The sequence below is a fragment of the Pseudophryne corroboree genome, chromosome 8, assembly GCF_028390025.1.
Source record: "Pseudophryne corroboree isolate aPseCor3 chromosome 8, aPseCor3.hap2, whole genome shotgun sequence".
Taxonomy (NCBI): Eukaryota; Metazoa; Chordata; class Amphibia; order Anura; family Myobatrachidae; genus Pseudophryne; species Pseudophryne corroboree.
Window position 1 is genome coordinate 475,980,649 of NC_086451.1, and position 144,179 is coordinate 476,124,827.

At 44.4% G+C, this 144,179-nt stretch overlaps 1 pseudogene; it reads right to left on the reverse strand.

Moving 5' to 3' along the window:
• Positions 1–91,696: 91,696 nt before the first annotated feature.
• LOC134953624 (5S ribosomal RNA) lies at positions 91,697–91,815 on the reverse strand (annotated as a pseudogene).
• Between the last annotated feature and the right edge of the window lie 52,364 nt (positions 91,816–144,179).

A 144,179-nucleotide genomic window follows, 5' to 3' on the forward strand; every position in this document is an offset into this window, starting at 1 on the left:
CAATCTCTGAGCAGCCCCAGTGGTGCAGTAGAAAATGCTACCTTTGTGTGTTACTTAGTGCCGTGCAGTCTCCATGATAAGAGCCAGGCCCTCTTATAGATAAGGTGCTGGGGCCCATTCATATCCTGACGCTGTACTAAGTGACATTATTATAGTATCACAATTTACTTCCATAAGTGACCCCAATGAGCCGTACTGCTGCAATTATTGAAGGCTGTAGGCTTTAGAGAGCTGTAGAAATGTACTTCATTCATTAACCCTTTCACATTAGATAATACGCCAGCTGTACAGAAGTCTGGGAGCAAAACAGATCGTTCTGCAGATGCCGCCTTGTGGTCTGTAAGCCTGGGAATACATGTCACGTGTCAATCCCTAAACACATGTTGTCATTTGCAAATAATAGTTTTTTTAAAATTATATTTAGATAGACAGACAGATAGATAGATAGATAGATAGATAGATAGATAGATAGATAGATAGATAGATAGATAGATAGATGATAGACAGACAGAAAGACAGACAGACAGATGATAGATAGACAGACAGACAGACAGATAGATGATAGATAGATAGATATATAGATAAAAGATAGATAGATAGATAGATAGATAGATAGATAGATAGATAGATAGATAGATAGATAGATAGACACATACATACATACATACATACATACATACACAGACAGATGATAGATAGATAGATAGATAGATAGATAGATAGATAGATAGATAGATAGATAGACAGACAGAAAGACAGACATTCGATAGATAGATAGATAGATAGATAGATAGATAGATAGATAGATAGATAGATAGATGAAAGATAGATAACTAGATAGATAGATGAAAGAAAGATAGATAGATAGATAGATAGATAGATAGATAGACAGATAGACATACAGATAGATGTTAGATAGATAGACAGATAGATAGATGATAGATAGACAGACAGACAGACAGAAAGACAGACAGACAGACAGATAATCGATAGATAGATAGATAGATAGATAGATGAAAGATAGATAGATAGATAGATAGATGAAAGATAGATAGATAGATAGATAGATAGATAGATAGATAAAAGCTAGATAGATACACACATACATACATACATACATACATACATACATACATACATACATACACAGATGATAGATAGATAGATAGACACACATACATACAGATAGATAGATAGATAGATAGATAGATAGACAGATAGACACACAGACATATATAGATAGATAGATAGATAGATAGATAGACAGACAGACAGATAGATAGATATGCATGATTATTTTTATTTTTATATTTATTTTATTTCCATTTAATTACACAATGATCATCATCTTCATTAGGTTAATCTTTACTGCTGTCAAACCAAGAACGGCATTACACGTATAGTATGTTAGTGGGGGTGCATAATACAGTATACAGTACTTAGACACTATTTTGAGTTCAGAAATGCATAACTAATATAATATATACACCAAGCCGCCATATTGTGACATACTCTACATTAGGCCCTTTATATTTAATAGGAATAATATTTTAAACAGCTTTTCATTCATAATAAAATATATTCAATTGAAAGATAATTAAGGGCAGTTGCATTTGGTCTTTTACATGACGTTCCGGCACGTCCTCATCCTGGCACTGTAGTAATGATAAGCATTTTTGTCGTGCTACCTCACTTAATGTCATATTTCATTAAATCACGGCGGCTTGCCATCTGTTCTCATGACAATGTTGAGGATTCATGTGAGAAGAACATTATTTGTATTGTAAATTATTGTGCTGCACTTTAACACTTGCCAGGCTGTAAGTGGCCTTTTTTCTCATTAGCAAGACCCTTGAGCACAATGAAACAAACTGTTATAATATAGAGATGTCATGCACCGGGGAACGTGTTTCATATAGTCTGCTGCTGATAGTGAAATATTACTACATCTTCCTTGTAAGAGGTTTTCTTGTCAAATTGTATTTTTAATCTGAAGCATCCTCTCCATGTACGCTCAGCATATTCATGTACAGTAACATAATATAAGTAATACATGATGGTGAAACCATTCTTGTTCCTGGCAGTATAGTTATAATACTTCACTCGGTACATGCTGTATACATGTAATAGCAAATGTTATACATAGGTCTGTCTGCACAATGGGCCTAATTCAGACCCGATCGCATGCTGCAGTTTTTTTGCAGCCGTGTGATCGGGTCTGAACTGCGCATGAGTGTGACCCGCAGTGCACAGGTGCGTCGTTGCGTGGCTTCTACGAAGAAAGCGATTGCACCAGCGATCGCAAGAAGATTGACAGCCAGAAGGCGTTCCTGGGTGGATACTCACCGTTTCCTGGGAGTGTCGATTCGAACACAGGTGTGCCCGGCCGTTTCCAGGGAGGAATCCTGACGTCAGCTCCAGGCCGGATCATTGCAGTGGGTGAGTAAGTCCTGAGCTGTGCAGAGACTGCACAAACTTTTTGTTTGTGCAGCTTTCTGCACAAGCGATTGCAGCCCTGCACAGCCCTAACCCCCTCACCTGTAGGCAGCAATTACCTGGTCGCAGCAGTGCAAAAAACGGCCTGTGTGCAACCAGGTCTGAATTAGGCCCAATGTCCCTGCATCAGTGTGAGAGGAACCTCATTTCTCATGTTGGAGACCATGCTCCTGTCACTATATAACCCTATGACTTTCTTCTGCATTCATTCCGCTCCTCACATCATGTCACTGTCCCTGTCACATGCCTGCCCTGTCCTCACTACCACACCACTCATCTCCTGATATACTCTGTGCTGCTGGGGACACTGCTCCTCCCACTATATAACTCTCAGTCTGTGACTTCCTGCTGCCTCCATTCCCCTCCTCACATCATGTCACTGCCCCTGTCACATGCAGCCCTGTCCTCACTGACACATCACTCATCTCCTGATATACTCTGTGCTGCTGGGGACCCTGCTCCTCCCACTATATAACTCTCAGTCTGTGGCTTCCTGCTGCTTCCATTCCCCTCCTCACATCATGTCACTGCCGCTGTCACATGCACCCCTGTCCTCACTGACACATCACTCATCTCCTGATACACTCTGTGCTGCTGGGGACACTGCTCCTCCCACTATATAACTCTCAGTCTGTGACTTCCTGCTGCCTCCATTCCCCTCCTCACATCATGTCACTGCCCCTGTCACATGCAGCCCTGTCCTCACTGACACATAACTCATCTCCTGATATACTCTGTGCTGCTGGGGACACTGCTCCTCCCACTATATAACTCTCAGTCTGTGACTTCCTGCTGCCTCCATTCCCCTCCTCACATCATGTCACTGCCCCTGTCACATGCAGCCCTGTCCTCACTGACACATCACTCATCTACTGATATACTCTGTGCTGCTGGGGACCCTGCTCCTCCCACTATATAACTCTCAGTCCCTGGCGTCTTGATGCCTCACTTCCACAGCCGCAACAAGATCTACATGAGTGCACAGGTCACTGCCTCCCAGGAGATAACCTCACTTATTTAAGTCCTTTAAGACTTTGCTTTATGGTGGTAATTCTGCATCTATTTGATTCTGATGTTTGACTCTTGTGAAATAAATTAATCACATACTGCATGATTAACTGTACAATCATACATCAAGTGTCATAGTACTGTAGCCACACAGGGACATCATAATGCTGCTTCGTAAATAATGATTGAAGGTAAGTACGTAGAGATGTCTCCACCAATTCCTAGATTAATCAGAAATCGAACATGAGGCAGCGTTTCATTCTCCATCTCCGCTTAGAAAACAGATGGGGATACTGCTAAAGCTGCTGTGCCTCTAGATGTAACAGTCTCTGAGAGTAGATGTACCAGTCTCTGAGAGTAGATGTAATGGTCTCTGAGAGTAGATGTAACAGTCTCTGAGAGTAGATGTAATGGTCTCTGAGAGTAGATGTAATGGTCTCTGAGAGTAGATGTAACAGTCTCTGAGAGTAGATGAAACTGTCTCGGAGAATAGATGAAACAGTCTCGGAGAATAGATGAAACAGTCTCGGAGAGTAGGTGTAACAGTCTCGGAGAGTAGGTGTAACAGTCTCGGAGAGTAGGTGTAACAGTCTCGGAGAGTAGATGTAACAGTCTCGGAGAGTAGGTATAAAAGTCTCGGAGAGCATTGTAGATGTAAAGGTCTCGGAGAGTAGATGTAACCGTCTCGGAGAGTAGATGTAACCGTCTCGGAGAGTAGATGTAACCGACTTGGAGAGTAGATGTAACAGTCTCTGAGAGTAAATGTAATGGTCTCTGAGAGTAGATGTAATAGTCTCTGAGAGTAGATGTAACAGTCTCTGAGAGTAGATGTAACAGTCTCTGAGAGTAGATGTAATAGTCTCTGAGAGTACTGTAGATGTAACTGTCTCGGAGAGTAGATGTAACCGTCTCGGAGAGTAGATATAACAGTCATTGAGACTAAGATCAGACCTCTATTATGAATAAGATACTATATAACCTTCGGGATTTAAATCAAGTGTCAATTTGAAATAACTTCAAGTCACATGTACCCAACATATTACCACTAAAACATAAATCTAAGGGTGTGCAGTCCAGGCCCCCCTTTATCCTCTATATTTGTATACATATTGTACACTGGAAGGCAAGGCTTCCTTCCTCTGGTATTGGCACCCCTCCCACTTACACTCAGGTGATTTAATTAGCTGGGTTACTGCATTTCAGATCACACATTGATAAGGGCACTATTTAGAGGTAAGTCCTGGATAAATGTATATAATATGATAGTATTAGGAATGTAAGGGACCTGTGTGATGAAGTCACCTGGCCGCGGTAAATGGGCCCGCATATTTGCGCAAATGTGTGCTAAGAACTTCAATTATACTTCATTTTAATTGTGAGAGTTTATTTAAATTATTTTTACAATCAGTGTTCTTAGTGTTAGGAGTGTGCATCTGCATCTCTCTTCCTAAATCATAAATCTAGTTAGACACACAGAAAATTACTAAACGTTGGTATGGTCATTACACATACAGTATGTGTTCTCTTACACGTACTCTCAATACACCTTGCGGAGCGAGATGCCTGGCGTGATTGGTGTAGCATCATTTTCATTCAAATGTGCATCTTAGTCACACTGTAATTTGACAAAACTGCATCATGAGACTGCAGCTGAGGTCACTGTGCAGAGGGAGGGTACAGGAGCCTAGATCTGCCCCCTGCCTGTGGGTCCATGTGTCGCCATCCATGCTGCTGTTCAAAGCTGACACCAGTGAGATACAAATAAATAGACTGGTAGTCCTAACACTGGGGAGATAGTGCTATACAGTATATGTATTCACAACGCTTCACTTTTTCCACATTTTGTTATGTTACAGCCTTATTCCAAACTAATATATTCATTTTTCCCCTCAAAATTCTACACACAATACCCCATAACGGCAACATGAAAAAAGTGTTTTTGAGATTTTTGCTAATTTATTAAAAATAAAAACTTAATACATCACATGTACATAAGTATTCACAGCCTTTGGTCAATACTTTGCTGATGGACCTTTGGCAGCAATTACAGCCTCAAGTCTTTTTGAATATGATGCCACAAGCTTGGCACACCTTTCTTTTGGCAGTTTTGCCCATTCCTCTTTGCAGCACCTCTCAAGCTCCATCAGGTTGGATGGGAAACGTCGGTGCACAACCATTTCCAGATCTCTCCAGAGATGTTCAATCGGATTCAAGTCTGGGCTCTGGCTGGGCCACTTAAAGACATTCACAGAGTTCTCCTGAAGCCACTCCTTTGATATCTTGGCTGTATGCTTAGGATCGTTGTCCTATTGAAAGATGAACCGTCGCCCCAGTCTGAGGTCAAGAGCGCCCTGGAGCAGGTTTTCAGCCAGGATATCTCTGTACATTGCTGCATTCATCTTTCCCTCTATCCTGACTAGTCTCCCAGTTCCTGCAACTGCAAAACATGCTTCACTGTAGGGATGGTATTGGCCTGGTGATGAGCGGTGCCTTGTTTCCTCCAAACATGACACCTGGCATTCATGCCAAAGAGTTCAATCTTTGTCTCATCAGACCAGAGAATTTTGTTTCTCATGGTCTGAGAGTCCTTCAGGTGCATTTTGTCAAACTCAAGGTGGGCTGCTATGTGCTTTTTACTAAGGAGTCGCTTCTGTTTGGCTACTCTACCATACAAGCCTGATTGGTGGATTGTTGCAGAGATGGTTGTCCTTCTGGAAGGTTCTCCTCTCTCCACAGAGGAATGCTGTAGCTCTGACAGAGTGATCTTCGGGTTCTTGGTCACCTCCCTGACAAGGGACCTCCTTCCCCAATCGTTCAGTTTAGACGGCCAGCCAGCTCTCGGAAAAGTCCTGGTGTTACAATCCTGTCTTGGAGATCTACAGACAATTCCTTTGACTTCATGCTTGGCTTGTGGTCAGACATGTACTGTCAAGTGTGAGACCTTATATAGACAGGTGTGTGCCTTTCCAACTCATGTCTCGGAGCAAGTCGCGTCCAAGAATGGATGTTTGGTGCGACTTCAGCAACAGTGTATAAAGATATTCGCAGGACATCTGCCCCTGAGCCATATATTTGCTAGATGCTTTGACAGTGATTGGTCAAAAGAAGTTTGAAGACGGAAAGGGTATTGAAAATTGTGGAGGTTGGGATATATGTTTAAGCAAGGGTAAGGGCTGCTAATGACCCCCTAGCCATTGGGTATTTGGGGTAAAGTGGGATGAGAAAAGCAAGTCTGTTTACTTAAAAAGGTTTACAATATTTAACATAAAACCTTTATCTGTATATAGTAAATTAAAATCTATAGCTAGAACGCAGGGGTGTATAACAAATGTGGCAAGCCAACATGCCTAAAGTGATATTGGGGCTTTGGAACCAGGAACTCTGGGAGGAGGATAAATCTCAGGGACACTGACCTTGACCCATAAGCTTACATTTACTGCACAACATGTACCCATAGTGTGCTAGAATACAACATACAGTACAGACACTTTGTAATTGTGGTGATAACCCCTTGTATAATGTACTATTTTGCCCAGTATTTTAACTAAACTGACCAGCTCCCGACAAAATCTGATCTATCTTATAAAGCCAAGTGCTTGTGCCTTTATGTGAGGTCCAGGAATTGCTGCTTCTTTATGTGTATTTCCCATTAGAACAGGCATTGTTTAGTCAGTCCAAGCTACTCTAAGCAAAATCTGTTTTACAACTCAGCAGCATAGCACCGTGCCAAGTGACTGTGGCAGACCAGGAAATGTTTACATTCAGAAAGCTGCAACATGAATCAGAATTCAGAACACAAAAAATTTGCTGAGAAGTACAAGAAGACAATTCAAAGGACGTATCTCATTGTTTCTTTATTCATTCATTATGGAAATAGGTAAAATTATAGCTACACTATATTATTATAGCATTATTATTTTTACAATGAGAATTGCAAGCTGCTTACAGTACAATGAAAGTTAACTTAATGTGGCTACTGAAAGGGAGTGTAACTCTACTGACCAATAGGAAGGGGCAAGGTGTATGGTCACACCCCCAAGGAGCTCACTCAACACCCATCTTTCATCAGGATTGGGTAAAACAAAAGGAAGAGCCTGGGAAAACCCAAGTAAACCTTATTACTGTAGAGTTTAACATTTCATTAACTATAATCCTGCACGTCACGGCAATTTTGGGGAACCATCATATCAGACAGGATACATACGGTAATCTAGCAGACGGGATGTCAGCTGTCACTATACCAAAAGCGGCATCCCGTCTGCTAGAATCCTGGCAGGGAGTCCCCTCGTGCGCTCGCTACGATCGCCACGCATATGCCACGGTGGCTCGCTGCGCTTACCACAGGTTCTATTCCCATGGTGGTGGCGTTGGTCTCCTGAACACCGGGATCATGATAGCAAGTTTAATGGCTGTATCCCTATCAGACAACAGTGCAAAACAATCTCTAATGTCTGATATATCTGTCTCAATTTTTCCTTTAGATTTTAGTGCCAATTGCTAATAACTAACTTATTCTGTCGGTGTATTTGTAACTGCATATGTGTTATGTTTCCTATCAGGGGCTGGTTGGCAACTTTCAGCCTGGGGAGCAGACTCAAGCAAGTGGCCCAGCTTTTCACAGGGAATCTGCAGTCAGGTGGTCCTGGAACACTTATATTACACTGGCCCGGGGGCAGTGGCGTAAGTTTGTCCCAGTTGCCCGGAGGCAAGATAAATATTGGTGCCCCCCTATTTACTATATTAAGATAAATATATGTATGTAGATGTGCGTATATATATATATATATATATATATATATGTGTACATTTAATTGTCTTTTATTTTAAATCATACATTTCTTAGCAGTCATACCCAGGATTAAAACCCATGACCTGTTACACTAACAGCAGACACTTTACTGATGGAGTTATTTGCTCCTGTAGAGGAAGCATGAGAATTCTAACTATATGAAGTTACGTGTAATTGTCAGAGAAGTATCTTCATATAGTTAAAATTCTCATATTTCCTATACAGGAGCTTCATCAGTAAGGTGTTTGCTTCCAGTGTAATAGGTTGTGGTTTCTAATATTGGGTGTGACACTTGTAAAATGTGTATATTCAGTATAATAAAGAGGGTGTGATTTGTAAGGCACAGGGACCAGTGAGGAAGTCGGCCACTGAAAAGACAGTGGCAGCTATTAATTAACTTAATTCAATGGTGTCACAGAATGGGAGGAGAGGTGCCCCCCTTCAGAGCAGGAGCCCGGCTGCAGATGACTCCGTTGCCTCCCAGAGTCCTGCCCCCCTGCCAAGCCAGCCTCTGTTTCCTACACTGTAAAGCAGGGCTGGCCAAACCGGTCTTCGAGATCTACCAACAGTTCATGTTTTCCAGGCCTCCTGGAGACCTGTAGAATTGTCAGTTAGGAATGAATGCAGCACATCTTAGTAATGACTACACCTGTGCACCAGCTAGGTGGTCTGGAAAATGTGAACTGTTGGTAGATCTCGAGGACTGGTTTGGCCAGCCCTGCTGTAAAGCAATTTCAGCTAATGCAACCCACCAATTGTCAAGGGGCTAGGGTCAGCACTGTGGTCCCTCATCCAAACGATTCATTTACTAATGGGGCTACGCATTTGATGGTCAGTGCTATTTAAATCAATAATGGGTTAATGGTATTGCTAATAATTCTGGTGTGGTTTGAGGACTATTAACTGAATGTGGGGCAGAATTTGGGGAAAATTAGGGATATTAAATGTGAATACTAATTATTTGAGGTTGGGATTGTTTGGGGGGTCATAAGTGTATTAATGTTAATGCTATTAATTTAATGTCAGAACAAATATAGAAGATTTGTAACAGGCCTATTAATTATATTTAAATGCTATTTATTGAACTATTGCATTGTATACTGTTTCTCATGTATTTGTCCGTATTCCAAGCAGTAGTACATGCTACGATGCTCTTGTATTTCACATGAGTGTGAAAATGATTGCCATGCTCCTTTGCAAGATGGCCACTTTGGAGGTGTAACATTGAGACACCCTCTATAATTGTGATGGCTGTATTATTACTAGCGTTCTACTATGATCATATGTACAATTATGGACAATTATTTAGCAACAGTTTTCCTTTAAAAACTGAAATGTATTTTTAAAAAGGATGGAAATGTATTTACAAAGCAGATAGCAACTTAACAAACATGCTAAAACATCTCTTTTTCAAGGTATGCCAACTAATGAGGGAATAAAATGAGATACAAAGCTGGAGGCATTCCAAATCCTACCTTCCAAGTCTTTGTGTAGTAATTTGGCAAACTGTGAGGGCCTGAGATTTTCTATCCAAAGATTATCTACTGTATCTAATCAGCGTGTGTTTGCTTCTTTCAACTATCTGATAGCATTTGAAGAACATCAAACTTTTAACAACTGCGAAGTTAAAGTTTTCCTGAAAGTATGTGACTGGAAGCAAACAAGTCGTGTTTAATTTGCATTGCTTTTTCTGGCCGAAATGCATGAGTGGGTCGCACTGCGAGGATTAGCATAGTATAGCTATTATCAATACTGTCGCAACTACCCCTCACAAACAACATCATTGTGATGGATGAGTTGCTGTCACAGCTTCGAAATTGATCAAGTCTTATTATATGTATATATATATATATATATATATATATAATTTTTTTATTTGTTCATTACTTAGTTCATAAAGTACAGTGGGTTCCTAAATCATTTGTGTCAAAATCACGTGGATATTGAATTCGAGGCGTTTTATTTTAATATGCAATTCTATTTCAATTTAGGACTTGTTACAAGACCCCTATTTATTAATTGTTATTTTTATATACTGATAAACGTACATTTATTTAAACCTAACATTTCACAGCTAGAGATGGTGACCAACATCTATGAGTATAAGCCAATCCAGAGATGTGACTAGACATTTTATTGCCCTCGGAGGGATAGAACACTAGCCCCCTCTCCCCAATACTGCCAGAGTAGGTGAGACCAGACTACTGTGAGGACCCCTACTTACTTTAGACTGCCCTCCAATCATATACTGCTTGGCTGTATCCAATAATATATACGCCCTATTTGGAAAATATATAGATTTTAGGGGTCTATTCATGAAGCAATGAAAAGAGCGGAGAAGTGAGCCAGTGGAGAAGTTGCCAATGACAACCAATCAGCATTGTAGTAACATTTATAATTTGCACACTATACAATTGTACAGAGCAGCTGATTGGTTTCCATGGGCTACTTCTCTACAGGCTCACTTCTCCACTCTTTTCACTGCTTCATGAATAGACCCCTTAACCACCTCCTGGAAAGCTAAATAGCCTGACATGAAATCACCAGCATGGCCACGCACCCAACATAAATGGGGGGTGGGGGTTTGCTCTGGATCACACACAGAGGATATATAGCAGTAGTTTACGGCAGCTGCTGTACTAGTAGTCAGAGTGATACACCAATAGAAATAGATTTTTGGCTCTGGATCACACACACACAGGATATGTAGCAGTGGTGTAGACAGCCGCTGTACTAGTAGTCAGAGTGATGCACCAACAGAAATATATTTCTTGCTTTGGATCACACACAGAGAATATATAGCAGTAGTGTACCGCAGTACTAGTAGTCAGAGTGACGCATCAATAAAAAAATGTTTTTGCTTTGGATCACACACTGAGGATATATAGCAGTAGTGTATGGCAGCCACTGTACTAATAGTCAGAGTGACGCACCAATAGAAATGTTTATTTGCATTGTATCACACACATGATATATAGCAGTAATATACGGCAGCCGCTGTACTAGTATTCAGAGTGATGCACCAAAAGAAATATATTTTTTGCTTTGGATCACACATAGATATATAGCAGTACTGTACGTTAGTACTGGTAGTTGTCACTGAATGACGCATCAGTAGAAATATATTTTTTGCTCTTGATCACACACAGAGGATATATAGCAGTAGTGTACGGCAGCCACAGTACTAGTAGTCAGAGTGACGCACCAATAGAAATATATTTTTTGCTCTGGATCACACACAGAGGATATACAGCAGCAGTGTATGGCAGCCGCAGTACTAGTAGTCAGAGTGACGCACCAATAGATATATATTTTTTGCTTTGGATCACGCACAGAGGATATATAGCAGTAGTATAAGGCAGCCGCAGTACTAGTAGTCAGAGTGACGCACCAATAGAAATATATTTTTGCTTTGGATCACACATAGATATATAGCAGTACTGTACGTTAGTACTGGTAGTTGTCACTGAATGACGCATCAGTAGAAATATATTTTTTGCTCTTGATCACACACAGAGGATATATAGCAGTAGTGTACTGCAGCCGCAGTACTAGTAGTCAGAGTGACGCACCAATAGATATATATTTTTTGTTTTGGATCACATACAGAGTATATATAGCAGTAGTGTAAGGCAGCCGCAGTACTAGTAGTCAGAGTGACGCACCAATATAAATATATTTTTGCTTTGGATCACACACAGAGGATATATAGCAGTAGTGTACTGCAGCCGCAGTACTAGTAGTCAGAGTGACGCACCAATAGATATATTTTTTTTTGCTTTGGATCACATACAGAGTATATATAGTAGTAGTGTAAGGCAGCCGCAGTACTAGTAGTCAGAGTGACGCACCAATAGAAATATATTTTTGCTTTGGATCACACACAGAGGATATATAGCAGTAGTGTAAGGCAGCCGCAGTACTAGTAGTCAGAGTGACGCACCAATAGATATATATTTTTTGTTTTGGATCACATACAGAGTATATATAGCAGTAGTGTAAGGCAGCCGCAGTACTAGTAGTCAGAGTGACGCACCAATAGATATATATTTTTTGTTTTGGATCACATACAGAGTATATATAGCAGTAGTGTAAGGCAGCCGCAGTACTAGTAGTCAGAGTGACGCACCAATAGATATATATTTTTTGTTTTGGATCACATACAGAGTATATATAGCAGTAGTGTAAGGCAGCCGCAGTACTAGTAGTCAGAGTGACGCACCAATAGATATATATTTTTTGTTTTGGATCACACACAGAGGATATATAGCAGTAGTGTAAGGCAGCCGCAGTACTAGTAGTCAGAGTGACGCACCAATAGATATATATTTTTTGTTTTGGATCACATACAGAGTATATATAGCAGTAGTGTAAGGCAGCCGCAGTACTAGTAGTCAGAGTGACGCACCAATAGATATATATTTTTTGCTTTGGATCACACACAGAGGATATATAGCAGCAGTACACAGCACATTATAGACAGAGAAGACCACCTGGTCCTATACTCAGCCACAGTATGTTATATGCAGTGCACTGTCTATTATGCAGAGCCCTAATGCAGTGACAGTCACAGCACACCTACACAAGCAGCACGCCAGGTTAACTCAACTCTCCTGCTGCAACCCCTCTGCTCTCTCCTGCCCCAATTCTCTAACCTGCCTATCTATCCAATTACAGCACAGAATACAGCACAGAAGGAACACGTCCTTACTGTGCACCTTCCAAGTCCAGAGTGAGGATGGTGCCGATAACCGGGACTATATATAGAATCCAAAACACACGAGATCCGACAGCGGAATGATTACTTTTTGCCTCATTTTCGGATCCGAGTTAGGCATGAAAAAACCAAGCCTGACTCGGATCTGGTCTTGGATCTCAAAGTTCGGGTGGGATCGGATCTCAGAGAACAGAACACGCTCATCCCTACTCTAGATATACTTCACTCTACCCCCAAAGCCCCTAAATATGATGATAATCTCTTTTGAAGTTGGTTTTATTGCTACAACTGGCTATACAGTGCAGCTCTGCCCACATAAACCTTCTGCATTGGTCTAATCAGCTTTGCTCTTTGCTGCATTTACAAAAACAGAAATGATATTTTTTTATGAAAATGTGCTGAAAGCACAAAAGACTTCTGTACGTTTTCACACTTCCGAAATCCCATTTGTGAGCATTTAAAGAGCATGATTAATGTATCAATGACAGTAATGAAGAAACAAACAACCTTGGGAGGGCATTACATTGCTCCACGTGTGACTTTTAACATGCACATTAGCTGCTTATTCACTTTATTTGTGGGATAGCGCAAATCAATAGCTATTTGTTACCGGCTCTTGTCAAATGAAATTATTTACTGCTACATTCATAAATAATAAATCTTACTGAGGTCTGTGTTCCAAAATGTACTCTTACAATTAGGTTATAAAGGATATGCTCACTGTAGGCCATTACCATTACAGCGCCTGTTCACAAGTGTAACCATTTGATCAATGCCAGGAAAGTTTTAAAAAGTAAAAGTTTTACATATTATATAGAATAAATAGGAAGTAGATTTGACTGATGCCTGTGTCCCTTCTTCCACACTTTCTTAAGAAGTTCCTTTACCTTCACACCAAACCCAGACATTTAATTTATGTAAATTGCCTCATGATATTGTCATGTCAGCTGTTCCTCGCATACAGAGGGCCTCATTCAGAGACAGACGCAGAACACACCCCTGTGCTGTGATGCAGTAGCGATGTGTAAATATGCTGGTCCCGCAGGAGGCATCTGTAGGAGAAAGGTGCCTCCTGTTGTGATAGCTGGGCAGGGCCAGGTCCATCAGTCATTTTTAAAACATTGCACGCCAGGCCGTGTCATCACATAAGCAAGCAGTTTATTCACAGTTCAGACAGGGTTATCACGACAATAACGTTTGATTTCTTGTTCTCCTCTCTTCAGCGTAATATTCATATGGGTTACATCAGGTTACATCTCCTTTCATTTGCTTCACTGGCAATAAAAGCATAAACAATGATGTGACAGCATTACAGTACACTACATACCAGCGCAGTCTCAGGGAATCAGTAGTGCGGTGTCCACAAACTGAGATTCATTTCAGTGTGCTCACCCCTATTCGCTAGGGGCTCTATCTAAATGGGATCTCTCATGGACACGTTACTGGGAGCCTTCCGCCAAACGTGGTTTCCTACCACTCACCCAGCTCGTCCTCTCCCACAGACTCACACCTCCTGTCCTGCTTCTTGGGTACCCCTGAAGGTGGGGATCCCCTTTGTTTCTTCCACTGATTGCTCATGCTGTAGCTGCTCTCACACTGCAAATCTGGATATCTTTTGCTCTACCTAGCAGCAACTACATGCTGTTCCATAATGCCAGGGGACTGTGGAGTACCATGCTTGTTCCACAGTCCCCAGACTGCGTTTCTCTTGGACACAGCCTGTGCTCTGAGTTTTCAGCTCACACTGCATTCTAGCCTGTGTTTTTTTTCCTTGTCCTCTAAAACCCCCCTACACTTCCTGTCGTAAACCCCTACATGTGCGGGGTATGTGAGAACTGGTTTAACTGGTTTTGGGGCCATAAACTCCCCCACTCACTGATAAAAATTAAATGGCTTTTGGAACTTTTCCAATATCCGTTAACATTCCAATATGCCACACTGTTAGCATCCATGCTCTTATTGCTGTTTCTGAAGACAAAGCATCAAATCGGCATTGTGATCATCATGACCATTGGTCAATTTGTTGGCGACATCAGTCGTCTGAGTAAGCCAAAGGTACTCAGAATGACAATGGGAACTGCTCAGCTGTGGCCAGGAAATCTGCATCAGAAGACACAGACCCTGGCTTCAGTACTCCCTGAAAGCGAGTCAACAACCCCATTTTTGAGAAGGCTGGGCCATCTCTGCTACTTCAAAATGCTGGCAGCGTTTCCATCATGCAGCGGCTAAGGGGGTACTGCAAGTGATCATGCACAGGCACAGAATGGAGCTTGCATATCCGCAGTCCGCCCACAATCAGAGATGTATGCAAACTGTCTCTGAATCAGTCTGTGTTATCAGAGATATTGCTTCGAACCACACAATGGTCCCCAGGGCAGTCGAGAGCCGGGCTGGGCCCAGGTACTTTTAAAGGGGCATGGCCTAATCACAGGAGGTGTGGTCATGTACCCTTAGAAAAAAATACTGAAAAAAATTGTATTTTAAGCACCTCCATGGCCATACTGCAGCCCTGTACACAGCGGAGTGTGCTGGGCAGAGGAGAAGAGCTGCAGCTGCTGCTGTCAGGTAAGGGGGTGAGGGCCTGGGCCCGGGTAATTTGTACTTTCCCCCCCTCTCTCGACACCACTGATGGTCCCCTCCAGACAGGTGACTAGAATGTGTTAGTTATGGTGGTAGGCACTGGTAGCTCTATGCAATATTACATAAGGATATCTGTGGTCATTTTTTTTATACCGCTATATAAGCCCATATTTCATTGAAGAACATCTGCCAGGCTTTTTTCTTGAAGAACATGATTTCTCCATATCTATCATGGGCCCTCATTCCGAGTTGTTCGCTCGCAAGCTGCTTTTAGCAGCATTGCACACGCTAAGCCGCCGCCTACTGGGAGTGAATCTTAGCATAGTAAAATTGAGAACGAAAGATTAGCAGAATTGCGAATAGACACTTCTTAGCAGTTTCTGAGTAGCTCCAGACTTACTCGGCAACTGCGATCAGTTCAGTCAGTTTCGTTCCTGGTTTAATGTCACAAACACTCCCAGCGTTCGCCCAGACACTCCCCCGTTTCTTCAGACACTCCCGCGTTTTTCCCAGAAACGGCAGCGTTTTTTCACACACTCCCATAAAACGGCCAGTTTCCTCCCAGAAACACCCACTTCCTGTCAATCACATTACGATCACCAGAACGAAGAAAAAACCTCGTAATGCCGTGAGTAAAATTCCTAACTGCATAGCAAATTTACTTGGCGCAGTCGCAGTGCGAACATTGCGCATGCGCAATTAGCGGAAAATCGCTGCGATGCGAAAAAAATTACCGAGCGAACAACTCGGAATGACCACCATGGTCTGGTTGACTTGGTCTAATTACTGCACTGTTTTGGTGGAGCATTGTTTGGATGTAGGAGACGCGTGGCCCATTGTTATCCAATTTTTAGACATTATCAATATCCTTTATTTATAGGGCGCCAAAAGGGATCCGCAGCGCCCATTACAGAGTGAAAGAGGGAGAGTGAAAACCCGCCCCGTGCAAGTGTGCGAATGCATGTGTACGCCGTGTGAAAATTTCTCCAGGCAGCGGACATCTGCAAATCCACTCGCTTCTCACTCACCATTAAATGATTTTTCCAGTGTGTGCAGTCTGTGTGTAGCCCAGGACTTACCCCTACAGTGCGATACAATCAGGCTGATCGGGTCTGGAGCGGAAGTCACACACCCTCCCAGAAAACGCTTGGGAACGCCTGTGTTTTTACTGACACGCCCAGAAAACGTCCAGTTACCACCCACAAATGTCCTTTTCCTGTCAATCACCTTGCGTACGCCCTGCAATCTAAATTTTTGCACCATTCTGTCGCTGTTTGGGCTCGTGCCTGAGTATTTCGGTGCATACACATGTGCAGTCATTCGATAATCGCCCGCTGTGCGAATACGCACAACAGCAATCCGGTATGAATCGTTTAGTTGGGCCAATAATTATATGTTATTTTTGGGGTGAAAAATATGGCCACAAAGTATCCCAATATCAACTTTTTCATTAGCTTATGCACCCCAAATTTTATTAATGTGTTTATTTCAATGAAAAATTGGTTTTTATAAAAAAAATGTAAATTGAAAATAAAATTAAAAGTGGCCTCAGAATGCCCTCAAATAACCTTTTTTCGATTTTGTTCTTTTTGAATTTTTCATAACACTACTTAGTAATTAAACAAAATTCGTAAGATTTTCACATTATTTTACTTTTTTTTTTTAAAATGCACAAATCCACCATTTGACACCTTGTAAAAGATACAGTACCTACCTTATGCCCACTCACAGTCTTCTAATGAAGATATTACTTTTTTGTGGTCTAGGAAGTTCTCTGCACTTTTTCATGCTATTTTTCCAGTTCACTTTTTGGACAAAATTTGTAAGAGTTGTGAGAATTGTTATTTCTAATTGAATTGTGCAAATCTCAGAGGCACAAATGAAGGCGAAGTGTGCTAATTTATAGGTGAAATGTATGAGTTTTTTTTTTGCAAACTCACACCTTATTGAATTCCTCCTATAGTATCACAGGGTATCGAATCTGGATGGTAACAATGATCCACTTTCGCTGCAGAAATATTTCCAACTTGGATTTACAGAGGAAGCCACTCGACAGAGGCCAGGTCTCGCCATTTACGGCACAGTATAATCTACAGTAGTCTTTTCCAACAATAACACATTAACATCAGGTAACAATAGTGCCATCCTTAAAACTATGTATGGCTATAAATTCTCCACAAATATTAACATAGTGTCTCTTTATTAGTATGAAATAAACCACAACTGCTCTTTAACACACAGTGGGCCTCATTCCGAGTTGATCGCTAGCTGCCGTTGTTCGATGCGTAGCGATCAGTTAAAAAAATGGCAAAACTGCGCATGCGTATGCACCGCAATGCGCACACACAGCGTACGGGTACAAAGAGCATTGTGGTTTTGCACAGGTTCTAGCGACGCTTTCAGTCGCACTGGCAAACGCAGGGAGATTGACAGCAAGTGCGAGTTTCTGGGTGTCAACTGACCGTTTTCTGGGAGTGTTTGGAAAAACACGGGCATGGTGTTTGCTGGGCGGGAATCTGATGTCATTACCGTGTCATTCGTCGAAGCAATCATCGCACAGAATAAGTTACTACAGGGCTGGTCTTGTCCTGCACAAAATGTGTTTGCAGACGCTCTACTGCACAGGCGTTCGCACTCCTGCAAAGCGAAAATACACTCCCTCGTGGGCGACGACTATGCGTTTGCACGGCTGCTAAAAGTAGCTAGCGAGCGATCAACTCGGAATAAGGGCCAGTATCCAATCTATTTCTGCCTTTCATTGATTTAATTTGCACTAATCAGAGCTAATCCGTTACTGGCTTCTGTAGCCTATAGTAGCGTTTGGACCATGTTATTAAATAAGACCAATATCTTATAGTTCATCAGATACAATGATTGAATTAGATATTTTTGGCAAGCAAAATATGTTTACATTCCAGTCAGTAAGAAGTAGACGTCTGTAAATCTCCCATTCTCAGACAGCCGTACATGGGAGCGCATGTTTTAAACATAATGGATAGTTCTAGACTACAAGTATTGATTGAGAGATAAGACTCCTTATTGTAAATGTCTCTCGGTGGGTGGTAAACTGCAGTGAACAGTGCTAGATGACAGGAATGTCTCCCGTGTCACACGCCGGGAATATCAATACAGATTAATGCACCTCTATTCTGATGTTTTCTATCTTTATTTTGCTAGAATACAAGAGGTTGTATATTTATACCTACAGTAACTAGTGATCGATGAACAGATTCGCAATACAAAACTAACTGCCTTTAAGCACTTTTGCAATTATAATAATTGTCATTATTATAATTTCATAACAGTGAAAGCGCAGATAATATCACATACTAGAAACCCTCTCCTCATTTGGTATAGCTTGGGCTTTTACAGTCTCTGTTTTTGGTCATTTTTATGGTTGTCCCATCTTCTCCGGTGATATGGGAAAACAAACTTCTCAAAACCTAACTATTGACACTACGTGACTGCTACTACGTTGATACTGTATTGTACGTCTAATCACAGCTACTGTATGGCGTAAAGGATGGGAGAGGAAAGCGCTACATACAATGGAATACTATTTATTATATTTTCACATGAATCTCTGAGAGAGTCTCTACGTTGGAGATTGCTGTGAAGTGAATTGTTTGATTGATACATATGCTGGAAATAAGTTTTACACTAGTAAGTTAAAGACCTAATTATTGAGCACATGTATCTAACTAATATTACACTATGGGGTGGATTTATAAATGGGTTTGTTTTAATTTCACTCTATACTGTACATCAAAGGGTTACTGCTGGTGAAAACACTGCCATTGCCAATGGTAACTTCAAGGTATCAGCAACTTCACACTCTTTGCTGCCCTCTTTGATCTACCAGAGACCTACAGATTCTCTTCTCTCTGATAATCACCTCCAGGACTCCTTCTGGCCTGCTCTTCCCTTATGGAACTCTCTTCTCCACCTGCTCAGACCCTTCCCCATCCTTCATTCTTTCAAGGGCTCTACCAAAACCCACCTCGTTATTATAGTGCCTCCTATCACAACCTGATACTATGCCAACTGCATGTTCTATTCCCACCTGATACTACTGTGTGTGTGTGTGTGTGTGTGTGTGTGTGTGTGTGTGTGTGTGTGTGTGTGTGTGTGTGTGTTGACACCACTCCCTCTGTCTAATCTACCAGCCTCTGTGCCATGTCCACTGCAAGTACCCCCAGTTTCTATTACCTCTGTCTTACGTCTGTGCCTCTGGCCTCCGTCTTTGTTCTTTTTTTATGTGTAATTGCATGTTATGTGATTTGTAAACCTCATTCCTGATATCGCAGAGCTGTGTATCATGACAATGATGATGATGATGATGATGATGATGATGGTGGTGGTGGTGATGATGATGATGATGATGATGATGGATCTGTCAATAATTGTGTTTTTAAAATTACATGTTTGAAATAGTGTCCCCATCTGTGGCCTGATATATACAGCCCGCAATTAACTAAGCACAGGCCAACCATGATAATAGGGGTCATGCGTGTGGACCTTGAATATAGACCAGGACAAACCCTTGTTTGTGTCTGTTTCCATCTTTGTTCTGCTGGCCATTCTCTCCAATGTCACTGAAAGCTTCAAAATTTGTCAGCGGTCTCCAGGTGGGAGTAAGATTCAGGATTGCAAAATTTGCACAGTATACTAAATCCCACTGGATACACACCGGTTTGCAGTGCTGCGCCTAAATGTCGTCGTCCTTCCCCCGTCGTCCATATACCATGTACTTTCTGCTCTCTGGAGACACCATAACTTGGGTGTGCAGGAGGAACAAAATCGGAGGGCTGTGTAAATGTCCCATGAAAGTTTGACCTCCAGCCATTTAGAACCACAACATTAACTTAATTAGCAGGCAACGGCCACAGCCTGCTCAGCTTAGTCCTAATAGCTCCACCTAAACTTTCTCCTATTGCAAACTCTCCTGTGCAGATGACTTCATCATCTTCAACATCTCAACCTCCAAGCTTTTCTGGAAATCCAGTTGCACCTGTGCAAATGAAGGCCCACAGCACCGCCAAATAGGATTTCCAGCTGATTCTCTTCCATTTTACACTATGTAAGTAATGCCCCATGTGCTCCTACTTTTGGTAACCCACTGATTGGGCAAACTTTTATTTTTGCACAATTGTGAGATTGGCAAGCAGATGTGCACAATGGGCTGTTTTTGGGCTGCGTTATTGTTGGGTAAACCCATGTCGCGGCTCAGTGGAAAAGGGTTAACCCAGGTCCAGTTACCCGGAAATCCAACCCATCTGGCTTGCAGGCAGGGGCTGGCTGACAACTTTCAGCCTGGCGGGCAGACTCAAGCAAGCAGCCCAGATTTTCACAGGGAATCTGCAGTCAAGTGGACCTGGAACACTTAAATTGCACTGACCCGGGGGCAGATGGCACACTGCTCCACTGCCCAGCCAGCCCCTGCTTGCAAGTCCCAGGAAGGACCCAAGTTAAGGAGCAATATAAAAGGGTAACCCGGGCCATCTGACCCGGCTCTCATTTACAACATGGGGAGATATTCATACCTGCCTGCAAACAGGACACGGCTGAACTTCCTGATTCCATACTGGGTCTGACCAGGTTTGGAACTGTGTTCCAAATCTTGAGTAAGACCTGGGAGTTTGGTGGAAAAGGGGTATAAATTATTTTGTTTGCAGTTTCATAGCTATCACAATGCTCTGCTTATATTGTAACACTGCACTTTTATTTTCACCATAAGTTTAAACTACAGTATTCTGTTTATAGTTTATAAGAAAAATGAGTACACAGCAATGATTTTAAACACACAGACATGATCAGTTTTGTCACTGTAGGATTTAGGAGGCATGTTGCCCTCTGTCTGATGACATGATACAGCAGCTATTTTGGTTTTGGGAGACATTTATTTTTTATTTTTTATTAACAGTTATTTATTCTGTTGCGCTTTACGATTTTGGTAAAAATTGGCACAAAGTAAAATTGTGGTTTTGTCCAGTTTGTATAATTTTCTTAACTTCATTATGAAAATGACTCGTTTGATACATGCAAAACAAATTATTAATTTGCCCTGATTTTGGGCCTGATTCAGTAAGGATTGCAAATTCTATTAATTAGCAGAATTTGCAATCCTTTTGTTCACATGCTGAGCGCCGCTTCCCCCCCGCCCCCCCCCCCCCCTCAATCAAGCAGAAATTGCGAACGCATCGCAATTTCTGCTTGATAGAAGAAATTAAGGTTGCCTCCAGCCAGCGCAGCTTAGCTGCACCTGCAGGAGGGCCGCCGCCATCTTATCGATCGTGGCTGCTGCGTGTGACATCACGCAGACACCACAATCACGCCCCGGTTTGCATCCCTATGCCCACCCGTTTTAACGCCAAGCCCCCAGCGACGCTCCGTCTCTACCCAGGAAATGGAGCGTTGCTGCCCATCGCCCGGCGAACGTTTCTGCCTGATTGACAGGCAGAGACAATCACATTTTAACCAGCGCCTCCACAGAAAATGGGGGCGCATGGGCAGGATGGGCACTGTGCATGCGACCGCATCTTTTTCGCAATTTTTGTGGTTGGATCGCGTTTTGCGATCCAACTATTAGGACCTTCATGGCTATTTCACAGTAAGTGAATGTTATAGGAAGTACCTGGTGCTGTTTGCTGTTTACAAAATATTCCACTTTCCCTTTAAATTACAGCTACATCAGCAAAACATAGATTCTAAATGATCTCAACAGTCACGTTATATCTGTTTCTCTATATACATGATTTTTAACTAAAAAAAACTTTATTTCTTAATGAGTCTTACACCACACTGTCAGTGGGACCATTTACATTGTACACAGCTGCCTCTAAATTATTCCAAACACCAATATTTAAATTAGTGACGGAAGAGTGAATTTTATACAGATTTTTATTCCAAATCCATTTTCTCAGGGAAATTTCTATAGCGTATACTTACAGTACTTAAACTGACAATGTCTTAGCAGCCTTGTTTTAAATATTGTGTTCTTGGTCACGGAGATACGATTTTAGTTTGGTTCCATAAAATGAAGAATGGATTAAAGTCTCTCAACCGTTTTACAAATACAAAATTTGCATTTATCAGAAACTGATAAAATTGAGTTATAAAAGTAGCTAATCCCGGTATTGTGTGAGACACATTAACTTCTACAGAACAGGAACCATCCTATGCTTTATCTAACAACGGAAATCTTGCAACATTCAGATTTGTAGAATACTGTAGACACATTTCACACAATTTCTTTCTCTAGCAGTTTATTTCTTGGTAAGAAAGTAAAAATATATGAAGAATTCTAGGGACAATTATTTGAACATTTTGGAATGGAAAATTAGAGACAACTGGCAGTAATGTAATTACACTGTACTACTACCGCAAAGGAACACTGGGGGTCATTCCGAGTTGATCGTAGCTGTGCTAAATTTAGCACAGCTCTGATCATTTTCCCAGACATGCGGGGGGGACGCCCAGCACAGGGCTAATCCGCCCCGCATGTCACGCCCTACCACAGGCGATGCTTTTGTACTTGAAGAGTAACTCCCATCCAGGGCAGCTCCTGCGGCTGGCCGGGAGTTACTCGTCGCTGACGCTGGTTTGCCACGGCTGCAGATGACGTCACGCAGCCGCCGCGGCCCGCACCCCCCCCCCCCCCCGCACGGCCCAGCCACGCCTGCGTTGGCCGGACCATGCCCCAAAAACGGTGGCTAAACGCTTCCGTGCCGTCCCCTCCAGCCCTGCGAACACCTCCGCCTACTCACTGTGGCGTTGGCGCATGCGCAGTTCTGACCCGGTTGCTGCGCTGCGAACAACTGCAGCGTGCGATCGGGTCAGAATGACCCCCATTATCTCTGTGTTCTGTCACCAATCCATTGGTTGGGGTCATCTTCATCTGATCCGACTGCATCTGATATAATATCCTGCAAGCACTAAAAATGACATCAAAGCGCCCTTCTTCTTACTATACATTCTTACACAGTGGTTCCCATACGTGGTTCTCAAGACACCCCAACAATTTAGGTTTTAAGAATATCCATGTTTAGGCAGAGGTGACTTACTGTAATTAGTACTTGAGTCAGTTTGATTGTACAATCTGTGCACAAGCAGGGTAATCCCTAAAACCTGAACTGCTAGGATGCCTTGAACCACTGCTCTAACAGCATAATAATGTTAATAGAATGGTGATGATTTGTGATGATGATGAAGATAATAATAGTAATAATAATAATAATAATAATAATAATAATTATTATTATTATTATTTTTATTCAGTTGCCAGTGTTAGAGTGTGTTATAATACAATGGGTGGGAATTCCTAACATTAGGTACACCTAGAAATTTCACTCCAGTGCCGGATTAAACTCTGTAGAGGCCCCAGGGCAGACAATATCTCGCAAATGACCTCCTAATACATTTTTTATTTTACCAACCAAGAGTCTGCGATCTGGAAACTGTAATGTGAATCTGATGTCTGTGGTTTATTTTCTGTAAGCTGTTAATGGGTACGTTACATTAATACATTATTTTCTCTTTAAGTCTTTAATGTGAAGTTTTAATTTCTTTGAGTTAATTCATGTTTTCTCCCTTTTGGAAACAATGTAAGAAGCTTGATTGTAATTTTCTTTCAAGATCAAATCAATATTATTTTGATCCGTTGTCACGGGGCTCCTGAAAGGGGTGTGTCCGATAGGCCGGTGCCTACTCAGCCTATTTGGTAATCCGCCACTGTGTCACTCTTTCTACACAAAGTCTGGATGCTACTATTTGTGTACTTATGTCATTTTTTCTACAGTATTGCAGTAAGTTAGACATTCACTCTGTCTCTCTGGACTTTCCTAGCAATTCAAAGGGGTCGGTCCAATTCCCTGTGAAGGGTGTGATAAATACCAGCAACAGCACACAAACTCGCACCCCACATAGTCCTATTTAGTACCCGACTAACAGATTTCTGCTTGCAGCACTATAGGTCTGTGAACACAGATCCGTGAGTCATAGGACCGTAAGTGCGGCATATCGGTACACTTACTCGCACCTGCAAATTAGAGATGAGCGCCGGAAATTTTTCGGGTTTTGTGTTTTGGTTTTGGGTTCGGTTCCGCGGCCGTGTTTTGGGTTCGACCGCGTTTTGGCAAAACCTCACCGAATTTTTTTTGTCGGATTCGGGTGTGTTTTGGATTCGGGTGTTTTTTTCCAAAAAACCTAAAAAACAGCTTAAATCATAGAATTTGGCGGTCATTTTGATCCCAAAGTATTATTAACCTCAAAAACCATAATTTCCACTCATTTTCAGTCTATTCTGAATACCTCACACCTCACAATATTATTTTTAGTCCTAAAATTTGCACCGAGGTCGCTGTGTGAGTAAGATAAGCGACCCTAGTGGCCGACACAAACACCGGGCCCATCTAGGAGTGGCACTGCAGTGTCACGCAGGATGGCCCTTCCAAAAAACCCTCCCCAAACAGCACATGACGCAAAGAAAAAAAGAGGCGCAATGAGGTAGCTGTGTGAGTAAGATTAGCGACCCTAGTGGCCGACACAAACACCGGGCCCATCTAGGAGTGGCACTGCAGTGTCACGCAGGATGTCCCTTCCAAAAAACCCTCCCCAAACAGCACATGACGCAAAGAAAAAAAGAGGCGCAATGAGGTAGCTGTGTGAGTAAGATAAGCGACCCTAGTGGCCGACACAAACACCGGGCCCATCTAGGAGTGTCACTGCAGTGTCACGCAGGATGTCCCTTCCAAAAAACCCTCCCCAAACAGCACATGACGCAAAGAAAAAAAGAGGCGCAATGAGGTAGCTGTGTGAGTAAGATAAGCGACCCTAGTGGCCGACACAAACACCGGGCCCATCTAGGAGTGGCACTGCAGTGTCACGCAGGATGTCCCTTCCAAAAAACCCTCCCCAAACAGCACATGACGCAAAGAAAAAGAAAAGAAAAAAGAGGTGCAAGATGGAATTGTCCTTGGGCCCTCCCACCCACCCTTATGTTGTATAAACAAAACAGGACATGCACACTTTAACCAACCCATCATTTCAGTGACAGGGTCTGCCACACGACTGTGACTGATATGACGGGTTGGTTTGGACCCCCCCCAAAAAAGAAGCAATTAATCTCTCCTTGCACAAACTGGCTCTACAGAGGCAAGATGTCCACCTCATCATCACCCTCCGATATATCACCGTGTACATCCCCCTCCTCACAGATTATCAATTCGTCCCCACTGGAATCCACCATCTCAGCTCCCTGTGTACTTTGTGGAGGCAATTGCTGCTGGTCAATGTCTCCGCGGAGGAATTGATTATAATTCATTTTAATGAACATCATCTTCTCCACATTTTCTGGATGTAACCTCGTACGCCGATTGCTGACAAGGTGAGCGGCGGCACTAAACACTCTTTCGGAGTACACACTTGTGGGAGGGCAACTTAGGTAGAATAAAGCCAGTTTGTGCAAGGGCCTCCAAATTGCCTCTTTTTCCTGCCAGTATAAGTACGGACTGTGTGACGTGCCTACTTGGATGCGGTCACTCATATAATCCTCCACCATTCTATCAATGTTGAGAGAATCATATGCAGTGACAGTAGACGACATGTCCGTAATCGTTGTCAGGTCCTTCAGTCCGGACCAGATGTCAGCATCAGCAGTCGCTCCAGACTGCCCTGCATCACCGCCAGCGGGTGGGCTCGGAATTCTGAGCCTTTTCCTCGCACCCCCAGTTGCGGGAGAATGTGAAGGAGGAGATGTTGACAGGTCGCGTTCCGCTTGACTTGACAATTTTGTCACCAGCAGGTCTTTCAACCCCAGCAGACTTGTGTCTGCCGGAAAGAGAGATCCAAGGTAGGCTTTAAATCTAGGATCGAGCACGGTGGCCAAAATGTAGTGCTCTGATTTCAACAGATTGACCACCCGTGAATCCTTGTTAAGCGAATTAAGGGCTCCATCCACAAGTCCCACATGCCTAGCGGAATCGCTCCGTGTTAGCTCCTCCTTCAATGTCTCCAGCTTCTTCTGCAAAAGCCTGATGAGGGGAATGACCTGACTCAGGCTGGCAGTGTCTGAACTGACTTCACGTGTGGCAAGTTCAAAGGGCATCAGAACCTTGCACAACGTTGAAATCATTCTCCACTGCGCTTGAGACAGGTGCATTCCACCTACTATATCGTGCTCAATTGTATAGGCTTGAATGGCCTTTTGCTGCTCCTCCAACCTCTGAAGCATATAGAGGGTTGAATTCCACCTCGTTACCACTTCTTGCTTCAGATGATGGCAGGGCAGGTTCAGTAGTTTTTGGTGGTGCTCCAGTCTTCTGTACGTGGTGCCTGTACGCCGAAAGTGTCCCGCAATTCTTCTGGCCACCGACAGCATCTCTTGCACGCCCCTGTCGTTTTTAAAAAAATTCTGCACCACCAAATTCAAGGTATGTGCAAAACATGGGACGTGCTGGAATTTGCCCATATTTAATGCACACACAATATTGCTGGCGTTGTCCGATGCCACAAATCCACAGGAGAGTCCAATTGGGGTAAGCCATTCCGCGATGATCTTCCTCAGTTGCCGTAAGAGGTTTTCAGCTGTGTGCGTATTCTGGAAAGCGGTGATACAAAGCGTAGCCTGCCTAGGAAAGAGTTGGCGTTTGCGAGATGCTGCTACTGGTGCCGCCGCTGCTGTTCTTGCGGCGGGAGTCCATACATCTACCCAGTGGGCTGTCACAGTCATATAGTCCTGACCCTGCCCTGCTCCACTTGTCCACATGTCCGTGGTTAAGTGGACATTGGGTACAACTGCATTTTTTAGGACACTGGTGAGTCTTTTTCTGACGTCCGTGTACATTCTCGGTATCGCCTGCCTAGAGAAGTGGAACCTAGATGGTATTTGGTAACGGGGGCACACTGCCTCAATAAATTGTCTAGTTCCCTGTGAACTAACGGCGGATACCGGACGCACGTCTAACACCAACATAGTTGTCAAGGCCTCAGTTATCCGCTTTGCAGCAGGATGACTGCTGTGATATTTCATCTTCCTCGCAAAGGACTGTTGAACAGTCAATTGCTTACTGGAAGTAGTACAAGTGGGCTTACGACTTCCCCTCTGGGATGACCATCGACTCCCAGCAGCAACAACAGCAGCGCCAGCAGCAGTAGGCGTTACACGCAAGGATGCATCGGAGGAATCCCAGGCAGGAGAGGACTCGTCAGAATTGCCAGTGACATTGCCTGCAGGACTATTGGCATTCCTGGGGAAGGAGGAAATTGACACTGAGGGAGTTGGTGGGGTGGTTTGCGTGAGCTTGGTTACAAGAGGAAGGGATTTACTGGTCAGTGGACTGCTTCCGCTGTCACCCAAAGTTTTTGAACTTGTCACTGACTTATTATGAATGCGCTGCAGGTGACGTATAAGGGAGGATGTTCCGAGGTGGTTAACGTCCTTACCCCTACTTATTACAGCTTGAAAAAGGGAACACACGGCTTGACACCTGTTGTCCGCATTTCTGGTGAAATACTTCCACACCGAAGAGCTGATTTTTTTGGTATTTTCACCAGGCATGTCAACGGCCATATTCCTACCACGGACAACAGGTGTCTCCCCGGGTGCCTGACTTAAACAAACCACCTCACCATCAGAATCCTCCTGGTCAATTTCCTCCCCAGCGCCAGCAACACCCATATCCTCCTCATCCTGGTGTACTTCAACACTGACATCTTCAATCTGACTATCAGGAACTGGACTGCGGGTGCTCCTTCCATCACTTGCAGGGGGCGTGCAAATGGTGGAAGGCGCATGCTCTTCACGTCCAGTGTTGGGAAGGTCAGGCATCGCAACCGACACAATTGGAGTCGGACTCTCCTTGTGGATTTGGGATTTCGAAGAACGCACAGTTCTTTGCGGTGCTACTGCTTTTGCCAGCTTTAGTCTTTTCATTTTTCTAGCGAGAGGCTGAGTGCTTCCATCCTCATGTGAAGCTGAACCACTAGCCATGAACATAGGCCAGGGCCTCAGCCGTTCCTTGCCACTCCGTGTGGTAAATGGCATATTGGCAAGTTTACGCTTCTCCTCCGACAATTTTATTTTAGGTTTTGGAGTCCTTTTTTTACTGATATTTGGTGTTTTGGATTTGACATGCTCTGTACTATGACATTGGGCATCGGCCTTGGCAGACGACGTTGCTGGCATTTCATCGTCTCGGCCATGACTAGTGGCAGCAGCTTCAGCACGAGGTGGAAGTGGATCTTGATCTTTCCCTAATTTTGGAACCTCAACATTTTTGTTCTCCATATTTTAATAGGCACAACTAAAAGGCACCTCAGGTAAACAATGGAGATGGATGGATTGGATACTAGTATACAATTATGGACGGGCTGCCGAGTGCCGACACAGAGGTAGCCACAGCCGTGAACTACCGCACTGTACTGTGTCTGCTGCTAATATATAGACTGGTTGATAAAGAGATAGTATACTCGTTACTAGTATGTATGTATAAAGAAAGAAAAAAAAACCACGGTTAGGTGGTATATACAATTATGGACGGGCTGCCGAGTGCCGACACAGAGGTAGCCACAGCCGTGAACTACCGCACTGTACTGTGTCTGCTGCTAATATATAGACTGGTTGATAAAGAGATAGTATACTCGTAACTAGTATGTATGTATAAAGAAAGAAAAAAAAACCACGGTTAGGTGGTATATACAATTATGGACGGGCTGCCGAGTGCCGACACAGAGGTAGCCACAGCCGTGAACTACCGCACTGTACTGTGTCTGCTGCTAATATATAGACTGGTTGATAAAGAGATAGTATACTCGTAACTAGTATGTATGTATAAAGAAAGAAAAAAAAACCACGGTTAGGTGGTATATACAATTATGGACGGGCTGCCGAGTGCCGACACAGAGGTAGCCACAGCCGTGAACTACCGCACTGTACTGTGTCTGCTGCTAATATATAGACTGGTTGATAAAGAGATAGTATACTCGTAACTAGTATGTATGTATAAAGAAAGAAAAAAAAAACCACGGTTAGGTGGTATATACAATTATGGACGGGCTGCCGAGTGCCGACACAGAGGTAGCCACAGCCGTGAACTACCGCACTGTACTGTGTCTGCTGCTAATATATAGACTGGTTGATAAAGAGATAGTATACTCGTAACTAGTATGTATGTATAAAGAAAGAAAAAAAAACCACGGTTAGGTGGTATATACAATTATGGACGGGCTGCCGAGTGCCGACACAGAGGTAGCCACAGCCGTGAACTACCGCACTGTACTGTGTCTGCTGCTAATATATAGACTGGTTGATAAAGAGATAGTATACTCGTAACTAGTATGTATGTATAAAGAAAGAAAAAAAAAACACGGTTAGGTGGTATATACTATTATGGACGGGCTGCCGAGTGCCGACACAGAGGTAGCCACAGCCGTGAACTACCGCACTGTACTGTGTCTGCTGCTAATATATAGACTGGTTGATAAAGAGATAGTATACTCGTAACTAGTATGTATGTATAAAGAAAGAAAAAAAAACCACGGTTAGGTGGTATATACAATTATGGACGGGCTGCCGAGTGCCGACACAGAGGTAGCCACAGCCGTGAACTACCGCACTGTACTGTGTCTGCTGCTAATATATAGACTGGTTGATAAAGAGATAGTATACTCGTAACTAGTATGTATGTATAAAGAAAGAAAAAAAAACCACGGTTAGGTGGTATATACAATTATGGACGGGCTGCCGAGTGCCGACACAGAGGTAGCCACAGCCGTGAACTACCGCACTGTACTGTGTCTGCTGCTAATATATAGACTGGTTGATAAAGAGATAGTATACTCGTAACTAGTATGTATGTATAAAGAAAGAAAAAAAAACCACGGTTAGGTGGTATATACAATTATGGACGGGCTGCCGAGTGCCGACACAGAGGTAGCCACAGCCGTGAACTACCGCACTGTACTGTGTCTGCTGCTAATATATAGACTGGTTGATAAAGAGATAGTATACTCGTAACTAGTATGTATGTATAAAGAAAGAAAAAAAAACCACGGTTAGGTGGTATATACAATTATGGACGGGCTGCCGAGTGCCGACACAGAGGTAGCCACAGCCGTGAACTACCGCACTGTACTGTGTCTGCTGCTAATATATAGACTGGTTGATAAAGAGATAGTATACTCGTAACTAGTATGTATGTATAAAGAAAGAAAAAAAAACCACGGTTAGGTGGTATATACAATTATGGACGGGCTGCCGAGTGCCGACACAGAGGTAGGCACAGCCGTGAACTACCGCACTGTACTGTGTCTGCTGCTAATATAGACTGGTTGATAAAGAGATAGTATACTCGTAACTAGTATGTATGTATAAAGAAAGAAAAAAAAACCACGGTTAGGTGGTATATACCATTATGGACGGGCTGCCGAGTGCCGACACAGAGGTAGCCACAGCCGTGAACTACCGCACTGTACTGTGTCTGCTGCTAATATATAGACTGGTTGATAAAGAGATAGTATACTCGTAACTAGTATGTATGTATAAAGAAAGAAAAAAAAACCACGGTTAGGTGGTATATACAATTATGGACGGGCTGCCGAGTGCCGACACAGAGGTAGCCACAGCCGTGAACTACCGCACTGTACTGTGTCTGCTGCTAATATATAGACTGGTTGATAAAGAGATAGTATACTCGTAACTAGTATGTATGTATAAAGAAAGAAAAAAAAACCACGGTTAGGTGGTATATACAATTATGGACGGGCTGCCGAGTGCCGACACAGAGGTAGCCACAGCCGTGAACTACCGCACTGTACTGTGTCTGCTGCTAATATAGACTGGTTGATAAAGAGATAGTATACTCGTAACTAGTATGTATGTATAAAGAAAGAAAAAAAAACCACGGTTAGGTGGTATATACAATTATGGACGGGCTGCCGAGTGCCGACACAGAGGTAGCCACAGCCGTGAACTACCGCACTGTACTGTGTCTCCTGCTAATATAGACTGGTTGATAAAGAGATAGTATACTCGTAACTAGTATGACTATAAAGAAAGAAAAAAAAAACACGGTTAGGTGGTATATACAATTATGGACGGGCTGCCGAGTGCCGACACAGAGGTAGCCACAGCCGTGAACTACCGCACTGTACTGTGTCTGCTGCTAATATAGACTGGTTGATAAAAAGATAGTATACTACTAATATTATATATACTGGTGGTCAGGTCACTGGTCACTAGTCACACTGGCAGTGGCACTCCTGCAGCAAAAGTGTGCACTGTTTAATTTTAATATAATATTATGTACTCCTGGCTCCTGCTATAACCTATAACTGGCACTGCAGTGCTCCCCAGTCTCCCCCACAATTATAAGCTGTGTGAGCTGAGCACAGTCAGATATATATATACATTGATGCAGCACACTGGGCTGAGCAGTGCACACAGATATGGTATGTGACTGAGTCACTGTGTGTATCGTTTTTTTCAGGCAGAGAACGGATATATTAAATAAAACAAACAACTGCACTGTCTGGTGGTCACTGTGGTCGTCAGTCACTAAACTCTGCACTCTCTTCTACAGTATCACAGCCTCAGGTCAATCTCTCTCTCTCTCTCTCAACCCTAATCTAAATGGAGAGGACGCCAGCCACGTCCTCTCCCTATCAATCTCAATGCACGTGTGAAAATGGCGGCGACGCGCGGCTCCTTATATAGAATCCGAGTCTCGCGATAGAATCCGAGCCTCGCGAGAATCCGACAGCGTCATGATGACGTTCGGGCGCGCTCGGGTTAACCGAGCAAGGCGGGAAGATCCGAGTCGCTCGGACCCGTGAAAAAAAACATGAAGTTCGGGCGGGTTCGGATTCAGAGAAACCAAACCCGCTCATCTCTACTGCAAATACATCGCATGGATTAGGATTGAACTCATAGGGTGCGATTCAATTCTTTTCACCCCTTTCCACACCCATTCTGTTTCTGCCCTCAGAGACGTCGTATCATTATTTCAGCTCGCTACCCCCGGAGTAGCGAGGCACCCAACCCTTTACACAGCTAAACCTGATTACTATGGGCACAATATGTGCTATAACGGAGATCATTTTAGAAAGGAAATTGGGCGTGATATATCATTTGAATCTCACCCATAGAGTCCCTGGATGCCACATGTGTGCCAGCAGGTGTGCTCCTGGATTGTAGACCTCTTCATCTATTCAATATTAAAATGTACCCTGGCATTAGGTATGTAACATGTACAATTCCCGCCAGAAAGATAGTATGCAACGTGTTATGATTTCTTATTTGTCCTCCAGAAGACACAGTCGCCAACACACCACAAATCTGCACATTCAAAGCTGCAACTATTAATAACACCACTGTTGATTACCATGTTGTGGGGTAAGTCTCAGGTGGTCAGTGAGTAATAATATGAGCTAGAATAGTTACAAAAAAAGTAGAAGATGGTTTTATGGGCAGCATTATGTCACAGTGGTTAGGTGGGTTTGGTTCCATCTGGCGTGTTATCTGCATGGATTTCAAGTTTTCAACCGATGTGAGCTCTTCTAGCAGCTGCCTCCTTTCTGTACCGGTCACTGCCGGTGCTCCATCTGGTCTGACTGCTCCCTACCGGTCGCTGCCGGTGCTCCATTTGGTCTGACTGCTTCCTACCGGTCACTGCCAGTGCTTCATCCCGTCTGACTGCTCCCTACCGGTCACTGCCGGTGCTTCATCTGGTCTGACTGCTCCCTACCGGTCACTGCCAGAGCTCCATCTGGTCTGACTGCTCCCTACCTGTCACTGCCAGAGCTCCATCCATTCTGACTGCACCCTACTGGTCACTGCCAGAGCTCCATCCATTCTGACTGCACCCTACCGGCCACTGCCGGTGCTCCATCCGGTCTGACTGCTCTCTACCGGTCATTGCCATAGCTTCATCCAGTCTGACTGCTCCCTACCGGTCACTGCCAGTGCTCCATCCAGTCTGACTGCTCCCTACCGGTCACTGCCAGTGCTCCATCCGGTCTGACTGCTCCCTACCGGTCACTGCCAGAGCTCTATCCATTCTGACTGCACCCAACCGGTCACTGCCATAGCTCCATCCGGTCTGACTGCTCCCTGCCGGTCACTGCCAGTGCTCCATCCGGTCTGACTGCTCCCTACCGGTCACTGCCAGTACTCAATCTGGTCTGACTGCAACCTACCAGTCACTGCCATAGCTCCATCTGCTCTGACTGCTCCCTACCAGTCACTGCTAGAGCTCCATCGGTCTGGCTGCTCCCTACCAGTCACTGCCGGTGCTCCATCCGGTCTGACTGCTTCCTACCGGTCACCGCCGTTGCTCCATCCAGTCTGACTTCTCCCTACTGGTCAAGGTGCTCCATCTGGTCTGACTGCTCCCTACCTCTGCAGACCTCTCCCACTGAATATAAGTTGGACAAGTTTCAGCGCAACAGCATTAGCTGGGAGTCCACATCTTTAGCTTACTTTAAAAAGTAGACGCTGCAGTGTTACAGTTTTTTTAAAGTTCACTAATTCTATTTCCGTATGTTTTCCTACTTATCATTTACATTGTGAGCGCTTTTAGGAAGGCAGCATCAATCTCCATTATATTCTGGTAAAAAGCACATTTCGTATATTTCCTTGTCTGGAAGCTCCAAACCTAGTAGATTGTATAAATAAATCATACAAGCATCCATACATTAGCAGGTGGCCTTATCTATTATATAATCTGCTAATGTGTCTGTCTAGCAGTTGTGCAGTCATTGCTGGGGACGGTCCCGACCCAGCTTCCCGCATGGTGCTCACTGCTGGTTGGCAGACATATCTTCTAACGATAGCTGTACATGGAAGTACATGTCTGTACACTCTTGTCAGCACCTAGAGCCAGACCAGCACCCCACCTCCATGACAGGCATGAGTAGTAGGCAGGGCAGCCAACGGGGGGGACTGTGGGGACTGTTGTCCTGGGCCCATACAGAGAGGGGGGCCCACCCCTAACTCCTACCGCCAATACCTTAAGAGCTGCACCAGTCTGTGAATCAACAGTAGTCTGATGCACAGGGAGGATTCTTAAAACAAGCCATATCTGCGCATCAACACTCCATCTATATGTTACATCACAATGTATGACATCATATAGGGGTGGAGCAGTGTGGCAGAATATTTTTTTGGGGTAAGAGGGGCCCTGCTTATTTTGTCAGTTCCGGGTCCCACAATTTCTGATGGCAGCCCTGGTAATAGGTAGAGATGTGCACTTGAAATTTTTCGGGTTTTGTGTTTTGGTTTTGGGTTCGGTTCTGCGGCCGTGTTTTGGGTTCGACCGCGTTTTGGCAAAACCTCACCGAATTTTTTTTGTCGGATTCAGGTGTGTTTTGGATTCGGGTGTTTTTTTCAAAAAACACTAAAAAAAACAGCTTAAATCATAGAATTTGGGGGTCATTTTGATCACAAAGTATTATTAACCTCAAAAACCATAATTTCCACTCATTTTTAGTCTATTCTGAATACCTCACACCTCACAATATTATTTTTAGTCCTAAAATTTGCACCGAGGTCGCTGGATGACTAAGCTAAGCGACCCTAGTGGCCGACACAAACACCTGGCCCATCTAGGAGTGGCACTGCAGTGTCACGCAGGATGGCCCTTCCAAAAAACACTCCCTAAACAGCACATGACGCAAAGAAGAAAAAAAGAGGCGCAATGAGGTAGCTGTGTGAGTAAGATAAGCGACCCTAGTGGCCGACACAAACACCTGGCCCATCTAGGAGTGGCACTGCAGTGTCACGCAGGGTGGCCCTTCCAAAAAACACTCCCCAAACAGCACATGACGCAAAGAAGAAAAAAAGAGGCGCAATGAGGTAGCTGTGTGAGTAAGATAAGCGACCCTAGTGGCCGACACAAACACCTGGCCCATCTAGGAGTGGCACTGCAGTGGCACGCAGGATGGCCCTTCCAAAAAACACTCCCCAAATAGCACATGACGCAAAGAAAAAAAGAGGCGCAATGAGGTAGCTGTGTGAGTAAGATAAGCGACCCTAGTGGCCGACACAAACACCTGGCCCATCTAGGAGTGGCACTGCAGTGGCACGCAGGATGGCCCTTCCAAAAAACACTCCCCAAACAGCACATGACGCAAAGAAGAAAAAAAGAGGCGCAATGAGGTAGCTGTGTGAGTAAGATAAGCGACCCTAGTGGCCGACACAAACACCTGGCCCATCTAGGAGTGGCACTGCAGTGGCACGCAGGATGGCCCTTCCAAAAAACACTCCCCAAACAGCACATGACGCAAAGAAGAAAAAAAGAGGCGCAATGAGGTAGCTGTGTGAGTAAGATAAGCGACCCTAGTGGCCGACACAAACACCTGGCCCATCTAGGAGTGGCACTGCAGTGTCACGCAGGATGGCCCTTCCAAAAAACACTCCCCAAACAGCACATGACGCAAAGAAAAAAAGAGGCGCAATGAGGTAGCTGTGTGAGTAAGATAAGCGACCCTAGTGGCCGACACAAACACCTGGCCCATCTAGGAGTGGCACTGCAGTGGCACGCAGGATGGCCCTTCCAAAATACACTCCCCAAACAGCACATGACGCAAAGAAAAATGAAAGAAAAAAGAGGTGCAAGATGGAATTGTCCTTGGGCCCTCCCACCCACCCTTATGTTGTATAAACAGGACATGCACACTTTAACCAACCCATCATTTCAGTGACAGGGTCTGCAACACGACTGTGACTGAAATGACGGGTTGGTTTGGACCCCCACCGAAAAAGAAGCAATTAATCTCTCCTTGCACATCATCCTCCGATATATCACCGTGTACATCCCGCTCCTCACAGATTATCAATTCGTCCCCACTGGAATCCACCATCTCAGCTCCCTGTGTACTATTTTGTGGAGGCAATTGCTGCTGGTCAATGTCTCCACGGAGGAATTGATTATAATTCATTTTAATGAACATCATCTTCTCCACATTTTCTGGAAGTAACCTCGTACGCCGATTGCTGACAAGGTGAGCGGCGGCACTAAACACTCTTTCGGAGTACACACTTGTGGGAGGGCAACTTAGGTAGAATAAAGCCAGTTTGTGCAAGGGCCTCCAAATTGCCTCTTTTTACTGCCAGTATAAGTACGGACTGTCTGACGTGCCTACTTGGATGCGGTCACTCATATAATCCTCCACCATTCTTTCAATGGGGAGAGAATCATATGCAGTGACAGTAGACGACATGTCCGTAATCGTTGTCAGGTCCTTCAGTCCGGACCAGATGTCAGCATCAGCAGTTGCTCCAGACTGCCCTGCATCACCGCCAGCGGGTGGGCTCGGAATTCTGAGCCTTTTCCTCGCACCCCCAGTTGCGGGAGAATGTGAAGGAGGAGATGTTGACAGGTCGCGTTCCGCTTGACTTGACAATTTTGTCACCAGCAGGTCTTTGAACCCCAGCAGACTTGTGTCTGCCGGAAAGAGAGATCCAAGGTAGGCTTTAAATCTAGGATCGAGCATGGTGGCCAAAATGTAGTGCTCTGATTTCAACAGATTGACCACCCGTGAATCCTTGTTAAGCGAATTAAGGGCTCCATCCACAAGTCCCACATGCCTAGCGGAATCGCTCCCTTTTAGCTCCTCCTTCAATGCCTCCAGCTTCTTATGCAAAAGCCTGATGAGGGGAATGACCTGACTCAGGCTGGCAGTGTCTGAACTGACTTCACGTGTGGCAAGTTCAAAAGGTTGCAGAACCTTGCACAACGTTGAAATCATTCTCCACTGCGCTTGAGACAGGTACATTCCACCTCCTATATCATGCTCAATTGTATAGGCTTGAATGGCCTTTTGCTGCTCCTCCAACCTCTGAAGCATATATAGGGTTGAATTCCACCTCGTTACCACTTCTTGCTTCAGATGATGGCAGGGCAGGTTCAGGCGTTTTTGGTGGTGCTCCAGTCTTCTGTACGTGGTGCCTGTCCTCCGAAAGTGTCCCGCAATTCTTCTGGCCACCGACAGCATCTCTTGCACGCCCCTGTCGTTTTTTAAAAAATTCTGCACCACCAAATTCAAGGTATGTGCAAAACATGGGACGTGCTGGAATTTGCCCATATTTAATGCACACACAATATTGCTGGCGTTGTCCGATGCCACAAATCCACAGGAGAGTCCAATTGGGGTAAGCCATTCCGCGATGATCTTCCTCAGTTGCCGTGAGAGGTTTTCAGCTGTGTGCATATTCTGGAAACCGGTGATACAAAGCGTAGCCTGCCTAGGAAAGAGTTGGCGTTTGCGAGATGCTGCTACTGATGCCGCCGCTGCTGTTCTTGCGGCGGGCGTCCATACATCTACCCAGTGGGCTGTCACAGTGATATAGTCCTGACCCTGCCCTGCTCCACTTGTCCACATGTCCGTGGTTAAGTGGACATTGGGTACAACTGCATTTTTTAGGACACTGGTGAGTCTTTTTCTGACGTCCGTGTACATTCTCGGTATCGCCTGCCTAGAGAAGTGGAACCTAGATGGTATTTGGTAACGGGGGCACACTACCTCAACAAATTGTCTAGTTCCCTGTGAACTAACGGCGGATACCGGACGCACGTCTAACACCAACATAGTTGTCAAGGCCTCAGTTATCCGCTTTGCAACAGGATGACTGCTGTGATATTTCATCTTCCTCGCAAAGGACTGTTGGACAGTCAATTGCTTGGTGGAAGTAGTAAAAGTGGGCTTACGACTTCCCCTCTGGGATGACCATCGACTCCCAGCAGCAACAACAGCAGCGCCAGCAGCAGTAGGCGTTACACGCAAGGATGCATCGGAGGAATCCCAGGCAGGAGAGGACTCGTCAGAATTGCCAGTGACATGGCCTGCTGGACTATTGGCATTCCTGGGGAAGGAGGAAATTGACACTGAGGGAGTTGGTGGGGTGGTTTGCGTGAGCTTGGTTACAAGAGGAAGGGATTTACTGGTCAGTGGACTGCTTCCGCTGTCGCCCAAAGATTTTGAACTTGTCACTGACTTATTATGAATGCGCTGCAGGTGACGTATAAGGGAGGATGTTCCGAGGTGGTTAACGTCCTTACCCCTACTTATTACAGCTTGACAAAGGCAACACACGGCTTGACAAATGTTGTCCGCATTTCTGGTGAAATTCTTCCACACCGAAGAGCTGATTTTTTTGGTATTTTCACCAGGCATGTCAACGGCCCTATTCCTCCCACGGACAACAGGTGTCTCCCCGGGTGCCTGACTTAAACAAACCACCTCACCATCAGAATCCTCCTGGTCAATTTCCTCCCCAGCGCCAGCAACACCCATATCCTCCTCATCCTGGTGTACTTCAACACTGACATCTTCAATCTGACTATCAGGAACTGGACTGCGGGTGCTCCTTCCAGCACTTGCAGGGGGCGTGCAAATGGTGGAAGGCGCATGCTCTTCACGTCCAGTGTTGGGAAGGTCAGGCATCGCAACCGACACAATTGGACTCTCCTTGTGGATTTGGGATTTCGAAGAACGCACAGTTCAATGCGGTGCTTTTGCCAGCTTGAGTCTTTTCAGTTTTCTAGCGAGAGGCTGAGTGCTTCCATCCTCATGTGAAGCTGAACCACTAGCCATGAACATAGGCCAGGGCCTCAGCCGTTCCTTGCCACTCCGTGTGGTAAATGGCATATTGGCAAGTTTACGCTTCTCCTCCGACAATTTTATTTTAGATTTTGGAGTCCTTTTTTTACTGATATTTGGTGTTTTGGATTTTACATGCTCTGTACTATGACATTGGGCATCGGCCTTGGCAGACGACGTTGCTGGCATTTCATCGTCTCGGCCATGACTAGTGGCAGCAGCTTCAGCACGAGGTGGAAGTGGATCTTGATCTTTCCCTAATTTTGGAACCTCAACATTTTTGTTCTCCATATTTTAATAGGCACAACTAAAAGGCACCTCAGGTAAACAATGGAGATGGATGGATACTAGTATACTTATGGATGGACCAGCGACTGCCGACACAGAGGTAGCTACAGCCGTGGACTACCGTACTGTGTCTGCTGCTAATATAGACTGGATGATAATGAGATGAAATTAATATATATATATATATATATAATATCACTAGTACTGCAGCCGGACAGGTATATATATTTATTATGTAATGACTGATGACGGACCTGCTGGACACTGTCAGCTCAGCAGCACCGCAGACTGCTACAGTAAGCTACTATAGTAGTATGTATCAAGAAGAAAGAAAGAAAAAAAAACACGGGTAGGTGGTATACAATTATGGATGGACCAGCGACTGCCGACACAGAGGTAGCTACAGCCGTGGACTACCATACTGTGTCTGCTGCTAACATAGACTGGATGATAATGAGATGAAATTAATATATATATATATATAATATCACTAGTACTGCAGCCGGACAGGTATATATATTTATTATGTAATGACTGATGACGGACCTGCTGGACACTGTCAGCTCAGCAGCACCGCAGACTGCTACAGTAAGCTACTATAGTAGTATGTATCAAGAAGAAAGAAAAAAAAAAAACACGGGTAGGTGGTATACAATTATGGATGGACCAGCGACTGCCGACACAGAGGTAGCTACAGCCGTGGACTACCGTACTGTGTCTGCTGCTAATATAGACTGGATGATAATGAGATGAAATTAATATATATATATATATATATATATATATAATATCACTAGTACTGCAGCCGGACAGGTATATATATTTATTATGTAATGACTGATGACGGACCTGCTGGACACTGTCAGCTCAGCAGCACCGCAGACTGCTACAGTAAGCTACTATAGTAGTATGTATCAAGAAGAAAGAAAAAAAAAAAACACGGGTAGGTGGTATACAATTATGGATGGACCAGCGACTGCCGACACAGAGGTAGCTACAGCCGTGGACTACCGTACTGTGTCTGCTGCTAATATAGACTGGATGATAATGAGATGAAATTAATATATATATATATATATATATAATATCACTAGTACTGCAGCCGGACAGGTATATATATTTATTATGTAATGACTGATGACGGACCTGCTGGACACTGTCAGCTCAGCAGCACCGCAGACTGCTACAGTAAGCTACTATAGTAGTATGTATCAAGAAGAAAGAAAGAAAAAAAAACACGGGTAGGTGGTATACAATTATGGATGGACCAGCGACTGCCGACACAGAGGTAGCTACAGCCGTGGACTACCGTACTGTGTCTGCTGCTAATATAGACTGGATGATAATGAGATGAAATTAATATATATATATATATATATATAATATCACTAGTACTGCAGCCGGACAGGTATATATATTTATTATGTAATGACTGATGACGGACCTGCTGGACACTGTCAGCTCAGCAGCACCGCAGACTTCTACAGTAAGCTACTATAGTAGTATGTATCAAGAAGAAAGAAAAAAAAAACACGGGTAGGTGGTATACAATTATGGATGGACCAGCGACTGCCGACACAGAGGTAGCTACAGCCGTGGACTACCGTACTGTGTCTGCTGCTAATATAGACTGGATGATAATGAGATGAAATTAATATATATATATATATATATAATATCACTAGTACTGCAGCCGGACAGGTATATATATTTATTATGTAATGACTGATGACGGACCTGCTGGACACTGTCAGCTCAGCAGCACCGCAGACTGCTACAGTAAGCTACTATAGTAGTATGTATCAAGAAGAAAGAAAAAAAAAAAAAACGGGTAGGTGGTATACAATTATGGATGGACCAGCGACTGCCGACACAGAGGTAGCTACAGCCGTGGACTACCGTACTGTGTCTGCTGCTAATATAGACTGGATGATAATGAGATGAAATTAATATATATATATATATATATATATATATATATATATATAATATCACTAGTACTGCAGCCGGACAGGTATATATATTTATTATGTAATGACTGATGACGGACCTGCTGGACACTGTCAGCTCAGCAGCACCCCAGACTGCTACAGTAAGCTACTATAGTAGTATGTATCAAGAAGAAAGAAAAAAAAAAAAAAACGGGTAGGTGGTATACAATATTATATATATATTATATACAATTATATATATATATATATATATATATATATATATATATATATATATATATATATTAAACTGGTGGTGATTATTAAACTGGTGGTCAGGTCACTGGTCACACTATCAGCAACTTGCAAGTAGTACTCCTAAGCAGACAATCACAATATATATTATACTGGTGGTCAGTGTGGTCACAATGGCAGTGTGGCACTCTGGCAGCAAAAGTGTGCACTGTACGTTATATGTACTCCTGAGTCCTGCTCTCAGACTCTAACTGCTCCCCACTGTCAGTGTCTCCCCCACAAGTCAGATATACATTATACAGTCACACTATCTATCTATCTATCACTTCAGCAAGTAGTAGTACTCCTCCTAATGCTCCCCAAAATTACTACTGTGTCTCTCTCTACTCTAGTCTCACTCTCTTCTTCTCTACTCTATAAACGGAGAGGACGCCAGCCACGTCCTCTCCCTATGAATCTCAATGCACGTGTGAAAATGGCGGCGACGCGCGGCTCCTTATATAGAATCCGAGTCTCGCGATAGATTCCGAGCCTCGCGAGAATCCGACAGCGGGATGATGACGTTCGGGCGCGCTCGGGTTAACCGAGCAAGGCGGGAAGAACCGAGTCGCTCGGACCCGTGTAAAAAAACATGAAGTTCGGGCGGGTTCGGTTTCCGAGGAACCGAACCCGCTCATCTCTAGTAATAGGGAGAACATATGACAGAGATAGATGGGGAAAGAGATGAGAAAGAAAAAGAGATTAGGGAATGAGATGAGGAAGATATGACAAACATTGATGGGGGATAGAAATGATAGAGAGACAGGGGACAGGATGAACAGAGATTACAGAGAGACAGACAGGTAAAAGGAAGGACACAGAAGAAGGAGAGAGAAATATAGGAGTAGGAGGACAGAGATGGGAGAGAGAGAGATGAGGGAGGAGAAAAAGAGATGAGAGAGAGAGAAGGGGGAGGGAACAGAGATGAGAGCGAAAGAAAAAGATGGGAAGGATTTAGGACAGAGTTGTGAGAGAGATGGGGGATTTAAACAGGTATACAAGAGAGAGAAACACAGGGAGGAGGTAAAGAGATGAGATAAATATGGAAGGGAGGAGGAGGAAAAAGATGAGAGCAAAGATGACAGTAGGGACAGAGATGAGTCAATGAGACAGATGGGGAGGACAGAGGTGGGAGAGAGACAAATGGGAGTGACAAATCAGAGATGAGAGAGAGAGAAGGGGGAGGGAACAGAGATGAGAGTGAAAGAAAAAGATGGGAAGGATTTAGGACAGAGTTGTGAGAGAGATGGGGGATTTAAACAGGTATACAAGAGAGAGAAACACTGGGAGGAGGTTAAGAGATGAGATACAGTAAATATGGAAGGGAGGAGGAGGATAAAGATGAGAGCAAGAAATGGGGGACAGAAGGGACAGAGATGAGTCAATGAGACAGATGGGGAGGACAGAGGTGGGAGAGAGACAAATGGGAGTGACAAATCAGAGATGAGAGGGAAGAGGGAAGACAAGACACAGATGAGAGAGCTAAACAGGACAGACAGAGATGAGAGAGAAAGACAGACGAGGAGAGAGAGAGACAGGTGAGGGGGGGAAACAGCAGAAAAAAATCCTGCAATGTGAGCGATTAACCAAGTTGCCTGGCGAATGATGGATCCAAGTTAGTAGTAAACCTATATTCCTGGTCTGATATCCACTTACTGTCCTTTCTTTCGGTGACACTGGGAAGATTATACAGAAGTGCAACAACATTGTTCTTTGAGCCTCTATTTGTTTCGCTTTATTATTTCTTCAGAGCTCCTGCAGAGCTGTCCCCACTTTTCTGAGCGTTGACGTTTCATACATAAATAGCTTCACAAGTTTATTCTGCTTGACTGAGAAATAGTGGTGCTGCAGTATAATACATATATACAACATGTCAGTCTACTCATACTGACATGATAATTGCTGTCTAAGAAACAGCTGAATTGCATTCTTTGTGACAAATTAGTATATGAGGAGATATCATGTAAATGATGTCAGAGTAGCCGGATCAGTTTGGATCCCAATCCTAGCCAGGTGGACACCTGCCAGCAACCTGTCGCGCTAAGTCGCCTTCATTATAAAACAGTTGATTCAGCTGATTTGAGTCACGTTGTCCATCGCTGTGTCATCAATTCCAGATATACAGAAGACGGAGCAGACACTACCTAAAAATAAGGATGCTGAACAATTTGCTACAACTTGCCAGCGCTAAGAACCCTCGACCGAAAGGTACTTACTATGGGCCTAATTCAGATCTGATCACTCGCTAGCTCGTTTTTTTTGCAGCGCTGCGATCAGATAGTCGCCGCCTATAGGGGAGTGTATTTTAGTTTTGCAAGTTTGCAAACGCTTGTGCAGCCGCCCTGTACAAAAACAGTTTGTGCAGTTTCTGAGTAGCCCAGAACTTACTCAGCCGCTGCGATCACTTCAGCCTGTTCGTGTCCGGAATTGACATCAGACACCCGCCGTGCAAACGCTTGGACACGCCTGTGTTTTTCCAAACAGTCCCAGAAAACGGTCAATTGACACCCATAAACGCCCTCTTCCCGTCAATCTCCTTGCGATCGGCTGTGCGAATGGATTCTTCATTAAATCCATTGCTCAGCAACGATCCGCTTTGTACCCATACATCGCGCCTGCGTAGTGATGACCTGATCGCAGCACAGCGAGAAATGCTAGCGAGCGACCAGAGCTGAATTAGGCCCATTATACTTATATATGTTTGCAAATGAATACATTTGTAGTTGTTAACGGATCACTCTTATAGTGAATCACACAAAAATAATTTTTGCATTTTTTCATATACTCTTTATTTTGGAGAATATTCACCTCATTGTTGTATTCCAAAAGCACGGATTATATACTCTCTCTCTGTATATACAGTGCAGCCGGACAGTATTCACAGCGCTCCACTTTTTCCACATTTTGTTATGTTACAGCCTGATGACAAAATGAATTAAATTCCCTTTTCCCCTCAAAATTCTACACACAATACCCCATAATGACAACGTGAAAAAAGTTTTTTTGATTTGCAAATCTATTAAAAATAAAACACTAAGAAATCACATGTACATAAGCTCTATGAGCGAAGTCGCCTAGTGTGTCCCCACCTTTACAAACTACAGAGACAGTCTGCCCCATATGTAATTTTTGTTAAAAGGCGTCAAAAATGTATTTCCTATTGCCGTAATATGCGCCAATGAGAAATTATAATTATCCTGATCAAGTCCAGAAAATCGATGAATATACCCCTCGATATGAAAGTACAAGCTGTTTGTCATTTTATGTCCTCCATGTATACTAAAATGAAAAGATAAATCCGTTCTTGTAAATATCTAACAAATGACTTGCCCTTACTTAACTTTTGTCCTAAACTATATCCCTCAATTGTCAGTAATCCTGAAAAAGTCCCAGTAATCCAAGATGCAAACACGCAGCCAGACTATAGGATTTGTTAATTGATTTCTTTAATTCTATATGAGTTTAGTGCTGGTAAATAGCCAAGCTGTTTGTATTACCTTCCGTGCATTTACAAATGAATGTCAATAGGCCTCTTAGGTTACCTTACTTTAGATATAGAACAAACAGCTACAAAACAGGAGCTGCAAAGTGTAGAGCATTAAAGCACTTAAATATTAATAAGGACCCAGCGCACCTTCCTCCCTGTGGCATATAAACTGGAATCAGATACCGAACCTCCAGAGCCTACGGTAATATTTTGCTATTGAGACAAAAATGTCCCATGAACTTTAAAAATGTCAGCCAGCATTGTATGAGATACATAATTTACTGTGTTCCTGAAAGAATATAAGAGACTGTACAAATGAAGAAAGTTGGTTGTGCTGTACTTTTGGTGTGTTGGCGCAACGGACATTGGCTAATGCAAAAACTTAATTTATTACTATAAAAATTGTAGTGATGAGCGGGTTCAGTTCGTCGGGATCCGAACCCCCCCGAACTTCACCTTCTTTTACACGGTTCCGAGCAGACTCGGATCCTCCCGCCTTGCTCGGTTAACCCGCGCCCGAATGTCATCAACCCGCGGTCGGATTCTCGCGAGATTCGTATTCTATATAAGGAGCCGCGCGTCGCCGCCATTTTTCACTCGTGCATTGGAGATGATCGTGAGAGGACGTGGCTGGCGTCCTCTCAGTTTCTATGTTCAGTGTGCTGCAAATTCTCTGCCTGAAAAATGCTCCATATCTGTGCTCAGTGTGCTGCAAATATCTGTGCTCAGTGTGCAAATTGCTTTATTGTGGGGACTGGGGACCAGCAGTATTATATAGTAGGAGGACAGTGCAGAGTTTTGCTGACCAGGGACCACCAGTATTATACGTTCTCTGCCTGAAAAACGCTGCATATCTGTGCTGCATTGTAGTATATAGTAGGAGGACAGTGCAGAATTTTGCTGACCACCAGTATAACTATATATATAGCAGTACGGTACAGTAGTCCACTGCTCTACCTCTGTGTCATCAAGTATACTATCCATCCATACCTGTGGTGCATTTCAGTTTTGCACAGTTTGCTGACCACCAGTATATAATATATAGCAGTACGGTATAGTAGGCCACTGCTCTACCTCTGTGTCGTCAAGTATACTATCCATCCATACCTGTGGTGCATTTAAGTTTTGCACAGTTTGCTGACCACCAGTATATAATATATAGCAGTACGGTACAGTAGGCCACTGCTCTACCTACCTCTGTGTCGTCAAGTAAACTATCCATGCATACCTGTGGTGAATTTAATTGTTGCACAGTTTGCTGACCACCAGTATATAATATATAGCAGCAGTGTCGGACTGGGGCATGAAGGGCCCACCAAGATAATGCAATCATAGGGGCCCACTAAGGGGCGTTGCCATATGCTGGAAGGGGTGTGTCCACCTGACCAGAGAGGAGTGGCCAGCCGTTATAAGAGCCACCCAGCATAGTATATAAAGAAAAAAAATTGTTTAATATTTATAGTTTGTTTAAATGAAGTGTCTTTTAGTACAGGTAACAGATATGACATAGAAATAGTACATTTAAAAGTGTAACATGTAAGTACATATAAAAAATAAATAAAAATCAAAGTCTAAATAAAATAAAAACCATAAAAACAGTTTTTGGCACCACAGTCTCAAATAAATAATGTACAATGTAAAAGTACAGTATACAAGCAGTTTTGCAGTCCATAAAGATTCGTTTTTAAATGGAGAGAGCAGCATTGGTAGTAGTGACTGATGGTCCTGCTCCTAATATGTTAATGCAGAGTAATACTAATATGGGCACTTACCTGTACATCTACCCGGCGGGGGTTAGCAGCCCAACTTCATAATGCTTGTATACTGTACTTTTATATTGTACATTATTTATTTGACACAGTGGTACCAAAAACAGTTTTTACTGTTTTTATTTTATTTTGACTTTGATTTTTACTTCTTTTAAATGTACTTTTTCTACGCCATATCTGCTACCTGTACTAACAGACACTTTGTTTAAACAAACTAAATATTATACCATTACCCTTATCCAAATCTTGCTGTGCCCCAGGTTATTTTTTCACCTTTACCCTAATATGGGCACTCACCCGGCCAAGAGATCCTGAGGGTTCTCAAAGCTGGAGAAGCAGCCAGTACAGGAACACCAGCGTCGACGGTAAGGCAGCATCAGGGGCAGGTGGGTCACAGGCGGCACACATTCAAGCAGACGTCGGCGGGTAGCAGCACACCGCAGCAAGGAGAGGAGCAGCAGAATTGGCAGCACTATGGAAGAGTAACAGGAGGACGGGCGCTGGCGCATAAGCCGCCCCGGCAGACACTGAGTGGGCAGCAACAGGGAGCCGGCACTGAGCAGGGATGAGTGGCGGCAAGGAATGCTTGGGTCACTTGCGTGGCTTGCGTTGTGTGAACGATAACGCCCAAATAGACAATAAGATAATAGGTAGATAGTGGGTGACAGGGAGACACTGGATAACAGGAAGAGGGCAGAGGCGTAACTAGGGTTAAAGGTGCCCAGGGCAAATAAAAAAAAAAATGGTGCCCCTGAAATTGTAATTTAAAATTCTGGCTGAATTCTTACACAGACACACACACACACACACACACACACACACACACACACACACACACACACACACACACTGACACTATACAGGGGTCCATACACACACACACACACACACACACACACACTATACAGGGGTCCATACACACACACACACACACACACACACACACACACACACTATACAGGGGTCCATACACACACACACACACACACACACACACACACACACACACACTCTGACACTATACAGGGGTCCATACACACACACACACACACACACACACACACACACACACACACACACACACACACTGACACTATACAGGGGTCCATACACACACACTGACCCTATACAGGGGTCCATACAAACACACTGACACTATACAGGGGTCCATACACACACACTGACCCTATACAGGGGTCCATACACACACACACACTGACACTATACAGGGGTCCATACACACACACTGACACTATACAGGGGTCCACACACACACACACACACACACACACACACACACAATAACACTATAGAGGGGTCCATACACACACACACACACACACACACACACACACACACACAATGACACTATACAGGGGTCCATACACACAATGACATTTTACAGGGGTCCATACACACACACCGACACTATACAGGGGTCCATACACACACACAATGACATTTTACAGGGGTCCATACACACACACTGACACTATACAGGGGTCCATACACGCACACACACACACACACACACACACACACACACACACACACACTATACAGGGGTCCACACACACACACACACACACACACACACACACACACACACATTGACACTATACAGGGGTCCATACACACACACACACACACACACACACACACACACACTAACACTATACAGGGGTCCATACACACACACACACACACACACACACACATTGACACTATACAGGGGTCCATACACACACACACACACACACACACACACACACACACACACACACACACTGACACTATACATGGGTCCTTACATACACACATACACTGACACTGTGCAGGGGTCCATACACACACACATTGACACTATACAGGGGTCCATATACACACACAATAACACTATACAGGGGTCTATACACACACACACACACACACACACACACACACACACACACACTATACAGGGGTCCATACACACACACACACTGATACTATACAAGGATCCATACACACACACACTGACACTATACAGGGGTCCATACACACACACATACTATACATGGGTCCATACACACACACACACACACACACACACACACACACACACTGACATTATAAAGGAGTCCATCCACACACAATGACGCTATACAGGGGTCCATACACACTGATGCTATACAGGGGTCCTTTATATACAATCTTAGGGGGGCACATCTAATATAATAATGCAGCACTGTTGGGCACTGGAGAGAAGGACTCTCCTAACGCAATTAGTAGCAGGGCTGATCCGCTGTACCAGTCCTGATCATCCTCTGCCTCCATTGCTGCTGTGATCCAGGGCTGGTTGTTGCGGGTGCTGGCAGGTGTGGGGGGGATTGTGCGGAGATAATGAGTGCTGGCAGGGGTGGAGAGGGTGCGCGGTGGACATGTGTGCCGGCAGGGAAGAGCGGTGCGCAGTGACCATGTGTTGGGGGAGGTGCGGTGGACATGTACGCCGTCGGGGGAGAGAGGTGCGCGGTTATAATTTGTGCTGGCGGGGGCAGGGGGTGGTGCGCGTCACCCCCTCACATGCTGTACGGTGCGTGTACCTGCTGCAGTCAGCCACTCAGAGTCAGTAGACTGCTTCGGCCGCCCGGGAGGGAAATATGATGTCTGCTGCTAATTGGGAGCCGGGAGCCGCGAGCTGTGACCCACCCGCCGCCCACTGGTGATTACACGCACTCACCAACTCCAGCCTCCAGGGCATGCGTGCCGTCTCCTCCGGACCGTGGCATGATCCACCTGACGGCGCGTGGTGTGGTGCTGCACAGCAGACGCTCGGCTCTTCCGCAAACTCCTGACTGGCAAGCCCCCCCGCCCCCCGACAGAAGTGGGCGTGGCTAAATACGATAGTGACCCACCGGCGGAACCACCGGTTCCCCGGCAGGCCAGTCCAAGCCTGTATAGCAGTACGGTACAGTAGGCCACTGCTCTACCTACCTCTGTGATGTCAAGTATACTATCCATCCATACCTGTGGTGCATTTAAGTTTTGCACAGTTTGCTGACCACCAGTATATAATATATAACAGTACGGTACAGTAGGCCACTGCTCTACCTACCTCTGTGTCGTCAAGTATACTATCCATCCATACCTGTGGTGCATTTAAGTTTTACACAGTTTGCTGACCACCAGTATATAATATATAGCAGTACGGTACAGTAGGCCACTGCTCTACCTACCTCTGTGTGGTCAAGTATACTATCCATCCATACCTGTGGTGCATTTAAGTTTTGCACAGTTTGCTGACCACCAGTATATAATATATAACAGTACGGTACAGTAGGCCACTGCTCTACCTACCTCTGTGTCGTCAAGTATACTATCCATCCATACCTGTGGTGCATTTAAGTTTTACACAGTTTGCTGACCACCAGTATATAATATATAGCAGTACGGTACAGTAGGCCACTGCTCTACCTACCTCTGTGTGGTCAAGTATACTATCCATCCATACCTGTGGTGCATTTAAGTTTTGCACAGTTTGCTGACCACCAGTATATAATATATAGCAGTACGGTACAGTAGGCCACTGCTCTACCTACCTCTGTGTCGTCAAGTATACTATCCATCCATACCTGTGGTGCATTTAAGTTTTGCACAGTTTGCTGACCACCAGTATATAATATATAGCAGTACGGTACAGTAGGCCACTGCTCTACCTACCTCTGTGTCGTCAAGTATACTATCCATCCATACCTGTGGTGCATTTAAGTTTTGCACAGTTTGCTGACCACCAGTATATAATATATAGCAGTATGGTACAGTAGGCCACTGCTCTACCTCTGTGTCGTCAAGTATACTATCCATCCATACCTGTGGTGCATTTCAGTTGTGCACAGTATATATAGTAGTAGGCCATTGCTATTGATATATTACTGGCATATAATTCCGCACATTAAAAAAAGGAGTACAAAAATGTGGAGGGTAAAATAGGGAAAGATCAAGATCCACTTCCACCTCGTGCTGAAGCTGCTGCCACTAGTCATGGCCGAGACGATGAAATGCCATCAACGTCGTCTGCCAAGGCCGATGCCCAATGTCATAGTAGAGAGCATATAAAATCCAAAAAATTAAAGCTCAGTAAAATGACCCAAAAATCTAAATCAAAATCATCTGAGGAGAAGCGTAAACTTGCCAATGTGCCATTTACGACACGGAGTGGCAAGGAACGGCTGAGGGCCTGGCCTATGTTCATGGCTAGTGGTTCAGCTTCACATGAGGATGGAAGCACTCATCCTCCTGCTAGAAAACTTTAAAGAGTTAAGATGGCAAAAGCACAGCAAAGAACTGTGCGTTCTTCTAAATCACAAATCTCCAAGGAGAGTCCAATTGTGTCGGTTGCGATGCCTGACCTTCCCAACACTGGACGGGAAGAGGTGGCGCCTTCCACCATTTGCACACCCCCTGCAAGTGCTGGAAGGAGCACCCGCAGTCCAGTTCCTGATAGTCAAATTGAAGATGTCACTGTTGAAGTACACCAGGATGAGGATATGGGTGTTGCTGGCACTGGGGAGGAAATTGACAAGGAGGATTCTGATGGTGAGGTGGTTTGTTTAAGTCAGGCACCCGGGGAGACACCTGTTGTCCGTGGGACGAATATGGCCATTGACATGCCTGGTCAAATTACAAAAAAAATCACCTCTTCGGTGTGGAATTATTTTAACACAAATGCAGACAACAGGTGTCAAGCCGTGTGTCGCCTTTGTCAAGCTGTAATAAGTAGGGGTAAGGACGTTAACCACCACGGAACATCCTCCCTTATACGTCACCTGGAGCGCATTCATCAGAAGTCATTGACAATTTCAAAAACTTTAGGTGACAGCGGAAGCAGTCCACTGACAACTAAATCCCATCGTCTTGTAACCAAGCTCCTTCAAACCACACCACCAACTCCCTCAGTGTCAATTTCCTCCTTACACAGGAAAGCCAATAGTCCTGCAGGCCATGTCACTGTTAAGTCTGACGATTCCTCTCCTGCCTGGGATTCCTCCGATGCATCCTTGAGTGTAAGGCCTACTGCTGCTGGCGCTGCTGTTGTTGCTGCTGGAAGTCGATCGTCATCCCAGAGGGGAAGTCGGAAGACCACTTGTACTACTTCCAGTAAGCAATTGACTGTCCAACAGTCCTTTGCGAGGAAGATGAAATATCACAGCAGTAATCCTGCTGCAAAGCGGATAACTGAGGCCTAGGCAGCCTGGGCGGTGAGAAACATGGTTTCGGTATCCACCGTTAATTCACAGGGAACTAGAGAATTGATTGAGGTACTGTGTCCCCGGTACCAAATACCATATAGGTTCCATTTCTCTAGGCAGGCGATACCGAAAATTTACACAGACGTCAGAAAAAGAGTCACCAGTGTCCTAAAAATGCAGTTGTACCCAATGTCCACTTAACCACGGACATGTGGACAAGTGGAGCAGGGCAGACTCAGGACTATATGACTGTGACAGCCCACTGGGTAGATGTATTGCCTCCCGCAGCAATAACAGCAGCGACGGCACCAGTAGCAGCATCTCGCAAACGCCAACTCGTTCCTAGGCAGGCTACGCTTTGTATCACCGCTTTCCATAAGAGGCACACAGCTGACAACCTCTTACGGAAACTGAGGAATATCATCGCAGAATGGCTTACCCCAATTGGACTCTCCTGGGGATTTGTGACATTGGACAACGCCACCAATATTGTGCATGCATTACATGTGGGCTAATTCCAGCACGTCCCATGTTTTGCGCATACATTGAATTTGGTGGTGCAGAATTATTTAAAAAACGACAGGGGCGTGCAAGAGATGCTGTCGTTGGAGGAGCAGCAAAAGGCCATTCAAGCCTATACATCTGCCTATGATATAGGCAAAGGATGGGGAATGCACCTGACTCAAGCGCAGTGGAGAATGATTTCAACGTTGTGCAAGGTTCTGCAACCCTTTGAACTTGCCACACGTGAAGTCAGTTTAGAAACTGCCAGCCTGAGTCAGGTCATTCCCCTCATCAGGCTTTTGCAGAAGAAGCTGGAGACATTGAAGGAGGAGCTAAAACAGAGCGATTCCGCTAGGCATGTGGGACTTGTGGATGGAGCCCTTCATTCGCTTAACCAGGATTCACGGGTGGTCAATCTGTTGAAATCAGAGCACTACATTTTGGCCACCGTGCTCGATCCTAGATTTAAAACCTACGTTGTATCTCTCTTTCCGGCAGACACAAGTCTGCAGAGGTTCAAAGACCTGCTGGTGAGAAAATTGTCAAGTCAAGCGGAACGTGACCCGTCAACAGCTCCTCCTTCACATTCTCCCGCAACTGGGGGTGCGAGGAAAAGGATAAGAATTCCGAGCCCACCCACTGGTGGTGATGCAGGGCAGTCTGGAGCGAGTGCTGACATCTGGTCCGGACTGAAGGACCTGCCAACGATTACTGACATGTCGTCTACTGTCACAACATATGATTCTGTCACCATTGAAAGAATGGTGGAGGATTATATGAGTGACCGCATCCAAGTAGGCACGTCAGACAGTCCGTACGTATACTGGCAGGAAAAAGAGGCAATTTGGAGGCCCTTGCACAAACTGGCTTTATTTTACCTAAGTTGCCCCCCCTCCAGTGTGTACTCCGAAAGAGTGTTTAGTGCAGCCACTCACCTTGTCAGCAATCGGCGTACGAGGTTACTTCCAGAAAATGTGGAGAAGATGATGTTCATCAAAATGAATTATAATCAATTCCTCCGTGGAGACATTCACCAGCAATTGCCTCCTGAAAGTACACAGGGACCTGAGATGGTGGATTCCAGTGGGGACGAATTAATAATCTGTGAGGAGGGGGATGTACACAGTGAAAGGGGTGAGGAATCGGATTAAGAGAAGAGCAGGTGGACATCTTGCCTCTGTAGTGCCAGTTTGTGCAAGGAGAGATTGATTGCTTCTTTTTTGGTGGGGGCCCAAACCAACCAGTCATTTCAGTCACAGTCGTGTGGCAGACCCTGTCGCTGAAATGATGGGTTTGTTAAAGTGTGCATGTCCTGTTTATACAACATAAGGGTGGGTGGGAGGGCCCAAGGACAATTCCATCTTGCACCTCTTTTTTCTTTCATTTTTCTTTGCATCATGTGCTGTTTGGGGACTATTTTTTTGAAGTGCCATCCTGTCTGACACTGCAGTGCCACTCATAGATGGGCCAGGTGTTTGTGTCGGCCACTTGTGTCGCTTAGCTTAGTCATCCAGTGACCTTGGTGCACCTCTTTTTTCCTTTGCATCATGTGCTGTTTGGGGACTATTTTTTAAATCTGCCATCCTGCCTGACACTGCAGTGCCACTCCTAGATGGGCCAGGTGTTTGTGTCGGTCACTTGGGTCGCTTAGCTGAGTCTCACAGCTACCTCATTGTGCCTCTTTTTTTCTTTGCATCATGTGCTGTTTGGGGACTATTTTTTTGAAGTGCCATCCTGTCTGACACTGCAGTGCCACTCCTAGATGGGCCAGGTGTTTGTGTCGGCCACTTGGGTCGCTTAGCTTAGCCATCCAGCGACCTCGGTGCAAATTTTAGGACTAAAAATAATATTGTGAGGTGTGAGGAGTTCAGAATAGACTGGAAATGAGTGGAAATTATGGTTATTGAGGTTAATAATACTATGGGATCAAAATGACCCCCAAATTCTATGATTTAAGCTGTTTTTGAGGGTTTTTCGTAAAAAAAAACACCCGAATCCAAAACACACCCGAATCCGACAAAACATTTTCAGAGAGGTTTTGCCAAAACGCGTCCGAATCCAAAACACGGCCACGGAACCGAATCCAAAACCAAGACACAAAACCCGAAAAATTTCCGGTGCACATCACTAAAAAATTGTAATGTAATTCTGAAAAGTGTAGATAATTCTCAAGCACTGGTCAAGCAGGGCCACCTTATGCCTCACCTGTTCCTCCTGCCTGGATACTAAAAGCTTCATATAGAGTTGAACAGTCGCCTGCTAGCCAAGTGTTTTTGGGCTGCAGATGCTCATGATCTGAGCCTGTATAAGTCCACAAGATGCAAGACTTGAATAAAGAGACAGCAGAGGGCTAAAACGGCGATCTCACATAAACAATATAGAGATGATGGAAATCTTTCCTGTAACTGGTACCCTATGAAATGTCACCAATTGTAACTTACATTGCAATAAAACAATTTAAAAGAAAATCATATACGGCATTAAAAAAATATTGAAACAAATTAAATGTGATGCAAAAAAACATCAGAAACAAACTTCAAACAAGATTTTTGCAACTTATCTCAAAATTGCAACTTTATAAGTTTCAAAATTGTTCAAATGCAATGAAATTTGTTGCAGAATTTAATTTTGTGGCTGTGCAATTGTCTAGGTCAGTGTTTGCTTAGCTGTGGCTCGGAACGCCGTTCCCCCCTGAATTAGTTTGTTTCAAATTCAACATTTCAAAGAATTTATAGTTGATGAGTAAATCTAGGATGAAAGTGGCGCTAGTTGATTTTTCTGTGTCGTATGTTTCTGGTATAATAAGGTACTCTGGGCAGAACAAAAAGTATGGGGAATTGGGGGCAGAAAGCTTAAGGCCACTTCCTATTCAAGAAGGGAGACAGAAGGCATTTAATAGTCCTGTCTTAATTTAAACCTCTAGGACACAGGTTCTCAAACTCGGTCCTCAGGACCCCACACGGTCCATGTTTTGCAGGTCACCTGTAGATTTTTAAAATGTGACATTTGGTGACAAACAGTGCGGCTGCTGGGTGACATGGAAAACGTGAACCGTGTGGGGTCCTGAGGACCGAGTTTGAGAACCCACTGCTCTAGGCTATATGAGCATACTGTACAGTTAGTAACAGGGGTTGAACTGTTTGTATAGTACTGTAGGTCTGGTCTGGTCTAGTATAGTATGTCAGTGTGGATCAGCATGCTTGGTGTATGTTGTGGGCAATGTTGGACTGGGCCGTGAAGGGCCCACCGAGGGAATGCAATTGTAGAGGCCCATGTTTAGGGGTTAGGCCACTCGCCTCATTGGTTTGCCTAACCATTAGAGTGCATGATCTGGTCCCATTGATAAATATATATATAGTAAATACAGCTAGTGCATCATGATAATACTGTATACCAGATTAATGGGAGCAGAGGCGTATCTAGGGTAGAACGAGTGGGGCACGTGCCCTGGGCACCTTGGCAGGCCCAGGAGAGGGGGACGCCGCCGGCGGCCAGGGCATCATGCCCCACTCGCCCCCGTCAAGCCAAAATGTGAGGGTATGAGAGCGCACCGTCTTTCCCTCCCCTCACCGCCGCTGAAGCCCTAGCAGCGCTGCTGTGTCCGATCTCCGGCGGCGTTAGCCAATCAGAGCTTGTGGACCGGCTCCTGATTGGCTGCCGGTCCGCGAGCTCTGATTGGCTAGCGAAGCGGTGCCAGACAGCCGCCGGAAACCTGGAGCGGTGAGGGGAAGGAGAGGTGCTGCGCTGCGCTGCGCTCTCCTCCCCTCACATATCATCAACAAGTGGTGAGTGACATGGGGGGGGCACAGTGGGGCATGTATCTGGCACTAAATGGGGCATGTAACTAGCACTGAGTGGGGCATGTAACTGGCACTGAGTGGGGCATGTATCTGGCACTTAGTGGGCCATGTAACTGGCACTGAGTGGGGCATGTAACTGGCACTGAGTGGGGCATGTAACTGGCACTGAGTGGGGCATGTATATGGCACTGAGTGGGGCATGTAAATGGCACTGTGGGGCAATGTAACTGGCACTGTGGGGCATGTATCTGGCACTGTGGGGCATGTATCTGGCACTGTGGGGCATGTATCTGGCACTGTGGGGCAATGTAACTGGCACTGTGGTGCAATGTAACTGGCACTGTGGGGCATGTATCTGGCACTGTGGGGCAATGTAACTGGCACTGTGGGGCAATGTAAATGGCACTGTGGGGCATTGTATCTGGCACTGTGGGGCATGTAACTGGCACTGTGGGGCAATGTAAATGGCACTGTGGGGCATTGTATCTGGCACTGTGGGGCATGTAACTGGCACTGTGGGGCAATGTAACTGGCACTGTGGGGGATGTATCTGGCACTGTGGGGCATGTATCCTGCACTGTGGGGCAATGTATCTGGCACTGTGGAGCAATGTAACTGGCACTGTGGGGCATGTATCCTGCACTGTGGGGCAATGTATCTGGCACTGTGGGGCAATGTATCCGGCACTGTTGGGCATTGTATCTAGCACTGTGGGGCAATGTAACTGGCACTGTGGGACATTTTTAGTGACAACACCCCTTCTAATGCGTGGCCACACCCCTACTGGAGTGTGGCCACGCCCATTTTTGCTGTGCGCGCCGAAGGCGCGCGCACATACTTCTTTTGGTGTGTTTTTTTTTGTGGGGAGGGGGCGCGCCATTTTCCATCTTGCCCTGGGCTCCGAAAACCTTAGCTACGGCTCTGAATGGGAGGCATTTGATATGCTGGCTGTCAGAATCCTGGTGCTCAGCATACCGGCACCGGGATCCCAGCAGCCGGCGTACCGGCAACTATTCTCCCTCTTGGTGGGTCCACAACACCCCTGGAGGGAGAATAAATAGTTATTTTGCACTTGCCCCACTGCTGGCATGCTGGCGGTCAGGCTCCCGGCACCGGTACGCTGGGCGCCGGGATCTCGACAGCCGGTATAACGTAGTAGACGCCCAGATTAATGACAGCAAAGCCTGTAGAGAACACACCATAGTCCTGTGCAGTTTAAGGTAACATATGTTTAATATATAATTCAAGTGCACAGTCTGGAACCTGATCCCTAGAGGAGAAGGTGGGCCACCAGGTGGTTGGGCCTACTAGGGGTTTCCTCTGATCACCTGAGGGCCTGTCTTGCCATGGTTTTGGGTGCGGTTTAGAACTTCATACAGTATACTTGTTTCCATGACTGGGAGGTCTATTGCTTATTCAGACATCCTGCCCACTCTCTCCTATATATTTTTTTTTCAGAGAATAGATTTTTTTGGTGTTTAGTTGTCCACTTTCTTGTGTGGAAAGTGTCTGTTATTTGATGGTCTTGAGCTGCTCTCGCTGCCAATACAAGAGTTTGGATATTTCTACCCTACAGGGGTCTGTTATTGGTAGGAGAGTTGTATACATTGAGTGATAAGTGATGGACTGTCAGTCGGCCTCCATCGAAGAGTTTAGCTGTGTGATGGGTTGGCAGATTACTCCATCTAATGTTTGACCTTGGGGATGGACTAGTATTTGGCCCTTATCTAAGCTTTGTATTATTTGCTATGGACTATCAGTTGGCCTCCATCTAAGAGATGAGTTGTGTGATGGGTTGGCAGATTGCCCCATGCAGTATATGAGTTTGGGGATGGGCTGGCAGTTGGCCCACATTTAAGACGGGTGTAGTACGGTCTGCCAGCGGTCGGGCTCCCGGCGCCCAGCATACCGGCGCCGGGAGCCCGACCGCCGGCTTACCGACAGTGTGGCGCGCACAAATGAGCCCCTTGCGGGCTAGCTGCGCTCGCCACGCTATTTTATTCTCCCTCCAGGGGGGTCGTGGACCCCCACGAGGGAGAATAAGTGTCGGTATGCCAGCTGTCGGGATCCCGGCACCGGTATACTGTGCGCCGGGATCCCGACAGCCGGGATACTGAAGACCACCCATTTAAGACTACATATATTCTTTGAAGCAGAACCTCCCAGTATCCTTTTTAATGCTATGAGCTTGAGTTACAATAAAGCATTCAATCAATACAACTCGTGTGTCTTTTTTTTTGCTTGTTGAATATTAGCTACATTGAAAACAATTCATAAATTGCACCTTGCAGTATATATGGATACTTGTATCACTACCTCATAAATTGTTCTTACTTTACCCCTGTAACTATTTATAGTCACAGACAGTTCCATTATAGAGGTGTGTACAGTAAGATGTTCAACAAATTAGAATGCTGGCAGTGAAATGTGTGTTTTTCATTGTATTGATTAGAGACTAATTATTATTAATTAGAATGATTAAATCAGTAATATCTGTAGTGTTATGTTTCTCAGAAGGAAAATCTGCATTAATCGTCATTTTTCTATGGAATTTCTCATATATGGCAGACGGAATTTGCCTATAGGTGATCTCACTAGAATTTACCCTTATCAGTTTCAGTAGTGCCTCAATTTCTCCATTATTATGTCTCAATCACACCACCAGAACATCATCACCCATCTCTATAAATTCGACACAATGCAACACAAAATGCCCAATTGCACAATGCAAATAGTCTGTAGGAGAGATGCATCAAAACTTCTGAAAAACAATCAGCTTCTGGCTATCATTTTTTTTAGAATGTACTTGATAAAGGATAGTTTAGAAGGCTTGATATATCACCCCCATTTGACCAGAACTTCACATCTCTGCAACAACAGCCTGTTCCACCTTAGTAATTCCATGTGCACAAAAGCATCTTCAGATCTGCTCAGTAACTGCAAGAGAAGCTGTGAAGAGGGAATAAATATTAAGTGGAAAAAAAAACTGAATTTTGCAAATTTATATATATATATATATATATATATATATATATATATTTAACATGTTTAATATTATGTAACTAACCTTGCATACAATTTTAGCTCTGTAATTTGCACCCCCTCAGAAATATCTGGAGCAATCTCTTATTTGATCCCCTATAGCATTTATAGTTTTGCAAATGTCCAACATTCAAGTACTGTACACTATCTCGGTGTATTGACTCCTATAAACATAATAAAGACACACAACACAGCCCGATGCTGTGACAAGAGCCATTGTTATTTTCTAATGCTGGCAATAACAGGTGATTTATTTGTTCACTTCTCCATAGATTCACCCATCATTACATGTTCATTAAGGCATAATTGTCATTGATCGACAAGCTTACATGTGACGAACGCCTCATTGCAGAAAGCACAGAATATAGTACAGAGCGGAATAAAGCCCTTTATAGATTAGCAGAACACACGCCGTAAGCGATGAGACATATTAACAAGAAGAATCGAACGCTGGATAATTATATTGTGGATCATTTCCTTCATCTTTGTATTACTTATCATTACTGTGACATGTATCAGGCTACAGGACAGGCCTTCAATATCTGTAATATTGTTTTGACACCTACTGTATGTTATGGACAGCTGCAGTAATCTCACCATGTGACAAAAAAAATATCTGTTTCTTTTTTCATGATTAAGGAAAGTTCTAGAAATCGAAGACAAAATGCAATATTTAAGATCTGAATCAATGTGCTACTTCTAACGTTATGTATTATGCACAGTACTATATACATACAAACATAGACATAAATGTATGTATACATATTTATATATATATATATATATATATATATATATATAAAACACTCACTTCACCAGCGATGCAGAAAAAGTAGACAAGCCAGCACTCACGTGTAGATGAAAGAAAAGCAGGATTTATTCCTTAACCAAATGGCATGGTGAAGTACAGCAAATACAGCAAACACAGCCTGTTGTATTTGCTGTACTTCACCATGCCGTTTGCTTACGGAATAAATGAGTGCTGGTTTGTCTACTTATTCTGCATCGCTGGAGAAGTGAGTGTTTTATATTAATTGCTGCCTTGCACCACCATTTTTGCTTTATATACATAGGCTTTGAGTGCTGTCGTGATTTCCTAGATATATATATATATATATATATATATATATATATATTTTTTATATATATATATATATATATATATATATATATATATAATCTAAAAATATTCTGATCATCTAGAACATACACAGAACATGTTCCATAAACAATAAAGTGCTGCATTCAAGATAAATAGGAGAGGCACTCGCCATTTAGCTGATATAATGTAACAATGAATAGAAACAGTTTCCCTCTTATGAACTTGCTGAGATGTTTCAATAAATTGTTACATTACAGCAGAATAACTGCACAGAGGGTGCTGCTCCTATTTTCATTGCTGAGTGTGAGTGTGAGTATATATCTCTGTCTATCTATCTATCTATCTATCTAGAAATTTGTATTTATGTATGTTTGTTCTTCATTGGCTCCTATACGGCCTGATGGATCTTGACCAAATGTGGCACACATACAGTGTCGGACTGTGGCCAGCCTACAAAGGGGGTGTGGCCAGCCTCCACAGAGGTTTGAAATACACAATTGTCTTGTGTAGTATAATGCAACATATCTACCATGTATAATACAAGTGCACAATCTGGAACCTGATCCCTAGAGGAAGGAGTGGGCCCTCAGGCAGTGGGGCCTACCGGTGGTTTCCTCTGTACCCCTGTGGGCCAGTCCGACCCTGCACACATACCCTTCATTTTCCAACATAAAATACAGGCAGGGATCCAACTAAAAAAATTCCACCCCTTTCGGGGGCCAGGTCCATATATCTTATATATAAAATGAATTGGTCTGTTTGTTTGTTTGTTTGTTTGTCTGTCTAGTTATGCATTTGGAACCCCCTGCACCAATTCAGATTAAACCAATGCGAGGTTTTCCAATTGGATCCTGGCCAGGTTTTAGGGGGTTAGGGTCCTGGTCAGATCTCACAGTGGAATGCGCTGTTTAGAACTTTGAACCAAGGAGCCTGTTCTGGACCTTCCGCAGGATGGAATTTGGAAGAAAGCTTCAGAGTGGTAACATTGGATCCCAGAAGACATACTAGGGGTTGGAATCCTGGTCAGACCTCCTATTGGTGTATGCTGGGCAGAACTTCAACCCAGGGAGCCTGTTCTGGGCCTATCACTGGATGGGATTCTGGTCAGACCTCCTATTGGTGTATGCTGGGCAGAACTTCAACCCAGGGAGCCTGTTCTGGGCCTATCACTGGATGGGATTCTGGTCAGACCTCCTATTGGTGTATGCTGGGCTGAACTTCAACCCAGGGAGCCTGTTCTGGGCCTATCACTGGATGGGATTCTGGTCAGACCTCATATTGGTGTATGCTGGGCAGAACTTCAACCCAGGGAGCCTGTTCTGGGCCTATCACTGGATGGATTTGGATGAAAACTGTAATGAACTGTAATAATGGACAGAAATAACCGAAATTCAATAACCTGAAGTAACTGACTGAAATAATCATAAAACAATAAACTAAAACATCTGACAGAAATGGAGGTGGGAAGACAAAAAATGTTCTGTACCCAAAAGCTTTGGAATCATAACACTGATACAAGAAGGAAAAATGTAAACCATCTCACAAAATAAAAGTGATTATAAAACGGAACAGAAAGAAAAATTGGGGATCAGGGCTACTGGTGACACCCCAAAAAACAAAAATGCCACCTCATGGGTATGTTGGAAGAGCTGCTAAATGGGTGTAGTAGGGTATGCTGGTGGCCGGGCTCCCGGCGGCCAGCATACCGGCGCCAGAATCTCAACCGCTGGCATACCGACAGCTTGGCGAGCGCAATTCAGCCCCTTGCGGGCACGTTGCGGGCATGGTGGCACGCTACGTACGCCACGCTATCTAGTCTCCCTCCAGCGGGGGTCGTTACCCCCAAGAGGGAGAAAAGGTGTCGGTATGCCGGCTGTCGGGATTCCGGGATCCCGACAGCCGGCAAACTGAAGACCACCCCTGCTAAACTACTAATTCTTTTAATATATTGACAGTTGCATCAAACTCATTGAATGCATAATATCGGGAAAATGTAAATCCAGGAAACGACGGGCACTTCAGCTAGTCCGTAAATAAAATAAAAAATGTTTAATCCACAATCCCATTTACAAATCCTGCACTGTACCATATTCTGATTAATTACAATATAATTAAACTAAATGTTTTGCAATTAACACTAGCCATCATGTTTAAAAAAAAAGCAAAAGTAATAAAATGTAAACAAATGCTGTAGATAAAGTGAACACAAACGGGTGATATGGACATGACACATAGAATCGCAGGAACAAGTGAGGCAAAGGTCTGAAGATGAGTCAGATTATCCTTTACTGTTTTAAAGAACTTTTGGGTTCTAAACATCTACAATAGGGTAAATGTAGTGTTATTATTGCACTCTTAATGACCTTAACTAAAACAAGTTATGTTCTCATCCAAAAATATATATTTAAATATGTTCATCATTTATGATATTAGTATGAATCCAACAGTGGTATGAAAGCAGACTGAACTAATCAGAATGAGTAATGTTAAATGTTACATTGTATGCTCATTGTTTAATTATCTGATACGGAATATGACTTTTTGCATCTGTTCCGCTATGTCTGCCATATGTGGTTTAGCAGGCCTATTAAATCTTTGAAAGTAACGTGACAGATTAATCTTTGATGACAGGGCGACCTCTGGTCATGCACACAAAAATTACTTAAATTATTTGGATTTAAAGATATATTACGTCCTGTTTATCTACAGTGTTTACGTTTGGATAAAAGAAGAAACATATTGTGATATATTTTTTAGAGATGAGCGCCGGAAATTTTTCGGGTTTTGTGTTTTGGTTTTGGGTTCGGTTCCGCGGCCGTGTTTTGGGTTCGACCGCGTTTTGGCAAAACCTCACCGAATTTTTTTTGTCGGATTCGGGTGTGTTTTGGATTCGGGTGTTTTTTTCAAAAAACCCTAAAAAACAGCTTAAATCATAGAATTTGGGGGTCATTTTGATCCCAAAGTATTATTAACCTCAAAAAACCATAATTTACACTCATTTTCAGTCTATTCTGAATACCTCACACCTCACAATATTATTTTTAGTCCTAAAATTTGCACCGAGGTCGCTGTGTGAGTAAGATAAGCGACCCTAGTGGCCGACACAAACACCGGGCCCATCTAGGAGTGGCACTGCAGTGTCACGCAGGATGTCCCTTCCAAAAAACCCTCCCCAAACAGCACATGACGCAAAGAAAAAAAGGGGAGCAATGAGGTAGCTGACTGTGTGAGTAAGATAAGCGACCCTAGTGGCCGACACAAACACCGGGCCCATCTAGGAGTGGCACTGCAGTGTCACGCAGGATGGCCCTTCCAAAAAACCCTCCCCAAACAGCACATGACGCAAAGAAAAAAAGAGGCGCAATGAGGTAGCTGACTGTGTGAGTAAGATAAGCGACCCTAGTGGCCGACACAAACACCGGGCCCATCTAGGAGTGGCACTGCAGTGTCACGCAGGATGTCCCTTCCAAAAAACCCTCCCCAAACAGCACATGACGCAAAGAAAAAAAGAGGCGCAATGAGGTAGCTGACTGTGTGAGTAAGATAAGCGACCCTAGTGGCCGACACAAACACCGGGCCCATCTAGGAGTGGCACTGCAGTGTCACGCAGGATGTCCCTTCCAAAAAACCCTCCCCAAACAGCACATGACGCAAAGAAAAAAAGAGGCGCAATGAGGTAGCTGACTGTGTGAGTAAGATAAGCGACCCTAGTGGCCGACACAAACACCGGGCCCATCTAGGAGTGGCACTGCAGTGTCACGCAGGATGTCCCTTCCAAAAAACCCTCCCCAAACAGCACATGACGCAAAGAAAAAAAGAGGCGCAATGAGGTAGCTGACTGTGTGAGTAGGATAAGCGACCCTAGTGGCCGACACAAACACCGGGCCCATCTAGGAGTGGCACTGCAGTGTCACGCAGGATGTCCCCTCCAAAAAACCCTCCCCAAACAGCACATGACGCAAAGAAAAAAAGAGGCGCAATGAGGTAGCTGACTGTGTGAGTAAGATTAGTGGCCGACACAAACACCGGGCCCATCTAGGAGTGGCACTGCAGTGTCACGCAGGATGTCCCTTCCAAAAAACCCTCCCCAAACAGCACATGACGCAAAGAAAAAAAGAGGCGCAATGAGGTAGCTGACTGTGTGAGTAAGATAAGCGACCCTAGTGGCCGACACAAACACCGTGCCCATCTAGGAGTGGCACTGCAGTGTCACGCAGGATGTCCCTTCCAAAAAACCCTCCCCAAACAGCACATGACGCAAAGAAAAAAAGAGGCGCAATGAGGTAGCTGACTGTGTGAGTAAGATAAGCGACCCTAGTGGCCGACACAAACACCGGGCCCATCTAGGAGTGGCACTGCAGTGTCACGCAGGATGTCCCTTCCAAAAAACCCTCCCCAAACAGCACATGACGCAAAGAAAAAAAGAGGCGCAATGAGGTAGCTGACTGTGTGAGTAAGATAAGCGACCCTAGTGGCCGACACAAACACCGGGCCCATCTAGGAGTGGCACTGCAGTGTCACGCAGGAAGGCCCTTCCAAAAAACCCTCCCCAAACAGCACATGACGCAAAGAAAAATAAAAGAAAAAAGAGGTGCAAGATGTAATTGTCCTTGGGCTCTCCCACCCACCCTTATGTTGTATAAACAGGACATGCACACTTTAACCAACCCATCATTTCAGTGACAGGGTCTGCCACACGACTGTGACTGATATGACGGGTTGGTTTGGACCCCCCCCAAAAAAGAAGCAATTAATCTCTCCTTGCACAAACTGGCTCTACAGAGGCAAGATGTCCACCTCATCATCATCCTCCGATATATCACCGTGTACATCCCCCTCCTCACAGATTATCAATTCGTCCCCACTGGAATCCACCATCTCAGCTCCCTGTGTACTTTGTGGAGGCAATTGCTGCTGGTCAATGTCTCCGCGGAGGAATTGATTATAATTCATTTTAATGAACATCATCTTCTCCACATTTTCTGGATGTAACCTCGTACGCCAATTGCTGACAAGGTGAGCGGCGGCACTAAACACTTGTGGGAGGGCAACTTAGGTAGAATAAAGCCAGTTTGTGCAAGGGCCTCCAAATTGCCTCTTTTTCCTGCCAGTATAAGTACGGACTGTGTGACGTGCCTACTTGGATGCGGTCACTCATATAATCCTCCACCATTCTTTCAATGTTGAGAGAATCATATGCAGTGACAGTAGACGACATGTCCGTAATCGTTGTCAGGTCCTTCAGTCCGGACCAGATGTCAGCATCAGCAGTCGCTCCAGACTGCCCTGCATCACCGCCAGCGGGTGGGCTCGGAATTCTGAGCCTTTTCCTCGCACCCCCAGTTGCGGGAGAATGTGAAGGAGGAGATGTTGACAGGTCGCGTTCCGCTTGACTTGACAATTTTCTCACCAGCAGGTCTTTCAACCCCAGCAGACTTGTGTCTGCCGGAAAGAGAGATCCAAGGTAGGTTTTAAATCTAGGATCGAGCACGGTGGCCAAAATGTAGTGCTCTGATTTCAACAGATTGACCACCCGTGAATCCTTGTTAAGCGAATTAAGGGCTCCATCCACAAGTCCCACATGCCTAGCGGAATCGCTCCGTGTTAGCTCCTCCTTCAATGTCTCCAGCTTCTTCTGCAAAAGCCTGATGAGGGGAATGACCTGACTCAGGCTTGCAGTGTCTGAACTGACTTCACGTGTGGCAAGTTCAAAGGGCATCAGAACCTTGCACAACGTTGAAATCATTCTCCACTGCACTTGAGACAGGTGCATTCCACTTCCTATATCGTGCTCAATTGTATAGGCTTGAATGGCCTTTTGCTGCTCCTCCAACCTCTGAAGCATATAGAGGGTTGAATTCCACCTCGTTACCACTTCTTGCTTCAGATGATGGCAGGGCAGGTTCAGTAGTTTTTGGTGGTGCTCCAGTCTTCTGTACGTGGTGCCTGTACGCCGAAAGTGTCCCGCAATTCTTCTGGCCACCGACAGCATCTCTTGCATGCCCCTGTCGTTTTTAAAAAAATTCTGCACCACCAAATTCAAGGTATGTGCAAAACATGGGACGTGCTGGAATTTGCCCATATTTAATGCACACACAATATTGCTGGCGTTGTCCGATGCCACAAATCCACAGGAGAGTCCAATTGGGGTAAGCCATTCCGCGATGATCTTCCTCAGTTGCCGTAAGAGGTTTTCAGCTGTGTGCGTATTCTGGAAAGCGGTGATACAAAGCGTAGCCTGCCTAGGAAAGAGTTGGCGTTTGCGAGATGCTGCTACTGGTGCCGCCGCTGCGGCGGGAGTCCATACATCTACCCAGTGGGCTGTCACAGTCATATAGTCCTGACTCTGCCCTGCTCCACTTGTCCACATGTCCGTGGTTAAGTGGACATTGGGTACAACTGCATTTTTTAGGACACTGGTGAGTCTTTTTCTGACGTCCGTGTACATTCTCGGTATCGCCTGCCTAGAGAAGTGGAACCTAGATGGTATTTGGTAACGGGGGCACACTGCCTCAATAAATTGTCTAGTTCCCTGTGAACTAACGGCGGATACCGGACGCACGTCTAACACCAACATAGTTGTCAAGGCCTCAGTTATCCGCTTTGCAGCAGGATGACTGCTGTGATATTTAATCTTCCTCGCAAAGGACTGTTGGACAGTCAATTGCTTACTGGAAGTAGTACAAGTGGGCTTACGACTTCCCCTCTGGGATGACCATCGACTCCCAGCAGCAACAACAGCAGTGCCAGCAGCAGTAGGCGTTACACGCAAGGATGCATCGGAGGAATCCCAGGCAGGAGAGGACTCGTCAGAATTGCCAGTGACATGGCCTGCAGGACTATTGGCATTCCTGGGGAAGAAGGAAATTGACACTGAGGGAGTTGGTGGGGTGGTTTGCGTGAGCTTGGTTACAAGAGGAAGGGATTTACTGGTCAGTGGACTGCTTCCGCAGTCGGCCAAAGTTTTTGAACTTGTCACTGACTTATTATGAATGCGCTGCAGGTGACGTATAAGGGAGGATGTTCCGAGGTGGTTAACGTCCTTACCCCTACTTATTACAGCTTGACAAAGGGAACACACGGCTTGACAAATGTTGTCCGCATTTCTGGTGAAATACTTCCACACCGAAGAGCTGATTTTTTTGGTATTTTCACCAGGCATGTCAACGGCCATATTCCTCCCACGGACAACAGGTGTCTCCCCGGGTGCCTGACTTAAACAAACCACCTCACCATCAGAATCCTCCTGGTCAATTTCCTCCCCAGCGCCAGCAACACCCATATCCTCCTCATCCTGGTGTACTTCAACACTGACATCTTCAATCTGACTATCAGGAACTGGACTGCGGGTGCTCCTTCCAGCACTTGCAGGGGGCGTGCAAATGGTGGAAGGCGCATGCTCTTCACGTCCAGTGTTGGGAAGGTCAGGCATCGCAACCGACACAATTGGACTCTCCTTGTGGATTTGGGATTTCGAAGAACGCACAGTTCTTTGCGGTGCTACTGCTTTTGCCAGCTTGAGTCTTTTCATTTTTCTAGCGAGAGGCTGAGTGCCTCCATCCTCATGTGAAGCTGAACCACTAGCCATGAACATAGGCCAGGGCCTCAGCCGTTCCTTGCCACTCCGTGTGGTAAATGGCATATTGGCATGTTTACGCTTCTCCTCCGACAATTTTATTTTAGGTTTTGGAGTCCTTTTTTTACTGATATTTGGTGTTTTGGATTTGACATGCTCTGTACTATGCCATTGGGCATCGGCCTTGGCAGACGACGTTGCTGGCATTTCATCGTCTCGGCCATGACTAGTGGCAGCAGCTTCAGCACGAGGTGGAAGTGGATCTTGATCTTACCCTAATTTTGGAACCTCAACATTTTTGTTCACCATATTTTAATAGGCACAACTAAAAGGCACCTCAGGTAAACAATGGAGATGGATGGATACTAGTATACAATTATGGATGGACTGCCGAGTGCCGACACAGAGGTAGCTACAGCCGTGGACTATTGTACTGTACTGTGTCTGCTGCTAATATAGACTGGATGATAATGAGATGTAGTATGTATGTATAAAGAAGAAAGAAAAAAAAACCACGGGTAGGTGGTATACAATTATGGACGGACTGCCGAGTGCCGACACAGAGGTAGCTACAGCCGTGGACTACCGTACTGTACTGTGTCTGCTGCTAATATAGACTGGATGATAATGAGATGTAGTATGTATGTATAAAGAAGAAAGAAAAAAAAAACCATGGGTAGGTGGTATACAATTATGGATGGACTGCCGAGTGCCGACACAGAGGTAGCTACAGCCGTGGACTACCGTACTGTGTCTGCTGCTAATATAGACTGGTTGATAAAGAGATGTAGTATGTATGTATAAAGAAGAAAGAAAAAAAAACCACGGGTAGGTGGTATACAATTATGGATGGACTGCCGAGTGCCGACACAGAGGTAGCTACAGCCGTGGACTACCGTACTGTGTCTGCTGCTAATATAGACTGGTTGATAAAGAGATGTAGTATGTACGTATAAAGAAGAAAGAAAAAAAAACCACGGGTAGGTGGTATACAATTATGGATGGACTGCCGAGTGCCAACACAGAGGTAGCTACAGCCGTGGACTACCGTACTGTACTGTGTCTGCTGCTAATATAGACTGGATGATAATGAGATGTAGTATGTATGTATAAAGAAGAAAGAAAAAAAAACCACGGGTAGGTGGTATACAATTATGGACAGACTGCCGAGTGCCGACACAGAGGTAGCTACAGCCGTGGACTACCGTACTGTACTGTGTCTGCTGCTAATATAGACTGGATGATAATGAGATGTAGTATGTATGTATAAAGAAGAAAGAAAAAAAAAACCACGGGTAGGTGGTATACAATTATGGATGGACTGCCGAGTGCCGACACAGAGGTAGCTACAGCCGTGGACTACCGTACTGTGTCTGCTGCTAATATAGACTGGTTGATAAAGAGATGTAGTATGTATGTATAAAGAAGAAAGAAAAAAAAACCACGGGTAGGTGGTATACAATTATGGATGGACTGCCGAGTGCCGACACAGAGGTAGCTACAGCCGTGGACTACCGTACTGTGTCTGCTGCTAATATAGACTGGTTGATAAAGAGATGTAGTATGTATGTATAAAGAAGAAAGAAAAAAAACCACGGGTAGGTGGTATACAATTATGGATGGACTGCCGAGTGCCGACACAGAGGTAGCTACAGCCGTGGACTACCGTACTGTACTGTGTCTGCTGCTAATATAGACTGGATGATAATGAGATGTAGTATGTATGTATAAAGAAGAAAGAAAAAAAAAACCACGGGTAGGTGGTATACAATTATGGATGGACTGCCGAGTGCCGACACAGAGGTAGCTACAGCCGTGGACTACCGTACTGTGTCTGCTGCTAATATAGACTGGTTGATAAAGAGATGTAGTATGTATGTATAAAGAAGAAAGAAAAAAGAAAAACATGGGTAGGTGGTATACAATTATGGACGGACTGCCGAGTGCCGACACAGAGGTAGCTACAGCCGTGGACTACCGTACTGTGTCTGCTGCTAATATAGACTGGTTGATAAAGAGATGTAGTATGTATGTATAAAGAAGAAAGAAAAAAAAACCACGAGTAGGTGGTATACAATTATGGATGGACTGCCGAGTGCCGACACAGAGGTAGCTACAGCCGTGGACTACCGTACTGTGTCTGCTGCTAATATAGACTGGTTGATAAAGAGATGTAGTATGTATGTATAAAGAAGAAAGAAAAAAAAACCACGGGTAGGTGGTATACAATTATGGATGGACTGCCGAGTGCCGACACAGAGGTAACTACAGCCGTGGACTACCGTACTGTACTGTGTCTGCTGCTAATATAGACTGGATGATAATGAGATGTAGTATGTATAAAGAAGAAAGAAAAAAAAACCACGGGTAGGTGGTATACAATTATGGATGGACTGCCGAGTGCCGACACAGAGGTAGCTACAGCCGTGGACTACCGTACTGTGTCTGCTGCTAATATAGACTGGTTGATAATGAGATGTAGTATGTATAAAGAAGAAAGAAAGAAAAAACCACGGGTAGGTGGTATACAATTATGGACGGACTGCCGAGTGCCGACACAGAGGTAGCTACAGCCGTGGACTACCGTACTGTACTGTGTCTGCTGCTAATATCGACTGGATGATAATGAGATGTAGTATGTATAAAGAAGAAAGAAAAAAAAACCACGGGTAGGTGGTATACAATTATGGATGGACTGCCGAGTGCCGACACAGAGGTAGCTACAGCCGTGAACTACCGTACTGTGTCTGCTGCGACTGGATGATAAATAATGATATAAAAAATATATATATATCACTACTGCAGCCGGACAGGTTTATATTATATAATGACGGACCTGCTGGACACTGTCTGTCAGCAGAATGAGTTTTTTATTGAATAAAAAAACACCACACAAGTCACACGACGAGTGTTTAACTTTTTCAGGCAATCACAATATAGTATACTATACTGGTGGTCAGTGTGGTCAGGTCACTGGTCAGTCACACTGGCAGTGGCACTCCTGCAGCAAAAGTGTGCACTGTTTAATTTTAATAATATGTACTCCTGGCTCCTGCTATAACCTATAACTGCTCCCCAGTCTCCCCCACAATTAAGCTGTGTGAGCACAGTCAGATATTATACATAGATGATGCAGCACACTGGGCTGAGCACAGATATGGTATGTGACTGAGTCACTGTGTATCGTTTTTTTCAGGCAGAGAACGGATTATATTAAATAAAACTGCACTGGTGGTCACTGGTCAGTCACTAGTAAACTCTGCACTCTCTAGTACTCCTAAGCTCCAGTAAATCAAGTGTCTCTGTCTCAATCTCACTCTCTCTCTTCTAATCTAAATGGAGAGGACGCCAGCCACGTCCTCTGCCTATCAATCTCAATGCACGTGTAAAATGGCGGCGACGCGCGGCTCCTTATATAGAATCCGAGTCTCGCGATAGAATCCGAGCCTCGCGAGAATCCGACAGCGGGATGATGACGTTCGGGCGCGCTCGGGTTAACCGAGCATGGCGGGAAGATCCGAGTCGCTCGGATCCGTGTAAAAAAAGCTGAAGTTCGGGCGGGTTCGGATTCCGAGGAACCGAACCCGCTCATCACTAATATTTTTGCAATATTTTGTTTTCAGTGTTCCTCCCTCTCACAGACTCAGCTGGATTTCTTCACCGTCCTCCTATGTAGGAACAAATTTATAGATCTTCAGCATCGCAAAGTGTGAATAGGGACAGCACAGTGGCACAGTGGGCAGCAGTGTTGTCTGACTTACTGCACAGTGGGGGTCATTCCGTGTTGATTGCTCGCTAGCTATTTTTTGCAGGGCTGCAAACAGTCGTCGCCTATAGAGGAGTGTGCATACGCATGCGCAGTTTTGCAGAGTTTTGACCTAATCGCACCGCTGTAAAAAATAGCTAGCGTGTGATCAGGTCAGAATGACCCTGAGTTCAGTTCCTGACAAGGGCCTTACGTGGGTTCTCCAGTTATATCCCACATGCAAAAAGCAAATTGTTATTTAATTGGATTTCAACATAATTAACCCTAGCCTGTGTGTACTTACACTAGTGTGTTAGGACATTTGCTTTAAGCTCTGTACAGTGCTACGTACAATGGTGGCGCTATATAAATAAATGATAATAATAAAGGTGAAGGAGAACAGGCAACATTGTATGCAGGGCAGAATATAACTTGTTTGCATTAATGGTGAGATTTGCATCCGTTCTGGTTTTTCCCCTTATCACGGAGAGCCACAGATCCATTCTAATCATATATTACCTGTATAAAAGAAAGACATCTAAATATAAATGCACATGTAATAAGCTGATGAAACATAGGAACTAGTCGCTGTGCTCTCAGGTCTTTGCGTATGCCCAGGTCTCTTCATATTGGGGTTGATTCAGATCTGATTGCTGCTGTCCTGGGCACACACTGCGCACACTGGATTTTCGCAGCTTGGCGTACAAATAGGATCGCACACTTGCGCGCCAAATTTATACTCCCCCTGGGGGCGGCGACTGTCTGATCGCAGGACAGCAAAGTTAGCAGCCCAGCGATCAGATTTGACTCACCCCTATTGTTTGTTATATATAGAGATGTGCACAGACCCCCTCCCACCCCTGTGTTTTAGTTTTGGTTCTAATTCATCATCATGATTTGATGTTGGTCTTGGAAAAACCACCCTCATGTGTTTTGGTTCAGATTTGGATTTTGGTTTGGTTTAAAATGATAAAAGATTTATAATCATTGATAAAAAAAAAAAGATAAAAACAGCAAAAATCATGTAATGTTTGCAATTCAAAACCCCAAATTCATATTTACAATCCAAATTCCGGACCACAGGATGATTCACATTTGGACTCGATATGGATCTCCTCAGGCTCAGTTCGTATCCACAAAATTCAGCTGGATTGGGATTTATGCAGAACTGCACACTTCTTGATTCTGTCTTTGAATGTTGCTGCATCCAGCAATACAGGATTAAGGTGGGTTAAAAAAAAATTGCAATTGCATGCATACATAAAGTTGTAAAGATCGCAAGATACATTCACACCCACGTCTTACAATATTTGTTTTAATAGCTAATACGCCATCACTAATAGATGGGAATAAAATACACACAATACATTATGGACAGTCTAATGGTTAGCATTACTGCCTCACAGCACTGAGGTCATGGGATTGATTCTCACCATGGCCCTAACTGTGTGGAGTTTGTATATTCTCCCCGTGTTTGCGTGGGTTTGCTCCATGTGCTCCAGTTTTCTCCCAAAAATAAAAAATATACAGGTAGATTAATTGGTTAATAACAAAACAAATTAGCCCTAATATGTAAGTGTACACATGCACATGTGTTTTAAACAGACTAGTTTGGCCAAGTTGTTCTCATTTGCCATCAAAGTCTATTGGGTCTATGGTATATAAAGAATCGGATCACTACAAGTCACTACAATAGGGGGTAACATGAACCTAGTAGGCTTCTCTGATGCATTATCCCAATGGGTGGTATTCATGTGACCGGCGGTCGGGAGACCGACAGTCACATGACCTCCTCCACCATCCTGACCCCTCACTATCCCGATGGTCAGCATGCCGACCAACAGGGACTATTTCCACTCGTGGGTGTCCACGACACCCATACCACCGAGCCCGCAAGGGGCTTGCTGCACTCGCCCCTCCCAGCCGGGATCTCGGCATCAGTATGCTGCCGGGATCCAGGCGTCGGTAAGCTGACCGGCGGTATCCTGACCGCTGGTTAGCCATACTACACCCATCCCAATAACTCTGCCTAAGGTTTGAAGGAGGGAGAGACTTTTTATCTTCTGTTCTAAGCTCCTCTCTTTCTCTTTTTCTAGCTTTCCTTTCTTTTTTATTTTTCTCTTCTTTTTTCTTACTTGTTCTTCCTTTTAGTTTCTTTTCTTTTTTTTATGTTACTGTTTTTTTATCTGGTGAGATTTGCTAAATGTGCAATAATGTTTATTCCATACAGGAACAGGCTATTTTGTTATTGATCTATTCGATCTTTAGGTTAACTTGTGATGCCTCATTTCAAAAATGTTTCCTGTATATCGCATTTCCTGTTTATTGTATATTTGAAAATTTTTAATAAAAACAAGTCGCCCAAAAAAAGTTTATGGGGCCTTTTTATCATCGAGTGATAAAACTCATTGTCAATGCTAAAACTCATTGTGCATGATAAAGTGCTAAGCCTCCCCCCATGCACACAAACCTGTCCCTAGCCCCAGTACTTACCAGCTGGGATGCTGCTGTCAACATACGGACAGTCAGGATCCTGACCGCATCCTGGAATTCTTCTTGTGTTGGAAAAATAATAAAGTATATCTGATTAAATAAAACAAATGGTAATAAAATAAGACCATAAAATATGCATAGGCAATGCTTCATAATTAATGCCGCTACAGCCAATCAGGAGAGGTTAATTAGTCTACTGCCATAATGATTTTAGGGTGTGGGGGGGGGGGCGTAGAAAAAAAATATTTTGGTGCCCCCATTTTTTTCCCTTCCTAGCCCCCCACTCCAATGCAGATGAGTGCTTACCTCTGTATCCACAATGGTGGCATCTCCTTTAACACAGTCTACTGCCGTAGGGTGCTGTGTCATCCTTCTATCTTGTGTTCTGTCCTAGACAGCTGTCTCTTCTTCACAGATGCATTATTGGGTGGAGGCGTGGCCATGCTGGGACATCCTGGGACCATAGCCACACCTCATCCCAGTAATGCAACGTTGAAGGAGAGACAGCCACCGCCATCGCTCCGACACCCCTGTCTACTGCATATCATAACAAGTGGCATTTAAGAATAAGATACAGTATCATAAATACACCTACAGTACATATTGAGCACATTATTAAGTGCAGATGGATTGGACTGGTGCAAAACATTTATTTTTAATTAAACAAAACACAAATTAATTTGTGTTGATATTATATTTTGAGACCTCTGGTAAGCCAGCCTAATATGAATGAGGAGTAATGTGGTGGCATACAGTTACATAGTTGTTGAGGTTGAAAAAAGACAATCGTCCATTGAGTTCAACCTATTTTATAAAAAAAAATAATAATAATTGTTAATTAAATGTTGTGTTCCTGGATATTTTTTTCCCGCTAAGAATTAATCTAATCCATTTTTAAACTTATTGATTGAGTCCACCATTACTACCTTCTCTGGCAGAGAATTCCAAATCCTTACTGCTCTTACTCTGAAGAACCCTTTTCTCCGTTGAGTATGGAATTTTTTTTCTTCTAACCTCAGGGGGTGTCCTCGTGTCCTATGTAGTGTGTTTTTGGTAAACAAATCGTTTGATAAATCCTTGTATTGTCCCTTAATGTAATTATAAATATTAATAATGTCCCCTCTTAGTCGCCTCTTTTCCATTGTGAACATATCTAACCTTTTAAGTCTTTCCTCATAATCCAGTGCCTCTAACCCCTTAACCAGTTTAGTGGCTTGCCTCTGAACCCTTTCGAGTTCCAAGATATCTTTTTTATAGTGTGGTGCCCAAAATTGTACACAATATTCAAGGTGTGGATGCACCAATGATTTATACAGTGGCAGGATTACACTCTCATCACCTTGTCTCCATTCCCCGTTTTATGCATGCCAACACCTTATTAGCCTTTGTTGCTGCATTTTGACATTGCGTACTGCTACCAAGTTTATTATCGATGAGCACCCTCAAATCTTTTTCAACTACCGTTATCTCTACATTTATCCCTACATTTTACCCATTTAGTTTATAGGCTGCCTTATTGTTCTTAGTCCCAAGGTTCATAACTTTACATTTGTCTATATTGAAGCTCATTCTCCATTTATCCGCCCAGACCTCCAGTCTAGATAAGTCATTCTGTAGAGACTCAACATCCTTCTCTGAATTATTCTACATAGTTTAGAATCATCTGCGAAAATTGACACTGTGCTTTCCAGTCCCTCTCCTAGGTCATTGATGAATATGTTAAACAGCAATGGCCCGAGTACTGAACCCTGCGGTATTCCACTGAGTACTGTAGCCCATTCAGAGTACATCCCATTTATCCCCACTCTCTGTTCTCTATTAAACAGCCAATTAATCACCCAAGTACAAATAGTGTTTTCTAACCCAATCTCTCTTAGTTTGAGAATTAGTCTCCTTTGTGGAACTTTGTCAAAGACCTTAGCGAAGTCCAAAAAGATCACATCCACTGCTTGACCATGATCAATATTATCGCTTGCTTTCTCATAGAAGCTTATTAAGTTAGTTTGACATGACCTGTCCTTCACAAAACCATGCTGATTCCTAGTAATAACCTTGGAGGTATCCAAGTACTGTAGCATGCTATCCCTTAATATACCTTCTAGTATTTTCATCACTATAGATGTCAAACTCACCGGTCTATAGTTCCCGGGGTATGTACCTACCAGTGGCGTGCAGTGGGGTGAGGCAGGTGAGGCAGAACCTTTCCTATCATACTAACATTTGTACCAGAGATTTGACTGCGTAAAGTATATGAAAAATACAAAGAATATGTTTGAAATATCTTCTTTGCATTATTCTAATAATTTTTATAGCCAAAACTCTGGAGTTAAAAGTTTATAGCAGGTGAGGCAGTGCCTCATCTGGCTAACTTTTCCGCACATCTCTGATCAAAACTCACCAAATTTCCAGGAGTTTATACTGATGCACCTGTGTATAATGCCCAGGTGTACATTTTGGCTCATATATTGTATGTAAATCTGGCTCTGATGCTAGCCAGTGCCTCCTGAGCTATTTAGCTCACCACATGTACCTGGTACCTACAGCACCTTGTATTCCCAGGTGGTCTCCCATCCAAGTACTAACCAGGCCCAACAGTACTAACCAGTCCCAACATGATAAAGAGCTTGCTCTCAGAGTAGCTACAAAACAGGTAATACTCTACCCCAGACCATCACACTATTACAGCCCCTCTACAAATACTGTGCACTTTACTAGGTCTGAGGTGGACGATCTGTGACTCATCAGCTATTGTGTAACTACAAGTTACAGTGTTCTATTAACCAGTAGAACTCAGAGTTAATGGTCTATTTACTAAGACTTGGAGAGAGATAAAGTAGAGAGAGATAAAGTACCAGCCAATCTGCTCCTGACTCATTTTTCAAACACAGCCTGTAACATGGCAATTAGGGAGCCGATGGGTTGGTACTTTATCTCTCCCCACATTGCTGCTCTTTAAGGTTTAGTAAATTGACCCCTTAATCCCTTAATGTTTTAAGACAGTTTAGAAAATAATGATTATATTGTAGCTGCAGCAAATTACTAACAGAGAAGACAAACTGTTTTTTTTCCAGTAATGCTCGTACATCGGAACCAATTGAGGGTAACCCGGACCTGTTTCATTCTGAAAAAGCATCCACATGTAATATTAGTAGTTGTTTATGTTAATAAATCAATAGTTCTTATATATGTGTTTACTTATATCACAAATAGGTTGTTGTTTTTTTGGGGGGGAGGGTATAATTTTTTTTATGCATATTTATATTATTTTATTGTATTATTTGAAAATGTATTTAGCATACAGTAAAATATAACAAAAAGGCTATTATATATAATTGACTGTGGTAATCCAATAGCCAGCAGTCAGGCATTAATATGTTAATATAAACAGTATAATATAATAATATAAACAGTAAGTCATTTGCTTTAGATTGGTAAAAGGAATCTCACCAGTGATCCGTGTTACAGTCCATTGTGTGAATGTGATGGACAGGGAGGCGCTCAGTGCAGCGCCCAGCTAATTGTACGCCTGACATTTAATGTAAATATTGGAAGAAAGAGCTGGACATTGACACGTATAGATGGGAGATGCACGTTTCCTAATAAAAGAACCCAATCTGTCTTCAGCTTCCTGGGGTGTGAGAGAAAGACATTTTGTGCTAAGTCCTAGTTATGTTGTTGATCTCTGTTAAAGTCCAGGTGACAGCGCAGGACGCAATAACGATGCTGGAAATGCCATCGCACCACTCTGCGCCTGGAGACCTTTAAAAGGTCACTATATTGCATTTTGTAACATTCCTTCCTCACCATTGCAGCCTTCCACTTCATAAGAATCAATTTCCATTGGTCAAAGTGATACAAGCTGACCTTATGGCAAATAACAAAACTGCTGATTAGACCAATTATATATATATATATATATATATATATATATATATCTTGTATAGTAGTCGCAGATTCATTATTTGATCATGAGTACATGACTCGAGTTTTTAATTTTATATATATATATATATATATATATATATATTAGGCTGCTAAAACCCCCCAGAAAAAACTGTACCTTCCTCAGAACAATGCCATATATTGAAGGGTTGATGCCTGTTTCTTCTACTTACCAAATGGGGATGATAACATTTGGCTTCCTCCTTTAGGCACCCAGCAAAAGGAAATCACCAATCATATTAGAGAGATTTTGGTGCAAGTATGGGGTGCTGGTTTCCGAATCTGTTTACCTAGATACACGGATGAGAAACAAACAAAACACAACAAACAACTCAAACTACCAACAGTCACATGACGGTGGACGAACACTTATACAGTACATGGAGAAGGGATATTCTAGAATGATTGCGGAGTGAACACCTAATATATTTGCGTATCTCACTCCATTATCTCAAGAACTAGAGGTAATTTAAAAAAAAAACTACTTTCATTTTAAATTCAGGAAACCCCCAAATCATCCGAAATTCATATACATATACAGGTTGAGTATCCCTTATCCAAAATGCTTGGGACCAGATGTATTTTGGATATCGGATTTTTCCGTATTTTGGAATAATTGCATACCATGATGAGATATCATGGTGATGGGAACTAATTATAAGCACAGAATGCATTTATGTTTCATATACACCTTATACACACAGCCTGAAGGTCATGTAATACAATATTTTTAATAACTTTGTGTATTAAACAAAGTTTGTGTACATTGAGCCATCAGAAAACAAAAGTTTCACTATTTCACTCTCACTCAAAAAAGTCCGTATTTCGGAATATTTGGATATGGGACTTGGCAACTAAACATTTTTTTTATTTTTTTTTGGGGGGGGGGGGCTGTGTTACAGTACGTATTGCGGCATGCAATGATAAATAGGTCACTCAGTGTTGCTGACATTACAGATAACATTACCTGTGATGCCACCTTCTCAGCTCACAAAAACCTGCATGTTTCCCCATTTGGGGTGGGATAGGGGGAAGTTATCATTATGAGGTCATTTGGAAACTTAGGGGTCTATTTACTAACCCTTGGATGGAGATAAAGTGGAGAGAGATAAAGTGCTAGCCAATCAGCTCCTAACTGCCATGTCACAGGTTGGGTTTGAAAAATGACAGTTAGGAGCTGATTGTCATTTTTCAAACCCAACCTGTGACATGGCAGTTAGGAGCTGATTGGCTGGCACTTTATCTCCATCCAAGGCTTAGTAAATAGAGCCCTTAGTTATCCATAAACCAGCCTGTTCCCAAATGGGTGTTACTTATACTAGTAAAATTACAGATTTATGAGATCTTTGCCAATACAGGTGAATAATGAGTGGACAAGTAAATGTTGAGTGTCCAACTTTGGCTGTTAAAGCACTTAGAGGATGCTATGAACCTTAATATCTATAGGGCTACCGGAATCCCGCACTTCCAGCAATCTCGGACGGCATTACATCCCACCCATGGTACGATTAGTCTTTTAGCAGTAGGACATTGGAGGGGATGTGGACCAAACCTTCGGAAGAGGCAAAGGACCTAATTCAGACCTGATCTTAGCCCTGCAAAATGTCGCAGGGCTGCGAGCAGGCACACTGACATGCGGGGGGACGCCCAGCACAGGGATAGTCCGTCCCGCATGTCAGGCCCGACCCCGTCGCAAAAGTACAAAAGCATCGCACAGTGGCGATGCTTTTGCACTTCAGGAGTAGCTCCCGGTCAGCGCAGCTTTTACGAGCTGGCAGGGAGCTACTCGTTGCTGCCCGGGTTGCAGCGGCTGCGTGTGACATCATGCATCCTCTGTGGCCCACCCACCTCACGGCCCGGCCACGACTGCGTTGGCCAGACTGCACCCACAAAACGGCGGCCAAACGCGGCCGTGCCGACCCCTCCCACCCAGCGACCTCCTCTGCCTGTCAATCAGGTAGAGGCGATCGCTAGTACCAGCGCATGCGCACTTCTGACCCGGTCGCTGCGCTGCAATGAACGGCAGCCTGCAATCAGGTTAGAATGACCCCCAAAGTGAATCATTAGCTATAATTTATCTAGCACAGTATATGAAATGACAGACGTTGTTTGTTTGCTATGTGCAGATTCCCTACTTTATCTCTCTCAATGGTTTGATATATAATCCCCTGGACGTCTCGCTGATATTGGTTTCCGCTGAGTGGTGTGGATTTCTCGCACAGTCTAGAATGCTGCATATATAAAATATAATATAATAATAAAATGTCTGGTGCACTTTAAATGGTCATTCTGTGACTTCAGACACCCGTGCTGTTCTCTATGATCTCATGGTTTTTTCAATCAATTCCTTAATTAAGCGGGAAATACCTGCTGAGGTTACAGAATGAAAGGTCAGGAAAACATTTATCAACAAAACAGCGACGAATAAAAACATGAAGGTGGAAAGAACTGAAGGGACCAGGTTAATTAAGTGGCCTAATTACAGACATTATACAATGTGGGACAGTGGTCGGTAAAGGATACACTTTTCTAATTTAAGTCTTGGTAGAGAAACCACAGGTGCCCTTTCCTTTTATATTTCAATGTAATTCTCCTCGTTTAGAATTACTGAGTTCAAGGATTAAAGAGACTTTTTAAATTATCTTTATTTTTTATACATCACAAGAGAGATTAAAGCTATGCACTACCAATTAGCCTGTGATGACCTTTGACCACGGACCTAATTATTTGCTAATCTAAGATAAATTGGATGCACTCCTACTTTCATTGGCAAAGGCAATGTGCTTAAATGAGAGAAAGTCATTTCTGTAGATTAACTGAACAAAGAAAATAAATTATATATATATATATATATATAGTGTACTGTATATATGGTACGTACATACATGCACACATACTGTGATTAAATATTTTATTTCCCATTATTATATCAGCATTAGCAGAACTACATTATGTAAAATCTGTTACAATGTCCATTATGTCGATGCTCTCGCTTGGTGGAATTTGGGTGATGAAAAGAAACGGACAATGATTGTATATAAATACAATTACAAAGAATTTGTCAGCAATGTTTGTGCATCTGAAAACCAACCGGAGTCGGGTAACCAATTTAATAGGTTGTAAGAAATACAGAAGGCTGCTTAGAGCAGAGGTCCTCCAGGTGGGATCGGTGTGGTATCCCGCCGCGCGGGATGCCGAAGGACGGTATACAAACATCGGTGTCGTGGACACCCATCAGTATTGTGACAGCCAGGATCATGACGAGCGGTAAACTGACGGCATGCCCTCAAGGTACCTTAACACTTGAGGTTTTAAAGAAATCCATCACTCAGCACAGATGGTTAAATTAAATTGATTGAGGTTGACTAAGTCAACTGTGGCCAAGCATTGATATAAACCTGGACTTTTAGGTGTCTTGAGGACAGCACTTGGGAACCTCGGGCTTAGAGTACAGTGATTATCTGTCTGAGGACTGCGGACTCTGGAAGGCATATCATTATAAAAATACTTTAAATTAAGAAATACAGTGTGCAGGGTTGCACTGACAAGAAATTGTCAATGCAGCACTTTGCACTTTGGTTTATATTTACTAAGCATCAGTTTTGTGTTTTTTCGTCGGATTCTTAGTGAGTTTGCAATCCCCTTATTTGCTAAAGCCAAATCAGATGGGAATCCTCAGGAAATGCTGACACAATAGATTATTGGCTGTTCATTGATATTTTTCCAACTTGAAGAGTAAATTCCCCGTATTTACAGAGCATCGGCTTTAGAAACTCACCAGAATCCTATGGGAAACCGACCAAATAATAGACCTGCCTCTGGCTGGCAACTTGGTGCCAAGAAATGCATAGGATGATCTGTGCAGGCTTTGTTGTTTTTAAAAACCTTTAAAAGTATAAAATAAAATAAAAATGGTGTGTTGTACCTCCTACTATGGTAACCAGCCCCAAGCCTTTGAGTCTATGGCTTGCATAGAAAATAGTGGATAAAATGGTGAGAAGTACCCCTATCTTCAAATAGCCAGCATTAGGCTGTACCCGCTGTGGCAGCTGACAGTATAGCAGGAGGAAACACAGTATGGAGTTCCCGGCCATAATGGAAGCAAGCACTAAAACTAGCCAGCCCAGCAAGGCTGTCTCTTCTGTTGGGCTTAATGGGCAGTTGCCCATGGGTCCCATGATTCTATGGGCCCATGGTCAACAGTGATGACCGTCATCAGGAAGGAGAACTTGAGGTGGCCTTTCCTCAGTAACAACCGGTTACCAGGTTCATCTCCCAATTTGCCCATGGTCTGGTAAGCCACGCCTCAGGTCTGCCTCTTGCACTTAGGGACATGGAGGGGAGGTCGGCCTTGGAACACAGCTCTGCCTTTGATCACTCCTACTGGCTAGTAGGTGACTCCTTTGTGCAGCAGGATTCCTTAGGGATGGAAACGGTGTGTTATCCATTGATGGATAACCTTGATGGTGAGAAACCATCTGTAAGGGAACCATCAATAGTTTCACTTATCAATGGTCACCCCCTACTTGCTTCATGGGTGCCGGGGGCGGGGCTATGCTCTGTGTCCCACCCCCTTGTTAAAAAATATAAATATATTTGGTTATTCCATGCCATCGATGGAGGGAAACCATCTGGTTTTCCCCCATCGATGGCAAAAGTATTCTACATCGGCCAAAAAACATTGATGAACGGGAATCATCGATTGTCAATGGCCATCTCTAGGCTTCCTTACTTTGTGGCTCCTTCAGTCACAGCCCCTGTCTGTCAGCATCTCCTTTCCACTCACAGAAGTCTCCATCCATCACTGTGGTCCTGAATTTTGACCACTACATAAGACTGCCCCCAACGCTCAGAGAGCACCCACTTTTATAAAGTTCTGTCTCGCAATTTCAACTTCCACATGGAACAGCGTAACACTCTCTCCAGCAGCGCATGGTGAACTAGATCTTTCACCCATGCACCGACTCCTGCAGTTGCTGTCAAGTGTGAGGAGGGCAGTGTGTTCTGAGTGAGAGGAAATTGTGTGCAGTGCAGTTAGGGGTGCAGTGTGGACTATGCATGAGGCGGGAAGAGTGCAGTGTGCTCTGAGTGAGAAGAAGTTGTGTGCACTGGAGGAGGGGGTGCAGTGTGCGCTATGCATGAGGCGGGAAGAATGCAGTGTGCTCTGAGTGAGAGGAAGTTGTGTGCACTGGAGGAGGGGGTGCAGTGTGCGCTATGCATGAGGCGGGAAGAATGCAGTGTGCTCTGAGTGAGAGGAAGTTGTGTGCACTGGAGGAGGGGGTGCAGTGTGCGCTATGCATGAGGCGGGAAGAGTGCAGTGTGCTCTGAGTGAGAAGAAGTTGTGTGCACTGGAGGAGGGGGTGCAGTGTGCGCTATGCATGAGGCGGGAAGAATGCAGTGTGCTCTGAGTGAGAGGAAGTTGTGTGCACTGGAGGAGGGGGTGCAGTGTGCGCTATGCATGAGGCGGGAAGAGTGCAGTGTGCTCTGAGGGAGAGGAAGTTTTGTGCACTAGAGGAGGGGGTGCAGTGTGCGCTATGCATGGTGCGGGAAGAGTGCAGAGTGCTCTGAGTGAGAGGAAGTTGTGTGCACTGGAGGAGGGTGTGCAGTGTGCACTATGCGTGAGGAGGGAAGAGTGCAGTCTGCTCTGAGTGAGAGGATGTTGTGTGCACTGGAGGAGGGGGTGCAGTGTGCACTATGCATGAGGCGGGAAGAGTGCAGTGTGCTCTGAGTGAGAGGAAGTTGTGTGCACTGGAGGAGGTGGTGCAGTGTGCGCTATGCATGAGGCGAGAAGAGTGCAGTGTGCTCTGAGTGAGAGGAAATTGTGTGCACTGGAGGAGGGTGTGCAGTGTGCGCTATGCATGAGGCGGGAAGAGTGCAGTGTGCTCTGAGTGAGAGGAAGTTGTGTGCACTGGAGGAGTGGGTGCAGTGTGCGCTATGCATGAGGCGGGAAGAGTGCAGTGTGCTCTGAGTGAGAGGAAGTTGTGTGCACTGGAGGAGGGTATGCAGTGTGCGCTATGCATGGTGCGGGAAGAATGCAGTGTGCTCTGAGTGAGAGGAAATTGTGTGCACTGGAGGAGGGTGTGCAGTGTGCGCTATGCATGAGGCGGGAAGAGTGCAGTGTGCTCTGAGTGAGAGGAAGTTGCGTGCACTGGAGGAGTGGGTGCAGTGTGCGCTATGCATGAGGCGGGAAGAGTGCAGTGTGCTCTGAGTGAGAGGACGTTGTGTGCACTGGAGGAGGGGGTGCAGTGTGCACTATGCATGAGGCGGGAAGAGTGCAGTGTGCTCTGAGTGAGAGGAAGTTGTGTGCACTGGAGGAGGTGGTGCAGTGTGCGCTATGCATGAGGCGGGAAGAGTGCAGTGTGCTCTGAGTGAGAGGAAGTTGTGTGCACTGGAGGAGGGTATGCAGTGTGCGCTATGCATGAGGCGGGAAGAGTGCAGTGTGCTCTGAGTGAGAGGAAGTTGTGTGCACTGGAGGAGGGGGTGCAGTGTGCGCTATGCATGAGGCGGGAAGAGTGCAGTGTGCTCTGAGTGAGAGGAAGTTGTGTGCACTGGAGGAGGGTGTGCAGTGTGCACTATGCGTTAGGAGGGACGAGTGCAGTGTGCTCTGAGTGAGAGGAAGTTGTGTGCACTGGAGGAGGGTGTGCAGTGTGCACTATGCGTTAGGAGGGAAGAGTGCAGTGTGCTCTGAGTGAGAGGAAGTTGTGTGCACTGGAGGAGGGTGTGCAGTGTGCACTATGCATGAGGCGGGAAGAGTGCAGTGTGATCTGAGTGAGAGGAAGTTGTGTGCACTGGAGGAGGGTGTGCAGTGTGCACTATGCGTTAGGAGGGAAGAGTGCAGTGTGCTCTGAGTGAGAGGACGTTGTGTGCACTGGAGGAGGGGGTGCAGTGTGCGCTATGCATGAGGTGGGAAGAGTGCAGTGTGATCTGAGTGAGAGGAAGTTGTGTGCACTGGAGGAGGGTGTGCAGTGTGCACTATGCGTGAGGAGGGAAGAGTGCAGTGTGCTCTGAGTGAGAGGACGTTGTGTGCACTGGAGGAGGGTGTGCAGTGTGCGCTATGCATGAGGCGGGAAAAGTGCAGTTTGCTCTGAGAGTGAGGAGGTCAGTGCACATGGGGTGCTCTGTACGGGGGTCCACACTGAAAATACCTAAGCTGTGACGATAGCACCCTTCCCCCGAGAAATGGGTAATATGTACCCCAATGCATAGCTTTACCAAGGGGCCTGCATTGCTGTAAGAAGCTCCTGAAGTCCAGCGCTCTTCTTTGCTCCTCTGGGGGCTTTGGCTGTGGAGGTAAAAGTATAAAAAAGTTAAAATTATATAATTTTTTTGGTTTTTAATACAGGTGAAGTACAGGTCCCAGCAAGCCTGATGGCACTTGTCAAACCACAACTGCCAGCAATGCCCATACATCAAGGGGACTCTTACACATGTAGTCCATCTGTAATATATTTTTTAAAAATGGTCGATGTTTGGTCGATTTTGTGTTTCAGGGTCTAAATCACACATTTACTAACATGATTTTTGACATTGTTTAAAAATAAAAATAAAAAAATTATCTGTTAGTAAATATGAAATTTAGACCCTGAAATACAAAATCGACTAAACATTGATCAAACATTGACCAAAAACTGACCAACATCGACTTTAAAGGCCCATACACACTGGGCGATTTTGAGCTGAGAGCAGGTCACTTGTGTGTTGAGTGCTTTCAGCTCAAAGCCGCCCAGTGTGTATGCCCCAGCGATGAGCAAGGAGCGCTGATGCGCACTCCCGCATCATCGCTAGCCGCCGCCGTTCATCTAGTGGTATTACCAGTAGATGAACATCAGGGTGAACGGCTTCCATAGCATCCTGCTATAGAAAGCCGCTCACCCCCACTGACAGCGCTGGGCAGGGGTAAAAAGTGCTCAGTGTGTATGCACCTTTAGTAAATATACCCCTAAATCCCACATTTACTAACAGATGATTTTTTACATATTTGTTTAAAGGATGTCAAATATAATCTTTTAGTTAATGTATGATTTAGATCCTAAAACACAAAATCGATCAATCAATCAAACATCGTCCACAAATTGATCAAAATCATTTCAAATCAACTTTTAGTAAATATACTCCCAGGACTCCCCTCGATTTTTCAAAACCGGCCTAGGCTCAGAGGACCATGACAGGGTTACCATGTTATTTTATTTATTTATGAAGAGTTTTAAGCTTTTTTTTAAACAATAAAACCTGCACAGGTCTATTATTTTGTCAGGCAGCGGAATAACAAGGCGGCTGTGTACCGGCCCCTCCCCCTCAGCGCATGGCATCATTATGTCGCATACAGAGGGCAGGTCCACCAGCATCAGATAGGGCACCAGAGGAGTGTCCAAAGGCAGCACTGCAGCAGCGAAGCAGGGGCCGTGGGGAACCAATGACGCCGCACCAGAGCTCTGCGCTCTCTGCTCTTCCACCCTTAGTCACGGCCCTGTTGGCGTATACGTCATCCCATTTTAGTCCGTTTCTAAAGCCGACACTTAGTAAATTAGGGATTTCTTTTCCTCTAGTTAGAAAACATTTATGGTGAGCCAATGGGCCTAATTCAGACCTGATCGTTCCTCTGCAGAGATAGCCGCTGCCCATAGACAGTGAAAACCAGCCCCATGCAAGTGTCTGAATGCATGCGTACGCCGTGCAAAAACTTCGCCAGATAGCGGACATTTGCAAATCCCTTCCCAACTCACTCACCATTGAATGTGCAGTCTGTGCGTAGCCCAGGACGTACTCCTACAGTGCAAAAGAAACAGGCTGATCGGGGCCAGAGCTGATGTCACACACCCGCCCTAAAAACACTTGGGAGTGCCTGCGTTTTTACTGACACTCCCAGAAAATGAACACAAGAAAGTAAGTAGCGCTTATAGGTCACAAATGAGAAGGTTGGTCACAATAATAACACAATTTAATGAGATAAAATTGAGCAAAAAATATAAAAAATATATAAAAACTGTATGCAATGCACACTTGTAAATGTATTGAAGAAAGTTGGTAATTAAAGTGAGTAGTGCTCCTCCCAATTTTAAATGGTCATAATTGGAGGAAAGGTCAAAAAACATGTTCTGATAAACAGTCCCCTTGGTCCCAAAGGCCCATAAAAGTCACAACCATGAGTAATAGTTACCACCACCATTTCTCAAGGTATTTAGGCAGATCTGCGTCCACAATTGGCTTTTTCTCGATTGGTGATGCAAGGAAACTTCCACGGTGTGAAGAAATCTCTTTTTAGATAGAGTCCAAAGTCAAGTTGCCACTGGGGACTTGGTCCAGGTCGAAGTCTTCCAAAGTAAGGGAGTGAACACAGAACAGCAAGTCTCATTAAATTGTGTTATTATTATTAATATTATCCTTTATTTATATGGCGCCACAAGGGTTCCGCAGCGCCCAATTACAGAGTACATAAACAATTAAACAGGAAAACAGCAACTTACAGTTGATGACAATATAGGACAAGTACAGGGTAAATACACATAGCTACATCAGCAGATGACACTGGAATAAGTATCAGGTGGCAGAAGACTGCTGGAGTTGAGGCAGTTGAAGATTATTAAAGTAAGAAAAAGGATAAGCACATGAGGGAAGAGGGCCCTGCTCGTGAGAGCTTACATGACCTACCTTCTCATTTGTGACCTATAATCGCTATTTACTTTCTTGTGTTCATATTTTGCTTGGGGTCTGACCAACCCCTTTTGTATACAGCTGCTGTGGTGAACCCCTTCATCTAGCGCCAGAAGTAAATTACCTTAGGGTGATTTTTCTTTATATTCTCTCAGAAAATGGGCAGTTACCATCACCAAACGTCCACTGCCTGTCACTCAGCCTGCATTCGCCTAGCGATAAAAAAAATGCAGGAATTTTTCACAGTTTGGCGTTGCGCTTGCGCATTACAACCCATACACATGCGCAGTCCTTCGATAATCACCCGCTGTGAGATTTCGCACAACACTGATCAGGTCTGACTCAGGCCCAATGTTCTATTATGTCAGCATTGACGATTCTCATCCGATTTAGCTTTCGCAAATCAGCATGTTGCGAACCTACTGCGAAACCGTCACTAAATCAACATTTAGTAGATATACCCCTAAAATTTGTATTCTTTTTTTTTTTTCAGAGCGCACAGTTTAAAGTGTTACTGTGACTGCAAATTTAGCAGAAATTTTATTCCACCGATCTCTGTGTTATTCAGATGATCTACAGATGATTAGAAGATAGACGAGTATTAAATGAACACTCTGCAGAAGATGAACTGTGAGATTAGTGTTTGCGGTCATTATCCTGTTTCGTGAGTAATCGTCATATCTATATACCCACAATATTTCAATCAAAACATTTCTTATTGCATAAAATGTTCCATATAAAGTTCTGCATAAAGTAGTTTGTGGGAGGGAAAGTATAATTTTCTGAAATGAAACAATATTACTGTCATTTTTAATGCAGCATTTAAATTAAATGTTTTGAGCAGATTTTAAGTGGGACATTTGGAGTATTGGCGTTTCTGTATTCTGTGTAATATCCATCATTATTCATCGTGAAATGGAACATTCCCCGACTAATGTGACAAAAGACAATATTGGAGCTTTTTTTTATATTTTTTTAACGATGATCGTTTTGCAGAGATTTATTAAAAATCTGGTTTCTGTGACATAAAACAGCTTCACTTTCCTGTCTGTAGAAGATGAGAAGTAATATTTAGATGACTGGTCTTTTCTTTTGTAGTCTTTCGTGTGTTGTAAAACTGTGTTAGTCGATAACACACGGTAGTGGTATTATTTGGTTTTGAACAAACAATATATACTGTCCTTTAACAGTTTTATAATAGAGCTGTTCATTTTTACATTCCTCTGACTGCTCTTTAGTTGTGTCCAAGTCAGGACACATGCGGGAATTTTGCCATTTATATGATAAAAGCAACATTTTCTTATAGAGTATGTTATTGTACTGTAAATTAATGTCACAACTGGGCGCTCAACATTGGGGGAAGGTGTGGACCTTTGAGTTGATTTTTTAAAGATGCATGAACTACTTTTGTTTTGACTGTCAGTTAAATTTCCAACACATTTTGGTGGTCATTCCGAGTTGATTGCTAGCTGCATTCGTTCGCTGTGCAGCGATCAGGCAAAAAAATGGCACTTCTGTGCATGCTTATGCAGCGCAATGTACACACGCAACGTATTATTACAACAAACTATGTAGTTTCACACAGGGTCTAGCGAAGCTTTTCAGTCGCACTGGTTGCTGCAGAGTGATTGACGTGAAGTGGGCGTTTCTGGGTGGCAACTGACCGTTTTCAGGGAGTGTTCGAAAAAACGCAGGCGTGCCAGGAAAAACGCAGGCGTGGCTGGTCGAACGCAGAGCGTGTTTGTGACATAAAATCAGGAACTGAACAGTCTGAAGTGATTGCAAGCGCTGAGTAGGTATTGAGCTACTCTAAAACTGCACAAAAAAACTTTGTAGCCGGTCTGCGATCCTTTCGTTCGCACTTCTGCTAAGCTAAAATACACTCCCAGTGGGCGGTGCATAGTGTTTGCACGGCTGCTAAAAACAGCTAGCGAGCGATCAACTCGGAATGACCACCTTTATGTCATCTGTATATGTGAAATCGTTGCCTGATTTTAGTTAGGTCATCAAGCTTGCATGCTTGTGCACACAATAAGGACCAAACATGCCCTTTCAATGCCTGCGATGCACAGAGTGGTAATAGCAGGAACGGAGGAGGGTAAGTAGTATTAATGGAGCAGGAGGAGGCAGAGATCAGGACAGGAAGGGCAGAGATTGGGCTTGGAGAAGGGAGGAGAGCCAACTGAATAGCCGAAAAATGTGGTTAGGTCTTATACATTATGGTACATATACTGTAGATAAGATCTTTTTTTCCTAATTAGTATTTAAGTTTCAATCAAGTACATGGGTATAAATAGTAATGGTAAAAGTGAGCCACGTGGGGGATAAAACATTATTATTATTATTATTATTATTATTATTATTATTATTATTACTACATTTTATTTATAGGGCGCCACAAGTGTTTCGCAGCGCCGTACAAAGGACAGTACAGGGAGACAAAACTTAGCATTACAGTAAATAAATAACAGAAATAGAGTACAGGTAACAGAGAGCACCACAATTCTCATATACAACACAGCTAAGATGTAAGTAGTGAGAGAGTAATCATTGTACTACTAGGGGCTGGCGGCCATAGATAGAGATGAGCCTTTACCAGCAGGAGAAGAAGCGGGTAAAGATGGTCGCTAAGTAGGAGAGATCTGTGAGTGATATGTGTCGAGAAGAGGGCTTAGACAACAAGAGAAAAGAGGGCCCTGCTCTGAAGAGCTAACAATCTAGTGGTCATGTAAAGCATACATGGCTACCTCTGACTAGCAACAAGAATGAGACTGAACTACGTCTAGCATAGACAAAAGACTAAAAAAATTAACAAACAAAAATATAGATAAGAAAGGAGAAGTACTATGGAGAGTACACCCGCCCCCCCCTGAACAGTATTATTATTAAGAGGTAGATTACTAGAGCTTCTGAAAATTAAAAGGTTGCCCATAGCAACCAATCACATTCTAATTGTCATTTTTCTATTGCATTCTAGAAAATTATAGAATGAATCTCATTGGTTAGAATAATATTATAATAATAGTTTTATTTAAATGCCATACTGTTAGGGTTACTGTATGCGTGTAGTTGTCATGTATAGGGGTTATACCGCACAGTTGATAAGTAGATTTAAACAGCAGATAGTTTATTTACCAAAATACACTGATGAAGGAAAGAAAATATTTTTTCTAATCGATCTCAATTTGGCGGTGCACCCAATGTCAGTAGCAGAACATATTGGACAAAAGGAGAGAAAGAAGACTCTTTTGTGGGTGCACTCTTGTATAATTGTGAAAGTATCAAAGAAATAGATTAAAATTCAATATTTATTGTTGATAAACATAAAACACATAGTAGTTGAATATGCAAGTGAAAAAAAAGGAATACATATAAACACTGGAACCGATAATATAGATGTTAATGTCAGATAATGGTTCAAAAGCTGCCTGGGTAACAACAATCTTTCAAATATATGGTCAATCCATAAAGTCTCAATTGGCTGCCTAAACTGTATATTTTTAAAGTCGAGCTAGACACTTAGCGCCTCAATGGTAGTTTGATGATGTGAACGGCTGTATTATTTACACCTGGCTTTAGGATACAGATAGAGAACAGATTGAAATAAGGAAAGATGAATCTGCTGTCAGTGTTAGACAATGAGCCTGGCCGCCCAAAATTTTCTACTAAACCGAGTATTCCTCAAGAGTCTCCCACTTGAGTACTGACTTGGCCCAACACTGCTTAGCTTCCAAGATCGGAAGGATTCGGGCGTTACCAGTGTGGTATGATAGTAGAGAATTGATGATTGCTTCTGGAATCACTGATGAGAGTTCATGAATACCATAAATGGTGGAGGGAAGTAATGAGTAAAAGAGAAGGGGAGATGAAGTGAAAAGAGGGATCTGCTGCCAATGTTAGACAGAGGTGAACCCCTGAATCAATGGTGAGAGTCCCGAAATTATAGTGATAGTCAGAAAATGAAGTTCAGTGAGACGGTCGTTCTTATGAATAAATGATGATAACTATTCAATATGAAGGAGGAACAAAGGAGAAAAAATCTATAAATGGTGTCACAATGTTGATACTAATTGTAGATAATATCTCTCACGGAAATTGTACATATATGTCCTTAATTGGTTGATATAAATACATACACCTCTATAATGAGATGAATATAAGCAGAAATAGGGGAGAACACCAGATGTCAATTGATGGATAATTAAAGTGAATTAAATGGATTAATGGATCCACAGTGAGAAATGAATAAATCTCAAAAATGCAGCAACTGGAATAATATACTTGATGTCACTGTTAAAGAGCTAAGGCAAAAGAAAAAAGCTATGATAGCTATGATAGTACAACGAAGATAGATCATAAGAGAAAATCAATAGAGCCACTGTAATGAATAAGTTTAAATACAGGCTACTGAAATAGTATATATTTTATATAAGAAAAAAGACAATTTTGATAACACGGGTGACCTGGAGACAGATATTACCCGTGTCAATGTCTTTATGAAGATCAGATGCTGTATAGCGGAAGAATCAGGTACCGTGGATCCAGGGGGCTGAAAAGCCGCTTGGCTGGCGTTGAATACCGAAAAATCTGTGGTCACGGGGTGATCATGACAAAGTCCGATGTTGGTCAAGATGCGCTGTGGATCCAATAATCGGAAGCAATTCAGTGGATGCGGCGCAGGGAAGCAGTGGAGAATGTCCGTGAGCAGCCGTGTCTGAGTCCGGGATTGTAGTAGGCAGTGGAGAGTGTCCGTGAACAGCCGTGTCAGAGTCCGGGATTGTATTAGGCATACATGCCGTGTGAATGCGCTGTGAGTCTCGGAAGCTGTGTTGACGTTTGGTTCAGGAATACAAAATGCAGATAGGCAGGCAGAGACATCCGTGATCCCAGAGTAGCTGCGGTTCGGAAGACGCGTTTCGCCCGTTCACCGGGCTTGGTCACTTCCTGTACGGTACTGGGCTATCGTGTGCTTATATCTCAGGACGTTTACAAACAGAAGAGTCGAGAACTGATGACAAGATTACAAGCCCGGGGATATAGCAAACGCTCTTTAAGGAGAGCCCAACATTCCGTCTTCAAAATCAGAAGAGAATCTTTGATCTTCCAAAATAAACCTCAAGTGAATAGTGAAGATTCTAAAATCCGGTTTGTGGGCACTTTTTGTCCGGAATGGCACTTACTAAAAAGTGCAATCCAAAAACATCTTCCAGTTCTCCACCTAGACCCAGAGTTATCACCCCTTCTAGATTCTACTCTGCAGATTAGTTGGAGAAGATTGAGCAACATCAAAGACATGCTTGTTCAAAGTCACTTTTCACACGACCCAAAGAAATCAAGAAATGTTACGGGATCCTTCCCCTGTGGGTAATGCAAAGCTTGCCCACAGATACAAATAACTGACAAGGTGAAGGATAGATTGGGGCGTGATGTCTCAATCCAGCATTTTTTCAATTGTGATACACAAGGATTAGTCTACTGCTTAACCTGTAGCTGTAACCAATGGTATGTCGGTATGACAACGAGAAAATTTAAAACAAGAATTCTTGAACACATGGGCTCCATTAGGAATGCAGCATCAGATTTGCAGAAAGGCAAAAAACTAACATCTGTTGCCAGGCACTACCACTCCCAACACCAAGGCCTGTCTTGTGAGATGCGTGCCTTCGGACTGGACAAAGTCCATTTAGGCATACGTGGGGGCGATCTCACCAAAGAACAAAGAACATTACAGTAAATGAATAACTAAAACAGACCACATGTAACAATTATCACCACAATTCTCAGAACACAGGCCCTCATTCCGAGTTGTTCGCTCGCTAGCTGCTTTTAGCAGCATTGCACACGCTAAGCCGCCGCCTACTGGGAGTGAATCTTTGCTTTGCAGAATTGCGAACGAAAGATTAGCAGAATTGCGAATAGAATAGCGATCAGAAATGTCTTTGCAGTTTCCGAGTAGCTCGAGACTTACTCTGCCACTGCGAACAGTTCAGTCCTTTTCGTTCCTGGTTTGACGTCACAAACACACCCAGCGTTCGCCCAGACACTCCCCCGTTTCTCCAGCTACTTCCGCGTTTTTCCCGAAAACGCCAGCGTTTTTTCACACACTCCCATAAAACTGCCAGTTTCCGCCCAGAAACACCCACTTCCTGTCAATCACACTCCGATCACCAGAACGAAGAAAAAACTTCGTTAAGCCGTGAGTAAAATACCAAACTTCTTAGCAACTTTACTTGGCGCAGCCGCGGTGTGAACATTGCGCATGCGCAGTTTGCAGAAAATCGCTGCGATGCAAAGAAAAATAACGAGCGAACAACTCGGAATGAGGGCCACAGTACAGCTGAGATGTAAGAAAGCAAAGGAGTAATTGGCGTACTACTAGCGGCGGGCAGCCATTGGAAGAGATGAATGGTTACAAGCGAGAGGAGATGTGGGTATAGACGGTTGCTGAGTAGGAGAGAGCTGTAATTGAAGTGCGAGAGAAGAGGACTGTGTGAACAGGAAAGAAGGGGGCTGTGCTCCAGGGAGCTTACAATCTAGTGGTGGGGGGAGAAAGACATTTGACATGGGGCGCAAGCAAGCAGGTGGTGGCCTGATGGCAGGAAGTAAGCAAGGCAGAGATGTCTAAGACGTGATGCAGGACTTTGGGAGTGCGGCCTAGAGATTAGGTTATATAGAAGAATATACTATGATGAACAGGTGGATTTTCCGGTCCCAATTGATGCTTTACAAGGTTGGGGAGAGTTTGATAGAGCGACGGAGCTTTTTTCAGTGAGGAGGGGCAGCGTGGGCAAAATCTTTGATCCACAGATGGGATGCAGTGACCAGGGTAGAGGAGAGGCAATGGTCATTGGCCGACCAGAGAATGCAGGAGGAAGAATGTAGGGAGATGTAGGGAGGAGTGGTGTTAGAGAGGGCCTTATATGTGAAGGTGAGGAGTTTGAAGAGGATTCTGTAAAGCAATGGGAGCAAGTGCAGGTTTTGCCGAATGGGAGTGGCAGATGTGGATTGACGGGACAGGAAGATAAGTTTGGCTGCGTAGTTGAGAACAGATTAGAGTTCAGCAAGACGGGAGAGTGGGAGGCCAGTGAGGAGAATGTTGCAATAGTCAAGTCATGAGATGACTAGTGAGTGGATAATAAGATTAGTCGCACACTGGGAGAGCTACAGCTTGATGCAAGCGATGTTGCATCGATGGAGCCGACAGGATTGAGATAGAGATTGGATGTTGGGGGTGAAGGAGCGGGAGGAGTCAAGGGTGACACCCAAGTAGTGGAATTTCGGAATGGGGGAAGATGAACAGTGGTAGAAATATGGGGGGGGGGGGGGGGGCTCTGGATGGAAGAGAGATGATGAGTTTGGTTTTGTCCATGTTGAGTTTCAAAAGAGTGCTCAGACATCCAGGAGGAGATGGCGGTGAAGAAGCTGGATATCTGGGAGAGGACAGAGTGGGAGAGGTCAGGAAAGGGGAAGTATAGCTGCATATCATCTGCATAGGAGTGGTATTGAAGGCCGAAGTACAGTAGCTTATGAGTGCTCTCAGGGAAGAGGTGTACAGGGAGAAGAGAAGGGGGAAAAGGACAGAACCCTGGGGGACACTGATGGGGAGGATGGAGGGAAGTGAGGTGGAGCCAGAGGCAGACACCAAGAAGGAGTGGTTAGCAAGGTAAGAGGTGAACCAGGCAAGGACAGTGCTAGAGAGGGCAGTGGTTAGGAGGGCATGGAGGAGCAGAGAGGATTAGACACAGTGGGGTATATTTACTAAGGTCCCGATTTTGACCGAGATGCCGTTTTTTCATCAAAGTGTCATCTCGGTAATTTACTAAGCAATAATCACAGCAGTGATGAGGGCATTCGTATTTTTTTGGAAGTCCAACAAAAAAAATACGAATGAATACACCATCGGTCAAAACGCGGCTGTTTAAGTATGAATCTCGGTAATTTACTAAGAAGTGCAAAGCAAAAAAAAAAAAAAACACTGCCGTGAAAAATTACAACTCGTAAAAAAGTGCTAAAAAAAAACAGACCTGCTTTTTTAATCCGTGATTGTATAGGCATTAGAGATGAGCGCCTGAAATTTTTCGGGTTTTGTGTTTTGGTTTTGGGTTCGGTTCCGCGGCCGTGTTTTGGGTTCGACCGCGTTTTGGCAAAACCTCACCGAATTTTTTTTGTCGGATTCGGGTGTGTTTTGGATTCGGGTGTTTTTTTCAAAAAACACTAAAAAACAGCTTAAATCATAGAATTTGGGGGTCATTTTGATCCCAAAGTATTATTAACCTCAAAAACCATAATTTACACTCATTTTCAGTCTATTCTGAATACCTCACACCTCACAATATTATTTTTAGTCCTAAAATTTGCACCGAGGTCGCTGTGTGAGTAAGATAAGCGACCCTAGTGGCCGACACAAACACCGGGCCCATCTAGGAGTGGCACTGCAGTGTCACGCAGGATGTCCCTTCCAAAAAACCCTCCCCAAACAGCACATGACGCAAAGAAAAAAAGAGGCGCAATGAGGTAGCTGTGTGAGTAAGATTAGCGACCCTAGTGGCCGACACAAACACCGGGCCCATCTAGGAGTGGCACTGCAGTGTCACGCAGGATGGCCCTTCCAAAAAACCCTCCCCAAACAGCACATGACGCAAAGAAAAAAAGAGGCGCAATGAGGTAGCTGTGTGAGTAAGATTAGCGACCCTAGTGGCCGACACAAACACCGGGCCCATCTAGGAGTGGCACTGCAGTGTCACGCAGGATGGCCCTTCCAAAAAACCCTCCCCAAACAGCACATGACGCAAAGAAAAAAAGAGGCGCAATGAGGTAGCTGTGTGAGTAAGATTAGCGACCCTAGTGGCCGACACAAACACCGGGCCCATCTAGGAGTGGCACTGCAGTGTCACGCAGGATGTCCCTTCCAAAAAACCCTCCCCAAACAGCACATGACGCAAAGAAAAAAAGAGGCGCAATGAGGTAGCTGTGTGAGTAAGATTAGCGACCCTAGTGGCCGACACAAACACCGGGCCCATCTAGGAGTGGCACTGCAGTGTCACGCAGGATGTCCCTTCCAAAAAACCCTCCCCAAACAGCACATGACGCAAAGAAAAAAAGAGGCGCAATGAGGTAGCTGTGTGAGTAAGATTAGCGACCCTAGTGGCCGACACAAACACCGGGCCCATCTAGGAGTGGCACTGCAGTGTCACGCAGGATTTCCCTTCCAAAAAACCCTCCCCAAACAGCACATGACGCAAAGAAAAAAAGAGGCGCAATGAGGTAGCTGACTGTGTGAGTAAGATTAGCGACCCTAGTGGCCGACACAAACACCGGGCCCATCTAGGAGTGGCACTGCAGTGTCACGCAGGATGTCCCTTCCAAAAAAAACCTCCCCAATCAGCACATGATGCAAAGAAAAAGAAAAGAAAAAAGAGGTGCAAGATGGAATTGTCCTTGGGCCCTCCCACCCACCCTTATGTTGTATAAACAAAACAGGACATGCACACTTTAACCAACCCATCATTTCAGTGACAGGGTCTGCCACACGACTGTGACTGATATGACGGGTTGGTTTGGACCCCCCCCAAAAAAGAAGCAATTAATCTCTCCTTGCACAAACTGGCTCTACAGAGGCAAGATGTCCACCTCATCTTCACCCTCCGATATATCACCGTGTACATCCCCCTCCTCACAGATTATCAATTCGTCCCCACTGGAATCCACCATCTCAGCTCCCTGTGTACTTTGTGGAGGCAATTGCTGCTGGTCAATGTCTCCGCGGAGGAATTGATTATAATTCATTTTAATGAACATCATCTTCTCCACATTTTCTGGATGTAACCTCGTACGCCGATTGCTGACAAGGTGAGCGGCGGCACTAAACACTCTTTCGGAGTACACACTTGTGGGAGGGCAACTTAGGTAGAATAAAGCCAGTTTGTGCAAGGGCCTCCAAATTGCCTCTTTTTCCTGCCAGTATAAGTACGGACTGTGTGACGTGCCTACTTGGATGCGGTCACTCATATAATCCTCCACCATTCTATCAATGTTGAGAGAATCATATGCAGTGACAGTAGACGACATGTCCGTAATCGTTGTCAGGTCCTTCAGTCCGGACCAGATGTCAGCATCAGCAGTCGCTCCAGACTGCCCTGCATCACCGCCAGCGGGTGGGCTCGGAATTCTGAGCCTTTTCCTCGCACCCCCAGTTGCGGGAGAATGTGAAGGAGGAGATGTTGACAGGTCGCGTTCCGCTTGACTTGACAATTTTGTCACCAGCAGGTCTTTCAACCCCAGCAGACCTGTGTCTGCCGGAAAGAGAGATCCAAGGTAGGCTTTAAATCTAGGATCGAGCACGGTGGCCAAAATGTAGTGCTCTGATTTCAACAGATTGACCACCCGTGAATCCTTGTTAAGCGAATTAAGGGCTGCATCCACAAGTCCCACATGCCTAGCGGAATCGCTCCCTTTTAGCTCCTTCTTCAATGCCTCCAGCTTCTTCTGCAAAAGCCTGATGAGGGGAATGACCTGACTCAGGCTGGCAGTGTCTGAACTGACTTCACGTGTGGCAAGTTCAAAGGGCATCAGAACCTTGCACAACGTTGAAATCATTCTCCACTGCACTTGAGACAGGTGCATTCCATCTCCTATATCGTGCTCAATTGTATAGGCTTGAATGGCCTTTTGCTGCTCCTCCAACCTCTGAAGCATATAGAGGGTTGAATTCCACCTCGTTACCACTTCTTGCTTCAGATGATGGCAGGGCAGGTTCAGTAGTTTTTGGTGGTGCTCCAGTCTTCTGTACGTGGTGCCTGTACGCCGAAAGTGTCCCGCAATTTTTCTGGCCACCGACAGCATCTCTTGCACGCCCCTGTCGTTTTTTAAAAAATTCTGCACCACCAAATTCAAGGTATGTGCAAAACATGGGACGTGCTGGAATTTGCCCATATTTAATGCACACACAATATTGCTGGCGTTGTCCGATGCCACAAATCCACAGGAGAGTCCAATTGGGGTAAGCCATTCCGCGATGATCTTCCTCAGTTGCCGTAAGAGGTTTTCAGCTGTGTGCGTATTCTGGAAAGCGGTGATACAAAGCGTAGCCTGCCTAGGAAAGAGTTGGCGTTTGCGAGATGCTGCTACTGGTGCCGCCGCTGCTGTTCTTGCGGCGGGAGTCCATACATCTACCCAGTGGGCTGTCACAGTCATATAGTCCTGACCCTGCCCTGCTCCACTTGTCCACATGTCCGTGGTTAAGTGGACATTGGGTACAACTGCATTTTTTAGGACACTGGTGAGTCTTTTTCTGACGTCCGTGTACATTCTCGGTATCGCCTGCCTAGAGAAGTGGAACCTAGATGGTATTTGGTAACGGGGGCACACTGCCTCAATAAATTGTCTAGTTCCCTGTGAACTAACGGCGGATACCGGACGCACGTCTAACACCAACATAGTTGTCAAGGACTCAGTTATCCGCTTTGCAGTAGGATGACTGCTGTGATATTTCATCTTCCTCGCAAAGGACTGTTGAACAGTCAATTGCTTACTGGAAGTAGTACAAGTGGGCTTACGACTTCCCCTCTGGGATGACCATCGACTCCCAGCGGCAACAACAGCAGCGCCAGCAGCAGTAGGCGTTACACGCAAGGATGCATCGGAGGAATCCCAGGCAGGAGAGGACTCGTCAGAATTGCCAGTGACATGGCCTGCAGGACTATTGGCATTCCTGGGGAAGGAGGAAATTGACACTGAGGGAGTTGGTGGGGTGGTTTGCGTGAGCTTGGTTACAAGAGGAAGGGATTTACTGGTCAGTGGACTGCTTCCGCTGTCACCCAAAGTTTTTGAACTTGTCACTGACTTATTATGAATGCGCTGCAGGTGACGTATAAGGGAGGATGTTCCGAGGTGGTTAACGTCCTTACCCCTACTTATTACAGCTTGACAAAGGGAACACACGGCTTGACACCTGTTGTCCGCATTTCTGGTGAAATACCTCCACACCGAAGAGCTGATTTTTTTGGTATTTTCACCTGGCATGTCAACGGCCATATTCCTCCCACGGACAACAGGTGTCTCCCCGGGTGCCTGACTTAAACAAACCACCTCACCATCAGAATCCTCCTGGTCAATTTCCTCCCCAGCGCCAGCAACACCCATATCCTCCTCATCCTGGTGTACTTCAACACTGACATCTTCAATCTGACTATCAGGAACTGGACTGCGGGTGCTCCTTCCAGCACTTGCAGGGGGCGTGCAAATGGTGGAAGGCGCATGCTCTTCACGTCCAGTGTTGGGAAGGTCAGGCATCGCAACCGACACAATTGGACTCTCCTTGTGGATTTGGGATTTCAAAGAACGCACAGTTCTTTGCGGTGCTTTTGCCAGCTTGAGTCTTTTCAGTTTTCTAGCGAGAGGCTGAGTGCTTCCATCCTCATGTGAAGCTGAACCACTAGCCATGAACATAGGCCAGGGCCTCAGCCGTTCCTTGCCACTCCGTGTGGTAAATGGCATATTGGCAAGTTTACGCTTCTCCTCCGACAATTTTATTTTAGGTTTTGGAGTCCTTTTTTTACTGATATTTGGTGTTTTGGTTTTGACATGCTCTGTACTATGCCATTGGGCATCGGCCTTGGCAGACGACGTTGCTGGCATTTCATCGTCTCGGCCATGACTAGTGGCAGCAGCTTCAGCACGAGGTGGAAGTGGATCTTGATCTTTCCCTAATTTTGGAACCTCAACATTTTTGTTCTCCATATTTTAATAGGCACAACTAAAAGGCACCTCAGGTAAACAATGGAGATGGATGGATTGGATACTAGTATACAATTATGGACGGGCTGCCGAGTGCCGACACAGAGGTAGCCACAGCCGTGAACTACCGCACTGTACTGTGTCTGCTGCTAATATATAGACTGGTTGATAAAGAGATAGTATACTCGTAACTAGTATGTATGTATAAAGAAAGAAAAAAAAACCACGGTTAGGTGGTATATACAATTATGGACGGGCTGCCGAGTGCCGACACAGAGGTAGCCACAGCCGTGAACTACCGCACTGTACTGTGTCTGCTGCTAATATATAGACTGGTTGATAAAGAGATAGTATACTCGTAACTAGTATGTATGTATAAAGAAAGAAAAAAAAACCACGGTTAGGTGGTATATACAATTATGGACGGGCTGCCGAGTGCCGACACAGAGGTAGCCACAGCCGTGAACTACCGCACTGTACTGTGTCTGCTGCTAATATATAGACTGGTTGATAAAGAGATAGTATACTCGTAACTAGTATGTATGTATAAAGAAAGAAAAAAAAACCACGGTTAGGTGGTATATACAATTATGGACGGGCTGCCGAGTGCCGACACAGAGGTAGCCACAGCCGTGAACTACCGCACTGTACTGTGTCTGCTGCTAATATATAGACTGGTTGATAAAGAGATAGTATACTCGTAACTAGTATGTATGTATAAAGAAAGAAAGAAAAACCACGGTTAGGTGGTATATACAATTATGGACGGGCTGCCGAGTGCCGACACAGAGGTAGCCACAGCCGTGAACTACCGCACTGTACTGTGTCTGCTGCTAATATATAGACTGGTTGATAAAGAGATAGTATACTCGTAACTAGTATGTATGTATAAAGAAAGAAAAAAAAACCACGGTTAGGTGGTATATACAATTATGGACGGGCTGCCGAGTGCCGACACAGAGGTAGCCACAGCCGTGAACTACCGCACTGTACTGTGTCTGCTACTAATATAGACTGGTTGATAAAGAGATAGTATACTCGTAACTAGTATGTATGTATAAAGAAAGAAAAAAAAACCACGGTTAGGTGGTATATACAATTATGGACGGGCTGCCGAGTGCCGACACAGAGGTAGCCACAGCCGTGAACTACCGCACTGTACTGTGTCTGCTGCTAATATATAGACTGGTTGATAAAGAGATAGTATACTCGTAACTAGTATGTATGTATAAAGAAAGAAAAAAAACCACGGTTAGGTGGTATATACAATTATGGACGGGCTGCCGAGTGCCGACACAGAGGTAGCCACAGCCGTGAACTACCGCACTGTACTGTGTCTGCTGCTAATATATAGACTGGTTGATAAAGAGATAGTATACTCGTTAACTAGTATGTATGTATAAAGAAAGAAAAAAAAACCACGGTTAGGTGGTATATACAATTATGGACGGGCTGCCGAGTGCCGACACAGAGGTAGCCACAGCCGTGAACTACCGCACTGTACTGTGTCTGCTGCTAATATATAGACTGGTTGATAAAGAGATAGTATACTCGTAACTAGTATGTATGTATAAAGAAAAAAAAAAAACACGGTTAGGTGGTATATACAATTATGGACGGGCTGCCGAGTGCCGACACAGAGGTAGCCACAGCCGTGAACTACCGCACTGTACTGTGTCTGCTGCTAATATATAGACTGGTTGATAAAGAGATAGTATACTCGTAACTAGTATGTATGTATAAAGAAAGAAAAAAAAACCACGGTTAGGTGGTATATACAATTATAGACGGGCTGCCGAGTGCCGACACAGAGGTAGCCACAGCCGTGAACTACCGCACTGTACTGTGTCTGCTGCTAATATATAGACTGGTTGATAAAGAGATAGTATACTCGTAACTAGTATGTATGTATAAAGAAAGAAAAAAAAAACACGGTTAGGTGGTATATACAATTATGGACGGGCTGCCGAGTGCCGACACAGAGGTAGCCACAGCCGTGAACTACCGCACTGTACTGTGTCTGCTGCTAATATATAGACTGGTTGATAAAGAGATAGTATACTCGTAACTAGTATGTATGTATAAAGAAAGAAAAAAAAACCACGGTTAGGTGGTATATACAATTATGGACGGGCTGCCGAGTGCCGACACAGAGGTAGCCACAGCCGTGAACTACCGCACTGTACTGTGTCTGCTGCTAATATATAGACTGGTTGATAAAGAGATAGTATACTCGTAACTAGTATGTATGTATAAAGAAAGAAAAAAAAACCACGGTTAGGTGGTATATACAATTATGGACGGGCTGCCGAGTGCCGACACAGAGGTAGCCACAGCCGTGAACTACCGCACTGTACTGTGTCTGCTGCTAATATAGACTGGTTGATAAAGAGATAGTATACTCGTAACTAGTATGTATGTATAAAGAAAGAAAAAAAAACCACGGTTAGGTGGTATATACAATTATGGACGGGCTGCCGAGTGCCGACACAGAGGTAGCCACAGCCGTGAACTACCGCACTGTACTGTGTCTGCTGCTAATATATAGACTGGTTGATAAAGAGATAGTATACTCGTAACTAGTATGTATGTATAAAGAAAGAAAAAAAAACCACGGTTAGGTGGTATATACAATTATGGACGGGCTGCCGAGTGCCGACACAGAGGTAGCCACAGCCGTGAACTACCGCACTGTACTGTGTCTGCTGCTAATATAGACTGGTTGATAAAGAGATAGTATACTACTAATATTATATACTGGTGGTCAGGTCACTGGTCACTAGTCACACTGGCAGTGGCACTCCTGCAGCAAAAGTGTGCACTGTTTAATTTTAATATAATATTATGTTCTCCTGGCTCCTGCTATAACCTATAACTGGCACTGCAGTAGTGCTCCCCAGTCTCCCCCACAATTATAAGCTGTGTGAGCTGAGCAGTTAGACAGATATATAATATATATATAGATGATGCAGCACACTGGCCTGAGCCTGAGCAGTGCACACAGATATGTATGTGACTGACTGAGTCACTGTGTGTATCGCTTTTTTCAGGCAGAGAACGGATATATTAAATAAACTGCACTGTGTGTCTGGTGGTCACTCACTATATAATATATTATGTACTCCTGGCTCCTGCTATAACCTATAACTGGCACTGCAGTAGTGCTCCCCAGTCTCCCCCACAATTATAAGCTGTGTGAGCTGAGCAGTCAGACAGATATATATATAATATTATATATAGATAATAGATGATGCAGCACACTGGCCTGAGCCTGAGCAGTGCACACAGATATGGTATGTGACTGAGTCACTGTGTGCTGTGTATCGCTTTTTTCAGGCAGAGAACGGATTATAAATAAAAGTGGTGGTCACTGGTCACTATCAGCAAAACTCTGCACTGTACACTACTGAGTACTCCTAATGCTCCCCAAAATTAGTAAATCAAGTGTCTCTCTAATCTATTCTAATTCTAAACGGAGAGGACGCAGCCACGTCCTCTCCCTATCAATCTCAATGCACGTGTGAAAATGGCGGCGACGCGCGGCTCCTTATATAGAATCCGAGTCTCGCGATAGAATCCGAGCCTCGCGAGAATCCGACAGCGTCATGATGACGTTCGGGCGCGCTCGGGTTAACCGAGCAAGGCGGGAAGATCCGAGTCGCTCGGACCCGTGAAAAAAAACATGAAGTTCTGGCGGGTTCGGATTCAGAGAAACCGAACCCGCTCATCTCTAATAGGCATGCAGGGATCCATGAGATCCATGCATGTATATCAGTGGGAAGGGGTGGGAAAGTGGTTATTTTCTTTAAAAAAATTGCGTGGGGTCCCCCCTCCTAAGCATAACCAGCCTCGGGCTCTTTGAGCCGATCCTGGTTGCAGAAATATGGGGAAAAAATTGACAGGGGTTCCCCCATATTTAAGCAACCAGCATCGGGCTCTGCGCCTGGTCCTGGTTCCAAAAATACGGGGGACAAAAAGAGTAGGGGTCCCCCGTATTTTTAAAACCAGCACCGGGCTCCACTAGCTGGACAGATAATGCCACAGCCGGGGGTCACTTTTATATAGTGCCCTGCGGCCGTGGCATCAAAAATCCAACTAGTCACCCCTGGCCGGGGTACCCTGGGGGAGTGGGGACCCCTTCAATCAAGGGGTCCCCCCCCCCAGCCACCCAAGGGCCAGGGGTGAAGCCCGAGGCTGTCCCCCCCATCCAATTGGCTGCGGATGGGGGGCTGATAGCCTTTTGTGAAAATGAAAAGATATTGTTTTTAGTAGCAGTACTACAAGGCCCAGCAAGCCTCCCCCGCATGCTGGTACTTGGAGAACCACAAGTACCAGCATGCGGCGGAAAAACGGGCCCGCTGGTACCTGTAGTACTACTACTTAAAAAATACCCAAAAAAAGACAATACACACACACCTTGAAAGTAAAGTTTTATTACATGCATCCACACAAACATACATACATACTTACCTTATGTTCACACGAGGGTCTGTCCTCTTCTCCCGTAGAATCCATGGGGTACCTGTTGAATAAATTCTACTCACCAGATCCAGGGTCCCAGGCTCCTCGTAGCATCCATTTGTAATCCACGTACTTGAATAAATTAAAAAAACGGAGAGCCGAGCCACGCACTGAAAGGGGACCCATGTTTGCACATGGGCCCCCTTTCCCCGAATGCCAGAAACCCACTCTGACTGATGTCTAAGTGGGTTTCTTCAGCCAATCAGGGAGCGCCACGTTGTAGCACCCTCCTGATCGGCTGTGTGCTCCTGTACTGTCTGACAGGCGGCACACGGCAGTGTTACAATGTAGCGCCTATGCGCTCCATTGTAACCAATGGTGGGAACTTTCTGCTCAGCGGTGAGGTCACTTTCGGTCAACCGCAGGGCAGAAAGTTCCCACCATTGGTTACAATGGAGCGCATAGGCGCTACATTGTTACACTGCCGTGTGCCGCCTGTCAGACAGTACAGGAGCACACAGCCGATCAGGAGGGTGCTACAACGTGGCGCTCCCTGATTGGCTGAAGAAACCCACTTAGACATCAGTCAGAGTGGGTTTCTGGCATTCGGGGAAAGGGGGCCCATGTGCAAACATGGGTCCCCTTTCAGTGCGTGGCTCGGCTCTCCGTTTTTTTATTTTATTCAAGTACGTGGATTACAAATGGATGCTACGAGGAGCCTGGGACCCTGGATCTGGTGAGTAGAATTTATTCAACAGGTACCCCATGGATTCTACTGGAGAAGAGGACAGACCCTCGTGTGAACATAAGGTAAGTATGTATGTATGTTTGTGTGGATGCATGTAATAAAACTTTACTTTCAAGGTGTGTGTGTATTGTCTTTTTTTGGGTATTTTTTTAGTAGTAGTACTACAGGTACCAGCGGGCCCGTTTTTCCGCCGCATGCTGGTACTTGTGGTTCTCCAAGTACCAGCATGCGGGGGAGGCTTGCTGGGCCTTGTAGTACTGCTACTAAAAACAATATCTTTTCATTTTCACAAAAGGCTATCAGCCCCCCATCCGCAGCCAATTGGATGGGGGGACAGCCTCGGGCTTCACCCCTGGCCCTTGGGTGGCTGGGGGGGGGGACCCCTTGATTGAAGGGGTCCCCACTCCCCCAGGGTACCCCGGCCAGGGGTGACTAGTTGGACTTTTGATGCCACGGCCGCACGGCACTATATAAAAGTGACCCCCGGCTGTGGCATTATCTGTCCAGCTAGTGGAGCCCGGTGCTGGTTTTAAAAATACGGGGGACCCCTATTCTTTTTGTCCCCCGTATTTTTGGAACCAGGACCATTCGCAGAGCCCGATGCTGGTTGCTTAAATATGGGGGAACCCATGTCATTTTTTTTCCCATATTTCTGCAACCAGGATCGGCTCAAAGAGCCCGAGGCTGGTTATGCTTAGGAGGGGGGACCCCACGCAATTTTTTTTAAAGTTTTACAGTGTTTATTTAAAAAAAAATATATATATATTATTATTATTATTACATTTTATTTATAGGGCGCCACAAGTGTTTCGCAGCGCCGTACAAAGGACAGTACAGGGAGACAAAACTTAGCATAACAGTAAATAAATAACAAAAATGGAGTGCAGGTAACAAAGAGCAACACAATTCTCAAAACATAATACAGCTAAGATGTAAGTAGCGAAGGAGTAATCATTGTACTACTTGGGGCTGGCGGCCATAGATAGAGATGAGCCTTTACCAGCAGGAGAGAAAGCAGGTAAAGATGGTCGCTGAGTGAAATGTGTCAAGAAGAGGGTTTAGACAAGAGGAAAGAGGGCCCTGCTCTGAAGAGCTAACAATCTAGTGGGGAGGGGCAACAGACAGATGACATGAGGTGCAAGCAGGTAAGCCTGATGGTGGTATGCGAGCAAAGCAGAGATGTCCAAGGCATGGGGCAGGGGGATGGAGGAGCAGCCTAAGGACTAGGTTATGCATTGGAGGGGTACGCTTTGATGAATAGGTGGGTTTTCAATGCCCGTTTGAAGCTTTGCAAGGTCGGGGAGAGTCTAATGGAGCGGGGGAGCGCATTCCAATGAAGGGGTGCAGCACGGGCAAAATCCTGAACTCGTGCATGGGAAGCAGTGACCAAGGCAGAGGAGAGGCGACGGTCATCAGCCGACCGTAGTGGGCGGGAGGGAGTATGAAGGGAGAGGAGGTTGGAGATGTAGGGAGCAGTGGAATTAGAGATGGCCTTGTATGTGAGGGTGAGGAGTTTGAAGAGGATTCTGTAGGGGAATGGGAGCCAGTGTAGATTTTGCTGAAGGGGAGTGGCAGAAGTGGTGCGGCGGGAGAGGAAGATGAGCCTAGCTGCAGAGTTGAGGACAGATTGGAGGGGAGCGATGTGGGAGCAAGTGAGGCCAGTGAGGAGCACATTGCAGTAGTCAAGTCGTGAGATGACCAGTGAGTGGATGATTAGTTTAGTTGCACTCTGGGAGAGAAATGGCCTGATGCGAGCAATGTTGCGTAGCTGGAACCGACAAGATTGCGCCAGAGCTTGGATGTAGGGTGCAAAGGAGAGGGAGGAGTCAAGAGTGACGCCCAGGCAGCGGAGTTGGGGAACGGGGGAGATGATAGTGTTGTCAACAGTGATAGAGATGTTTGTAGGGGGTGTTGCTCTGGCTGGGGGAAAGATAATAAGTTCAGTTTTATCCATGTTGAGCTTCAGAGAGCGCTCAGACATCCAGGAGGAGATGGCAGAGAGGCAGCTGGAGACCTGAGAGAGGACAGAGGGGGACAGATCAGGAGAGAAGAGGTAGAGTTGTGTGTCATCAGCATAGAGGTGGTATTGAAGGCCAAAGGAGTTAATGAGCACACCCAGGGAAGAGGTGTAGAGGGAGAACAGAAGGGGGCCTAGGACAGAACCCTGAGGGACACCAACAGGAAGGATGGAAGGGTGTGAGGTGGTTCCGGAGGCAGACACAGAGAAGGAGCGGTTAGTGAGGTATGAGGTAAACCAGTCAAGGACGGTGCTAGAGAGGCCAACATTTTGGAGTGTGCGGAGGAGGAGAGGGTGATCCACGGTGTCAAAGGCAGCAGAGAGGTCCAGAAGGATGAGCAAAGAGAAGTGGCCCTTGGATTTGGCCGAAAGCAGGTCACTGGTGACTTTCACCAGGGCAGTCTCGGTGGAGTGGAGTGGGCGAAAGCCAGATTTTAGTGGATCAAGGATGGAGTGGTCAGAGAGGTAGCTTGTGAGACGGCTGTAGACCAGTCGTTCAAGTAGTTTGGAGGCGAAAGGGAGAAGAGAGATGGGGCGGTAGCTAGTGAGTGATGAAGGGTCGAGGTTGGCTTTTTTGAGAATAGGGGACACCAGAGCATGTTTGAATGGTGAGGGAAAGATGCCAGTAGAGAGCGATAGGTTAAAGAGGTGAGCAAGGAGGGAGCATCCAGAGGGGGGGAGGGAGCGGAGAAGACGGGAGGGGAGGGGGTCCAAGTGGCAGGTTGTGGGGGGAGAGGATAAGATGAGGGAGTGGACTTCCTTGTCTGAGGTGGGACGGAAGCAGGACAGAGTGGGATAGATGGACGGGAGGGATGGTGGGAGCAGGGGGGCAGCAGAGGGGTGACGGGAGGAGATGTAATTTTGAATATCCTCAATTTTGGAGATGAAGAAGGAGGCAAAGTCAGTGGGAGTGAGAGAAGAGGGGAGGGGAGGAGGAGGGGGGCGAAGGAGAGTGTTGAAAGTTTCAAAGAGTCGGCGTGGACTGGAGGACTGAGAAGAGATGAGTGTTTGGAAAAAGGATTGCTTGGCTAGAGAAAGAGCAGAGCTATAGGAAGAGAGGATAAACTTGAAATGGAGAAAGTCCGCCAGAGAGTGGGATCTCCTCCAGGAGCGTTCTGCAGACCGTGAACATTTTTGTAGGAATCGTGTGAGTTTGGTGTGCCATGAACCCCAGCACGGATCACACAGATCCGGACGAGATTCATTGTGATAAAGTCGGCAGTGTTTTGCTAATCACTGCCGTAAAAAACGGGAAAAAAACACGAATGACATCGACATCGGAACAAATTAAAAATCCGAATACGACAGCTTAGTAAATTAGGCGTAATAAATTCAAAAAGTTGCAGTTTTACACTTTCGATGTCATTCGTGATTGAACTTTGACCTTTTTCCGAAAATTACGAATGTTAGTAAATATACCCCAGTGTCAGAGGCAGCAGAGAGGTCCAGGAGGATGAGCAGAAAAATGTGACCCTTGGATTTGGCTAAAAGCAGGTCACTGGTGACTTTGACCAGGTCAATTTCAGTGGAGTGGGCGAAAAATAGATTGAAGGGGATCATAATGGAGTTATCAGAAAGGTAGCTGGTGAGACGGCTGTATACTAGCCACCCAAAAAGTTTGGAGGTGAATGGGAAAAGAGGTGGGAGGGGCAGGGATCCAGGGGGCAGGTGGAGGGGGGAGAGAATAGGATGAGGGAGTGTAATTCATTGCTCTATGGTGGGGCAGATGGAGCACAAGGTGGGATGGCTGGAACATTATCTCATTCCAATGTAGAGTGTCATCTAGTTGCCAAAAATACAGTATAATAAAAATTTCCTCCTTCAGTATCTGCATCAGGTTGACAAATCTATTCAATAAATGTATTTTGCCTTTAAAATAATGTTAAGACCAAATTTAATGTGTTTCAAGGTGGGTTCTGGATATACATTTACTATAATATGATTTGTAAAGTAAGAGGAGGTGCAAAATTAAGCACTATGTAACATATAGGCCGCCATATCACACTTAGGGTCTTGACATGGTGGTGAGGATGGGGCTTGGCGGTGAAGGCATGGCTAAGTGTGTGGTAGCATTTTGATCATAGGGGCAGAGTTTGCCATGGAATGGGCATGGCTACACAATCTTGGGGGCATTACTGGGTGTCTTTGGCAATCCCCAGCCCCAAAACAGACCTTGTCCTGACACTTTGTACTTACTCTTGTCACCCTTTATAATATAATGCACATACTGTACCACTAAAATCGGTTTAAAATGTTGCATCACGTAAAAAAAAGTATAATATGTCACAGCAACCAATAAGATGTTACCTTTCACTTTCTAAACTAAATCAGCAAAAGATAATTTGTATGTGATTGGTTGCTATAGTCCACAGGACATGTTTACACATTGCACAGTTTTAGTCAATTAGCCCCTCTACAGTTCATGTGAAAGCATTGCACTTGCTTGAAGCTAATTTTAATTGATGCTTACAATACACTCTGGTTTGATTGTTTTACCAACTAATTCAGGTCCATTAGGAGAATATATCTGAGATAGCTTTTGACCAAACACAAAACAGTCCTTTATGGGATGTCACAAACTGCGGCTAATGATATTAAAAACTAAATAAATAACAGAATCAATTTTTTACAGAGGAAGATTGAAATGAAGCAATAAAAATAAATTAAGTGTATTCTACAGTCAGATAAACTTGTTCTATTTACTTTTATGGTTTCCCACAGAACTGTAAAACTGAACATAACTTCCCACTGAAAGATTAACAGCAAACATCGTCCGGCATATTCACTACAGTATGTTTTTGTTTTATTTATCTTTGCATAATGAAATTTTTTTTTATATATATATATATATATATATATATATATATTTGTCTCATTAAATGACATGAAATATGGTATAGTTAGAAAATTAGGTTTCTTATTTAATTGTAATCTGGACTGTAAGGAGTGGTATGCACCTTCAATGTCTGGAACCACACCTTGGAACCAATCGAGCTCCTGCAGATCTTCATGGAACCTTCTTATGGTACTTCGTTCAGTGCTCTTCTTCCTGGTGGTGGTATGCCCCGCCCCTTAAAATGACATCATGATGTGACATGCTTAGGGGACAGGCTCAGGGGAAGGGCTGTCACATGGAGAAAATGTTATTATAACTTACTGGACCTCATTTATATTATGAAGCACAACTGTACCTCATTTTAGCAACTCTGCAACTGTATACTGTTGTCCACAAAATGCACAATAAGCAGCATTGCGTAAACAGTTTACATCTCCTTCTACTTATCATCATGTGATGCCCGCAGTTGTGAGGTATAGCTATAAGACCTGTCCCAGCTGCAGGTAATAATATTCTACCGTCATGAACGGTCACTTTACAGGCAACTCTTATTGCAGCCATTTCATGGCCGGTGAGATCCCGCTAAAATTAGGCACAGTCCAACAAAGACTCACATGTCACCTGGGTTACCAATGTTCAAGTCATTTAGAGTCCTCATCAGATTGCATAGTGTTCTGGACATTTTTTATGTTGGTTAAAGGGTCCTTCATTACTTCATATTCTTAAAGTGCTAGCAAAATGCATATTATGTTAGGGTTATGTCATTGCTTAGGATTGTAGATTTTGTCTTAACAAAACATTCTTCAGTTTTGTAAGGATATTTTGACAGATACAGTACTTAATATGTTTATACTGTATCTTCCTTATTACCTTATATTCATAGTAGAGAAATTTGGTTGTCATTAGTGATAAAGTTACTAGTTATTGTGAGACTACAGGGATTATTCAGTAAGGATTGCAAATTCTGCTTTTTAGCAGAATTTGAAGTCCTTTGAATCGCACGATGGGGGCCGCCGATCACAGGGCAAGAGTTCAATCTTTGTCTCATCAGACCAGAGAATTTTGTTTCTCATGGTCTGAGAGTCCTTCAGGTGCATTTTGGCAAACTCCAGGCAGGCTGCCATGTGCTTTTTACCAAGGAGTGGCTTCTGTCTGGCTACTCCACCATACAAGCCTGATTGGTGGATTGCTGCAGAGATGGTTGTCCTTCTGGAAGGTTCTCCTCTCTCCACAGAGGAATGTTGTAGCTCTGGCAGAGTGACCATAGGGTTCCTGGTCACCTCCCTGACTAGAGCCCTTATCCCCCGATCGCTCAGTTTAGACGGCCGGCCATCTCTAGGAAGAGTCCTGATGGTTCCGAACTTCTTCCATTTACGGATGATGGAGGCCACTGTGCTCATTTGGACCTTCAAAGCAACAGATATTTTTCTGTACCCTTCCCCAGATTTGTGCCTTGAGACAATCCTGTCTTTGAGGTCTACAGACAATTACTTTGACTTCATGCTTGGTTTGTGCTCTGTCAAGTTTGGGTCCTTATATAGACAGGTGTGTGCCTTTCCAAATCATGTCCAATTAACTGAATATACAAAGTGTGGACTCCAATTAAGCTGTATGAACATCTCAAGGATGATCAGTGGAAACAGGATGCACCTGAGCTCAATTTTGAGCTTCATGGCAAAGGCTGTCAATACTTACGTACATGTGATTTCTTAGTTTTTTATTTTTAATAAATTTGCAATCTCAAAAAAACTTTTTTCACGTTGTCATTATGGGGTATTGTGTATAGAATTTGGAGGGAAAAAAATTAATTGATTCCATTTTGGAATAAGGCTGTAACATAACAAAATGTGGAAAAAGTGAATACTTTCCGGATGCACTGTGTATTTTACATCTTATTTTTAACTTAGCATGAAATTAATTAAATTAATAATGTAACACACGTGGATCACGTTTGTATGTGTGCATGTACATTCACGAAACTATCAGTCCTGATTTTTCCCTAAGTACATGAATGTACAGTAGAAGGGATCAGTACGTAATCCCGCTGGACGGTATCCCGGCGGTCGAAATACCGACGCCGGAATCCCGACCACACAATCCCGACAGGGGTGGCGAGCGGAACGCAGCCCCTTGCGGGCTCGCTTCGCTCGCCACGCTGCGGGCACACTATTATATTCTCCCTCTATGGGTGTCGTGGACACCCACGGAGGGAGAATATGTCGGGATTGTGGCGGTCGGGATTGTGGCGGTCGGGATTCCGGCGTCGGTATTTCGACCGCCGGGATCCCATCCAGCGGGATGTTGACCGCATCCCCAGTAGAAATAATACATCAGTTTGAGGAAACTAAATATGCTGTCATGATGGAGGCCCTATCATTATATGGAGACATGGAGCTGCAGTTCTATCCACCCCATTGTTATAAAAAATATTGGATTCAACAAAATGGCCTCCATAATTTTTCTTACATATATTTTAGCGCTAGTGTATGGTTCTTATTTATGCATTGGCTTTAGTATGACTTTAGGAAGAAGAAAATGCAGTAAATTTGCTGTTTCTTGAGTGGGTAAATTACAGAATCCAAATTGCATTTATAATTGGATTTGGAACGAGATTTTTATTAATTTTGTACAGTAGTATTTACTTACAAAATAGCATATTAATTTGGCTAGATGGTTCAAATTCATTTATGTAAATTGGGTTACTAAATAGTTGGGTTTTTACATGAATGTACAGTTTACTTTATGCCCCATACAGTTTCTTCTCTTCACATGATTTAATTTACATACATTATTTATTGATCATTTTTCAATATGGTGGCAAAGGCTTTTATGTGTTTGGTAATCAAGTATTTGGAAAACACAATGATGACTTAGAACCAAAACCAAAGCACGAGGGTCTGTGGACATGTCTACTAATTATGTCTAAAAATCTTTACAGTTCCTATTATATAGTAATATTAAGAGCATGATTTAAAAAATGAGGGGACATCTTGTTCAATATTTACTTTGTAAGAGTTCCACTTTATTTCACTGGGTGTTGATAAAGCTAAATATTTATCGTATATAATACCCTTTATGAGGTCTAAGAACACTGTACGCTATCTACGTATGAAGTACCGTAAGGGTACGCTAGTTGCGTAACAATCGCTTTGCCGTGATCGAGACGCTCAAGCGTCACGTTCACTCACGGCAAGAGATCACAGGCAGGCACGTTATTGGCTGTTAACTAACGTAATGATTCGCTATAGCGTAGCGGACGCTCGGGACCACGAGGAGATCACCAGCGGCGCTGACGCTCACTATATTAAACCTTTGTATCAAAACCATAAACAGTGTATTGTGCAGTAAAACCTTAGTGTAATGTTAGAGTGTAAATGCAACACAGTATAACCTTATTACCTTAAAAGCTGTTTGAGCGTCACAGACGCTCTGAGAATACTTAATACTATAAGAAACACACAGATACCGTGCTCAGGGTCCAACGCCTAATATATATATTATGAATGCTATACTTGCAAAAGAGTTAAACACAATACAAGTCATACACTACAATATAACATAGACTACCTAACCAGATAACTACACAGGAAATACAATACAATACAATTTAAGGGAAAATGAGTGAGAAAGAGAATGAGAGAGAGAGAGAAATTGAGAGAGATTGGCCCACCATAACAAGAAGATCAATATAGTTGCGGAGAAACACTTACGCACAAGGGGAAACGATCGCATGCGCCTCGATATCCAGCTCCCGATTATCAGCAATGAGAACCGTTGAAGAGAGTGAACTGGATATGGTCGGCCTGCCTATTTATGCCCCACACACAATACAATTCAATGGTCCCTACAATCTCATTGTTCATTGGACACAGGAATTCGGCTTCGCATTATAACAAAAGGTCATAGGTTGATTCATACAGGTGGGTTGTGACTGTTTCCAACTGTTCAGGTGGGTGGGATACTGAGTTTCCCGCCGCATGACTAAATAAGAACAAATAATAGTAAATGGACATAAACTTCTTATGTCCATAACCATTCGCACGAGCGATTAATCCGCTCCAAACCAACACCGGAATATTGCTATTTAAATACTCTTCCGATGGGTACCAAACACCACTGTATGACCCCTGTTAGACCCTTCGTACAATACAAAGAGGGATCTCTCTGTTCAGGAGCATGCTATGTTAACTAAACTTTCAGAATCTATCAAAGGGACCATGATCTACAAAATACATTATTACTGAAAATATGTAACGATTGAGTCGCACGCTACGATCACATAAACTCTACCGTAAATACGCATACCGTGCGCCTGCGGGTGCCCGCGACTGTGAGTATGCGCACGCACGGGAGAGCGTACGCATGCGCAGCACGGACCTGTGTGAGGTGCAAATATGGTAGTGTGCATAGAGATATTTTTCTGACTTTGACAGTGTTATTGGGGCTTTAGCCACACAACTCAAAGTGTGCAATCATCCCTTATGTGAAAGTTATTCAGCAGCACATTTCCGATACCATCAACAACAAAGTTAATCTTTTTCATTGAGCAGTTTTATTCTGTGATTTCAATTTCCTATCCTTCAGAGTTCCTACAGTTTAATTATTTGTCTTGGATTAATGTAATTTCTTCTGCAATGCAATGAAAATAAATTATTCAGCTTCTTTATGAGTTTGTAAGAATTTTAGAATTTGTGTTATTCTCTGACACATTAAGACATCTCAGGTCAGTCAGAGCCATTATAAGAATAAATCATATTACAGATTCTATTTAAAAATATTGAATCTACTTTTACTGATTTACCACATAAAGCCCCATTCTTTTAGATTGAGCTGGTATTTTCTTATGGTCTAAATTGCTAATATACAATGTCTACAATGGGATGTCCCATGTTTACTTTTCTTACAAAGTGGTATCAAAATGGTTTTAACCAGAAATTGCTGATCAACACAAAAAACTTTGTAATGACAAAACAACGGTTTGGTTTTATTAAAAACCAAACACACCAGTACAATGGAAATCCAAAAAAATCGAGTTTCAGCTCAGATAACTTCTGGGGATCCCAGTGGACAGTGTTCCTAGTTGGGTCTTCCCTCGTGTTTGGAACTCAGATTTAAAAACCAAATCTGGGGTTTTGGATTGTATGTAAGTTCCTCCCTCGTGATTTCAGGTGCCATTTCACTCAGAAGAGTATATGGTAAGGTGGGCAAAATTGATTGGAAATGACTGGAAATGTATGTTATTGATGTTAATAATACTAAAGGAACAAAAACAGGTCCAAGTTTTAGCCGTTGTTATGGATTTTTTTCAACTTTTTTTTTCAATTTCTGTTTATTGTTTTTTCAAGAAAAAGTTACAAGGAACAGATTTCAACAATCCCTACAAACCACAAACAGTAGAAATATCGATGTAAATTTAGGGATACAAGTCATCAAGTATAACTAACCATAGACAAGACAGACACAAAGGGGGAAGGAGAGGGGGGAAGGAGACATAGCAGAATGATAATCAGACATGAGTCAGCTTGGAGGATATGATTTGGCAAAGCTCAGCCGTGAAGGAGCAGTACAGATGAATAGGGTACATTCTTAAACAATGAAACAGGAAGAACCTAAGGCAATGTACATAATTAGGGATGCAGTCAGTTTACCTCCAATAAAAATCCCGACGTTCAAAATCCCGACACCAATTGACCGATGGTCAAAATCCCAACATGGTCAAAATCCCGACATGGACAAAATACCGACATTCAAAATACAGACAAGGTCAAAATACCGACATGTAAAATGCCGACAGGTCAAAATACCGACATGAGTTTTTCATGATTTTTTCATTGAAACCAACTTGTTCATACTTTACCATCCCACTGGACCTGGAGGGGGAATATAATAGTGTGCCGAGCGCAGCGAGGCACCGTGCCCGAAGCATGTCGAGCGCAGCGAGCCATGCGAGGGGACGCAGTACACTTTATATGGTGTCCATGTTGACTTATGTCGACATACACACAAAAAACAACCAAAAAATGCATGTCGGTATTTTGACCTGTCGGTATTTTGACCTTGTCGGTATTTTAAATGTCGGTATTTTGTCCATGTCGGTATTTTGACCATGTCGGGATTTTGACCATCGGTCAATTGGTGTCGGGATTTTGAACGTCGGGATTTTGATTGGAGGTATTTCATACCGATCCCCATATTTAGATAGCAACACCTGAAGAAAATGTTTAAAAACCAAGTCGATAGAATATACATGATCATGAATTATGCTGTTATGAGACCAATCGATATCGCCCTATACTATCCATGAGAGCCAAGGTACTTAAAAATTAAGGCTCGGGAATTATCATCCAATGCTGCAATAAAGAGGTCCCATTTTTTGTGAAAGGAGCGCAAGTTAAACACTTCATTTAGAAGAAGGGATCTTACATCAAAATAGAGATTCTGTAACAATTTTTGTTGAAGCTCATAGATGGCGGGAGCGGATTTTTTCGTCCAGTGTATAAGTGTTAACTTTTTTGCTAGGGTTAAAGTGGTGACCAGAAAGGGGACAGCATGATGAGCATACTCCTGTAGGGGCCAACTATTGGAATTAAAGAGTAGGCAGGCCAGAGGGTCCAGCGATAACTTGAAACCAATGACTGATTGTATATACAGCAATATTTTATTCCAGAATCTACGTATCTTAGAACATTCCCAGACATAGTGAAAAAATTTGGCATTGGACTTTCCACATTTGACACAGCACCCAGATTCTCTAGCCACCATATACTTCCTTTGTCCTGGCGCAATGTAAGCCCGGTATAAAAATCTAAAGTGAACCTCCTGGAGGTAGGCAGACTTCAAATAAGCAAAGGAAGCAGTATAACATAACAGTAACCTCTCTAAATCAACTGGCAAAAAGGGGATATCAATTTTCCATGCTGAGAATATGCAGGTAACATGGGAGGTCAGTCTTATTCTATAATCTACCAATGGAATATAAATATGTTTCACTTTGTACGACCTAGAAGCATTAGCCTGAAGGGTAGTGAGAATCCGGTTAGGGGATGACGATGTGTGGGAACCAACCGGAAGGGATTGAATATAATGTCTAAGCTGCAGGTAAAAATAAAAATAGCTGTTGGGCAGAGAGTACGTTTGTTGGAGAGATTGAAATGTCGGGAAGTGGCCACCTGGATCGAAAACCTTGTGCACAAGAAGTAACCCCTTTTCTTTCCAGAGTTGGTAGCAAGGGTTATAGAGGGAAGGGAAGAAACCAGGGTTTCCACAGATCGTGAGATAGGGAGAGTAGCGGAAATCTTTTTTGAATTTTTTATGGAGACTAATCCAACAAAAGTACGTATCTTGAAAAAGAGGATTGGAGAGCACAGCCCGGGGAATGTCTGAGGATTTAAGATGCAGTAAAGCTGCCGGGGAAAAGGGATGGAAAACCGCCAAGTCTAGGGAGTAGTCAATATACGTGGACATGGACAGTAACCAATCACTAGCGTACCTGAAAAACACCCCGAGGGTGTATGCCTTAAAATCAGGGATGCCAAGCCCACCTTGGGACCTGGGCAGGACCAGTTTGGAATAGGCAATCCGAGGGCGTTTCCCTTTCCAAAGGAAGTGGGAGATGAGGGATTTTATAGACAATATATCTCTGTTGGACAAGGCAATGGGCAACATCTGAATGAGATAGAATAGTTTAGGGAAAATGATCGATTTGATTGCAGTGGTCCTACCTAACAGTGAGAGGGGTAAGGGATTCCAGGAGTTGAGAAGCGTATCTATTTTACGGATCAAGGGTGAGAAGTTGAGTGAATATAATGTATCCGTCCTACCAGGAACAAGTAAACCTAAATATTTAATATAAGTCGAGGAGATTTTAAATTTCGAAAAGACAGGAGAGGAAGAGAGGTCTAAGGAAAAGGTGCCAATAGGAAGAATAACAGACTTGTCTACATTTATTTTATATCAGGAGATTCTCCCAAAGGCCACTACCAGTTCCATAATGTTTGGAAGTGAATGCAAGGGGTCAGTCACGAAAAGCAGCATGTCATCTGCGAAAAGAGATAGTTTGACCTCCTGGGAGGAAATCCGGACACCTTTAAAGTCTTGAGAGCAACGAAGGGCTGTTGCTAGGGGCTCAATGGCCATAGCAAATAGAAGGGGGGGAAAGGGGGCATCCCTGCCTGGTTCCCCTGAAAATAGGAAAGGAGTCGGACCATTGCCCATTACAAAGGATTTGGGAGGTAGGGTTAGTGTAAAGAATTTTAATACAGGATATATAGAAGGGGGGAAGACCAAAGCGGGACATGCAAGTATATAAATGGGGCCACTGTACCAGATCAAAGGCCTTCTCCACATCCAATGAAGCTATCACACCTGGGGGGGAAATCCCACGAGAGTTTTGGAGATGATGGACCACTGACAGCACCTTACGTACATTGAGGACCGAGTGTCTACCTCAAATGAATCCGGTTTGGTCCGGATGAATGATGGATGGCAAGACTTCTTGTAATCGGTCCGCCAAGATCTACGCCAGGATCTTATAATCAGAATTGAGGAGGGATATAGGCCTGTAGGAACCCGGCAATGTCAGGTCCCTATCAGGCTAATGTAGGACTTTAATATACGCTGAATTAAAGTAGAGAGGGGCTTTACCCGACTGCAGAATGTGGTTAAAGACGGCAACCAGGGTATCTAAGATCTCTAAATGAAGTGCCTTATAGAAACTACCTCCAAACCCATCAGGCCCGGGGGCCTTGCTAGGCTTAAGAGAACTTATAACGCGGGATACCTCCCCAGGTGTGATGGGAGCGGACAAGGCCTCCCCCTGCCCAGCAGAAATAGAAGGGAGAGGTAGGGATGGCCATATCATGTCCTGGTCTGTAGAAGAAGGAGGATAGGAAGTGGGAGAGGTGACAGGAGGAGAGTACAAATCAGTGTAGAATTTCTTCATAGTGTCCGCTATCTGTTTGTTGGTGGACGTTAATGATCCGTCTGAATTACGTAAAGGATGAACTGCAACCACAGGGTTGGAGCCTTTCAGGATATTCGTAAGAAGTTGACCTGTTTTGTTTCCGAAGCAATGATAATGGTAATTCATACGGTAGAAGTATTTGTATTTGCTCTTTTATTGAGATATTCAGTGTAGTGAGTGTTGGCTAAAAGATAAGCTGATCTGGTTGATGGGGTAGGATTACTTTGGTAGGAGAAAAAAGTAGAAGTGAGAGTATTCTGTAAGGAGGGGTAGGTCGCTGCATAATCCTTGTTCAAATGAGACACTTAGGAGATGATAGAGCCCCGAAGGACCTACTTGGCGGTTTGCCAAAACAGAGGAGGGTCAGTTACCGAACTGGCAGCATTGTCAGTGGCAAAGCTTTTCCAGCTATCAGACAGCAGTGTTTTAAATTCTGGCGAGGTGAGGAGTTGGGAGGTGAGGAGGTGGGAGGGGAAATGCCAGGAAGCGTGGGAGGGTTATTCATCCAAGATGCCAAGCTCGAACCACAGCAGGGCATGGTCGGAAATAGTGATCGGTACAATTGCTGCAGAGGATACTCTTGTGAACAAGGTCGTGGAAATCAGGAAATAGTCTATCCTAGAAAATGTACCATAGGCAGCTGAGAGGCATGTATATTCCTATGCTGTGGGGTTAGAGGACCTCCAAATATCCACTAAGGTTAACTGGGAAGTAAAATGAGGGATACCAAGTTTAGGCAAACTTTGAGGGGGTCTGCGTATTGACTGGGCATTAGACCTATCCAGGGAGGCATCAGAAATAAGGTTAAAGTCTCCACAAATAATAAGGGGTTCATCTATATACGGAATTAGCTTAGCAATAAGGGTAAGAAAGAAGCTTATATAATAGATAGTGGGAGCGTAAACATTACAGAGAGTGTATACCTGAGAGTGGAGCGTAAGTTTAGCGATAGTAAATCTATCCTAAGGATCTGTAATTGTGTGAAGTATAGTATAGGGAATATTATGCCTAACAAGTATCGCCACATCACGGGCCTTGGAGTTAAATGAGGCCGAGGCGAGGAGTTTCCAACCCAGCATCTGGAGTTTGACCATCTCTGTATGAACTAAATGTGCTTCTTGTACAAACACCATATCCAGTTTCATTGTGTTAAAGTAAACCAGGATTTTCCTCCTCTTTGCAGGGGAGTAAAAACCCCCTACATTACATGAACCTATTCTCAGACTGGACATGTAAAATCTAACATGGAAAGTATACCATCCATACACAGGCTTGTGGAAAAAGGAAATGTCATACCTATATGTTTCGATATATTATCAAAGGTAAAAGGGGGGGAGGGAGAAACAAAAGGAAGGGGAGGCACACAGACAAGGATTCAAATACAGAAAAAAAGAAAACTGGTAGAAAGCGGTTCACGCGCAGCGTGATAGTCTGAGAACGAAAGCAGACACTCGACTTCTGGAAAAAATAAATAAAACAACAACAGTGCAAGCACCGAAGTGCTACCAACATATTACCCGGAGCATAAGCACCGACCGTGCCCGGTAAGGTACAATAGTGGGAGCTAAATGAGAGTCACGTAGCAAATAGACTTGGAATGCCGCCAATGTCACGGAGAGGCAGCAAGAGGGGACGGATCCGAGATGTTACCCGACACATCATAAGTATCATCACGTAGAAAGTCATCAGCGTCAGAAGGAGAAAGAAAGTCATAATGTCTATCTTTGTAGAATATGCGGAGCTTTGCTGGGTATATCAGGGCGAACTTCTGTTTGTTGCGCACAAGCCTCGAGCAGATGGGTGAGAGAGCCTTTCTCGCTTTCGTCAGCTCAGCTGAGAAATCTTGGAATATCCGCAGCCTGACTCCTTCCCAGTTAATAACAGGAATTTTCTGAGAAGCTTTCCATATCTCAAGTTTGTGCGTGTAGCTTAGGCATTTAAAAAGTGTGACTCACGGACGGGGATCATTCTGGCGTGGTGGAGGACCCACCCGGTGAACACGTTCAATTATCATATCTTTACAAAGTTCCTGAATTCCCAGAAGTTGTGGCAAGGTTAGCTTAAATAATTTTTCCAATTCGGGGCCCTTAATGGACTCGGGGAGCCCCACCACTCGCGTGTTGTTACGTCGTGAGCGATTTTCGAAATCCTCCATGCGATTAATAAGAATATAATTCTCTTTCTCTAAGCGCTTTAACTCGGTTTGCACATCTGCCATATCATGGGCTAAGGAGCCTATTCTGTTTTCAGCCCCTGACACATGAACATTGAGCTGCTGTACTTGTGCAGAAATGTCACTCACCGCCTGGGAGAGAATCGGCCCCACCGCGGTGGTAACTGCGTCCACAAGAACGGCGTAAGTGAGGGGAGCATCGGGTGACCGGAGGGGATAGGGCGCAGCATCAGGTCCCACCCCTCCTGCCGTTTTCTTGGTGGCAAGGGACGCCGTCTGCGCGTCTGTGTCCGGCGCCATGCTGGGATCCACAGCACGCTTCACCTGGCGCAGCGTCTGTTGCTGTGAGCGCTGCGGCGAGGTCACAAATTTGTCCATGAGCGACAGTCACTGAGGGGCAGAGAGCAAGGTGAGAGCTCAGGGAGGCTTTTCAGCCGTGTAAAAGTCTGTTATAACCGGGCACGGAGCGGAGCTGTGAGAGGGAGCTTCTCACTCCATGCACCCGGAACCGGAAGTGATTTTTATCAACTTTTAAAGAAACCAAGGTTAAAAATCAAATCCAAAACCGAACACAAAAGACTTCTGGGTGGTTGTGCAAAACCAAAACATAAACCAAAACACAATGTTGATTTAGAACCAAAACCAAAACATGGGAGTCTGCGCACATCTCTACTCCAATGGACTGTAATTAATTACATAAATAGCCACCCCTTGTTTATATTATTATTATTATTATTATTATTATTATTACTAGGTGCTTCATCGCCGTCGCAAGGGGCTATGCCCCCTTAACCCTTGCATGCCTTTCTGGGGTTCAATATTTGTATTATATGGAATATTACCTGCATTCCTTTGTTAGTGGTTAAATATTGCACAATGAAAGGGCGTGCGGTGGTGAAGGAGGCGCAGCCCTTGCAACGGCGTGAAGAGCACCTGCATGGCACGATATACAGAATGTAGAGGGTGCGGGGGGGACTGCGGATGGGGGAGGATGTCTGTAGATGTTGCGGGTGGAGGGTGGGGCGGATGCGGGGGGGGGGGGGATGGGGAAGGGTCGGGAGGTGCTGTGGGTGGGGGAGGGGCTGAGGAGTGGGGGGCTGCAGATGGGGGAGGGGTCCGGAGGCACTGCAGGTGGGGGAGGGGCAGTGGTGATACGGGTGGGGGAGGGGCAGGTGTGGGGATGTAGCTGTTGCGGATGGGTGAAGGGTTCCGGAGGTGCTGTGGGATGGGAAGGGAAGGGGGTGCCAGGGGTGGGGTAGGGGTTCCAGAGGCGACGCGGGTGGGGGAGGGGCAGGTGCGGTGGATGGGGAAGGGGGTCTGGAGGCGCTGCAGGTGGTGGAGGGGCAGGTTCGGGGGTGCCGTGGGTGGGAGATGGGGGACCGCAGATGGAGGAGGGTGTCTGCAGATGCTGCGGGTGGAGGGGGGGCAGGTGTGGGGGAAGACATATATGGGGGGTGGATGGTGGAGGGGGCGAGGGAGTGGGAGCCGCGGGTGGTGTAGGGGGTGTGGAGGCACAGCGTGTGGGGGAGAAGTGGAGTGCCGCATGTGGTGGAGGGGAAGGTGCGGAGGCGTGGTGCATTGGGGAGGGGTCTGGAGGCGCTGCGGGTACTGTACCTGCAAAAAGGTAGTTGGAGGGTAAGCAGTAACAGGGCCAGGACAGAGGTGACAGGGCCTGAACAGGGGTGACGGGGCCAAGACAGGGGTGACAGGGTCAGAACAGGGGTGACGGGGCCAGGACAGGGGTGACGGGGCCAGGACAGGGGTGAGGGGGGCCAGGACAGGGGCGACTGGGCCAGGACAGAAATGACAGGGCATACAGGAAAATGGGGGAAAGGGATGTCTTCTGCACCAGACAAAGTTTATGAATTTATTCAGTAATGTGATCCCCAAATTGTATTAATACATACACAATTCTGCTTATATCCATAGGGGGTGCTGCCATAGACAATAACAATGGAGAACGACAAAGGACAGAAAAAGGATTATCTCTTCGTTGGCGCACTTAGAGAGAGGAAAAATTATATATTTAAAATGTAACTTTTATTAGGATTTAATTAATAAAAAATTGCCAAGCAATTGAGAAACATATTGGTGAAAAAATATAAATAAATTGTGTACTGTGAATGATTAAATTATGTGCTTGAAAAAATAATAAATAAAAGCTGATTCACTGTGCTCTAAAGATTACTTCACTCAATTTCTTGTTCTAAATAAATATCACTGGTTTTGTACGTATCTATTTATTAAAATTATTTACTTTGGTTATTTATTATTCTTGGTACTTGTTATGCATAAATATGAATCAAGACAGCATATCTTGCACGTATTATGTGAAGGTGAGTAATCCCAGTATGAAACAGACCTCAAAGGTAAGTATTGAAATCAAAGGTGCTAGGACAAAATCAGTCCCTTATTATGCATCCAGATGTCATGGTATAAATTATTCATTCCATGGGATAGGATTATTTGCAGGTGAAAACGTGTCATCAGTAGTTCCTATTAAAGGAACTCCATTGGCTCAAGACCCTGGTGTAAACACTGTTAATTAATCTTACACGCACAGTAAGATCATGTCTATTATATGGGTCTAAGTGTAGCATGCATCATGACTCCATTGACAATGATCTTTTAATAATATGTGATTACAGGCTGTTATACACCTATTAGATCAGGTCTATTATACTCTAAGCCCTATGAAATAATTAGATGTCAGATGGGAATATAAATATATTAGGGCTGGTATAGTGAGTATCCACTGGCTGCTCGCCGCGCTCACATTACCTCCAATGGTTTATGATGTTAAATAAGAATTTACTCACCGGTAATTCTATTTCTCGTAGTACGTAGTGGATGCTGGGAACTCTGAAAGGACCATGGGGAATAGCGGGCTCCGAAGGAGGCTGGGCACTCTAGAAAGATTTATGACTACCTGGTGTGCACTGGCTCCTCCCACTATGACCCTCCTCCAAGCCTCAGTTAGGACACTGTGCCCGGACGAGCGTACACAATAAGGAAGGATTTTGAATCCCGGGTAAGACTCATACCAGCCACACCAATCACACCGTATAACTCGTGATATTATACCCAGTTAACAGTATAAAACAATTGAGCCTCTCAACAGATGGCTCAACAATAACCCGATTTAGTTAACAATAACTATGTACAAGTATTGCAGATAAACCGCACTTGGGATGGGCGCCCAGCATCCACTACGGACTACGAAAAATAGAATTACCGGTGAGTAAATTCTTATTTTCTCTGACGTCCTAGTTGATGCTGGGAACTCCGAAAGGACCATGGGGATTATACCAAAGCTCCCAAACGGGCGGGAGAGTGCGGATGACTCTGCAGCACCGAATGAGAGAACTCCAGGTCCTCCTTAGCCAGGGTATCAAATTTGTAGAATTTTGCAAACGTGTTTGCCCCTGACCAAGTAGCAGCTCGGCAAAGTTGTAAAGCCGAGACCCCTCGGGCAGCCGCCCAAGATGAGCCCACCTTTCTTGTGGAATGGGCATTGACAGATTTTGGCTGTGGCAGGCCTGCCACAGAATGTGCAAGCTGAATTGTACTACAAATCCAACGAGCAATAGTCTGCTTAGAAGCAGGAGCACCCAGCTTGTTGGGTGCATATAAACTAAACAGCGAGTTAGATTTTCTGACTCCAGCTGTCCTGGAAACATATATTTTCAGGGCCCTGACAACGTCTAGCAACTTGGAGTCCTCCAAGTCCTTAGTAGCCGTAGGCACCACAATAAGCTGGTTCAGGTGAAACGCTGACACCACCTTAGGGAGAAACTGGGGACGAGTCCTCAATTCTGCCCTATCCGTATGGAAAATTAGATAAGGGCTTTTACATGATAAAGCCGCCAATTCCGATACTCGCCTGGCCGAAGCCAAGGCCAATAACATGACCACTTTCCACGTGAGATATTTCAGATTCACGGTCTTTAGTGGCTCAAACCAATGTGATTTTAAGAAACTCAACAGCACGTTGAGATCCCAAGGTGCCACAGGAGGCACAAATGGGGGCTGAATATGCAGCACTCCTTTTACAAATGTCTGAACTTCAGGTACTGAAGCTAGTTCTTTTTGAAAGAAAATCGACAGAGCCGAGATCTGTACCTTAATGGAACCTAATTTTAGGCCCATATTCACTCCTGCTTGCAGGAAATGCAGAAATTGACCTAGTTGAAATTCCTCTGTTGGGGCCCTTTCGGCCTCACACCATGCAACATATTTCCGCCATATGCGGTGATAATGATTTGCTGTAACCTCTTTCCTGGCTTTAATAAGCGTAGGAATGACTTCTTCCGGAATGTCCTTTTCCTTTAGGATCCGGCGTTCAACCGCCATGCCGTCAAACGCAGCCTCGGTAAGTCTTGGAACAGACAGGGCCCTTGCTGTAGCAGGTCTTGTCTGAGCGGCAGAGGCCACGGGTCCTCTGAGATCATCTCTTGAAGTTCCGGGTACCACGCTCGTCTTGGCCAATCCGGATCCACGAGAATTGTGTTTACTCCTCGCCTTCTTATTATTCTCAATACCTTTGGTATGAGAGGCAGAGGAGGAAACACATAAACTGACTGATACACCTCCGGTGTCACTAGAGCGTCCCCAACTATTGCCTGAGGGTCTCTTGACCTGGCGCAGTACCTCTCTAGTTTTTTGTTTAGGCGGGACGCCATCATGTCCACCTGTGGACAATCCCACTGATTTACAATCATTTGGAAGACTTCTGGATGAAGTCCCCACTCTCCCGGGTGGAGGTCGTGCCTGCTGAGAAAGTCTGCTTCCCAGTTGTCCACTCCCGGAATGAACACTGCTGACAGTGCTAGTAGATGATTTTCCGCCCATCGGAGAATTCTTGTGGCTTCTGTCATTGTCATCCTGCTTCTTGTGCCGCCCTGTCGATTCACATGGGCGACTGCCGTGATGTTGTCTGACTGGATCAGCACCGGCTGGTGTAGGAGCAGGGATTTTGCTTGACTTAAGGCATTGTACATGGCCCTTAGTTCCAGAATATTTATGTGAAGGGAAGTCTCCTGACTTGACCATAGTCCTTGGAAGTTTCTTCCCCTTGTGACTGCCCCCCAGCCTCGAAGGCTGGCATCCGTGGTCACCAGGACCCAGTCCTGTATGCCGAATCTGCGGCCCTCCAGAAGATGAGCACTGTGCAGCCACCACAGAAGAGACACCCTGGTTCTTGGAGACAGGGTTATTAAACGATGCATCTGAATATGCGATCCGGACCCCTTGTCCAACAGGTCCCACTGAAAGGTTCTGGCATGGAACCTGCCGAATGGAATTGCCTCGTAAGAAGCTACCATCTTTCCCAGGACCCGCGTGCAGTGATGCACCGATACCTGTTTTGGTTTCAGGAGGTCTCTGACTAGAGAAGACAACTCCCTGGCTTTCTCCTCCGGGAGAAACACTTTTTTCTGGACTGTGTCCAGAATCATACCCAGGAACAGTAGATGTGTAGTCGGAACCAGCTGTGACTTTGGGATATTCAGAATCCAGCCGTGCTGGCGCAGCACTTCCTGAGTTAGTGCTACTCCCACCAACAACTGTTCCTTGGACCGTGCCTTTATTAGAAGATCGTCCAAGTACGGGATAGTTAAAAACTCCCTTTTTTCGAAGGAGTATCATCATTTCGGCCATTACCTTGGTAAACACCCTCGGTGCCATGTACAGTCCAAACATCCGTGTCTGGACTTGGTAATGGCAAACCTGTACCACAAATCTGAGGTACTCCTGGCGAGGATGGTAAATGTGGACAAGCAGGTAAGCATCCTTGATGTCCCGGGATACCATGTAATCCCCCTCGTCCAGGCTTGCAATAACCGCCCTGAGCGATTCCATCTTGAACTTGAATTTTTTTATGCATGTGTTCAAGGATTTTAAATATAAAATGGGTCACACCGAACCATGCGGTTTCGGTATCCCAAACCGTGTGGAATAGTAACCCCGTCCTTGTTGAGTATTACCTGCTGGGAATACCGCTTATTAATTGCCTCTAACACAGCCTCCCTGCCTGAGGGAGTTATTGGCAAGGCATATTTGAGGAAACGGCGGGGGGGAGACATCTCGAATTCCAGCTTGTACCCCTGAAATACTATTTGAAAGAAACAGGGATCCACCTGTGAGCGAGCCCACTAATTGCTGAAATTTTTGAGACGGCCCCCCACCGTACCAGGCTACACCTGTGGAGCCCCCGCGTCATGCTGTGGACTCACAGGAAGCGGGGGAAGAATTTTGATTCTGGGAACAGGCTGACTGGTGCAGCTTTTTCCCTCTTCCCTTGTCTCTGTACAGAAAGGAAGCGCCATTTGACCCGCTTGCTTTTCTGAAGCCGAAAGGACTGTACCTGATAATACAGTGCTTTCTTAGTCTGTGAGGAAACCTGAGGTAAAAATATTTCTTCCCAGCAGTTGCTGTGGATACGAGGTCCCAGAGACCATCCCCAAATCATTCCTCACCCTTATAAGGCAGAATCTCTATGCGCCTTTTAAGTCAGCATCACCTGTCCAGTGACAGGTCTCTAATACCCTCCTGACAGAATGGACATTACATTCATTTTGGATGCCAGCCGGCAAAATATCGCTCTGTGCATCCCTCATATATAAGACGACGTCTTTAATATGTTCTCATATTAGCAAACTAGTATGCTTGACAGGGTCACCGACCACGCTGCAGCAGCACGATCTGCAGGTCTCAGTCTAGTACCTGAGTGTGTAAATACAGACTTCAGGATAGCCTCCTGCTTTTTATCAACAGGTACCTTCAAAGTGGCCATTCCTAAAACGGCAGTGCCACCTTTTTTGACAACCGTGTGAGCGCCTTATCCACCCTAGGGGATATCTCCCAGCGTAACTTATCCTCCTGGCGGGAAAGGGTACGCCATCAGTAACTTTTTAAAAATTACCAGTTTCTTAACGGGGGAACTCACGCTTTTCACACACTTCATTTATTCATCTGATGGGGGAACAAAACACTGCCTGTTTTTTCTCCCCAACCTAAAACCCATTTTTAGAGGTGCTTGGGTTAATGTCAGAAATGTATAACACATTTATTATTTGCCGGGATCAAGTCACGGATGTTCCTAGTGGATTGTGTATATGTCTCAACCTTGTCGAAACTGGAGTCAGACTCCGTGTCGACATCTGTGTCTGCCATCTGAGAGAGCGGGCGTTTTTGAGCCCCTGATGGCCTTTGAGACGCCTGGGCAGGCGCGGGCTGAGAAGCCGGCTGTCCCACAGTTGTTACGTCATCCACCCTTTTATGTAAGGAGTTGACACTGTCGGTTAATACCTTTCACCTATCCATCCACTCTGGTGTCGGCCCCACAGGGGGCGACATCACATATATCGGCCTCTGCTCCGTCACCATATAAGCCTCCTCATTCAACATGTCGACACAGGCGTACCGACACACCGCAAACACACAGGGAATGCTCTAAACGAGGACAGGACCCACAAAAGCCCTTTGGGGGGACAGAGTGAGAGTATGCCAGCACACACCAGAGCGCTATATAATGCAGGGACTAACTGAGTTATGTCCCCTATAGCTGCTGTTTCTATATAATGTATACTGCGCCTAAATTTAGTGCCCCCCCTCTCTTTTTTTAACCCTTTTCTGTAGTGTAGACTGCAGTGGAGAGCTAGGGAGCTTCCTTCCAGCGGAGCTGTGAGGGAAAAATGGCGCCAGTGTGCTTAGGGAGATAGCTCCGCCCCTTTTCCGCTGCCTATTCTCCCGCTTTTTTATGGAATCTGGCAGGGGTATTTACCTCATATATAGCCCCTGGGGCTATATATTGAGGTATTTTTGCCAGCCAAGGTGTTTTTATTGCTGCCTCAGGGCGCCCCCCCCAGCGCCCTGCACCCTCAGTGACCGGAGTGTGAAGTGTGTGAGAGGAGCAATGGCGCACAGCTGCAGTGCTGTGCGCTACCTTGGTGAAGACTGATGTCTTCATGCCGCCGATTTTCCGGACCATCTTCTTGCTTCTTGCTCTGTAAGGGGGACGGCGGCGCGGCTCCGGGACCGAACATCAAGGCTGGGCCTGCGGTCAATCCCTCTGGAGCTAATGGTGTCCAGTAGCCTAAGAAGCCCAATCCGGCTGCAAGCAGGCAAGTTCGCTTCTTCTCCCCTTAGTCCCTCGCTGCAGTGAGCCTGTTGCCAGCAGGTCTCACTGAAAATAAAAAACCTAAGTCTTTCTTTCTAAGAGCTCAGGAGAGCCCCTAGTGTGCATCCAACCTCGGCCGGGCACAAAATCTAACTGAGGCTTGGAGGAGGGTCATAGTGGGAGGAGCCAGTGCACACCAGGTAGTCATACATCTTTCTAGAGTGCCCAGCCTCCTTCGGAGCCCGCTATTCCCCATGGTCCTTTCGGAGTTCCCAGCATCCACTAGGACGTCAGAGAAATACACGTTATGTGTTGGTTAAAAGCTTCTCAGGCTTTATTAATTTATTACCACACACAATGATAAGCCTGCCATGACCTACCAGGCTTAGTACTAACAGTTCTTCGTGAATATCATTGGGGAGGCATTAAAATTTCTCCACTGATAGTAATGGTATATATAGTGTGGGTGCCTCCCGTTAAACCAAGTGTGTCTGTTCCATACTGGGAAATTCCTTACCACCTAAAACTGTGCTGGGATTGTACACATTTATCAGAGTAGGTGGATGTATTCACAGCGCATCGCACGGTACCTGATATTGTTGTACCTTGATGCGAAATGTTATATGCACCATATAATATTATTTCTATATATTGCTTAATGCATACACGTGCAATGTGACAGAGATGCTCGGTTGTTACTGCCTGCGGCTGTTATAATCATATGCCGCCCGGGATTGAATCGTCCCTCACTTATTGATTGAGTGAGCGGATATATTTACAATACGTCTCACAGTTTCAATGTTCCTGCGAGACGGTTGACAGTAATTTAATAGAAACACTCCATGTACGTTATAATGTTAAAAAGACATCATGTTTCTTGTTCTTATCAACTAATTCATTCAATCCTAATGCAACAGAGTTTCTATTTTAAAGCATGTCGGTCATTGCTGTCTGCAGCTGTTATAAGTCGCCCAAACTGAAATGGTCCCTATGTGCTCTCTATATTGACAACTGTTATTGTACGGTTAAATTCTAACACACTTGACCAATTAACATTATAGATTCCTACATAACAGTACCCTAACAGTAATAGTGATCTATATGACAGGGACAGGATAGGGGTGACAGGGCCAGGGTAGGGGTGGCAGGACCAGGACAGGGGTGACAGGGCCAGGATAGGGTTGACAGGGCAAGCACAGGGGTGACAGGGCCAGGATAAGGGTAACATGGCCAGCATAAGGGTGACAGGGCCAGGATAAGGGTGAAAGGGCCAGGATAAGGGTGACAGGGCAAGGCCAGGGGTGACAGGGCAAGGCCAGGGGTGACAGGGACATGACAGAACACAGGGCACGGGAGAGATTGGTATTAGGGACAGAACAGTGGTGACAGACAGATGTGTCTTACCGGAGTCACTGCTGCTGGCTGCTGCTGTTCCACTCCAACCTGTTGGGATCTGCTGCTGGTGGAGACTTGGCATGGCTGACTCTCTCAGTCCTGCTTCTTCTGCCCATCCGCATCCCTCCCCCCACTCCTCAGTCACACACCGCGGACCTCGCGGTTGCCGGGCACTGTGGTAAGGGGAGACTGGGAGTAACTGGTTAGCCCCCAGGAGACGCTGCGGCTGGAGGGAGGAGGGGGTCGGAGCCTGCAAGCAGTGCGGACTTCTGCAGCACTGGCTGCCAGCTAAAGTGTGTGAAGGAGCTGGGCGCACCTCACTATGGGTGGCAGCGCTGCAGCTAGCGGTGGGGTTGCCAGGGCTGGAGATAACAGAGGCAGTACGGAACCTGCACAGTGGCAGGTGCCCCACAAAACTGCAGCTAAGAAGCGTGGAGTGTGCCAGAAAGTGACGCTCTTCCGCACCTGAGTATGCTGATGTGGGGGGTCAAGCACACAGTGAGCCGGTGCCCGTCTGTCTGTACGGCATACCCCCTCACACACCCCCATACCTCCCAACTGTCCCGATTTTCGCGGGACAGTCCCATTTTTTTGGGTCTGTCCCGCTGTCCCGCCCGCGGGCCGCAGTGTCCTGTAGTGGGTGGGGGCAGTTGGGAAGCTCCTGTACTCGCTGTTCTGCTTAGCAGAGCAGCGGTGAATAGACGCTGTGCACATGCGCACAGCATCTATTTAGTGGAGACAGAGGGAGAGGGGGCATCAGGGGGTACAGATTGGGGGGGGTTCAACAGCAGAGCCGGATTAAGGGGGGGCCCAGGGGGTACGTACCATGGGCCCCACAGTTTTAGGGGCCCCCCGGCTGGAGTAGCTCTGTCCCAGCTCTGAAGCTCCCCTGTACTGCCAGCAACAGCACCAGCATTGTGTTACAGTCAGCACACGCTGCTGCGTGTTGGCAGGTCTGTGGAGTTGCAGGGAGGCAGCAGCCTCCCTGCTTTCTAGTGCCTGTGCGGGTGTGTAGGGAGGAGTGACCACCCCCTCTGGATTTACCCCTAGCTGAGGGGCCAAAATCCCATTAAAAAAAAACAATTCTCGGAATTTGCATAAGGGGTGCATGGCCACGCGTCCCGCGATTAGGCCACGCCCCCAAACCCACAGCAGGCAAAGCAATGAGATAGGGCCCCCCTGTCTCAAGTGCCCTAGGCCCCTCGGACTCATAATCCGCCCCTGGGGGCATGCCAGCAGCTCACAAAGCGCTGGGTATGACCCCTCACGGACGAAACCGGGAAGCCACGCCCCCTTTTCATTGGTCACGCCCCATTTTTGCTGCATGTGTGTCCCTCCTTGTGCCTGAAGAAAGCTGGGAGGTATGCTCCCATGTCTGCCTGAAGAAAGCTGGGAGGTATGCACCCCTGCCTGTGACATGCCCATACCATCTGCTTCTGCTCCTAGTCTCCTAGAGATTTGCCCAGATCTGTGACTCATTTGACTATCTCCGCCCAATGTTGTGACTCCGCCCAGCGTTAGCAAATGAGGCACAAAGTCACAGATCTGGGCTATTATATAGGAGATTATTATTAATATTATTATTTTCTGATCCAATAATTTTTTTGTTAATACCAAAGTATAACAGAGTAATATCTTAAAAATGAGTACATAAGAATATAATGAGAAAACATAAGTAGGGTAATGAACATATTTTTATACAAAACTATCATATTTGAGGTTATATAAGAAAAATAAGAAAAAGAATAAAGAAAAAAAAAAAGAAAGAAGAGGTGGAGGCCACAATCTTGGAAAAAGAAAGGAAAGAGAAAAAAATGCAATAAAAAAATGTCAATAAAAAGTAATACGAAAAGGTAATAACAGTCAATGTGAGCTGGTTTTTAAGAGCTTAAAGAGGAACCTAACGCAAAAGGGTACACATGTTCTGAGGCCTGGTTAAACCTATTTACTTTATTATGGAGATAAGCAGTAATTTTCTCCATATTAGCAATGAACCAGGTTTTTTTTTATCTTTTACCATATCCAAAGAAGGAAGAGAAGAATATTTACAATATTTGGCTAGGGAGCATCTAGCAGCTTGAAGCTCATAAACAATGTTTGTTTGTTGTTTGTTTTTTAAGAAATACTAATCCCTGAAACCCAGAACCCTAATAGAGCCATCCGCAGACTCACAGGTACCCTTCTATAGTTTTAATATTTGCTAGAAGAAACTTTAACTGCAGCTTCAGAAGATTACAGGTGTTCAGCTTTTGGAATAAGTCTCTAACAGCAATTCACAAATGGAAACAATTTTTACCAATTTTTATTAGTCAGGTTCGTTCAAGTTGAATAAAGACCATTGGTGAACAGTCATTCTACAGATCAGATGTTAATGGGATTGAGATCTGAATTAAAGCTACCAGCAAGCATGAAGACATGTCACATGTCTGTAGAACTGGGCGGCTCAATTTTGAAAACTACTCTATGAACGGTCCACTTTAATGCCACATTTTACATAATTTGCAGGTAAAGTTAAGACTTCAAAGCTCTCAGATCTAACCCCAGTCCGCAGTCACTATGTTGTACGCAGGGCCGGTTCTAAGACTTGTGGCGCCCCGGGCAAAATATGGGGGCGTGGCTTCAATTGGGGGCGTGGTCACGACACTGCAAGAAAATAAATAAATAAATAAAAAGAATACTTACCATCCCCGTTCCTGATCCAGACCCCCTCCGCCGGCGGCACCGCTCTTCTCCCCTCTCTCTTCTCTTCGATCTATGGGAGAGACGTTATTACGTCTCTCCCATAGAACAGCATAGACACTAGAGGTCAATTATGACCCCTAGTGTCTGTGCCACTATGCTGTGCGGTGCGCGATGACGTCATCGCGCATCGCACAGCAAAGGTCCTCTACACGAAGGGAAACTAGACCGTAGCGTCTAGTTTCCCTTCATGGAGAGGACCTTTGCTGTGCGGTGCGCGATGACGTCATCGCGCACCGCACAACTAAGGTCCTCTCAATGAAGGGAAACTAGACGCTACGCGTCTGGTTCCCTTCAAAGCGGGGGGGCACAGCAGGGCACTGCGGGGGGCACAGTGGCGGATCTTGCCCTGGTGCGGCGCCCTCCGGATGGCGCCGGCACCCTCCGGAAGGCGGCGCCCCGGGCAAAAGTACCGCTTGCCCGTGGCAAGAACCGCCACTGGTTGTACACTATGCCGATGTTTTCATAAATTAGCAATTATTGGTGGTCTCATTTGATTCATCCTCTGAGTTAAAAATGGCAAATGCGGCACCATTATCTTGCAACTATGGTTTAGGCCCACAGTGTTTAAAAGGCAATTATACAATGGCAAAGCACAAATATAACTCGGACACTGTTTTACTAAAACTGCACAGCCTTGTCAAATGGACTACGCTGTTTTGTGAAGTTCTGCTGCAACTTTGCTCTTCTCTATTCACTACTAATAGTCAGTCTGTCCATGCTTTCTAATGAAAGACTTTATTGCTTTGCCAATTACTTTATAGAGAATAATGAGTTACAACCAAATTGATTAAGGGGTTAGAGGCAATGGATTATGAGGAACAGCTTACTAGGTTAGATATGTTTACACTAGAAAAGAGGTGTCTAAGAGGAGATATGATTAATATGTACAAATATTTGAAAGGACAATACATGGAGCTATCAGGTGATTTGTTTATTGAGAGATCTCTACACAGGACAGGCGGACACCCTCTGAGGTTAAAAAAGAGGAAATTTCATACCCAGTGAAGGAAAGGGTTCTTCACAGTAAAAAGGATTTTGAATTCTGTGCAGACTTTGAAGATGATATCGGCTCAAAGTAGTGGTGTAAACATAAAACAACTAAAACTCCAATGAAACGCTAGTGGCTATTTGCCGCAGTTTGAGAATGTTACATTGTAGGACAAAAGAGGTACGTTTACTAAGGTGAAGGTTTTTAGAAGTAGAGATGTTGCTTAAAGCAACCAATCAGGTTCTAGCTATTACCTTCTAGAAGGTGCAAGATAAATGCTAAGTGGATTCTGATTGGTTGCTATGGGCAACACCTGCACTTTAGTAAATATACCACTAGTAGTGCATCGAAGGGATGAGTAAGATAAACATTTGTACTTATCACATGCTCAAAGGTTCTCAGACAACCTCAAATCAAAAAAGTGTGCAATGCTGGTGCACCCGGTAATGAAACAAGGAAAAGTGGTGCTGATCTATCCTCATCCTCTTCTAATATCTTTAGAAAAAAAAAACATGAATTTGTAGAAAACATTTAAAGGTTCTGCTGATGCAAAGCAATCTGAAATTGCAAACTTCCGTGATATGGCCACCCAAAATTAAACATTAGGCAATTTTTTTAGAACCTGGTAGTGAAGTGCTGCCAAGCGCTTATGACCAGTGGCGGTCCTACATTTTTGAGGCCCTGAAGCTTGAACTGTTATTAGGGCTGCTTCAAAACCAGCAACAATAGGTCAACATTCAACAAGGGGGGTAATTCCAAATTGATCGCAGCAGGATTTTTTTTAGCAGTTGGGCAAAACCATGTGCACTGCAGGGGAGGCAGATTTAACATGTGCAGAGAGAGTTAGATTTGGGTGTGGTGTGTTCAATCTGCAATCTAATTTGCAGTGTAAAAATAAAGCAGCCAGTATTTACCCTGCACAGAAACAAAATAACCCACCCAAATCTAACTCTTTCTGCACATGTTACATCTGCCTCCCCTGCAATGCACATGGTTTTGCCCAACTGCTAACAAAATTCCTGCTGCGATCAACTTGGAATTACCCCCAAAGGTCCTAAGGGCCTTGCTGGTCTTTCAAGGAACTCAAGGCCCAAATGGCGGAGAATAGGGTGGTGGAGTCCTTGAAAATGGGCCATACATTGAGCACCTTCCGACCAGCCTGTGTCAGATATTTGACATGGTGAGAGTCTGCGGGGGCAAATGTGGTGGCTGACAGGGTGAGAGTCTGTGGGGAAGAAGAAGAAGAAGAAGAGGAAGAGGAAGAAGAAGAAGAAGAAGAAGAAGAAGAAGAAGAAGAAGAGGAAGAAGAAGAAGAACTTTTTAAAAAAATAACTTGATAAAGTGCCGCTGTTGAGGCAAGTGATACAAGAAGATTCTTTTGCATTTTAATCTGGCGCAGCCAACGTCATTAGTATCTTTCTCATGGTGACACTTTTTGCTTCGTCATACAGTACAATCCTATTTATACCTCCATTAGATAAATCCTAATGTATAATGAATAATGGTAGAGTGCCTTTAATAGGAAACATTCATGTGACAATCATTTGTTAAATCTCATTGTTTATCCAGAACAGCGTAACACAAAGTAATTGAACACCTAATACAAAATATAATCTCATCTCTGTCATTATGTAGAATCATATTCTTAATTATTCTGCTAATTAATGAGACACATTTGAGGTAATTACACTGTTCCTCATATTTCTCACATGTTATTACTCTTTAAATATTTGGGAATGATATGAAGGTTTGAGTCTATTGGATTAATATGCGCCGCAGCTGCTGGCAGACTAGATAGGCCTGAAGCGTCTTTTGGTTTTGTAAATAAAGCTCGTCGGCTGTTTGAGCAAAGCAAATAAAGCAAGTAATCAATATATTAATGGCTGCCTTTAGCAAACTCTTGAAAATGAAAGCTGAGATTGCCAAATAATTTCGCAATGGAAGTATTATATGTGTGAGCATTATATTCAAGGCAATCAAAGAACAAAAACAATTTCAAGCAGTGCAAACCTATTGGGGCTTTTTTTAAAAGTGGATGCATGGAAATGTTTTGCATTTCTATGTGCATATGTACCTATACGCATTCATATATATACAGGTTGAGTATCACATATCCAAATATTCCGAAATACGGACTTTTTTGTGTGAGAGTGAGATAGTGAAACCTTTGTTTTTTGATGGCTCAATGTACACAAAGTTATTAAAAATATTGTATTAAATGACCTTCAGGCTGTGTGTATAAGGTGTATATGACACATAAATGCATTCTGTGCTTAGACTTGGGTCCCATCGCCATGATATCTCATTATGGTATGCAATTATTCCAAAATACGGAAAAATCCCATATCCAAAATACCTCTGGTCCCAAGCATTTTGGATAAGGGATACTCAACCTGTATATACTATTTTACATACTGTTGAGTTGCATCTCTTTACGCCTGGAGGTGCATAACAGTTGTGGGCAGGGACGGGCAAGTGTCAGATGGGTACAGTAATGGCATGTTTATGGAACTGCAACACAGTCAGGCCAGGACGTATTGGCAGATGGGAATTTTAGGAGGGTGTAACTCTTGCAGTTACCGAAGCATTAATGCAATGATACATTTTAATGATGATTATTAGGAGCCCTATTTAGCTGCTTCTGATTGGCTGATTATGTATTGACACATCATGCTGATAGTGCTGTACTTAAATCAGAGAGATTGCAAAGTGACGTTGGGTATTACCTTTTTTTCACATCACTCTATAAATTCCGGGGGTCACCACTAGAAGTATTTATTTTGTGTATGTTTGAGCCAAGGCCTTAACTAGGGCTTTACAATCAGTGCAACTGCCCAGGGGGCAGCACTGTCGCTCCCCTCTGGCACATTTGGCTTGCAGTGTGCCTGGAACTCAGCTATGCAGTCTAGAGACCCACCCAGAGCATCCTTAGAACGCGGCTTGCATAGGGTTTAATATCACCCTGCTTCGGCCTAGGTATGAGCTTATTTACAATATGTTCTTTTCGTTGAGAGAGCAGCACTCAGCAATGTCTCCTATGCTGCATACAATCTGGGCACTAGGACCCAGAGTCTGGAGAGAGGTGTTGCCTCCGACTTCCAATCTGAAGCTCTACTGCACATGTGCAGACTGCAACCATTTTTACTGTGTAAGAGTGTCACAATACTTTAGTAATAGTCTGGCCAGAGTATGGAATCCACTGGATTTGGGATATAAATTGTTGACTGGGTTCTTTTTGGAAGGAGAGGTAAGTTTTTAAGTGACATATAGGTAATATGAAATAGGTATAGTAATGTGAAATATTTCACCTTCTGCTGCAAAAGTTTTGTTCTCCGCTAAATATTCTTGTTCTGATGTATGTAACCCAAACTTGATCTACAGTATAGCTCATTTGTACGAATTACGTTTATGCAGAATCCCATGTAATCATTTTTCTCTTCTTTGAAGTAATGTCTGTTGTATAAGCTTTGTCAGACAAACACAACATGTACTAACTTATTCAGTATGTCCGACCCCATCAAAATTCGCCGACGGCTACTGTGCCGAGGTTGCAGCTAACAAGCAAACAGAAATATATCTTGGTTTCTCATTAATTCAACCCAAATGTTTTTCTTAATTTTATTTTTATGGATTCTCAAGGACAAGTTCTGTTTGTTTTCCAACGTTACCCATTGATGAGCTGAGTATTATATTCTATTTAAATAACAAACAAAAAAATGAACAATGAAGAAATACAGAAGACACTTTTTCTAACGTGCAGCAAATCAGACTTTGTGAACTTATTTCATCTCAAGGGCTGCTTAGAAAACTTCCGAGATAATCAAGGTGAAAAGAGATTTCTCGGAGGGTAGCTCGCTGCTCCGTACTGTAAATAAGCTCCCAAGGGCATTGGGTAATTTTTAATGCATTGTGTTTTGAAAGTCAAAATTTGCCTTTTAAATTGCTTTCTATACCCATGATATGATAAGTCAAGTGATAGGAGAATTGAATATTGCGAGTTCAAATTTAACTACTAGATGATAAGTATTTTGTACTCAAACTCTTAGCGCCGTGGGAAGAAGGTCTAGTGGGAAAAAGTGCAAGGTTGTGCATAGGTATGTTCATTTTATGGTATGTTTTTAACAGTGTTTTATATTTGAGCATAAGATACTTTGTGATAAAGATATAGATATGAAAGATATCAATGCCTCAGGTGAGCCAAGTTTTCACCTGCCAACATTTGAGTACAATTTTCAGATTTCGATGCTTTGGGGCAAGACAGGAAATGTCTGTACAACTTGAACTTGTACAACCAACACTGTACAATTTCTGGATGATAGATCTACACTGTCTAGATAGACAGTCAACAGGTCCATGCATTAGGTCAACATGTACAACAGCATAAAAAGGTCGACAGGTACAAGGAAGACAGTGCTTAAGGTAGACAGGTACAAAATGTTGACAGGTTCAAAAGGTCAACATGACAATGGTCGACACACATATGGTCAACACAAGTGTTTTTTTTGGGTTTCACATATTTTTATAACTTTTTTTGCTTGATTTGCCAACCACATGGACTATGATTGGGAGTGGTAACCTGTGACGAACGCAGCCATAGCAGAGCGAGGCACCTTGCCTAAATCGTGGCAAGCAAAGTGAACCCACAAGGGTCTACGTTTGCTATAATGGTGGTCACAAATCATGAAACATATAAAATTACATAAAAAAACTTAACAAATCTTGTGTCGACCCTTCCTGTTGACCATTTTCATGGTGACCTATTTGCCCTCTCCAGCTTTGTACCTGTCGACCTTTTACATGTTGACTTTTTGACCCTGTTGAACTAATGCATGTTGACCATATGAGGTCAACCTATTGACTTTCTATAAAATTACTGTAGATCTTCTATTCCACATCCCATTGTACTGGGTCACGTCACATGAAAATGAAACAATCACTTGGTACATCCGTGGTACATCCGTATAACATCCGTATAACATTCTTCTAGATTGTGTACGGAAGTCTGGTACTGTCTGCAAAGTTTTGCTGCTCATAGATACTGTATACCCTCTGTGCCCCCTATGATAACTGCCTGGCTGATCCAGGGGCAAATGCAGGATTGCTAGAGGGTGAAGCTATAGTTAAAGCTTTATAGAGTCTTGTATGTTACTGCTACTTTGTTTATGACAAAAGTCAATGCTGGGCCCTAAGAAAGGGGGGGGGGGTGCTACTGGGCTGCCAGATGAGCAGTGATCAGCTGGGGGAGGAAACACTATGGAGAGGGACTGGAAGATCCTTCTGAGATTGGCAGCTACTGGCAAATTGCCATCCGGCAACTATCAGTCACATGACTGCCTGTCTAAAGGGATGATGACTGGATCTTATGTATTGACTCCGTTGTTGTAATGTTTTTACTTGTGTTGATAAAGTTTACTTAATTGGATTACATTTCTTTCTATTGGTAATGCAACTTATAACCAATCATGCATGGGTGTCTGGCTAAATATGCAAAATGCTAAATCTTATAAAGTTTTTAGATATATTAAAACTTGTTTCGAGAGTAAGTGAACACCAATGCTACATTATTTTATATGTCACATTAGTACAGATGAATCTACTAATTTCATTACTTCTGTATAAGCTTTGCCTAGATGGAGACATTGAAAGAAATGGGCTTTATACAGTCACTGCTGGCACAGAGCATATGGAGAATTCATATAAAATTTGCATGCAAAAGTCTATCCAGGCACCAATTAAACTGGGAATGATCCCCTAAATGTTCGATCTTCAGACATTGAAGCTCATAAATTAATTTAATTTTGTTTAATAAAATATTATTTTAGCATTTGTTGGCAGAATGAACTTCAACTAATGCACATTCCAGGGCTCAAGTAAAGTTGGACAAAAATGCATTTGTACCCTTGGATTTAGGATATAAAGCCCCCCTTTATTCTCAGATGTATCTAAATTACAACGCTCACACAGATAAGGAAACCATGTACCTTATAATCACACATTTACTGGAAGGTAATGTAAAAAGCAACACAAGAATCCTAGGTAACATCACACAATTACCCAAAGGCATTTACCAACATCTCATAATTATTAGGTTGAACAGCAGTCTCCCCAAAAGTCCCAGTATAGTCCCAAAAACCCACCATAGGCAGTTTTTCCAGGTTAATACAATTCCAACCAGGATCTCAGGTAAGCAAATCCAGCAGACTATCGAGGGTCCCAGTCATGCGGCCACTGCACTTAACAAACATGGTGGGGTCCCAGCAACTGTCCCCTATCATCTGTAGCTTCCAGGAATATGCCAGCAGACCTCCCAGCACCTTCAGAATACCTGCTGCCTCTCACTTCTCTGAAGCAGCTAAACACACACACTTCCAGCAGCTTCAAGCAACACAGGATTTGGAAAGATTGACACCACTCCCCCAACTCCTGTTTCCTTTTAAAATCACATTCAAACATGACTAGGAACATGTTCATTTCACAGGACCAGCAAAACAGGAAATCCCAGAGTAGCATGCTAGGAAATGTATTCCTACTAGGTACTAATGCTACAAAAACAGGACAGTAAGTCAAACTAGACAATAACTGCTGGGGAGAACAAAAGCCCCAGTACAATCTTTACCTAGAGGAGGGACCACCCAGACCAACAGGCTCCATTTTAGAACAATCAGGTTACTAAACAAAAAGACACCGTGTAGCATGTACAGTATGGGTAAAAAACAAACATGGACATGCTTCTTTTCTGTATGTTTCAACATTTTGCCTAGTGCTACTGTATCATGACAGCTTTCAATCAAGGCTATAAAAGGTCTAGTTGGGTGTGGCTCACAAGCCAACCCTTGGATAGATGTTCCCCTCTGTATGTGAAAAGTGAGTGCATTTAATTGCAGTTCAATGGTTTGTTGTGCATATTTGCTAGTGCTGGGACCTGCAGAGGACTGGGGTCCCTTGATGAGGGGCTGCAAGCTTAAATGTTGTGATCAAAATATGAACAAAATACCCCTACTTTTATTTGCTAGACACACAGATTTGCTGTATATTATTGATGGCAAAAGTCTATTTTGTATACATATATATATATATATATATACTAAGGCAAAGCAGTGGCACTCGCAGGTTTTGTAAAGAAATCAAATACAGGACACGGCGGTCTCTGCTTTAAAGTTCAACGTTTCGATAATTTAATATCATCATCAGGATAACAAATACAGATGCAATAAACACAATATATGCTCACTCACCCACCACGTGCAAACCCTCACCGCGAGCGCCGGGTCCTCTGACGACACCCCCCTGCGTCGCGCACTTCCTGTGCGCCCGGCGGCTCACGCGGAAACCTAGCAACCAAAAAAAACACATCGTGATTAACTGGACAAAGGAAACAAACACAATCTCCCGCAGGGAGATATACTGAGAGACACTGTAGTTGGACACAGTAAAGAGGCAAAACGAGATTTAAGATCATAAGATAGTAAGATACATGGTCATTACAGTTCAGACCCTGGTGATCATACAGATATCCTGTTGTAACATTATGCCTGCAAGAAGAAAATAAAGGAGAAAAACTAACAATATGGCTATACATATCCATGCATGTGGGTAAAATGAATAGTATGCTAAATACCCTTTACTGATGTACGGCATCATGACCCTGTCGTGTACCTCCTTCTGGTGAAAAATCACCCAGAATGGTGTACGCGTTTTTGGGTCATGAGTGTGGACCAAATCATGACATTTACAGAAAGCAATTCAGAGGAAGGTATTCATTGAGTCCTTTGGGTGCGATCGTGTTCAGGCGGTGTATCCAGCGTGTTTCTCTCTGAAGGAGGGCTTTCCCTCTGTCACCCCCTCTGAGTCGTTTAGGCTCAGAGTCAATAATTTTATACCTGAGTGTCGCAAGGCCATGGTTAAGGAGTTTAAAATGTCTGGCAACTGGTTGATTAAGGCCACCTTTCCCGCCCTCTAAAGCACTGCGTATAGCCGACCTGTGTAGTGCCATGCGCTCTTTAAACTGCCTAGTGGTCTTCCCAACATAAAGAAGACCACACGGGCAGCGAATGATGTATATCACGTGTGTGCTGCTGCACGTTAACACCTGTCTGATGGCAATACGTTCCCCCGAATGTGGGTGGGGGAACGAGTTGCCAGGTTCCATGTAGCTACATGTGGTGCACCCAGTGCAACGATAGCACCCTGGCTTCCTTGAGAGAAACGTGCTGGTCCCGCTACCTTTTCTGCCTGAAATGTCATTCTTGACTAACCAATCTTTCAGGTTGCGATTTCTGGTATAACTGGCCATTATTTTGGTGTTACTTAACATCCGAAGGTCTGGGTCAGAAGTGACCACAGGCCAAAGGTTCTTCGTCGCCTTGGCAATGGCAGGACTGGCCGAGTTGAAGCGTTGTACGAACGGAATAATGTCCCGGTGTTGTTTCCTCTTGGTCGCTGACGGAACAAGGGTATCTGCACGAGGAATGGTTAATACCTTCTTCTTTGCTTTTATCAAGTTGTTATAGTCATATCCCCTCATGACAAACTGTTTGATCAGGATATCTATTTCTTTGTTAGTCTCGGACAAATCGTCAGAAATGCGGTGAATTCTTAGAAACTGGGAAAACGGGAGACCATTCTTAGTGGCAGACGGATGTTGACTGCTTCCATGTAAGATGGTATTCCTATCTGTGTCCTTTTTATATAGTGCCGTACATAGTTTACCATTCGAGAGGCGACGAAGAACCTTTGGCCTGTGGTCACTTCTGACCCAGACCTTCGGATGTTAAGTAACACCAAAATAATGGCCAGTTATACCAGAAATCGCAACCTGAAAGATTGGTTAGTCAAGAATGACATTTCAGGCAGAAAAGGTAGCGGGACCAGCACGTTTCTCTCAAGGAAGCCAGGGTGCTATCGTTGCACTGGGTGCACCACATGTAGCTACATGGAACCTGGCAACTCGTTCCCCAACCCACATT